The sequence below is a fragment of the Embiotoca jacksoni genome, unplaced genomic scaffold (assembly GCF_022577435.1).
Source record: "Embiotoca jacksoni isolate LCO1_2020_lvr unplaced genomic scaffold, fEmbJac1.0.p SCAF_4, whole genome shotgun sequence".
NCBI classification, from domain to species: Eukaryota; Metazoa; Chordata; class Actinopteri; family Embiotocidae; genus Embiotoca; species Embiotoca jacksoni.
Window position 1 is genome coordinate 10,782,071 of NW_027185392.1, and position 121,896 is coordinate 10,903,966.

Genomic DNA, 121,896 nt, shown 5'->3' on the forward strand with positions numbered 1-121,896 from the left:
TTTTCTTTACTTCTCCCTCTCCTCTTTAGTCAAGACAACAGGGCGCATTTACCTGAGTTTTAATTATTCTGTTGTCTCTGAGAGGACAAGATTGAGCCGTCTTTCCCCTGCTATGTACAATGTATGAGTGTGTTCAGATGTTTGTGGATGTATGTTAGCTTTGTTTTAGCACTTAAATCACAGGTTTATCCAGCTGTACAAAGTATTTTGCATCAAATAAAATGTTAAAAGTCATTACAGTTTTTTTTCTTTGTTTAATGTATGGCAGCCTGCAGTTCCCATTTGTCCTGATATATATGCAGTCAATGTCAGCTTCACTGTATATTACGCTGTCATTGTTTGACTCAGAATACCCATTGCAGGAAGCTAGATTTTAAGTTGAACTAACAATGTGTTTTACAAGTTGGACGACACTTTCTCTCCCCACTGCAAGCTTAGCCATCAGAAGAAACAGAAGTGACATAATGTATTTCATGGAAAACATAGGGTCTGATGGGCCAACGGGAACATGTCACCTGAAGTTATGCTAAAGTAAGGCCCAAGGTGGATGACATGATGATTAAAATTTAGCATGAACACAATACTTATAGTACTGCACTGTTCTTGGAATATTCTAATTTCCATCTGGTCAAACCTAAAGGGAATTGTTGTCATAAACTAAAGTCACTCTTGCTGTCATAATATTGATTTTTGCTCCATTATACCACCAGTAGGTCACTTAGGTCTTCTGATCAGGGCTTACTGTCTGTCCTGCGCACTCATTTGAAAACTAAAGGTGATTGCGCTTTTGAAACGGTTGCTCCAACTCTGTGGAGCGCTGTTCCCCTTGATGTACGTTTGGTAGTGTCTACTGACCCTTTCAAAAGACGTCTGAAGACATATCTTTTCAGATTCTAGTGCTTGTATTTCAGTGGTTGTTGTGTACTGTGATTGTATGTTGCTTTTAATATTGTTGTATTCTGCTATTATTTCTGCTGGAAAGCACTGTGACTTTGTGAAGGGTGCTATATTATATAATCTTACTTACTATATCCTCTGCCTCGTCCACAAACACCTCAATTTCTGTATCGGAAAAAAAAAAAATCACATTTCCGGGTTTTCCTCTCTGTTGTTGTCATGATTCACCAAAGAACCAGAGCCACATGACTAATTTTGGATGCATAAACATTCATTTCATGCTTTGCATTCACCATTTATGGTTAAATGTGGCCGTGTTGAAGGTGGGATATGAGGCGGACCTACGCACGTACATTTCCAGGGAGATTGTGCTTTATAAAGGGAATATTGTGTGCAGGTGCAGATGACAAACTGTTGTTTCATCATTTCAAACTTTCAAACTAAAAATTTAGTTTGACTTTGTGAAATAATTTAGTTCATAAATGTGTTTATGCTATCAACACATTATTTAGTGCAATAACTAAATGCATGTGCATATGAAATACATATTTAAGTGTGGCTTAAATTTCAATATTCATCTAAAATGTTAGTTTCTGTCAAATAATACATAAACTAAGCAAATCATCTAAAAATGTGCAGATTGAATAGTGTTCACAACAATGCCGCTTAATGTCATCCGTCCTATTTTAAAGTGCATACCATATTATGTGGTTTTATATGCAGTGTAGATGTAAGTGCCCTCACCCACAGAAAAAGTATTACGCTACATCTGCACGCACAAACTGTTATGTGGTGGGGTGTTTTTCCAGGACCCAAATGCAAGCTCACAGACTCAAGGTTTTCAAGTTCCAAAAATACAGTCTTTATTGTCCAAAAAACAAACAAAAAACTACAAACCAAAAGGTGGCACCGAGCGTGTCCACTTTACGTCCAGTCGGGAGGGCAACTAAACCAACAGCTCCAGGGGGACACGGGTAACAGGGCAGCCGGCAGACCAGCGGAAGGGACGGCGTCAACAATCTTCCAAGCCGGGAGGGCAACTCCACCAACTGATGATTTTGACGGGGATATCCGCAGCAGACACAGAGGCCGGAGGAACGGGAACAGTAGTGATGTTACGAGATGTGCCGACGCTTCGAAGCGTGTGTCGAGTAATGGAGGGGGCGTTTCCTCGAAGCGTGTGTCGAGGCTTGCTTCATTTAGGGGAGGAGCCAAAAAATGATGACGTCCGAAGCCTCGCTGCCCGGCTGTACCACGTGACTGCTTCGGGAAGTGGTTCAGATTTTGCCGGGAGGTTTGACAGCAATATAGACCCCTCAGGCTCCGTTCAAAATGTGGGTTGTTGGTGGAGAGTTGCGGTCAGTTGAGAGTTTGGATAGTTTGGAGAAGTTAGAGAGAGAGAGAGAGAGAGATAGTTTGGAGATTTAGGAGAGTGAGGAGAGAAGGATAGGTGATAAGATGGAGCCAGATAGGAAGAGGAGGATTTCCCCTGTGTGGGAACACTTTGATTTGATAACTCCTAATAAGGTAAGCTAAATCTAACTCTATTTCAGACACATTAGGTTTGCTTATCAAGAACTGTATTTTTCACAGTTTCTTATTTTATTCAAAGGTGAGGTGTTTATTGTGCTCCAAGGAGTTGGGGTACAATAACAACACCTCATCCATGCTAAGGCATTACCGTGCCTTGCATGAGAATAAGGAGGAAACTGGAGCTTCACCCAGCCAAGGTAAGTCATTACAATATTACAAATGCACCATCACAATTTTTCCCTGTTCACTTTTGTTTATTGTGCAAATAAAGACAGGTAACAGACACTGTATTTATTCTCTTTTAACCAGCCACCAGAAAACAAGAGCTGGATGAAGCCCTCGTCTCCATGATAGTGAAGGACACACAGCCCTTCAGTATTGTGGATGATGTTGGATTCAGGGCATTTGTGTCCAAACTGGATCCTAATTATGTTCTCCCTACAAGGCAGGTATGTATGGGTGCATGCATGAAACAAATGAGTACTTTATTGTGTCTCACAGTTCAGCACTATATATTTTTTCCTTTAGGCTCTGAAGGCCATGGTGGAGGCCAAGTATGAGTCAGCTAAGGAGAAGGCTAAGGCTAAAGTGGAAAAGGTGGCTGCTGTTAGCCTTACTTCTGACATGTGGACATCCACAAAACCAAAAACTGTTGAGAAACTGTTATTTCTGAATAAAAATGAATAAAATGTCCCCTGTCCTGTACATCATTGTCCAAGTTACACAAGCATATTCAGTCCCCTCTTCCTAGTTCCTCAAGCACTTTCACTGTCCTCTGCCTGCTTAAGCCCATGCCATTTTCCTAAAGTGACAGAAAAACATTATTACACAACCTGCCATATCATATGATACTACCATTTTGGGAAAATTTACACACACAGAATACATTAAAAAAATATTTTATTATGCACATATGTGATAATTTATGTACAGAAATTATTTGGTCATACATTTTTGTAATTCATAGTCATTCCCAACAGCCATAACAGACACAAAAATTCAATGCATCACATGTGGATCAGATACAGCTGCCTGTGATTATACACTTGGCCAGTAGGTGGTTTCGTGTGCACATGAAGCTTCGAGAAATGAACCCTTTCTCGAACCAATTGGCTGAAGTGGTTCGATGCCTCATGAGGCTTCATCTCACCATCACTAGGGAACAGGTACAGGACTGACGGAGGACTGACGGAGAGCTGACGGAAGACGGACGGAGAGCAGACAGAGGACGGACGGGTGGCTAAACAAAAATGCACCGACAACCAGAGTTGTGCAGGGGCAGGTTACATATAGTCTGGGGAGGTGATCAGGGAGATGCAGCACACCTGCAGGTGGTGATCAGGGGTGAGTGGCTGCATCTGCTGGGACTGGTGAGGGGCGTGGCCACGGGAGGTGAGTGGCGTGGCCACAGACAAAGACAGGGGACACAGGAGGAGAGGTGATCGGGGGCAAAACGGAGGACAAAACTGAACTCCTGACACAAACAGAAAGGCATATAAACACATCTACTCTCTCATGGTCACCCCTCAGAGGACAAAACCATTACAGTTTATTCCACTATGAGACATGTCCTCATCTTTCCATTGAAGGCTCTGTATGACCTGACCTGGTCATAAATATACCACCCTACCCTCTCTACTGCAATTCCCTTTAATAGCCTTTTTTCAATCTAAACAGCAGCTCCATCCTACAGTAAAACAACATTTACGTAAACGCAGATATGCTCTCCAGAGAAACTTAAATAGCACCGAAAACTAAACTTAAAACGTTTTAAAAGTGCAAACATAAACACAAAGAAGTAAAACTTTAAAGTGATGGACATGTATTTTCGAAAGAGAGAGAGGCTACCGAGGGAAATGTATTTAGGCTGGAGGCTGCTGCTGCTGCTGCTGGTGCTGTTGTACAAGTTTTATTAGTATTTGGTAGAAGGTGAATGTTAAGCCCTCAGCATGCTGAACGTTTTTCTTTAGGTAATAGCTCCAGCAACAGAAGATATATTTTGCACAACATGAAACTAGGTAGTTATATTGTACAACATTAATAGAATAGAGAGCATAGAAAACACAAGATATCCACCATTGTAGCATCTGGGCCAGTGAGTCATTTTGGCGTTGGCTAATTATACAAGCCTGGAGCAGAAATTACATGTGTTATTTTATCATTTGTTCCTTAAATTGCTAAATTTATGTTTTTTGAGTGTTTTTATAAGTAGAGGCTGGAGGCAAAGGAAGGTTATTTCTTCACATTAGGGTTAAAGCACTGATAAATATGAGTACAGACATTGCGCAGGAGATGTCAAAGGCCCATTAAAACAACTCAAACAAACAACACAATAAATATAACCTATAAAATAATAGTAAACCAGGAGCATATACTGTAAAATGCACCTGCTATAAAGCTCTTCGTGCATTGCAGAGACGAAAGAGGGATGTAATACGGTTGCAAAAATCTTTCACAAGCTCAAACATTAAGCTTGAATATGTCGTATATAACTGTGCAAAACCTTCAGTTTTAATATGAGAGGCACAGCAGTGTGGTCTTTCTTTCTTCAGCCCTGTCATCAGCAGTTAATTTTAGCCACATTGGTGTTCGTGAAAAGCAAGGTCAGCATGGAGTCATTTGAATATCTTATGTAAATCTATGGAGGGTATAGTAACTCCATAGTCACTGTAAGCTCAAAGCTTTGCATCTCTTCTTCTGGTATTTTTCATGTGTTTGCATGTCATTCCAAAACTGCCCCTCCTTCCTCCCTTTATTTTGCCGACATAATCGATGTTCCTATAAACACACAAACTGGGACAGGGATATCTCACCTCTTATTTTCATAAGCATGCGCATGTCATCTGTGTCTTTTCTAACTTTCCTGTGCACTTCACTGCAACACTACACACTCATCCCTCTCCCTTCTGTTTAGTTTGAGTCAGTCTCCAGCGGGCTGACCTGTCCACTCCAGCCAAGGTCGCCTTGATGACATGATGGAGAGCCTGGCCAAAAACATTTAGCTAGCTTCATTACTCCCCTGCCTGGGCCTTTGTGTGTGTCTGTGTTTGTCTGGGTATATGTGTGTGAGGCCGCACTATGAAGTGATTAACAGGAGCAGGGCTATCAGAGCAGGACAGAATAGAGGGTAAGGGAGCAAAGGAGGGAGGAGTAGAGTGCAGAAAAGAGAGGCTAAGCCTGTCTGTACTTAATATACCCATGTTTGTGTGTTGGTGGTGTTGTAGTACATCAAATGAACACTAAAATGGAGCCAGGACACATTATCAATAGTTGTTGTAACATTGTTAAAAGTTGTTAGGATTTCTTTTTGCATGCTAGAGCAACAGTAGGGATGAGGTGAGTTTATCAAGCCATAAATTAGGCAATCAGTCTTTCAGTCAAACTTTGATTTAGAACTGACAATATCAAACTAACACACGCCTTCCCTGGGAGACACCAACTCTACCACACCTCCTTTATGGCTCTTTTACAATCTATCTCTAATGGCTTTATTTTTGTTTTTTTCATCAAAAATGAAATATAGATTTTTAATTACTCCATCCACAGGTGTGGTTTGAAATTACTGATTAATGTCTTTCATGCCTTGCTCCTCCAAAACAAACATTTCCTTGGCTCTTTTTGTTGACGTATATAACTTTGGGTTTCCAGGATAGATAGAAAATGTGACAAAGGTCAACAGTTAATATAAAAATAAGGGAGTCACAAAAGACTTGTGTATGTGTAACGTTTTAAAAACTTTTTGGAAATGTAGTTTTGCACAAAACATAAACTTTGATGTCAGCAAGTTCTAGTTATTTGGCCTCAGGGTGAAAATATAGTACACAAGGTACAGTTTGTAGGTAAACTGTGAAGCTAAAAACTTTCTTCTAGCTTTTTTGACTTGCAGTCCTTCAAAATGAGGAGGGATTTTCTAGTTAGCTGGGAAATCTGTGTAGTATATGTGCAGTTTATGTGCAAGTAATCTTCTGCATGGTGCATGATGCAGAGGTGTGACCCATAGATTACATACATGAATGTAACAGAAACATCCCTTGTGTTTTACCATCCATCTTCAGAGACAATGACACAGCTTCAGAGGGAATTGTGTTTCAATTCAAAAGCTTCTAAAAGCCATGAGTCAGTGTTTTAATTTAGTTTGGTGCAAATGCAGCTTATATTTTCTTCTGATGCTACTACACAATTTGGAAAATCGGAAGCACATGCTGATTACTAGAAAATAAAGACTCACTGTGTCAATACAAATATTGTTTACATTATTCGCTTTTTGAGTCACTTTAGTTCAAGAATCCATTTTGTCTCCAATGTTCCTCTCATTTAGCCTATGATTTTCTGACTCCATAAAACCTTACGTAGCTTATTATATATGACATCTAATACCATTGAGTGAAGGCCTGTATATATTATCCATAATGTTTTTAGTATATGGTGAATACCCTGTGACCTATTGAATATTTTTAAAGGTAATTACCCATAATCCCTCAAAATGTGATTAATCATTACAAATGAGCCAGGGGGAAGTACTGAGATGAACCTTGTATTAGTCACATATATATAATGTATTCATATATATTTTATAACCAAGCCAAGGTTATATGTATATTAATCAAGTCATCATCAATAATTTCTCTGGGACTGAATACACTACCTCAGAGTAAAGGCAGAGGGGATTTAGCCTGCTGCCTTGAACATGTTCTGTGTCATTGAGAAGTCATGCCTTAATCACCTGCTACACGTCAAAGCGTACAGGGCACAACAAGCCATGTTAATAAAGTAATTTGCATGCAAGAAAACTGGCAGGGCCCTTTAACGTGTGTCTATCAGAACATGTGGCAAGGTTGATGCCTTCCATGATTCGTTGATATGTTGTAAAACATGACCCCATTTTAATGTTTTTCTCTCTACTTTTAAAATCTATAATAGATATATATGCATATTTATAAGGTGTAATAAGTACGTTTTCATCGGATCCAGGAAAAATGTATCAATTTCTTTTTGCCTCTTCTCATACATGTGTATAGTTATTATATGTCAGTAAGCCCAAAACAATAGTTACTCAACCCAACTGTTTTATTAAAATATATGCACATTTTTCTCAACAAAGTTGGGACAGGGTCAACAACAGACTGAAAAAGTTGTGTAAAACAAAAAAAACACTTGGTTGAACATCTCACAACTAATTAGGTAAATTGGCAACAGATCAGTCACATCATTGGGTATAAAAAATAGCATCCCAGAGAGGCAGAGTCTCTTAGCAGTTAAGTCAGGGAGCGATTCATCACTGTGAGAGACTGTGGGAAAATTCTGCAACAATTTAAGAATAATGTTCCTCAATCTAAAACTGTAAAGATTTGGGGATTTCATCATCTACAGTACATAATATCATTAAAAGATTCTGAGAATCTGGAGAAAACTCAGTACACAAGGGACAGGGCCAAAACCAATAATGGATGACCTTCAGGTGGCACTGCATTAAAAACAGACACAAATGTGTAGTGGAAAACATTGTCTGGGCAAAGAAGAACTTCTGAAAACTATACTGGACTGGGCGGTGATCAGTCAGAAGAATAAACTTCCTTCCAAATAGATATTGGTGGAACTTTCGGACACCAAACACAATCCCTAGCGCTTCTCGTTCAGTTTGTGCATAGTTGCTTTCAGCTCTGCTGAGTGTGCGTGAAGCGAATGCGATCAGCCACTCCTCACCGCTGGGCGTGATGTGGGAAACAACTGCTCCTACTCCATAAGGAGAGGCATCACATGCAAGCTGTATGGGTAGTGTGGGGTCAAAATGTGTCAAAGCGTCAGACTCTAACAGTGAAGTTTTGGTCTGTATGAGTGCAGTCTCACTGCTCTGTCCATTTCCAGGCTCTGTCATGGCACAACAGCTGGTGAAGTGGTTCAAACAGAGACGACAGGTTTGGAATGAAACTTCCATAGTAGTTGAGGAGTCCCAAGTAAGACCTCAGTTGACTTACATTTTGAGGCGCTGGCGATCCCATAATTCCTTTGACCTTGGATGGGGCTTTGCCCTGACTTTCTTTAATGGCTCATTTGAGTGAGTCTCCTGTATATTATTGGGATTGCCATCACTAATTATGGGAATTTCAATACGCTTTAAGAGAAAAGCATCCACAGTCTGACTCCTGTGGGTTCTTCTGTCCTTCATGCAATGTTTCGCCTTTGAAGGTTATTCAGCGGGCTATCAGATGGCAACAGTAGAGCGTGTTTATGTATTAGTGTGTGTGTAAGTGAGAGTGTGTCTGTGCACTGTATAAGCAGGTTAAGCACTATCACAAAGGTAATGCATTTGGAGCCTCTTATCTCTATTCTGACTGATGCAGTTGGCCCAGGGGCCAGAGAGCAGTCAGACCGCCTCTCTCTTTAAACACAAACACACACACTCATAAATAAACATAATGAATGTACACACTTACCTGATTCACAGTTGATCATCTTTGCTGGGCCTCACCTGATCCTCCCAAAAACAGAACCTGAATGGAAAAAGTTATCTCAAAGCCATTTTACTTGACAATTTTTGAACTAACCTTTTCACTTCAAGCCAAGACACAACTTTTGTCCAACCAGAAGAGAGAAAGCTATTCAATGCAATTATAATTTTCCTCTATAAAAAATAATTTGCATTATTAAACCATTGTTATTGCACACAGCACAGTCTGAGAGTGGAGCAGAGGAAGAGATGTGCTTATGAATCAACCTTTAGATCTATTAAAGATCCATGAGCTCAGAGCGCCTAATTTACACAACATGCTCTCATCCCATTTGACCTCAGGGGATCTATTTTCTCGAATCACATGGAGCAAAGCGTAGTCAATGGCAACAGCTTGATATTGGTTTCCTGTAATTGGTTTGGCCAGACAAAAAGAGGCTGCTTTCTTATTACCTTCCACTCTTTACGTTTGTGATGATATATAACTTATTCACACCATTTATCTATATAACATTCACCGGAAATATTTAACAGGAAATATATTGTAATATTGTGGCAATTTATCCTAACCCAAAATGTATATAAGTCTATATGATATCCTTGATGTCATTTGTGTTTCTTCCCTTAAAATGCACATCCCACATCTGTCAACTCACAACTTTTCATTCAGTCTTTTTTTTTTTTTTTTACCCGAGCTAGTTTTGAGATTTATCAGCGTGGACCATTATTCATAATAATTTTCCAGTGAGCTCGAGAGTGACAGTTTCTCGTCGAACGTCATGACCCACTTGTTAATCTGAAGTAGAGCATGAGCCTCTTAAGTGCCCATAGTACCTGTGTGATTTACTGGTCATATTAATAGACTAAGACTGTGAGGCCTGAAGCAGTGGGTTCTTCATTCTGTACACTGTATTTATGACACTGTTGTTGGCAGACACTTAAAACTAATGGGGTCAACTTAGTGACAATGTAAAGGCAGTGGAGGTGAAGGGGAAGTACATGGGAGTATGTTTTGATGTTACTTTTACCACCAGCATTTAAATAGTTCAGCCTAAATGGTGAGGAAACAAATCATTATTCTAAATGAAACAACACAAAGGGAAATTTCAAAGTGTAAACTGTTTTTAAAACAACAAGTCATAATTCTACTGTAAATGTAGCTTGTCACAGAAGCCCAACTTGATCCAGTCATACTATCAAAAGGTACCATGAAGTAGCCCTGTGAAGTTTCTTTGTAAACTCATTTTAAAATTACATTAATATTCAGTCGTTCTTACCTAAATACATTTAGCATATTCTTGATCAGTGGTGGAAGAAGCATTGTATGCCATGTCCAACTACCCTCAGTAACTCTTCCAATATTATTTAATGCACTGTATTAAATACAATGTCATTTCCAAAGACCAGTTGCTGGAGTTTTTAAGGTGAAATGTTGTCCCATTCTTGCTTTATATAGGATTTCAGCTGTTCAACATTCAGGGTCTCCTTTGTCGTATTTTTTATTTCATGATGCACCAAATTTTTAAATGGGAGGCAGGTCTGGACTGCAGGCAGGCCAATTTAGCACCCACCCAGACTCTTCTACTTGAGAGACATGCAGTTGAAATATGTGCAGAATGTGATTTGGCATCGTTTTGCTGAAATAAGCAAGGCCTTCCCTGAAAGAGACGTTGTCTGGGTGGCAGCATATGTTGCATCAAAACCTGTATATATTGTTTAGCATTAATGGTGCCTTCCCCTTCCAAAGAAACACAAAATGACCATCAATCGCCCTCGGTCTGGGGCTCCACGCAAGATCTCGCCTCGTGGGGTATCAATGATCATGAGAAAGGTGAGGGATCAGCCCAGAACAACATGGGAGGAACTTGTTAATGATCTCAAGACAGCTGGGACCACAGTCACCAAGAAAACCATCGGTAACACACTACGCCGCAATGGATTAAAATCCTGCAGCGCCCGCAAGGTCCCCCTGTTCAAGAAGGCACATGTACAGGCCTTTCTGAAGTTTGCCAATGAACACCAGAATGATTCAGAGAAGGCTTGGGAGAAGGTGATGTGGTCAGACGAGACCAAAATCGAGCTCTTTGGCATCAACTCGACTCACCGTGTTTGGAGGAAGAGAAATGCTGACTATAACCCCAAGAACACCGTCCCCACCGTCAAGCATGGAGGTGGAAACATTATGCTTTGGGGGTGTTTCTCTGCTAAGGGGACAGGACGACTTCGCCGCATTGAGGGGAGGATGGACGGGGCCACATACCGTGACATTTTGGGCGACAACCTCCTTCCCTCAGCCAGGACACTGGAAATGGGTCGTGGATGGGTCTTCCAGCACAACAATGACCCAAAACATACGGCCAAGGCAACAAAGGAGTGGCTCAAGAAGAAGCACATTAAGGTCATGGAGTGGCCGAGCCAGTCTCCGGACCTTAAGCTTCAAGTTGCCAAGCGACAACCTCGAAACCTTTAGGATTTGGAGAGGATCTGCAAACAGGAGTGGACCAAAATCCCTCGAGATGTGCGCAAACCTGGTGACCAACTACAAGAAACGTCTGACCTCTGTGCTTGACAACAACGGTTTCTCCACCAAGTACTGAGTCATGTTTTGCTGGGGAATCAAATACTTATTTCACAATCAAATGCAAATCAATTTATAACTTTTATATGATGTGATTTTCTGGATTTTTTTTTTATATATATATATATATATATATATATATATATATTCTGTCTCTTAAAATAAACCTACCATTACAATTAGAGACCATTAATTTCTTTGTCAGTAGGCAAACTTAAAAAATCGGCAAGAGATCAAATAATTATTTCCTTCACTGTATGTCCTGTGCTTGTGTGTGTCATTTGTTTTTCTGTTTGGTTTTAAGCCAACCAGGAAGAAGTTTTGATTGTGTAAAAAAGCCAAAGCACATGCAAAGTTAGATCCTTAAAAACCCGGTCAAACAGACACAGAAAACAATTTCATCTTGAGCTGTAGACCAATGACCATGGAAAGAAGCATCTTCTTAATCGTTTTTTGTGTAGCTGTTGATGCCGAAATAGGAAAACACTTTTACGTCCCTGAAAAATTGAATTGGAAAGATGCTCAGGAATACTGCAGACAATATTACACGGATCTTTCCTTTGTTAACAGCAAAAGTGAGACAGACAAGCTCCTTCAAGCCTCAGGACAAGAAAATCATAATAGCTGGATTGGTCTTCAGCAAAAGCCTGACAACATCTCTGCTTGGAAGTGGTCTGGAGGAGGAAACATTACATTTGAAAACTGGGCTCAGAGACAACCAGATAATGTCGATGAGGACAGAGCAGAAATCTATAAGGATGGACAGTGGAATAACTTAAAAGGAAATGCAACGAGGCCTTTTTACTGCATCGATATTAATGTGATGGAGCAGAAGAAGACCTGGGAAGAGGCTCTGGAGCACTGCAGAGAGAATCAAACTGATCTTCCCAGCATGCTCTCTGAGACTGATCTACTTCTGGCCCAGACTGAGATCCAGCACAACCGCATCACTGATCGGGTGTGGATCGGCCTGCGCTACCTGGGTGACCACTGGCTGTGGGTGAATGGTGACCCTCTGGTGTATAAAGCTTGGCCAAAGGGAGGAGATCAGGACCACCAGTGTCCAGTGCGGAAACGCTGTGGAGCTTTAACCAAAGACATGTTGTGGGAGAACATGGACTGCAAAGAAAAACTCCATTTCATCTGCATCTGAGTGATTCTGACAATTGTATCTACTAAATTAGTATAAATATAATTAAATGTATGGGAAGAAATAAGATATCACACTCATACAACATATGCTAAATAAATATAAACTGTAATTTCTCATGCTTTTCTCTTATGATGTTAGTGATTTCTTATTTTCTTATTTGGTGATTTAAATGTAGATGTGTGCCTCTACTTGTCAGGTGAAGTGTTTCATGACCTTGTGTTGTGATTTAAATTTGTATGCACTGTTATACTTTTGAATATATCCTCCTCTGAGATTTTCAAATTACCTTCTGGTCATGTTGGGGCAGCTGACATGTTAACTTGTTCAAACTTTGACCCTTTCAGCATGTTACGATTAAATATTCATTTAAAGTTAGTTTTTCAACAGGTGTCGTTTGCATTCTCAACTACCCTCTCTTAGCATGGTTTATTGATTGTGTTATTCCACAAAACTGTTTACGCTTGAAAATGTATGTATGACATGTAACCAAATTGTTTTGTGTTAATTGAGCATTGCTTATACCTCTTCATCTTATAAACACTGAATATTCATGTTAAATACAAGTATTTACATGACTGGAGTCTTTTTCAGAAAAAGGTTATTAATTTAATATTTTGTAAACATCAAATGTCATGGTAAGGCAAGAAAACTTTATTACAAAAGGACAGCAAGTAGAAAAAAAAATATTTGAACATTAATTTGTCATACCAAACATAATCGCATTATTTGACACCGACACCCAGACTGATATAGTGCTTGTAAAAACGTCAAACTGGAAAAGGTATTGAAAAATGTTTCCCTTTTTATGAGCAGACGATATCCAAATAATACACTGTAAAAAAATATTTAAAAAAAATAAAAATCCAAGTATGTTTGTTAAACTGCTTGTATAGTAACAAATCTAAAAATGTACACTAACAACAGTTTGTGATGTTTACTGATGTTTGTGCTTTGATGAAGTTTGACCGTAGTCTGGAGGTTCTGGAGAATTTGGGGCTAATGACCAAAATAAACCTATAGTCAAACACAACAGAGTAGTGGGCTTATACTTTGGCATACAATTCAGGTAGCTTCTAACACTTTACAAGACATTACAAGAGGATAATATCGACAGAAAAAAAAACAATGACAAGCACAACCACAAAGGAAGCCACAGTCACTCCTGGCTGTCGGCCAGTCAACGGGCTCTCCAACTGTCTTCAACTTTGGCAGCAGACCCCAAAAATCCAGTCCAGCTGTCAGTCCCCAGAGCCTTGCAGTTTACTGCAACAAATCCTCCAAATTAAAGGACAAAATATGTTGTAGGTCCATGCCCTCCATAAACACACACAGAAGCAGTAATGGTATAAGTATTTAGATCATTTACTGAAGCAAAACTATCAACACAATAACATACAAAAACATTCCATTAAAAGTAAAAGTTCTACACTCAAAAATCAAATTAATAGAAAGTACAAATGAGTACATAAAGTATCTGTAGTCAAAGGAGTTATTATGTCATGACATGTTCCCAGTGACACTGTTGGATTGTGACCTGTGAGAAGTTTAGAGGGGAAATGTCTCCTAGATGAATCTAACAGCTCATATATCTGAAATGGTGACCAGAAGACACAAATATAAGTGATTCATTGTAAGGCTGGAGATATACTTGCTGTAAATTACACGTTTGTGTGTGCATGATGGCTGCTTTGTGTATCCCACATCTGTTTGGAGCGTTGTTTGTGCTTGTCCCCAGAAATTAAAGCAACAGCTTAGCAAGATGCAATAAACAAATGACAGGTAAGGGTGGTGTAGGAGCAGTATGGAGATGTGACAATGTCAGGGACCTGAAAAAGTAAATGGAAACAAGTCTGAGATTGTTACGACTGTGCACATTGAAAATCCTGGAAAACAGCGTGTGGGTGTTTTGTCCCCGTCATTGCAGAGCCAGCAAAATAGTGACTCCCTAAATTGATGCCATGTTTATCATTCACATTAGGCAAATCCATGTGTTCTAATGAAATCCTTGTTCCTCTGTTGTGACGTCTAGTGGAGTCTTTTTACAACACGCAGGGTACAGAGGCAAATATGGGAGCAGACATTTACAATAAAAACAGTTGACAATGTGAATGTGTGGTTCTAAAGAATCTCCTTACCTCAGGCTAGAAAGATCCAAAACCAGGAATTAATTAAACAATGTATTCTATTTTTCATTCAAACTTTTTTTCTGTGATATATAGATGTAACCCACATTAGTTTTACCAGCAACTAAAGGGTTAACTCAAACATGCAATACCGACGTTCACCAGAGGGGCGCTGTGGTGCACGTCGGGAGATCAAAGCCTTCTCCCGGGAGACGACCCTTTATGCCTCGAATGAAACAGCAGCGTCATGATCTACACCATGAAGAATCTCATTTGGTTGATTTTTGCTCACTGCTTTTGAGGATCTTTATTTATTTGGTCGTTAACCAGACCGACTCCGAAGGAAAAAGTTTCTTTAAGTCTGAGAAGAATCTCCGGTGAGTGACGAATGCATTGCTAACAGTTAGCCGTTGCTGTAGAGCTACAAAGGAGGACAGTTGTTTAGTTGAGCTAAAGATACCGATCAGGAGAGAAGAGAAGAAAAACCAGTCGGAGATAAATATTAAATTGTTGTTGAATATTATTTTACGTGGTTGATATCTGTGATTGTGGAGCTACATGTGACCGACGGGGCTAGTTAAGCGCTAGCTAAGCGCTGGGGGTTAATGCGTCGGGACCTGTTGAATCGAGCGGGAACGATGACGTCATGCTCTTGTTTTTAGCGCCAGAAGTAAACGGTCAGATTGAGAACAGTGTTGACTGTGTTGCTTAGTAACGGTGGACGTTTAAATCATGTCTGTTAGGTATAAGTGACAGATGTCACTGAGACATGAGTACATGTGTGTGTGAAATATGTTGCTATGTTAATATTGACCATAGTGAATGTTATATATATATATATGTGTGTGTGTGTATACTATTTTACTGGTCATTTCCTGTTACACCAACAATAGAGTTTATAAATTATAGTACTGACATCATATTCAATTCTGCTGCATGCAGATTGTTTTTTTTGTATGGATCTGTGATGGAGACAGCGATCCCCAGAAACCTCCACAGAGCGCTGAAGCTGAGTGACCCTGTGACCCCTGATCATCTTGTGAAGCTGCATTTGGTCTTCTTGGATTGTCCTGCCGGAGCACCGAAGAGCAAAAAGATTCAGATAAGAGTTAGTCTGAGAGCCTCCAGACATAAACTACCCGGGTAGTAGACTGAAAGACAAGAGACTGAAACTGACTGACTGTGAGAGAAATACCGGTATTGGGGCTATTATTTGAATTTGTTATTTTTCTTTTATGTTGTTCCCTTGATTTTCTGTGTGTTAATAACTATAATAAATTGCAGTTCAGTTCCTTGTTTTAAACTGCAAACATTTGCCGTGTTTCATTCACTCCCAGAGCGACCTAAAGACAGTCCTAAACTTAACACAGGAAATCTAGTGTGTTACATAGATACTACATATATGTCTGTAAATTAGATGTAGTAGAGTAAAAAAGTACAATATTTCACGCTGAAATATACAAATAAATTACTGATGCTCTCCCTTAGCATGCAAATTTTAAAGAAATTAGGTGTAAATACTGCACTCTCTGCCCCTTCCCTCAAACCTGTTCTCCCTTGGCCAAAACATTGACAGAAAGCGGAAACTGCCTGTTACGTTGAAAAAAGCCTTGAGATCATTAAAAAAAAAAGACAGACATGAAGAAAATATCTAAAGATTGACACTGAAAAGCATTTCAATGCAAAAAATATAAAAAATGAATAAGATTGTAAGGTTATATACTTTTAATGCCTGTGCTTTATTTTTAAGAGAAAGTTTTTCCAGGATCAATACTTTGCAATGCAACTTTTTCCTATACGAGTGATTTAAAAACAATGTTTCAGATTTAGTTTTCAACACCACATTTTATTTTCAATGTCAAGCTTTATGTCACTGTTCTCCATAATCTAATGGGGACAGAACTAGATGCCAAAATGCCAGACAAATGTTTCAAATATATAAATATTGTTTTTTTAAATATTGGAAAACCAGACATGTTTTTTTAATATTATTTTGCACACTGAATTTAATTTAACTAATGGTTTGTTGACGATGTTTATCACAAAAATCTGTATATCTAAATAAGGTGGCACCTAAAATCAGATGGAACATCTGTCCTCACAAGAAACTGACTTGACAGCTGCTGAGGCTGGAAATCCTTTCTCACGTTGTTAATCTTCCCTGTGTCTACACCCACCTATTAGGTTAGGTTAGGTAGTTACTTTATTAATCCCTGAGGGGAAAAAATTTTCGCGACAGCAGCCAACTACCAACTACTTTAGTTTTTGTGTACACTCACCTTTGTTCCACTTCCTACAGATCTGTGCTTCCTGTAGCAAAAAAAGATAGGAGGCCTTGACACACAGAACAAACAGTGCACTGCTGGTTCTTTTGTGCTTTTTTGCTTCATAAAAAAGTCTTAGTCATTTCCAAATAAATTCTATTACATTTAAAAACATGCAAAAAAATGTCTTTTCAATCCATCAATATGCAGCCGATCACACACATTTTTGGACTTTGTTAGAGCATTTATTGATGTAATGTATTTCCAGGCTGCGTACCCTGACCTTAGTCATCATACCTAAATTGCTAACACCAACCCTTTCTTAAAGCATAAACAGCCCTCTGACAGTGCCAGAAATTTAGGACAAAAAAAACTCACTCTCCCATTATAGTCTCTCTGTTCCCACAAGCATAGACATACAAATACCAGCACACTCAATGAAAATTTCTCTATTCTACTTTTTTTTTTTTTCCTTTGGCAAAAAACACAAAAGTACTCATCAAGCACTTTTCTCCCAGCACATCATTACGGACTATTAAGCATCACCTTCTCACATCAAAGGAAATCAAAGGAGTCTATTCACAAATGTCCTCATTCCTACCATGTTTTAATCTCACCAAAAGAAAATGAAAAATATTGCACATGTCAATGTGCCCAAAGGGCACCATTTTAAAGGTGGTCCACATAGCCTTCATTCCCACTATACGCTTCCCATTCGTCTTTCTTCCGCAGGTTTTCCTAAATAACACAGCCGTACAGGCAGTGGCGTTATTTCAGTATGGGGCGCTGGGGCACCACCCCCTTCAATGTCGAGAGAAAAAAACAATACTACTTTAACATGTGAAACATAAATAAAAAAATGAAATGCACTTTGTAGTCTGTCAGCGCCTGTAAGCATTCAATAAAAACTGTTTACAAATTGTATTGAGTTAATTTCTCTGTAAATGCATATACAACATACTTCCTGATGCATTGTGCCGGCCAATTGAGAGAGAATGCAAGTCCTTTAACCTTGACCTTTGACCTGAGGCTGCTCTTCAATTGGTTGGGATCAGATTTTCCATGGGGCTTAAATCTCTCCGCCCTGGGCCCTCTCTCTTTTATTGGCAGCAAATCTGTATTTGTTTATGTTTTTTCATGTGATTGGACAATTCTCAACTGCGTCTTTCAGGTTCACCTCACATCCGCCATTACGTAATTATGCGGTTACTCCTGCTTCTTTGCCATCTGATCAGCAGTGGAATGGCAGCTTAAAGTGGAACTGCGGAAAATTTGGTTATTTCTCGGGATGCGACGAGTACGCAGCTGAAATCAGTATCCAGTACAGATAATTTACTTTTAACGATTACGAGTATCATCCGAGTAAATGTGTCAATATCCAAGTTGAAGGCTTCTAACAGACAATAGCTGTGTCCAAACATCATGGCCAGCTACACACAGAGCCCTGCCTCCTCGTTTACTGCTACAGTTTGAGACACACTGGCCATGCCGTCAATAGCAAAGAAGCCTGTGACTGAGATGACTGACTTTAACCAGTCATTGCGAAATTTGCAAGCCAGAAGGAGAGGAGAGCTAAATTTATGTTCAAGTAGTGCTACTGGCAAGTGTTTAGGCAACATTAGTGTGTTGTGTTGTTTTTGGATTTATTTGTTTTTAGTTTTGGCTGAAGTCTGGCTTCAGTTTGTACTGTCCGCCTCTACGCTTTAACAGTCATATATCATTTTAGCAAAAGACAAATTCTCGTTTAGGTTTCAGTGAACAGATGGCGCTGAAAACGCTCACAAATGTTGTTTTGGAAGTCATTGAAGACAGGCTTATTTTGGTGTGAGAATAGCATTGAACCTTTGTTTATTTATAGTTGTGTGTTTTTTTATATGAAAGATTTCTGTTTCCAAAGAAATCTCAATATTTTAGAAAGCATGCTTCTGAATTACATTTAGAAAAAGTACAATGACTTTCAATATCTTCCAGGAAACACAAAAACAAGTGCTTGGTCTATAAGGATATTTATTGAATAATATTTATACCAACAATAAACTATATTAATATTTGTAGTATATGGATCATGGATGTCATGAACAGGATTTCTGAGCTATAGCAGAGTGGTGGTGGGAACAAATAATAGTTAAGTTATTAAAAACAGAGCTAGTTCCTGACGTTAATGAGAGATTATGAATTTAGAATAGGATAAATCAGCTGTCAGACATCAACCCCATGGATCAAAGTACTCAGATAGATTATGCCAACTGTAGGGTGGTCCCAGTCGTCCAGACAAGCCTTTTTCCTGCAGACCTCCGTGCAGATGTCAAGGGCCTGGAGTTTGGCATCATGCTGTGGGTGTTGACTCCCGCAGCTCGTGTCCCGTCCAGGCTTCTTCTGCTGATACTGTTGGGTCTTGTTTAGGATCGACGACCAGGGTGCAGTGATGCAACAGCAGTCAGCTTTGGCAAAAAGGATCTTCTGAGCTTTGTCCGGGTCGAGAGATGACTGGATTTATCCTTACCAAAAATACTTCTTATGAGCGGAGAGAGAGAAAAAATAAAACAACGGCATTGTCGGTTACAGGCGATAGTTAAATTCAATTAAACTTAAAAGTATGCGTTCTTCACTTGGCTTAAAGTTTACTTGGGGTAATAAAAAATATAGAGCTTGGTAACTCTAAGATGATCAGAAAGTGTGAGATTTATTTAAACAGAGAGGGAATAATGATAAATATTAAGGTTGATCAGAAAAAGAGAAAAAGCCCGCTTCAGTCAAGGGTTTACAGTTTTTATGAATGGCCAGGTTGGAGGCGGGGTCAAGTGTCCGATGACCACTCTGCGAGCCTGCTCTGAAAACAGGGAGAATGCTTTCTTTAAGAAAAGGGCTACCCATTATTTTTGATACAGCCAAGAATAAAAGTTCATTATTCATCCACCATGACTAAAGTTAAACACTCGCTGACATCAGTAACACAAATACTTAATACAAGTGTATATTGTTAGCCAATATGAATAACTAAAGACAGGCAGAGAGTATGCAGGTTAACTATATAAGCAAGGCTTATAAACATCAATGATATGTACAAATATTATTAATTTGCATGAGAAACAAAGAGAATAAAACATATGTGCATTATAGTGTCAGCTTGAATACTGAGTTTGTCATTGTGGAGTTGTACCAATGTTCAACCATTGGGCAGCAGACATTAGTGGTCTGGAATAGTTTTACGTTGTGGGGCTGACGGAAGGGTCAGAGGTCAGCTGGTTCACAGTACGAGACAGAATCAAATCCCAGCCGAAAGGGAAGTTTATGTTTGTTTATTCGGCCTGGTAAGTTTTATGACATGAAAGCTTTTTGGAGTTTATCTGTAGATCAGTGGTGTCCTGCGTCGTAAATTCTTGCGACTTCAGGGTGACTTGATGCTCTATTTGCTGAAGAGGATGTCATGCTACACTATGACAACAAAAAATAAGAATGGCGTAACGCTGGTAAACTAAAATAAACTGTTTCTTGAGAAAACTTACCTCTTGGGCTATGGGTTAAGAAAAGCAAGGGGGCAGCTTATTTTGCGCAACATCGCTTCTTTTAATTTTCCTCCTTAATTCCACCAAAAAACTCAACTACTTCCCAAAACATTGCCTTATCACCTTACCAAATATCAGTCCGCCCAATGCAAATCAAGATCAACATCACAGCCAAGGTGCACCTATTATATAGTTCCCAAATCAATGAAACAGAACAATCACAAAATAAATCCCAACAAAAATAAATCTCATTTTACAACAGCATACCTTGAGCCACAGGTTTCAGTGATCAAACAATTCTAATCACCCATCACTTGCACACATCATACTCCTTTACTTTATAGTAGGGTAAAAGCTAACACTACCTAGTTTGACTTGCTCCAGAGCAACATTGAGGTCAGCAACAAGGCACCTAGCTGCACATGACTCCCTTTGAAGCTGAACCAGGGAACAGTGGGATCACCTGTTCTCAATGATTCTGGTTCTCTCAGTGATTACTAGGTGTGGCAGGAATCGCAGGTGGGAGCCTCACTCGTCACAATAAGATGCAAACTAACAATGAGTGTAAAAATCATTAAATATATATTATCAATGAATAAAGTTAAATAGTTACAAAGATATGTATAGTCATATACTAGTGGGAATTCAGAGACACCCCTCTTTCAACTTGATACCTCTGTACCTTATGAAGAGCCTGTTTGTACAAGAAACACTTTTGCTTCATGTAATAGTAAAAACATTAAAAAAAAAAATAAAAAAAAAAAAAAAAAAAAAGGGTTCACCATAGTGCTTTAATCAGCATTATAATGTGTTTTTGCAAACTGATTATTTTAAGAAAGACACAGCGAGACAATGTGACTGTTCTTTTTGTTTAACCCATTCATGCATCTATTACTGCATCTACTGTCAACAACACTGAACAACTCAGAGACTGTTCTCTGTCTTCATTTTGAATTAAACATTCCCTCTCTGTCTCGTAGATTCTCTTAGGTGCCCTCAAATGCGCACAAGCACTCCTTACTACAGACTTGTAAAGAGTTCGCTCATTCTTTGATTTATTCATGCCCTTCTGCTCTGTGTGGAAAAAGGGATTTGAAGTAACAACATGGCATTTTTTTCTGTCTTATCCCTTTACTGTAGTATCAGTCTTACTATGAAACTGAATTTCTACACAGTGTATAGCCTAAGACAGTTCAGTGTGTGACTATGTGATGTTTCTAAAAGACAGAAACAACCACGGAAAGAATGTTGTTTTTGAGGAGATCAGCGCAGTCTGCCTTTTTCTCAGAAGACATTTTGACATGTGACAAAAAGAAAAGAACATGATGTCTAAATTCTATTTAACTGTCTCAGTTTCACAGTTCTGGTATTGTGTGTACTGGCTCACTGTCACACAAGTGCGGACACTTGAATACAACGGGGTGATCACTGATAATATTACTTACACCTGTGCTTTTCCTACAATCACAAGTCAAAACATCAGCTGTGAAAATGCCAACAGAAAATGTCCTAAATACTGTAAACATGATGTCCACCAAGATGTTTTGGAACTGTTGACCATGACCTTTTTTGATGACTGGAACTTGGTCAAGTTTCATCTCTTACATGTGCATAGCGATTTATCCATGGACACAAGTGTCATTTGCCCCTTAATTAGCGTAAATTAACTGAAACCCTGTCTTAAAATTACTTCCATTATGCCCAAGCGTGCGGAGCCCTCTTTTCTGAATATAAACAAATTGTCTCCCATAGAAAATGATTGGGATATGGACACTGCAGGATGTGTTTAGATTAAGATCACTCTGTATTTTTGGTAGTGATTGGTCTTGAAGCTGACATTAGATCAAAGCTTGTGAAAAGGCCATCAGGTTGTTTTGCTATCTGTCAGACAGTTACATGAGAGGATTGATTCCAGTCTAGTCTCATTAAATATTAGGCTACAGTTAGCAGCAGAGCCTGACTTTACCTGAAGATTTTTTGTTTTTGCACAGAATAAACAAATTGAAATATAAAGTGCTGTTGTTGCTTTTTTCTGACTTATCCAGTCAAGCTTTTTCTGAGCTTCCAGTCTTTTGGCAAAGCTATTATTTGTGCAAGTTTTATACAGCCATGAGAGTAGTGTCAGTTTTCTCATGCAACTCCAACATGCAACAGGTAATCTAATACGTGTATTTCCCAAAATATAGTTCTATTCTTTAAACTGCCCTGTCTAAAATCAAAGTGGCACATTAGATCAGATTTTAACTGGATTGTCTCTTCATCTGCAGAATCAAATCAGTGGTGTACTGTCACAAAAATATGATGATTAAATAGCCTCTTCAGAGTTTCACTTCATTTCCTCCGTAATTGAAATCTAATGCGCTTCATGCTCCTGAAACGCCATCATGGCAACCTAATGTCTTTAGTTACCCCAGCCCCCTATGAATGGTCCTTTACTCTGTTCCTTATGGACAAAAGATGATCCTGTGAACCTGTCAGGAAAGACACTCCGAGGAAGAGAAGTGGGAGGAGGGAGAGAATTCCAGGGGAATTCCGCACTGCAGCTGTGAAGGGAGCAGATGGTAGGAAGGTACGGAGGGTGATAGGTGTCATTTATCTTCATAGGACCTTCATTCCAGCAGGGTCGGAGAAAGCAGAGGAAAAGGAAACAGAGGAGAGGCAAATGAAGGGTGGAGAGAGGCGACAGAGAGAGATGTGGGTTATCTGTAAATGTTGCAGACTGAGATATCTGTGTTAGTCTGTCTCTGCTGAAGGAAGGTTGCGTTTGTAGTCAGCTTGTGGTGTGTCTCTACAGGAATGCATAGAAAAGCATGTGTGCTGGAAAGGAATGGATGCTAAGGATATGATGGATGAGGAGGGAGACAAGGTGGGAGGCAGCAAGCGGGAGTGGGATGCATGGGGACAGATGGGGAGGGAGGATGGGGTACTGGAGTAAAGGAAAGAAAATTGCTAAGGAAAGGAGAATAGAAATCAATTTACTCTAGATCTACTTTATCATCATTATAGGTACAATTTTACATTATCTTGTCATTTTTAGTTCTTGTGGGAAATGATAAAAAGTTCGCTATAAATAAATATAATATATTTAATATATACAGTATAATAGATTATAGGCCAATGCAAAAAAAAAAATTAAATGCAGCATATTGAAACTCTTGTTTACACTGTAAACACACAATATAGGCCTACTGACATAAGCTTCGTAATAGTGTGAGGTCTACTGCCATGCTTGTGACTCTCTGAGGATGCATTTAGAGCGCAGCTTTGAGCTAATTGCTAAAGTCAGCATGCTAACATGCTCAAACTGGCAATCCATACCTTGCCTTGTTTGGCAGGTTTGATGTTTACCATGTTTTCCCTCTTAATTCAAGATGCTGGCATGCTAACATTTGCTAATTAGCACAGAAAGCAGCTGAAGTTGATTAAAATACAAATTGTTTGTTTTGTCAGTTTGTTGTTGCAAATTTCATGGAAATTTGTGCAATGGAGATAGTTAATCAAACATGTCAACCTGCTGGTGGAATTAGAAGAAAAGTCAGTAGTAGGCTGTTCAATAAATGTCTGCACAAACTTTAATGTCCTTCCATCCATCAGTTATATATTGTATTTCAGTCTGGATTAAAGTGGTGGACCAAACCATAGACAGACCCACATTGCCACCAGCGTGGCTTCAGGGATAGCTGAGTTCAATTAAAAAACAGCATTATGATAAAAGCTGTTTCTGAGTCTGGTGTGAGCTATATGATCTTGTATGACCTCCAAAGAATCTGAATAGTCTGTATTGTCGTGCTTTTCTTCCCAGACAGAGTTTGAGCCAGATGAGATGAATGCATGATCGTTGGCTACTAATGATGTGCTGTGCATTTTTAATAAGTAACTGCAAGCCTTTTGTAAAAAAAAAAATATTTAAAAAAAGACATTGCTGTCCTCTTAACTAGAGAAGTGGTAGTCATGGAGATTGAGATGTGTATGCGACTGTTTTACTTGCTGTGGACTACGGTCAACACTTGGCCGTGGGTTTAAACCCAGTACCGGGATGTCACCTCCAAAAGGGATAATATCATTAGACAGGAGAATTGGCACGCAGAGATGGGTGAAGAGGAAATAAAGAAGGGACTCAGAACACAGCCCTGAGGGGCTCCATAAATTAGGGTTTAGATGAAGAAGCCCTGTAATGTTTTAGTCAAAAAATGAAGAAACCAACTGTTAAGATTGGTGTTCATTTTCAGACACTGGAGTTTGGTGGTGAGATGAGATGTTTAAGCCAACATTTCCTGGGGTCTTTTATTTCCAAATAAATTCTAAATTCTGACTGTAACAAGTGCAATCTAAATGACAGCTGAAAGGCATGAGGTCACTTCACACACCCACTCAAAATCTATAGGTAAAATCTGTTGACCTTCACACTCTATTGTCCAAACACCCAGCTTGTTTTGCAGTAAATACTTTATATTTTAGGCAGGTAAATGCACGGCTAATCATTGCTTTAAGAAAGCTGAGGGGCTGTTTTAAACATCATTAACAAAAGAATTGCCAGCATATGTCTGCAACCAAAGTCAAATGACTTCAGCGTAATTCTCTAAATGTTCCTTTAAGTGGGAATTAACTAACAAGAGCTAAAATCCTGACATATGCTATGCATCTGCCCTTACAGCAGCTTATGTGGAACAAGCTTCCATATTTGTGCTTTTCAAACCCAAGGCTCCCATATGGGAAACTAAGGCTCAAGCAGCTGGCCAAAGGGTAATCCCCACCTCCCAGATGAGTGGGATATTTAGGCTTACAAGTCTTCAGGCAAGTGCTGCTACTCTACCTGGGAAAGGCTTTTTCCTTGCCTGTCAGGCGGCTGCTGTGAGCCCCAGTGACTGCTAAGAAGAGGTTTGGGGGGTGGGGGGGGGGACTGGCAGCCTAATCAGGAGACCATGGGTGATGGGAGACAAGAGCGTGCTCCGAATAAAACCAGGTTCAAAGCAGCTGCGCTCTGCTGTCACAATCCAGAGAGAGATAGGAGAGAGAGGCAAAAGGGAAAAGGAGTCAGTGAGGTTTAGAAAAAGGAAATTAATTGAAAAACTAAGAATGGGGAGAGAAAAATGATAGAAATAGAAAAGACAAGAAGAAAGAGAGGGAGAAAGGATCCCCCATCGGCTCCACCACCTACTCATAGTTTGTTGGTACGAGTTTAATTAAAGATCAGGGAGGGTGAGCAAGAAAAAGAGAGGAGATGATAGCAACAAAACATTTAACATATTCTCATTAAATCATCTGATATGAATGTGATAACGTAGATCTGCAACCTGCGAATGCCAAGGGATTAAATTCTGCCTGTTTTTACAATAAAGCCACTGATTAAGTTTCTCTCTCTGGTCAAATCAGCTGATGTGACTGGATAAAAGGCTTGCGGTCTTTCAATGGCATAAGTGCTTGCCTGCCTCTGGTCTAAACCCCCATCTTTGACACCAAAGCCTTGAAAGACAGCAAGCTCAGTAGTGGTTTCATGGTGCTCTGTTGGCCTGTTGTGTGTGCAATGCCAATGTTGACTTCACAGCGCAGAACCTCTAAGGTAAGCACTGATCAAATCCTGCTGTGATGGAATATAATTTTTTCTATAGTGTTTGGCTCCATCTTGTGGAGGTTTAAGGAAAGAAATGAGTCTCTTGTGCAACCTTGTGAGGAACGAAAAAGAGCAAAGTTTAAAAAGTTGACATGAATTAATGCTGTGACATGTATAAAGCAGCCCCACTTTGTTTTAAAAAAGCAACATAATTCAATCACAATATTAAAGGACTGTTGTAAGACAGGTTTTTATCTTATCGGTACTGTATTCTTATAAATCTTATTAAGGGATGGGTTTTATGTTATATTCATCATTTGGTTCTGAAACTTCCACCAGAGGGAGAAGTTGCTCCAAGGAGGCTGTCCTAGATTCAAGTTGTTTTCAGTCTTGGTCAGGCCTGTCTCCTCTCTCCAGAAAGCCGAGTCCTGCTCTCTTATATAACTTTACAAAGCTCTGGTAAACTGCACAGTTCATTAACACGAGAACCATATGTCGTTGCTAGATTTAGCCCATATCTCATTACACATTATAATATTATATGAGGAGTGTGGTGGATGCATACAAACACAGTCCCACTGTGGGCTTTCCCACACATTCTCTGGATAATCAATACTCAGGTATATGCTGTTATTTCAAAAATAGCAATAGCATACACACGCCTTTCTCCTTTCACACACATAAACAAAGCTCCCACATGCTTTTTAGACTTTTCCACTGCAGCAGCAGAGAAACTAATAACCCCGTTGCCACTGCTTGCAGTCTTTTGTCCTCCTTTTTCTCTCAGGACTCCACTTCTGTAAGACTCCATTTCATGCTCCCATTTGGATAATTACATTGGAATTACATTATGTAACATGGACTTCTTTTCGTCTGTCTGTATGTAAAAGCCTATGACCTTAGTATCGTGTAATTTGGTTCATGTGACCTTAAAAGTGGTACGGGCCGGGGTACCAGCAGTCTGTTTTTGTGTGAAATACCATACCGCCAGACTGCCAGGAACCCCATCGTGGCGGACGAGACCAGTCAACGGGGAACTTGCTCACTCCTCCTCTTGAAAAAACAAACTCTCTTACCATGAAACACCTGTCACCACCACCACTACCCCACCCCCGAACATCCACCACCTCACTCACACAAACACTCCTCCCCTCTGCCTTTCCCTCTTTCTTCTGTCTCTCACCACTCCCTTACCTACTTTTATTCACTGTTCTTTCCTGTGGACGTTTCCTGTTTTCCCACATCAGCCCTTTCTCATAAAGTTGTGCCTCCCATAATGTTTTTGTGTATCATCTTGCAATCACTTTGTACCTCTCAGCCATGTGAGATTACATTACATTACCACTACTGATGGGACCAACCTAAAGCGGGTAACAGTATTTATATACCTGTGAATCTCGTTAAATAGCACATTACCATGTTGTTGTGAAAGGCAAAACTTAGAAAATAAAATTTATACACGCTGTCAAATGCATAATAGTCTAATCAACAACTGTCCCTCTCTGCAACCTCATCGTGACATCCGCTGTTTACGCTTATCCATAAAACTATTTTTGGATACTCACCCATCTACTTAAGTCAGTTATTGCAGGCAGTATTTGTGGCCAAGCACAATACAAGATCCTCCCTCAAGGACAGAGAAAGGGCCTCCAAATCGAACAATTCTTTGGCCTGCTGTCTTCGCTCCAGTGTGCTGCTGCTATTAACTGGACAGGAAAAAACAAACACTAAAACTGAAAAGATTTATCTCAATCACTACTTTAAAGTGCTTACTTATTAACATTTTTTTAATTATATGTGTTAAAGTTTTACTTCTGTTTATTTATTTCGTTTTGACCTTTTTCTTGTTTTGTTGTTGTTGTTGTTGTTGTTGTTGTTGTTCTAGTATCATATATAATGTTACACGTATCATTCACCATGCTTTTCTACTGCTTTTCATTCTTTTTAAGTACATTTTGGAAAAACAAAAAGGTCTGTTCTTTTTAACTAATTAGTTTTTCTGAATCGCTAAAACACTAAACACCATTCTCTAAACCAAACACTCAGTAGCCTAGACCCATTTATTAAATCACACACTCTTTTGGCAAAACCATAAACAATGTTCACCTAGACACAATTTGCAGATCTCATTGACTCTTTTTGCAAAACTCAAAACACATTCTCACTCACTAAAACATATGTTGCACTGTGATGCACTTGTGATGCATAATGGTGACCACATGTAGCATGAGTTAAACACGATAAAACCACAAGTGTCATAGCCCATAAAGTGTCATAAACGCAACTATTCAAAATTGATGACACTTGTTGCAAATGGTGTAATTAAACGAATATAAGCCAGTTCAGAGTGCACAGGCTGTTGACAGGTGAGGGTTCATATCAACAATTGACAGGAGCTATCGGAGAGACATCGGAAGAATGAGAGTAGGGCACATGGAGGAAGAGGAGGGGGTCGAGGAAGAGCTAGACAAAAAAAAGCAATTTCTCTGAGCTCCTGTAACAAAGCATGTTCTTGTTCATGGAATGACGATGAGTGAAGCAGGACAAAAAAATGCAACCCAACATCAGCAGATTCTCTGTGTCCACCATAATCCAGAGATTCAGAAAAGAGAACATGTAAACATTTCTTCTGTTACAGTATCGAAGGTTTACTGTACTACTGTATATACAGATGTTTCAGTACATCACTTTGCCGATATCAAGGAGACTGGGAAAAGTCCATCACTGTTTGTACGGTACTGCATGTAGATTTTTGAAACTAAGCGTTCACTTTGTGAAACAACAGAGTTACATATTGAAAATTTGGAGGGAATCAACCTTTGGCTCATTGACTGTGTGCTCCAACGAAACATCTTCTCATTTACATTTTGTCTTTGTTCCTTTCCCCAACTTTATTTTTTACTAAAATGCTAAATCCGCTCAGTTATGAAATGTTTTCTTTTTTGGGAAATTCAAAATGCATTCACTGTATTGTAAACAAAAACAAAAATTCTGGAGCTGCATGCCCTGAACATTGTGTTTTCTATTTTTTGATGCAGTGGGTAATGACTGCTCAGTAGTGTTTTAATTCTGACTGGCTTGGAACATGGTCTGACAACATAGTTTGGTTTTGAGAACAGATGAAACTGTTTTGAGGCAAAAGTTTGGTTTTGCAAAAAGATTTAGAGGTTTTGTGAATGGAGTTTGAAGACTGGGTTTTGTGCTTACAGTTTTAAGAAAAGGGTGGAAGGTTTCGAGAAATGATATGTCTTAGCAATCGTGAAAAACTGTAACCTTCTGACTTGTAGATTTACTTGCAATTCCTTTCCCCAATTTCTTACTGGTACTTTTACTTTACCATGAATTTCCATTTGTAGGAACCATATTATGGAAAAATGACTCTCCACTTCCTGATTTATTTAAGAGCAAATTGTCTTTAACAGTCACTCTGTCTCTGGTTTGAATCTCAGCTTGGAGAAAAGTTATTCACATCTCCCATGATATACTTTAGTGGCCTGTGGAAATTGCCACTTATAATTGTAGGAAGATAAAACAATGCTGCCGCAATAGAAATAACCATTCTTGCAGAAAAGCACTTACATGAAGTAAAGAAAAAGCTGGTCTGCTTCATGACACATTAGTTTTATATCTGTCAGACTGAGACATCTGTGCTTCTGATTCCCTCTTGTTCAACATCAGTAGAACTGAAAACAGTAGCAGTCACAGGACTTTCAGAGCTCTTTCTGTACCATGACCACGGGAGGATTAAAATAGATGGGCCATGACTTTGTCTCTTTGGTCACACCATTAGAGCTATGACTGACAGTTTCCTGACGTGGTTTCCTTTTTTTAAATTGAGTCTTGACTCCAGTCCACGGCTTCTAATGGGTTTTTCAGTGAAATACTAGTTAGTCAGAACAAGGTATGATGTTGGTTGTGAAAGTTTGATAACCAAAACAGATTGAAGTTTAAGAAGAAAATTGTGTCTGAATGCAGATTTACAAATATCTAAGACTGAGATAATTTTTCTGACTGTGGTGTGTTCCTCAGCATAGAGAGCAGTGTTTCTCTCAACATGTATTCACTGTCTTGCCAAGAGTAAAGTGAGATTTTTCTCTCGTATGTGTTGGAGCCCGGAAATCCTCATTTTAACATAATATTTAGGTTGAAGACCAGGGGAAATCAGTTATCTGGCTCTGTCCAACGCCCATCAAAAACCATATCAAACCTCACCAATAAATAATCTAGTTTGGTTGATCAAACAAAACCGATGTATAAACCAAAAATGTTGTGGTTTTAGGGTGGTCAAGTCAAATGAACATCATTTTGTTCAATAAAAAGTAAAAGTACAAAAGGTCTCCAAGCTTTCTTTTTCTGAAATAGAGGAGCTTTAAAAAGCAAATTGTTCAACACAGATAATAAGCTGAGTTGGTTTTCTCCGCTTGAACTTCTGCCTGAAGACAAGGTTCTGGTCAACGGTGCAAATTAACATATTTACCAAAGGGAACATTTATGCCTCCTTCAGTGGATCCTCTGATAGCATCATTGAAATTAACCGATTTTTTTTTTTTTTTCCACAGAAATGTGTCGTTTTAAATCCTGGTTTGACCACCTTGGAAACCCTTTTCTGTATGTATGTTCATAGTTCCAGTGACTTCCCTCTTTGCAGAGCAGTGACTTTGGAATTACTGTCAATACTGATTAAAAAGCACTTTGCTTTTCTGAGAAAAACGTGGGTACGTCAGGACTGAAATCAGCTCAGTGATTCATAAAATCTGCAAATCTGCCAAAGGCTTCTGAGATTGATTCAGGGTAGGAACAGGAAAGATGAGCAGATGGGGATGTTTGCTGTGTCTGTAACTCATATTTATCCGTCTCCTCCTTTTAGGATTGTTCATGTTGTCGCAACTGCAGTGGGATGTTGATGAGACCTGTCAAATCACCAGTTGTATTCTAAAATTGAAGCGCAATGCTTGGCACTGTAACCACCTAACAATTGTCACATGGCACAATCAAAATTAAGAAAAAGAGTGTCCATCAAAATCAAGAAATTTGTGAGATTTTCGATTGCCATCTTCATAGACTGCGTTGTACAAGTTATATTGAAATACAGAAAAATTGTCTACATCTTAAATAGGAACATAAAGAGCACATTTTGAAAGTAAGTAAATAACCAATAAGCAAAATTGAGGTACAAAGCACAAATCAGTAAGGAAAGTAGGTAAAAAAAAAAAAGTGACTATGGAAAAAGGGATTATGAAATATGGAGCATAGGGATGAAGTATAAAGTTGTATTGATTGCACCAGATATAGAGCTAAAAGATAACTTAATCCTGAGTGATGATGGGTGGGTTGCTGCAAATTTTTAAATGAATAACCTTAATTAAGCCAATCAAATATGCCTCTGGATAATTGATAATTAACTGCTGAGAGAAAGTTACCTAATTCTGCATGTACAAGATTTTTGTCTTCTCAGGTCTAAACCAGACTTTGGACATTTATGGCAGAATACTAACTTCCAAAATCTCTGCCTATCACATTTCTTTCATCAAAAGACGTCTCTGTGTTAGGACAGGTGTGGCTGGAAACCTGTGGTTGAAAAAGAAAATGACAGCAGAGGAGGGGGAGAGGCCAACCCTCATATGTGCTGCCCTTAAAACAATAATCCTGCTTTCAACCTCGACTCACCCATTCTTTCCAAGTGATCATTCCCTCATCATTCCTGTGTCAGCACCATGTGGTTAGAAATAATAGTCAGAAACAGCCGGCCCACCTGAATTCAAGATGAAGCACTCAGAGAGCAAAACAATCAAAATGTACCCTTTAAAAACCATGGAAACACATTTTCTCAGACTGTGATGGACACAGAAAAAAGAGAGGTGTGTTCACTTTATCTGACAACTGCTTTATAATCTTACTATTTACTTAATACACTCCACTTTAATTTTCTGCCCTGGCACCTACATTGGTCTGAAAAAATAGAAGGAATTCCTCCCTCCTTTTTTTTCCCCAGAGGTGGAGGTTATTAATGTTACCATGCTGTCTGGCCCAGCTGAATATATTTACTTAGTGTTGGGAGAGTGGTGGCCACAAAAGCAGGAATGTGCCGAAGTGTGACTTGAAAGCGGCTGTTACATGTTAATTTTTAACTCATAAAACAAATACAGAGCGGCCCTGGGATTTTTATGAATGGCTACATTCATTCCAAAACCCGCCCACCAATCAGCAAACGACCCCCGTGAAAAAGCCACGCCCACACAGAATGTATGTGTTGTTGCCTGCACGCTGATTAGTTAAAACCATGTAGAGGGGGTGGGATCTCGCAGAGGCTCACAGCGGGTATAAATTAGAGTTTAGATGCTTATCCCCGAAGAAAAAGGACTGATACTCGTTGTGAAGCTATTTAAGACTAACAATCATTCCGTTGGTTGTTGCTTGAAGGAACTATTTTAACTTTATTTGTATTTTATGAAACTTGAATTTGGCTAAGCATGACATTTCTGATCTACCTGACTCTCCTGACAACAGCCGTCATTATACAGGTAAGATATTTCTCTCCTGACAGAAGCTCATGTCGCTGTACGTGAGCCAAAGTCTGCTTACAGAAACTCTAGATTAAGATTGATTTAATGTGTTATTTGTCGTGGACAACGTTGTAGTGACTGAAAATGCGATTAAACTTTGACCTCCGGGGTATAAACAGCACAAAAACACCCCTTGGTGTTAACGAACCTCAAATTAATCCTCATAAAGCCAACATCAGATTAACTGTGATCACTCGTGTGATTTATTTCTGTCAGCCTAAATAGTATTAGCAGGGTAAAACATTTGAAAAATAGTGTTTTATGGTGGGGTTACCACTCCTAACACATTAGTGCTTATATAATAACAATAATAATAATAATAATAATAATAATGAATCCAGTTCTTGTGGAGATGATTCCTGGTTGTCAGCGTGTCTATTCATGTCTATTTTTTAAAGCACAGTGGCATGTTGACTCCTACAAACTGGAACAAGTTGGCTCTGGTGCTGAGCCATGACTCAAATCAGGAGCCAGCACTGGGTACAACCCCTGAGCTGTCTAGACACTCCAGGATGACTGGCCAGCAGTGACTTGACTTGCTTTAGAGGTGTCCTGCAGGGCTTAGTCTGTGGAAGAATTAGAAATCATTCACAAAAAATTTAAAGAAATGCTGAAACGTATACACTGGACATCATACAGTGTGTGTGTGTGTGTGTGTGTGTGTGTGTGTGTGTGTGTGTTGTGTGATGTAGACAAAGAACTGTAGACGTTTTCTGTTCTCTCAGAGCATTTTTTTTTCTTTAATATTTGTAGAAAATGATGCATGACCCAATCACAAAATAATTTGGGTTTTGTTTGACAATGTGATCCCTCCAGGTGACTGCTAGCTGCCCAGCAGTGTGTGAGTGCCCTGCACAGCCCCTGGTCTGCCCTCCAGGCGTTAGCACTGTGCCAGATGGATGTGGGTGCTGCAAGGTGTGTGCTGCACAGCTTAACCAGGACTGCAGCCCCATGAGGCCTTGTGACCACCACAAAGGGTTGGAGTGTAATTACGGCAACGATGTGACCATGGCCTGGGGCATCTGTCGAGGTGAGGGAGGAGGGAACAATATATGTTGGGAGGGAGGTAATTTCACCTAGAAAATAGCTGTTATCGGCAGCTATTTGGCCCCTATTTTATAGTTTTGTTCATGTCAAACAAAGTATTAACATGCATAAGGAAAAGTATCTCAAAATTAACTCCCATACGGTGAATGTGATGTGGTATAAATGGCGTAAGGACATAGGAAAAAAGCATCACAACTCAGTGATTAAGCAACATGTAACCTTGCACATCCAAAGACAGCACAGAGGGTATTTTAATGACTCGCCGATGTTTTATGACAGCGACAGAGGGTTTCAAAGATAAAAATACTCTCTCCATCTCTGGGGCTGCCCCACAACTATGAATAGCTGGCTCTTCCATGCTTTGGAGACAAGGAGTCTGACACTTCCTGTTTCCCCTTTTCCACTTGATTTTCAGTCTTAGTGGTCCCCAGTGTGACTTTGTGTACCATTCAATGTGAAGTCACTAGCTTTGATGAAATCTTGAGAAGCTTTGCATTACAATCAAAGGTTTAAGCTGCTGAAAAAGGATCATGTGGGGAACACTTTTCACACCTATAGCTGCAGTGGTCCCTACAGACTGAAGGACCTGTCTCTCTGAGATTGGGACAGGAATATCACAGTTGACCTTTGGTTATAGCTTCACAACGGCTGCTTCCAGTACATCTTACTATGTTTTGCAAGTCTCTGAATATTTTGTTTCAGCTGAATATGACATGTCCTTTTCAGCAAAATCTGAGGGACGCACATGTGAGTACAATGGCAGGATCTACCAGAACGGCGAGAGCTTCCGTGCCGGCTGTAAACACCAGTGTACCTGTATTGATGGCGCTGTTGGCTGCGCTCCTCTCTGTGACAACAAGCTGCCTCCAGCTTCACCGTCCTGCCCCTACCCACGTCTGGTCAGGATACCCCGGCAGTGCTGCTTCAGTGTCGACTGCCATAAGGGCACCTGGCGCCTTCCAACCAAGCACAAGGTTTGCTTTTTCATGTCATGACAAGTCTCCCTTTTCAGAAGTTTTACAAACTACTTAATGGAGTTTGTTTAGAAACTTATGGAAGACTATCAAGTAGTGAAGGTATAATTCATCACTTAGTACTGTGATATTGCTCTGATAGAAAAAAAAAAAGGTGATGAAAGAAAGACAAGTCAGACAATAAATATCTGTTATTTTTCATCAAACAGCAGTTGACCAATTAAGAATAAGTAGGACGGCAACTAACTATTATGTTCTGTTTTGATTCATGTGACGATTATTTTCTAAACTATTCCATTTTCCCAAATGTCCAAAATTTAAGAAAACTAATCCAAAGGATTAATCAAAATCAAAAGCACAGATAGTTGGTCATTGTTGATTATTTGTTGATTTTAGTGTGGGATTTTGGATCCAATTAATATGCTACAGTTCTGTGCACTCACAGAAGACACAAGAAACCATGGACAACATATCAGGAGCCTCTACATATTATTTTCTTGTAAGAAAACAAGTGCAAATCATTGTATTCCACTCTCCTGACCATGCTCTTTCATGAAGAATTGTCCAATACTTTCTGAGATGGAGCTTTACCTGCTTGCACAGACTTACTTACTGTTCATAAGTGCTTTAAATCGTGACCTCTGACCTGATCAATTCTCCTGAAGTGACCTCTTCAGAGATGGAGCACTATAGGGATTGCACTGTGAAAAGCACACACCAGATGAACTGTTCCATCTCATCTTATCTCTCATTGCAGGTGCCTCCACCACAACGACACTTGCCCAGACCATGGCACCATCCCGCACCACAGCATCCTGAAAATGAGCTGGTCCTTGCCAATCAGCTTACAGACGTCAGGTCCAGTAGCTGGGAGAGCAAACATGGCTACGAACACCTGCCTGGTGAGAGAAATAGAAAATAGCATTGCTTATCATTGCAGGCATCTTTGAACCCTTCATTTAAGAGTATTGTTGTTCATAACAATTTATTCTGGGACTTTGCTCTGCAGTCAATAAAACAATAATCAAGACAAATTGTTAAAACACTCGTACATAGAAACGGGCAAAGCATGTGACATCAGAGGAATCCTGTGTGTGGCGTAGTTTAATTCAGTGTCCCAGATGTTTTGGCTTGTCTGTTAGCAACCTGTCGTCTTGTCACAGGTCACATATGTTATGTGTACAGGTTGTGGCCATTTCAACCAATGTGTTACTGTTATTTCTCAGATTGTTACATTAGAAAATAAGACTAATGGACTACAGACATGCTGACAGGTCTGTGAGGCTTTGATCACATGTTAACCACATAAGAAGCAAGGTCCTACCAGTGGGTCAGTCAGTAAAAACTTATGTTGTGCGTCCAGACTTTGTTCAGTTTCTCTTAGTGTTATTATGAAATAGATTTAATTGGAGGAGAAGGTGATACTGTCTCTGAGTGTGGAATAAGATGGATTTCAACAGCCTTAAAACTACTTCAGGGAAAACAAAAGGGAAAGGTATATATCAAGGAGTTAAAAGTCAGCATTATTAACATGCTCACACTGACCCCTATCGTAGGTTGCACAATAAAAAAAATTAAATGTATCTTTTCTGTTTGACTCAGATGCATTGTGTTAGCACTTAATAAAAACAAGCAAACAAAACTACTTGACAAATTTCAACACGATGATGTTACATGAAAAGTCATGCAATCACCAAAGTTATTACAGTTATTCCTGAGGGGGGCATGAATGTCTGAACCAAATTTCACAGCAAACCATCTCATAGTTGAGACATTTCACTCAAAACAACATGCTTATGGTAGCGCCAGAGAAAAGGTCAGGGAATCATTAGAATCATCATTGAATGTCTGGAATAAATTTTGAGATATTTCATTCTGGTCCAAAATGATCAAATAACAGACTGGCATACCACTAGCATGCCTAACAAGCAAGATTAAAGGAAAGTCTGAAAGAATAAACATAGTTTTGTGGAGTAGAAATGTGTTTTTTCTGCCCTCCTTCTCTGCCGATTGACTTGCGACCGGTCAGATTTATCCTGACTGTTTGGGAACCACTGGTCTAGTTGATTTTTCCTTTTTCTCCCTGCCTAACCCCTTTATTCATGTCTATGACGTTCCACAGTGTGGAACAGTCTTAAGGAGATGAAGTGTCCGGTCCAGACCACCGACTGGTCCCTGTGCTCCCGCAGCTGTGGGATGGGTGTTTCCTCACGGATCACCAACAAGAACCCTCAGTGCAAGCTGGAGAGAGAGACGAGAATCTGCACCATACGGCCGTGCCACAGCCTGCCAGTCCCAGCCAAGGTGAGGTGGACTGAACTTAAACTGAGGTGGACCAACACAGACGGAGAGTATAGGTCAAATACCCATATTACTGCCAAGATAACTTCTTATCACAATAACTTATCTGTCACACAGTGAAACCTTGCTCTGTTGTGAAAAAAACCTATCATAGGATACTATATGACCTCTTATCTGTCTGTGTCTGATAGAGAAGGGATAAACAATACCTGCCCTGCTTCCTTGTTTCCCTCCATCAGCTAAACACCAGTGGCTGAAACATCAAATCTGTGCCGCAAAGAATGAAAAAATTAGATGTTCTGGCCCTGAGTAAATATGCTCTTAGTGCTAAAGCCATCTTTATCCTGAGTTTAAGAACAGAGATTATCTTAGCAGTGCTTTCGGGAAGCTCCACATCCAGTGGGAACTGGGCAGAGCTGATTTACTCAGCCGTGTTTTGGTGGCAGGCAGGCGCCTTTTTAAATATAGTCCCCCACCCCCGGCATTCCTGCCAAGCAACTGTCCATAGCTAGGCCCCGTCTGTGTACTCAGAGTCCAGGGAAGTGGTGTGTCTATATTAATCCTTCATGTTGGACACACAACTCGGAGCTCTTTTCTCAGCTCTCCTGATTTAAAAGCTCCGGAGCCAAGAACGATCACAGGTGTCAGTGTGTTTAACGTAAGAGGACACTCGATATGTTAAATAATTCTGTAATCTTGAAATTGGTCACTTAAATCTAAAGGTAATCCCTCTGAGTCGCTGTTTTGGCATAACAAGTGGAAGTCTGGTCCTAATATGAAACTAATGAGTTTGCGTGTAAAGCCGCTTAAATCTACCATTATGTAAAAGGATGGGGCGGGACAAGCATAAAAGTCCAAGCTTATTTGACTTCTTTTTCTTTTTTTACAGTATGAGATGTTTGCGTGAACGTTGCTACTGAAGCCATTGGTAACAACACATATTATCATCCACACTATGACACTTGTCTCTTTACATTTATAATCTCACTGCAGAGAGGAAAGAGCTGCTCCCCCACCCAAAAGGCCTCAGAGCCCGTCCACCTGTCCTACGGAGAATGTGTGAGCGTCCGCCTATACCGGCCCAACTACTGCGGTGTGTGCACAGATGGAAGGTGCTGCTCACCACGCCGCACGCGCACTCTGCCTGTGACCTTTGTGTGCCCGGATGGCGAGCGCTTCCAGAGGCTGGCCATGTTGATCCAGTCATGTAAATGCAGTGATGACTGCGGCCACCTGAATGAAGTGGCCCTTCCTCCACAGCACTGGATGTACGGAGACACACACAAGTTCATAGACTAGTAAAAGGTTTTTTAACCCTAATGTGATGAGGTCAACTTTCTTAAAGATGGAAAGTGCTTCAAGACGACGGGCCATTTAAAAAAAAAAATCTGGCTCCAAGTGAGTGACGACCACAGGCACGCGCCTGACTGCCAAAGAAAGGACCGCCTTGGTATTATTCACAAACATAAAGGCAACCCATATTGTAATCTGTATGACCAGAGTGGATCACACACTTGCCTGCTCTTGTACAAACTGACGTGGGACCTGAATTACAGCCCTGAAACGACCTGGACTTCCTGCACTCTGAACTGATTGTTGGCTCAGGAGTGGAGGATTTTTTTTTTTGTCTTTTATTTGAGACCCTCAGATCAGCCTGAGAGGAGAAACGCCACAAAAGCAACAAAGCACTTTATTTAGCCCTGAAACTCAGGACTCTATATGTCACCAGTGTACAAGAACCTCTAACATGATCACGTCAGCTGCATCTGAAGCTTTAACTACTGTAATGGTCATGCCTTCCTGTCCCACAATGCAATATGACTACTCGGTGACCACCTGCAAAAAAAAAAATAACTTCTGCAGTTTTATGTAGAAAACTACAGCGTGTCATTAATGTGTACTTTTTATTCCGTCAGCACATCATGTTATGGATATAAACAGTGAATTGTGCCTTTATATGGCATGCTGCCATGCACGGATAACACTGTCCTCGTAACTTCGACTGTTAGATGATAAGGAACACTATCAGGATCTGATAAGCATTCAGCAAAGACTGAACCAATGCCAACTGATTTGTTTTGCATAAAATGCAGCACAGAAAAATTTCTTACACCAACCTGTATTTCCTAATATTCCTATGTTGGATCACAATGTATTCTGTAAATATGTTTCTTTATTTGAAACCAAGTTTGTATTATTGTCACATTTATAAACTTTCATGGCTATAGACACTACAGTGGCACTGTTACAAGTTTTTGTTGGTCCATCCACGTGATAAAACTGGCTCCCGAGCTAAAGTTTCATGTGAGGTTTTATTTTAACTCAACTTGTAGTTTCAAATTATGCTACTTGGCAGGCAGTTCAAAATTGCCAGCTGTTTCCGGAAACAGAGGCAGCGTCTTTAAAATGTGACGATAGCGCCCTCTTCTTGCGAGTATAATTACCAACAGTTAAGTGACTCAAAGACATGTTTGATATTATACTGTTTAGTGTAATTGTATCTTTATTGAAACATCTGATATACTTTAATGTTTAAAGTGTTAAAAATTAAATCCAGCATCATTAAATAAGGTATAAAAAGTTTTATTTCTTTAACCAAAACAATATATCCATGGTTTTAACAAGGAAAACACTAAAACAAGCACCCCATGAAGACTTGGGAAAATAAAATTGTCTTATCATTATGAACTTGCCTACACATATGGTGGGAACGGCACCTTAAAATAAATGTTGAGGATTTGTTTTTGTTCCACCAAGATGATACAACAACAACAAAGCCGCACGCAGTCTCCCCTGGTAGGACATTTGAGACTCATCTGGCCTGTTCAACTGCAAAGAGAGAAACAAGAGGATTTTAAGACATGAGACAATGAGATATAGTGACAAAAAGTCATATGATGTAACTTTATACACTAGTTATCAGGTGGGACACAGTGATACCTCGTCTTAATATTTCATAGCATGTTAACAGAGTTTTTAGTGCCGAACAGAAAATCACAGCCCGTCTTTTCTGCCCACACCTTCATTTCTGGCTGCATGATCACTGCTTCATTTAGCGTCACCCTTTTCTCCCCAATGACAAAAGACAAGAAGCCTCAAAGCAGCCACCATCAAAGTTAAGAGAACTTGCACGTGTTAGCTAAAAACAAACCTGTTACATACCAGGATACTACTCCACATATTACCAAATGTGATTCATGAAAGTCAGCGTCTTTAGACAAGTGCGCAGCACTTACAAGCAACAGAAAAACTTACTGTAGGAGGAAATGTCGATCTCCTCTGGCAGCTCTGCTACATTGACCTCAAAGCGGTCTTGGACCTCGTTCAGGGTCTTAGCATCGGTCTCGTCTGACACGAAGGTAACAGCCAGGCCTTTGGTCCCGAACCTGCCAGCACGGGCCACCTGAGGTAAAGAAAAGAAAGTCAGGGCTCGAAGCATGCTCTGCTTGACAGAAACAGAAATGTCACAAAAGGTGAAGTTTTTATGTCACACTAGTGCTAGTTTCTAAAAATACAAAGTTTCAGATTATAAATATTTTCTTAACACAATCTCCAAAGTGTATATCAATTAGTAAATTTGGTACAAGCTAAAGACTCTTTGATGGGATTTTTGGTTTTGGAAATGAAAAACTGCAGATAGCGGACAGACAACTTCCATTAAATTCTAGCTGAACTGACTCTGTGAAGGTACGTGTCAGAGTCCTCTGGCATGTCGTAGTTGAAGACGATGTTGACTCGCTCAATGTCCATGCCTCTGCCAAACAGGTTGGTTGCCACCAGGATCCGCCGCTGGAAGTCTTTAAACTGCTGGTACCGAGATAACCTGGAGGGGGACAGAGGAGTAACGACATTATGAACCACAGGAATAAATCCAAATATCCAAATTTGAGAAACATTAAGCACATCATAATAACTTAGAAATTGGTATTTTCTACACAGCACTGAGAGGAAAGTAATACCGCCTGACTTGACAGACAAGCAGGATCCTGATATTGCCTCCAAGCATTTTATTATTACAAACAAATTGCTGTGCAGTGAGTACAATGTGCTTCTTTATATAGATAAATTTAGTCAAATTTAAGAAAACCACTGTCAATTTCCAAGTGTGAAGCAACACCTACCTCTCCTCCTGAGCCATGCCCCTGTGGATGGCAATAGCAGGGAAGTTCTGCTCCACCAGAAGCTGGGACAGAGCAACACAGCGATGCACCGACTTCACAAAGATCACCACCTACCAAGAACCATAGGAAACAATTGAGTCCGGCACATTTTCATATTTGTATTGAGAAAGGCAAAGACAGGACAGGAGCTGGTGTTCTAGAGGACAAAGCGCAAGAGGAGTTAAACTTACAAAATGATAAGCTTAAGTTAAGGGTAAACTGACAAGTATGTCACTGTGTACTCGATAATCAAACCTGTTCCCAAGGATTTAAAATACCAAAAATAATGTGCATGGCTGATTCCAACTAATTTCAATAGAATGCCGGCTATACCTGATTGAACTCGAGCACGTCGAGCAGGTCGAAGAGCTTTCGATTCTTCTCGCTATCCTTCAGCTTGCAGTAATACTGCTGTAAGCCATGAAGAGTCAGCTTGGTCTCATCGTCCACAAAAACCTCCATCGGCTGCATAGCGAGGGAGTGAAGGAACCAACATTAGTTGTACTCGCATCAGAAATGTAAAAGCATGAAACAAGAGAGGTTCCCTAGGTTTTGACAAATGAACGCAGTACGGTAGCCCATTGCGGGTGTTCTCCTGCACTGCAGCATAGCCACGTTTTGACCAAGCCACATCTGCTGAGGAGGTTCAATATGCCCCTCTAATATGGCCACTTATGACACAGACAGCCACAAATGGGCAAAGCTACAAGGGACTTGACGACAAGCTATGCAATCTCTTTTCACACTGACTACACATGACCAAAATACACTCTTAACTTACTGATAAGACATTATTCATTGGTAAAATAATAGGTAAGAAGTTATCCTGTTTGCTGTTGTCAGGATCTTAAAGGTAACAATTGTATACATGTGGGCAAAAATTTTCATTTGTAAGGAAAAACCTCAGTTTGATGATGTTTTGGTTTCTTCTAAAAATCAAATCAAACCAATTCACATTCCATGTGACATGAGATGATAACTCACATCCTGCATGAACTTGCGGCAGACGGGGCGGATCTCCTTGCTAAGAGTTGCACTGAACATCATAACTTGCTTCTCATGGGGTGTCAGTCTGAAGATTTCCTGGACATCACACCTCATGTCTGTGGAAGAAAAACAAATAGTATAACCAAGGACATCAGTCTTGCTTGTATAAAAATCAAACAGTTTTAAACTTAATCATTACCTCCACATGTTGGATGGTAATTTCTTAAGTTTACTTTTAAATAAACACTATTTTAAGTGATGTAAAGTTACTTTTATATCAGTCAGATATAATTTCAGACAGGATGTCTCCACATTAAACGGTCATTTCTGTTCCTCTCACTCACCCAACTGCTCCAGCATCTTATCACACTCGTCAAGCACAAAGTGTTTGATGTTCTTCACACTGAGGGTCTTGTTACGAATGAGGGCCAAGGTACGTCCTGGGGTTCCGACGACAATGTGAGGGCAGTTCTTCTTCAGGACTTCCTCGTCCTTCTTGATGGGCATCCCACCGAAGAACACAGACACCTTGACAGTGGGCATGTACTTGGAGAACCGCTCGTACTCTTTGCTGATCTGGAAAGCCAACTCTCGTGTGTGGCACATCACCAGGACAGACACCTGTCATACAGTAAAAAAAAAGGACAGGAGTTTTATCAACTGTTTAGTCATCACAGATGTCTCACATTATTCCCTGCTCAAGTTCTTTGATTTTCTACGTAACATTTTGGTAATTTTATTTCTTTAATGTTCAAAAAAATCACACAGTTCCTTCATTAATCACAAAGATCATGAATAGTTTAACATTTAAAGGAGCCAATTTAATGACACTTTGGTATGAAACAAAGATCTTAGAGGCACAAGTGTAATGACCAACCTACCTGACCATCTACAGGCTCTATCTGCTGCAGGGTGGCAAGGACAAACACTGCTGTCTTCCCCATACCAGACTTGGCCTGACACAGGATATCCATGCCCAGGATAGCTTGAGGAATACACTCATGTTGAACTGAAAAATGATACAAATGGCACTTTAAAATGTGCGAAAGTCTCAAAATCTCCCGTTTGATTCACATGAACAGGGAAGAAATTGTTACTTGAAGCTGAAGCTCTAAGAAAGGGATTATGACCCAGGGAGTGGGCAACAACACATCATCAGGAGGATAAAAGTAACTTAATTTAAAACAACACAAAACTCGTACGGACCTTCTGAGGGATGCTCAAAACCGCAGTCAACGATGGCACGGAGCAGCTCTGGTTTAAGGAGAAAGTCTCTGAAGCCCGAGCTGTGGATGGATACGTAGGACCCCTTCACCTCCTTCTTGTTTGCTGGGGTGCCGGTCTCATTGGCTCCCTGGGGCTCCTCATCCTCTTCATAGTCCAGAAGTTCATTATCAACGTCGTTTTCTGCCATCTGCGTTAAACCAAGGAAAACATCTCTTAAAACAATACTCTGTGTCGAAGTAGACCTTTTACGTACGTATTCATATTTTAGATGAAAGCCAGGTGAGCGTTAAAGAATAAATAAAAATCTAATGAAAAGATATTGTCGGGATCCATTTCATTTTTTATCATTATAACTTAAGCTTATTTGTCCGTCTTTGAATAACGTATTAAAATTATACATTTAACAGTGAGCGTTACAAATATGCAGTCTGCACACTAGAATTAACGGTAGACAAACATGTTCGTAATAGTTTGATATTATAATATAACAATAATAATCCTGTTCCTCGTGACTTGTTTAATAAATTTGCTAAATTAGCAACGATGTTCGACGATCACTTGGCTAACGTTAGCATACCTTAGCTCACGTAAGAATTAATGAATTATTAGGCGGAGTAAACTAAGATTAACGTGTTTAGTGTTTAGTGTTTAACGACCGACGCGATGGATGGAGTACGTACAGCTATTTACAAGTAAGTTAACTCAAAATCGTAGCCGAGAAGTGTTTGTCCCGGCGACAGAAGCAGCACACTCATAAACAATGGAGTCCTCTTCCTCCTCCTTCATTCATACCGGCGGCTAGTTAGCGAGCTAAGCAGCGCACGCTCCATCTGGAGCCTCAAACGTGACACAAGTTTCGTATTTTGGTATTTCAGGAGGACGGATAACCAGAAGCAAAACTATCCACGACCGTCAGAGCGAACTAGGAGTTAGCCAAGCGGCTCATATCAAAATCGACTTTTGTGTTAAATCAAAACCAAGCTAATGTTCATGCGCCGGGCGTGTTAGCTGTCGAGGCGACCCTCAAAACCACAAAACGTACGTCCGGCCCTCCCCAAAGTATTCCAAACATTTACCCACATTTAAAAAATAAATAAAAAAAAACATATCTACATACTTGCAAAGTGTGATGTGAAAAGTTGTAAGACAGCGTTACCTTGCAGTGGGATCAAATGTTCCGCCGATGTCAATGTGCGTGGAACTACGGAGCTAGCGGGGCTATTCACGTATGCTGCGTTCAGGTACACCTCGAACATGTTCTACTCTTACTGCGGCTTGAACTCACAGACTGAACCGTGAAAGGACCGTGACGTAAATAACTCTTTGTGCTTGATGACAACCAACAAACACCACAACAAAACGATCACGATCCCGTTATCTTATTCATTCCAGCGTCCTGTTTAGCACGTTAAGTTTTATTTTTTGGTTTTAATTGTTGTTGTTTTTGGTTTTTTTAACCAAATAAAACTATCAACGATTAAATGCATCACCGTAACATCAGTTGATGACTAATCTATCGAGTTCCTCTCCACTTAAATTGACCCACAATTGATGTTGCCCTCATTTATCCTGGTCGTTATGTTCACACTTACGATATTTAGGTCAACACCTGAAGGCATCAGCAGCACAGCCTGTTCAGAATGAACGACGTCATGTTTCTTTTGCTGTGATTGGTCAGAATCACAGAGGTCAGGGAAATGGATGAGATACTTGTTGAATTGTTGAATTGTTGGGTTTCTCTGTATAATATTGTACAGTCTTGCTGTAAGGACTTTAATGTGTTAAGTGCCATGAAATAACCTATGTTGTGATTTGGCGCTATATAAATAAAGTTGAATTGAATTGAATACTGTAATATTGATTATTTACTCCTTATATCTTGTACAGACCGCGTACAAAATTACTAGATATATGTCATGGACATAGTAGATATAAATTAAGTATTTGTTCAAAACGGTCTCACTGTATTGAGTTTTTTCAACATTTGCTGTAGTCTGGGCTGCTGCACTATCCAAATTGTCCACCTGATGGCGATGTTATTTGGCCAAATGACAAACATCATTCAAATGTACCTCGGTCATTCATCAGGGCCTGCCAATGATGAAATACTACTGTAGGAACCTACAAAACTAGATTAAAAGATGCTCTGCTTCATTCATCCTACTACGGGAGGTCACAGGGTCAAATTTCCATCCACATTTAAAATACAGGCCAAGTCGAAAAAGGGAAGGTGAGTATGAGGCACAACTCTAAATTTTAAATGATTTGGAGACAACATTGTTTGTGTTGAATACAGTGACAACAAAGCTACATACAGAGCCTGATAACTTCTCACCTCACCTGTATTTGTAGAAAAAGACATGTCATGAATGTCTGCGCTTTAAACACGGAAACAACCAAGACACAAACAGTATTAAGTCTGACAGAGTCTGAGAAGCATTCAACATTTTGTCAAATATACACTGTTTCTTTTCACACCGATTTTGAGTTGCCAATTGTAACATTGGGGTTTAACATTAAACTATTCCGCGAAAGGTCCAGAAACTCTCAGAAAGGGTTACACTTTACACAAAAGAGGGTTCACATTTTCTCCTGCATGTGGCGCCATTGGCTGAACATTGAATCCCAAAGGGCTCTAATTTGCGCTTTTAAAGACAGCAAAATCACTGTTTCAATACTAACCAGAAGGATATTTTTCTATTCTCTATCATTGACTGTGTATCTCTTGTAAAGTACAAAAATCTGACTTTGCATGCAAATTATCATTATCTAATATTTCAGTTATATGTGTGTGTTTGCTTGAGTGTTTGCATGCTCTGTGAATGCACATGTTCCTCTTCTTTCCAGTCTCCTGCTGATCTCAGCCTGAGAGCAGCTCTGGCTTTTCCACAGCATAGGCTGTCTGCAGCACCTCATCTCTTGCTGTTCCATCATCCTTCCCCTCATACATGGAATTGGATGTGTTTGCGCATTGCCAGCAATGTACTGGAAATGGACAAGCAGACCTGTCTGTGAAGCGAGTTCTAGCAAGTGCTCAGTCTGAGCAGAAGGTACAAAGGTACTTAAAAGCTGTGACCTTGCTGCTGTGTTTTTCTCCTGAAAATACTGCCTTATCTACCTCATCTTGAAAATCACTGTAGTATGAAAGCCCTTTTCTTTGTTTTGTTTACATTTCATAACTGACCTTGATTAAATTAAGTGAAGCTCCATGCTTGACACTTTAAATTAAGGGTTAATCCAGACCTTATTTCAGTTTTGGAGGCCTAGTGGGCTGAAAACCCTGAACATAAATCTAATTTTGTGCAACAAACAGAGAATAAAATTACTGAACAAAATCTGTTTTCAAAGTTTATAAATATATAATTACGCAGTGGCATTGGTGGAGAGCAGTCAGTTTTGAGGCACCTTATTTTCACATTCATATTTCATGCCATGTAGGTTACTTCTACTCCACTAGATATAGCAACAATTGCTTTGCACATTAACCAGCTTAAAATATACATAGCATTGTAATGTACGTAACACTAGTGCATACAATGGACAAGTAAAAGACCTTTACTCATAGCCTTTATATAGGCTACATCAGCAATAACAATCTAATCAATACTGCCAGAGGCTGACTGAAACTATTACATAAAACGTTTTTGTCACGTAATTATATAATTTAGTTGCTATACATAAATAAATCCGTTTAAATGACAACGCTGTGTGACACCTGCGGAGCCCGCCTCCCCGCAGAATAAAGTTCCACGCTGATTGGCTCTATTTGTTGTCCACCAAAAGTCACGCAAGGCTATTGGTTCTCAACATGTCAATCATCTATCATTGCACAGCGTGATTGGCGCGCCCCGCCCCGTGCGCAACAGAGCCACAGAACGCCAGCCATTCTGGGATTTACTCGTAATGATTGATGCGGCCGTTTATACCACATCCCCGTCCAACCGTCGGCTACATCACGCGGCTGTCAAGATAATTTTAGCGGAGGCCTCTGGAAATATTGTTCCTCCTTTAATTCGGTTCACAGACACACGCACAACCTCTCGGCAGAGGCTCGCGACCAGCTGTGCGACGCGGCGGCGCTGGCTCCCGGTTGATCGGCGGCAGGAGGATGGCGCTGCGTTGGACGCTCTCTCCGCGTTTGTCCTCGGCGGTCTATTAGGATTTTAATTAGCCGATAACAAACGGTTGACATTTACGACGGACAGGTGTGGGAGCGACGATCAACGGACCGCTCCGATTATGGAAAAGGAATGCAGGTAAAGCGTTTGGAGGTTTAATTGTTTATTAGACGTCATTATTATTTATTTTTTTTAAATGGAACGTGAACGTTATCGCGAGGAGCCTTATTCACGGGCCCGCGAGCTTATTAGTTTGTAGCCTATCAATTCAAAACAGTTCAAAGTGACCAGGCCCACATTACTCTCCTTGTTGTTGAAGCCCCATCAGCAGCAGCAGCAGCAGCAGCTTCATCCGTCTGCTCCATTTATCTCGGTGAAAAATTCCGCTGTGCAACATGCCAGCGGAGACGCGACCGTTCTTTCGCCGACAAACCGGATTTCTTGCTGAGGCTGTAATGTTGTCCATACTGTCTCTCCTCAACGTCTCGTCCTCATTTAATGTCGTTACACAACCTTGTTGTTGTGGGGAAGCCGGTACATTTTGGTTCCGCAAAGAAAGGAGGGGTTGGTGGGGGGGGGGATGATGGTGATGATGATAAGGATAATGTGTCATTTTGGCCACAGATGTTGATCCCAGCCGAGCCCGGAGTCCACCGCAGAGCATGTAAGGCCTGTTGTTCAGGCATCCTCAAGCAGCACAGCAGGCCGGGGTAGTGAGCTGTCATGTCCAAACTAACCGTCAATATAGGATTACTGGCTTTTCAAGTAAGAAACTGCAAGACAAGGGATTATGCGAGTCATCCTCAGCATACGGAGCTGCTGGAACGTCAGTGATGGCTGTGTTGTATTAAAAACAGGTCTATCCAGATGTTTGTTAAACTACCTGTGATAAACACTGTAGATATTAAGCCTTGAACTCGTCACCTTGGCTGAAATTGACATTTAAATGATTGTCTCTCAGTGTTGTTTTGACCCGAAATCCAGCTGCTTTTTTCTGTATCATCTATCACGTAGTGATTTACAGGTAAATCCTGTTAAATGTCCTTGACTGGATTATAAAACAGAACACCAGCACTACTGTAAACCGAGGGCACCAGGACTGAAAACCACTAAGTAAAATGACTTTGTGTTGTAAATCTGGGACAGACACATATCATTTTAACCACCAAATAAAAAGTGGGGAACTGACACAGTTTTAGGGCTATGATGTTGAAAAACGGACTAGTCACAAAATGGAAGAACTCCCTCAAGCCCTTATCTTTTTTTATGAGAGAGGGGTACTATTCAAGGAATTAATTATATTTCTCATTTGATTGTGACTACAGTTTAAATGCCCCATGACTAAGGGAACTGAGGAATGGGCCCATGTTTTTCAATGAGATTATTTTCAGGTTTATCTGTGCAATCCACTCACTATGCAAAAGTCATCTCACATTTCACCGTCAAGGAAACAGGTATCAGATTCTCACATCCTGGCGACCTTGTTTCAAAGCGTCACACACTCAAAACTACTTCTTTATCTGATCCAAAAATCAGGCACACAAAAGGTTTAATACTACTCTCTGTGACACGCAAACACACTTCAGTTTATCCCTGCTAACCTTTTCCTCTGCACTAACTGCTTCTGCTGTGTTATTTGTATCTGCGCCAAAAGCGCTCTGGACTGTGTCTTCAGGACAAATGGTCACTTAGATGTGCATGCACTCGTGTTTGTGTGTGTACTGTACATCTGTACATGTGCGTGCATGCATGCGCGTGTGGCCTCCAGTAAGAACAGTAGGAGGGATAGCATCTCTCCGATTTCTCATTGTACTGTACAGTTAGTCTGCCTGCTGCTGTCCAGGTTCATTATTGTCTCCCACAGTTTTTGCTTGTAGAAGTGAAATGTCAGTCAGTAACAAACATGAGTTCATGTTTTGGTCATAACAAGGATGGACTGAGGGATTTTCCTCGTGACTCAAAGAAGATTTTGTCTTTGATAAATGGTCTAACATGGTGATGCTGTTTCTTTTTCCTTGGCTTACAATAAAATCTTAACAGTCACTCCACTTGTGGCTTAATCCAGCCCAAAAAAAAAATCTGAATTGAATAATCAGAGAAGCAGTATGTCTTTTTAATGTCGTTTTAACTGCAGCTGTGTAGGAAATCATTATGTGTTCATTTGTCAGCTGTTTTCCAGCTTCAATATAATATTGCTTGAACACATCAGATTCAAATCAAAGTAAAAGATGAGTTGTTGCATCCTAATGGGCGTAGACCTCGGCCTTCAACCAGTTGGCTTTCACCACCATATGCACCAAAACTCTACCACTGCTGGAACTACAGTTAGAAAAAAACCGCTTGACTTCAACATCATCGCACTTAACCACTGACACTGCTTTCTGATTGGTCCGCTCTTCAGCGAAGGGGTTTCCAGACTGTAATATCAGGGAAGAAAATTGATGCTGCTGTGAGCAAACAGTCTGGATAACACCAGGCTTGTGTCCGAGAGGCTCAGGTGCAACTCTTCCTCACATTATAAATCTAAACTTTACTAATTGACGTGGTAAATGTGGATCTTTTTCCTTTGGATGGCTGACTGTTTGACTCTGTCTGTGAATGAGGTTGATCCTTAAGTTAAAACTAAATATTTTGAAATATAGAGACACAACTACCAAGAACGTGTCAACTAAAATGCCATTTAATTTCTTAATTTATTTCTTAATTCTTTGGTCTATAACCTTGCCTACCAGTTCAAATGCATTTTACATTTTAAAGCCTGAGATTATTAATTTACCATCCCAGAATACTAAAAGCACGAGAAAATATTTACATTTTAGAAACAGTAGCAGAATTTTCTGTATTTTAGCCTAAAACTGTCTTAAACTATTAATTAGATATCGAAAGAGTCACTGATTGATTTTCTGTCGTTGGATTAATTGATCAATTAGTGTATCCTGAAAATCTTTGCTTCCTATATTAGTGTTTCCTAAATAAAACTACCATCCACACAAAAGAGCGTCTGGATGGACCCCACACAGTACAGTAAAGCTTCTACTGTTTAATAAGGTGGATTTGTGGGACAGAATGTTGTCCCTATAAAGTTTTGTGTATAGTCTATGTGGACTGATGCTTGTCCTCCTGCCTGGCCTGCTGCTTGACTGTGTCGGCGCTGGCCACGGCTCTGCACGGCACTGCACTCCTTCTCCCTTGCTGACACATGGAAACGGGGAGCAACTTGATGACCCGGCTGCCGTGGTTCAGGCTCACTACAACTGCAGCTCCTCCACAGCTCTCCTCCCTCTCTGCCCCCATTGTTCTTTTGGGCTGCAGATTTATAACTGGATCTCTGTTGCCCTGCAGATTTTACACGGACTGAATCGTGATCTCATTTTTTTTATTTTTTTTTCAGACTGCTGCATGCTGGATTTACACCAACATGCAAATTACGTTCAAATAATGAGCCAGCGACGCACCGAAGGGCCATGACATTTAACATGAATCGGTGTTGTGCTCCGCTCTGAATATTGCTTTCCTTGTTCTATTTGCTCACCTGTTTCAATAGTAGTTTGATCTGTCTCCTTGCCCATTGTTTCCTTTGGTAAACACAAAGGATAATTATTTCATAAGCATAGGGCATTAAATACTGCCTATGCCTTTAATTAGCATAATTTCAGTGATTTCTGAAACGGGTAAGAACACGCTGCTTGTCTGCACAAAACGTCAGAGCATTTCATCAGCACAGGCAGCACATTGTTGTTGCTTAAAATGAACTAGAGGAAATGATTTACTGCAGGAAGAATCTGTTGGAGTATGATTAACAACATAGACGTGTTGGCAAGTGAGAGAGAGAAACCTGTGTAGTCGCATCAGGTTGTTGATGATTCCTTTACACTATCAGCTTGTAATCTGACTGTGAGTTAATGGGCTATCAGTGTGTTTGTTCTTTGGAGTCAACAAAATAGCAGGTAAAAGATTTTACTGCTTAGATTATGTTGCAAAACAAATGAGATCAGATCTGTATATTGTTCGAGGAGGCTTTCTGTGCCACCTATAGGTGCCAGTGAACGAGAGTCAATGATTACCGGTAGTGTTTTACATCTTTTGATTTTTTTTTTTATATATCTGAGAACACCTGCGCAGATCAACTAACTGATTACTTTGTCATTTCCCTGGGAGGCCAAAGGGAGTTATGAAATGCAAGAAAACAAAAAAAAAACAAACAGAAGAAAATCTCATTTCCACTGTTAATTTGTAGTGTTTGGCCCTTTCCTCTCACAGCAAACAACAGATGTTTGTAATCAGAGCGGGTGATTAAACAGCTCGAGTACTGATCAGTGTTTGTGACGCTGCTGCTGAGAAAGTATGACATTTTAAGATAATGTAATGAATGCAGGAAAAACAATGTCAGTCATTGGCTATCAGGGCTTTTCCACTAACCCACGATGGCCCATGTTTCCACTGCAGCCTCAGGGGGGAGATAATCTCCCCCCTGACCTGCGCTGCTGTAGTCCTGTGAGTGTGTGTGGTCTGGAGATCCGCTTCACTCCTGTATGCCTGTTTGTACAGTCAGATGTCGGCCTCATTTCACAGTTCACATTCAGCCGCATTATCCGTGTTACGTTTGATCATTTGAATTTGTGTATCCAAACAATATTGCCTCAAACAATACCACAAGCCGATGCCGTGTCGACCTCCCCCACCTCTACTGTTTATCACAGAGTTTGGAGTGCTTTATTTGTGGCTCGGTGTAAACTACTTTACCTTTACCTTTGCAGCTCTGTACGTCTAACACCCTCACAGTATAAAAACCCTGTGTTAACACCCAGTTTGTTCACAGACTTGTACACAGTTCAAATATCCTCCACGACACCCTCATATAATCTCGTTTTATATTAGATTCTGCAGTCTGTTTAGCAACGTCTTTTTAAGGTATTCAATAATCTGATCAGTCACAGTAGCCTACTAATGCACTGAGTGGCCCAAAAGAGCATCGTTCCTGTGTGAGTGAACATTGATGGGTTGTGGCTATTTCTACACCATTTCCTGCTACCGTGGCACTCAGGGGAACCAAATCGTCCAACTAAATTTAGAGCAGGAAAGCATTAGTCATATAAAATGGTCAGTAGATTCTGGGGAAAATATCTGGAAAACATGAATTGTCTTTGACACTGATTATCCTGAATGTGTCTCCTCGTCATTTATTCTTGACCTCACGGCGTGTTTCGAAGTTAAAAACAAACAAACCGACGACTGTACCGTACGATACTATTGACTGTACACTGATTTGTACAGCACAACCGGTACATGAGGGCTGTTTCAAGAACAGATTGTCATTACCATAATGATGATGCAGGATGATGCTCTCAGGGTTCTCGGGTAGCCAGTAGACACAGTCAGATTCACTGTTGAATGACTCAAGCAGCAGTGGTGGAAGAATTATTCAGATAGCTTACTTAAGTAAACGTATCAATACCACAACATAAACAATCTTCCATTATAAGAGAAATTCTAAATTTTACTTCAAGTCTCATAAATTGTCTACAAATTATCTTTGATTTCACTAATTTTTGACAGATTTGTTTACGGGTCGTAGGTTACATTAGCTACTACTAACATAACACCTGAATATCTGTCCAAAGTCGGTGGTCAAGGGGCATTGTGGGTAACGTAGGTGCAAGATATTAACAAGCAGGAGGAAGACATGAAATGAAAAAAGATAATGTGTCTGGTTCTACTTCTCATTTTAGTTTTTTTAGAGTATAGGAGTGCATTTCACAGGTTGATAGTGCAAAAGGCCTTCTTTCATCATGCACAAATTGATCGGGATCTATTTTACACACCATCGCTCTTTTGCACTATATGTGGAGTGCATTTAACTTGTCAATACATCAGTTCTCAGAGCTAATTCCATGCAGTGGTTTGACCTAAAGAGTCATCCAGTTGTGGCTTTTAAAAAACAGAGACAGGGGGGGCGGGGGGGGCGGGGGCAACAATGTGGTTAGCAGCTACAGATTAACAAAGGGGTCGCGCTTGCTGTCACAGCAGGAAGGTCCCCGGGGCGAAACGCACACGCATCAGGGAAGTCTGGGTCCTTGAGAAAACAAGCTAATTTTTCTGTTTTTTGTATATTAGTTGCTGATCATAGTTTTCCATTTGTGTGTTTTTGTTTTTCTTGGGTGTCAAGGAAAGTAATTTACGGCTCACAATGTCTACAGTTGCATGTAATAATATGTCTTTTGAGGAAATAAATGGATCAGTCTGTTTTTAGTTGGGTGTTGTGAGGAGACTGGGGGGGGAGGTGGGGGGGTGCTTGTCTTTTTTTTCTTTTCTTTATACCCTCCTTATTCTTATTTGCCCCAGGGTGGATCAGTCTCCATGTCACCAAGCAGATGGTGACTGTGAAGCCCCTCCTTACACCAATGACAAGTAAATCAGACACATTCTTTAATTCTTTATTGAGATTTGCATTCAAACCGTGCGAACAACATTTCAACCGTGGAAGGGCCAAAGGGACATGGGTTCATGTTAGATGACTGGAGGAGGTGCGTGCGTGTTCGAGGAAGGTCATTGGAGAAAACAATAGCCCTGTCTGTTTGTGTAGACAGAGAGAGCTCGGAGGGGATGCGTTCAAAAGCGTGGATTGTACACAAGACCGTAATTGTGCATGATGATATAGGTGGAGGAGAAACTAAACATGTACACACACATACATGTACATATATCTATCAATCACACACCAAGACTCCCCCTCATGTCACAGTGACAGTGTCCATGCATAACGACCCACGCGCGCACACACACACACACACACACACACACACACACACACACACACACACACACACACACTGAAGTGTAACTTGAACAATGTAACATGGGTTATATCGAGCATGGAGACATGTCACAGCACATGCTAAACAGTAACCTTACACACAAATACAAGTAGATTACCATGCTGCAACCCCTCGTCCTCTGCAGTTTCCTCCTGGGACAAAGTGACATTACAGCTGTCATCTACAGAACATCAACCAAGGTCAGAAAATCCAGCTTGTTTTGCTTTGTCTGAGACCTTCACAATGTCCTCTCTCACACACGTGTGTGAGAGAGGAAACAACTCTTTAGTCCTGCATGACTCACCTTTTTCAGTGTGGGTTGACCACAGTGACACAGCTGAAGAGCCTTCTGTAGTGCTGAATTCTCTCTGAAGCGTCTCTTCTTTTATATTGTCGCCACTAAATAGCTGACACTTAAGAAGATGCTCTCATGGCACTTTAAAAAAAAAAAAAAAATCAGTTGATTAATCTGATAGTCAATTCATCAAATGACCTCTTTACCAAAAGGTCCACATTACTCTGAGTTTTTGTTTGTTTGTGCTGTGGCATTTGGAAATGTGCAATTTCTAGCCAACAGTGCTGTGGCTTTATGGATTCACCTAAATCTGGAGCTGCAGTGTTGAGTCCCATCAGCAATAATATAAATTTAACAGATCAAGCCATTGGGAAATCTGGTGCAGAGATTTCTTTATTTCAGTGAAATAAAACTTTCTCAGGAAGCAGCATTGAGCGAGTGATCTGTCCATGGAGAGACGGCTTCAACATCTTTTTCTTTTTATTCTTGTGCCTTTGGTGTAAAACATCACAGACTGTCCAGGCTAGTGAACATCAGCATTTTATATTCACCTTTATTTGATCCAGAGGCTAAACATCTGCAAGTGTCTAGTACAAGTATAGCATTTGTCAATAACGGCGCTAGCTGCTGGGACTGAGGTGAATATGATTGAATATGAAGGCAGACCCATCACTGCCTGAGGCTCATCCATCTGTCAGATGATTTTTTAGAAGAAAAGGCTGCTTGAAATTCTCCTTTGATTGTTGCTGCAAATTCTTTTGTATCTGTGCTATCAATAGATTCTATGGGTGGAATTGCATTTCCTATCAGAAAGACTGCATTTCAGTTTGTTTTTGGAGAAATCCCTTTTACAAATGTGATTGGTTTCATTGACTTGATCAACTGTTTTGATCAGGCTGGTTGCATGAATGTGGTCTTTGTTTCCTCCACATGCAGAGTTCAGACAGTTGCTATGCTCCTCTTCTCTCTTTTCCTACATGCTATATTACTGCTGTCCTTGTTTTGTTGTGCATGTCAGCATCTTATGCCTCATATTATATATGTTACTGAATGTTCCTCCCAACCTTCATGCGTGATCACACGGCAGAAATCAATACTTCATGGCATTGTTTGGGAGTTTTCTAATCGAAGAACGCTTCAAAAGCAATTTTCTATTAACTCACCATACTGTAATTGTAGGGACCAGCTGACTATGACATGACATGTATGTCGTGTGGTTTCTATCTGTGATTCATCTCATGCAAATGAGTGCATCGCCCATATATTTATTATAATATACATGTTATTGTGAGCTGTTTTTCAGCCATACTGTGTGTGTGTATGTGGCTCACATAGTATTTTCCACAGGGCTACGACATTAAAACAGCTGACATCTATAAAGCACACAGGTCAAGGGGAGTTGACTGTAGCTCCACATTCTGGTCCTCATTGTAGGGCAACATTTCTGCCTTTTAGCTCATTTTCTCCACAGACTCGTAACAACTCCACCCTGGTCGCCTCTCTGGTACTAGCTGCAGTACAAAGAGAGAGTTTGTATCTGTAAACAGTATGCGTGTTTGTATTGAATGAGTCTTTCCTCTAGCACGTGTGAAGTCTTCACACTGCCCCTTCATAACCAGCTGGCTATCTTTATCCATGTATTTGCAGTGATGAAAATAATGTGGGCATCCTGTCTAGCAATAACAAGTTTGATTATTGCATTCAAGACACGAATGTCTTCGTATGGCCTTAATCAGACAAACATACACATTTATAAACCTCCTAATCAATAAGAATCTAGTCACAATGCTTTCAGCCCAAACAGTACAGTTGCATACATTTTCTGCTGGCTGAAAAAAATCTGGCTCTCGCTGTGAAATCACACCAGGGTTTACATGAGAAGGAAAACAATTAAAAGTTCTCCTATCCCATATGATACAAACCAGTGGTGTTTGCTATTTATAAGCCGTGTGACATCTAGGTTATCTCTCTGAACTAACTCAGTTTGGTTTTAATAAATTGCCCAGCTGTTTGCAGTCATTTTGTTGCACCATTTCTGAATGCACACGAACCTGTGGCGTGACCATGGCGAATTCCTTCTGAAGCCCGTTCAGTGTGATCTGAAGAACACGGTATCGGGTAATTAGCAATAACTGCTCAATGCGATTGTACCACTGCTGACTTTCACTTTTCCTCCTGATGAAAAAACAAAGTTAGTGAAGTTGTGAATTTATCTGTACAGATTGCAGCATTCCACTCACATCAGCAGGATTGGTTCAATTTTCTAACTTGCCGTGGAAAAAAAACACCTCCCTGATCGTAGAGTTTGTCTGCAGTGACGGACCTTGATGTTCTGAGTCAGGATGATGTCATTACAGTGACTAAGAGCCACTCCTCAGACCATTTACTTGAGCCAGGGTGTGGAGGGGCATTATTTAGGTCAAAGTGCACAAACTAAAATGTATGGAAATAATTTTTGTGGAGGACAATGAAGTCTCTTGAGTGTTTTTATTCCTGAGGGAGATTTGTTTTCACAACTGCATATTGAACACAGAAACTCATCAGAGGGGGTGAAAGTAAACTAATCTGTAATCTCATAGTTTATTATTTATTCATATATTCATTTTTCAATTATTTATATATTCATTTATGAAGAAATGAAACTTTATTAGCGTATGAATAAATGATAAACCTTAAGCTTTCAACCAAGTTTACTTTCACTGTCCCTCCTGTTATCATTAATTAATATGATAACTCCCGTACTTGTATCAACTCAAACTATAATAAATTCCCTTTTTAGCCACCGCAAATTTGCACAAAAACTGTATCCCCATATTTTACTCTTTTCCAATGTTTTATTTGCAGTCCATATGATGTTATTTTTGTATTTTTAAGGACCAACATTTTTTTTCCGGTATAGTTTTACATCCCCTCCTTTCAGCTTGTCTCTGTAGTTCCTCATAGAACAGACTGGTTTGTCTTTTAAGGGACATTGATATCAGTGACCCTGATTGGCTGATTCTTTTCTGAGTGCCACACACCCAGGCCAGTCATAGGTTTTCTTACCTTGTTAGCTCAGCGATGTGCTGAGGGCGGACATATGACACGAGTGTGAGTTTGTGACATCACAAACTTACAGCAGTGTTAACGGCACAGTTGTTGAATACGGGCTCTAAGCATTTTTCCGTGGACTGATCATTTTGACCCTTGTCTCAGAGAACTGATGTAAAAAAAAAGAATGTTATTTTTACATGGATAAGATACAAATTAAGAAGGCTGGGTATGTCATGCTATTTTGCCACAGGTTTTGTTGGAGTACAAATTTGTCATGTTAGTTTTGATGATTATGGGAACTGCTCCGGTTCATATAATGTAGTTATCTGTCGTCATTTTCATTAAGCTTTTTCTTGTGTCAATTACAGGTTTGAAGACCTCTGATCATATTGGCTGCAGGGCCCGAAAGGCGGCCAATCAGGCAACAGCAAGGCTCACTGAGGAGGGAGACCAACAGGGAGACCCTCTTACTACACCCACACTGCTTCACCCATCCCACTCCATCCTTGACACCATGTCTATTCCCAGTGGCAGCCCAGAAAGAGAGGGCTCTGGCGGGGCTCCATCTCAGCTCGAGTGCCCTTCTTCCCCTCCTGGCATGGATGCAGACCCTTCATCGACAGGCAGCCCAGTGCTTAGCCCAGACTCTTCTTCCCAAGATACACTTCTGTCAGCACCAGCGGCCTCCCCAGCCGACTCTGAGAACCTGAGTCCTGACGAACTGGAGCTGTTGGCCAAACTGGAGGAGCAGAACAGGTGAGATCAGCCACCATGCCAATGGTGTTGTAGTGTTGCCCGTGAAAACAAAGCAGTTATTAAAGCTTCACTATGACTGAGTGAGACTCAGTTTAGTTGTATAAGAACAGGTTCAACCATTTGATCAAGGACTGCAAACGCAGTTTGTGATGGTAGTGGTGCCAAATCCTCCACTCAGATTTTTTAATTAATTTTTGAAACAATGGGCCTTTGTTTTCCCAGAGAACTCACCAAAAAAGGCATCCCAGTTTTCACTGATGAAAATGGATTTCCTCAGCTGTCTCTTGCAGATTTTATCAGCCTGGACTACTGCTCATGCTGAAACTCATGGTTGAAAACTCAGCTCGGCTAATGTTTTAATGTTTCCAGATAATTTAATTGAAAATTAAGAGCCCCTTAAAGGGGCATTAACTAAGCACAATATGGCTGAAAGCCCAACAGAATCATTTGGAATCCAAACAAACCAACTATGGACAAGATAAGACGAAACTGTGGACAGCTCATGTTGGAAGTAAAAATCTTGAACAAGCAAGAACACAAATTCATGTAGTGGTAAGAACAGATAAATAATAAGTAATGACAAGGTCCCATTATGGAGATAATAGGAACTTCATGATAGGTGTTATAAGGTATGATCCGCAAAGGAAGTAGTCGCAAAGTTTTTCATCATCTTGGTACGTCACTGTTTCAGTTCGTAACAGGGCTTTCAAGTGTGAGAGAGACCATTTACTGCATTAAAAGCCAAATAGTGTGACGCACATCGAAAAAAATCAAAGCAAACATCAAAGACACAGATGCATCATAACCTGAAGACAGAAGTTTGTTCTGTACAAGCTGCACAAGCTTTAAACCCAATTCTTCATTATCTAGAACTAAAGGACACAAAAATCTGAAAGTGACTTAAGCTAACTTTAAGTTAAGAATGTGCAAAGTATTCAGCAATGTTATGATTACAATATGACCCCAAAAATAATAATGCAGTTGGAGTGTGGTGATAAGTTTCATAAATATTTTAGTACTTTTTTCCTGAGCGCAGCCATAATGATCCATATGAAATGAAAGTAATGTTGTCGTTCTGTATTTGGCAGCATTTTGACACAGACTGCTGGTCTTAAAAAATATATAAGTATATAAATATATATATATATATATATATACAGGCACCAGTCGAGTGCAAAGGGATTTGTGTGAAATGACCACAAGCAAATCCCAAATTGACCTAGAATTACGACTCTGCCTGCTATATATTTACAAGAAATACACTGGGTAACAAAAATGGGTTTGTAGGTTAGTGTTACAGGAAAAAAGTGAATAGGTGAAGTTCATGCATATATTCCTGTATGAGGGGAATCACCTAGATTGTATCAGTATTTATCTTTTCAACCCAGATTGAAGCACTATTGGCCCTCGGTATTGGAAAGTCTGTTTTCTGAGAGATTTTTTTTGTTTTGTTTTGTTTTGTTTTTTGTACATTGAGTTGTACTCAAAATTTGGAGCCAAATGTTTTTTTCTCTTCTTTTAAATTAATGAAATATAAAGTAATGGTGCATCAACACCTGAAGAAAGGTTTTTGTTTGCTGCAGTGGTTTTATTTACTTATTTTATTTAAATAATCAATACACTGTAATTTGCCCTGGAGTTCCTAAATATTTGCATTAGCATTTCTGAAATATCTTGTATAACTGTAATGATATTACAGCAAACATTGTTAATTGAGATTTTTTTTTTTTTTTGTCTCCTTCAATATGACACAGATTTCACTTACTGTGAGTCAATTTTGAAATACTCACTTAAATTCACATTATTAGTGACTTCAAAATATCATGCAGTCCAACCTGATGGGAGGCCAATTTTTTTATCAAACATGTTCAAACAAAATCCTTTTGATCTTTTAGTTGTAGCTCCAGTCATGTTTCCTCAGAAAGTAAAACTTTCCAATGATAATGACTATGTGTCAATTTACATCTTACATCATGTATCCTAGAAGCCACTGTATGTTCTTTCAGGAAGCTCATTATTTAATCAGTTCAGGATCCGTTTCTCAGGGATACAATCTAAAATCATAACCACCTGGCGTTACTGCGATGTCTACAAAAAATGACTTTTGTATTCAAGGGTGAGCATTAATCTGTGTTAGATAAGGTTTAATCCCAAACAATGAAGAGCATGGGAATGTGTAATTATTTATCTTACATAACCCACCAATGCAGAAGAATACATTCTGTTTTGATTTGACTCTATTAACCCTTGCATGGACTACAAACACAATACATCACTTCAGAAAGAAAAAGAGTGGCACGTTTATATTATAAGTTCCACAGCCAGTTTTAACACATGGATCAGACTTAATGACGGAGAAGTCAAGTGACTTAACCGAATCAGACATTTGGGGTCAAAGTGGAACTGAGAACGACACCCTCAGGTTAAAGAGTGCCCTCATTAATCACATCATTCCCGCTTTCTGCTGTCCTGCTACCCTGCTGACTTCACGAGGATTAACATAATAACAAAAAACACTTAAAGGAGCAGTGTTTGCTTGCAAATACGTTATGTAAGTCGCTTACTTATGTCACTGTGTTTGTTCCATCCAACCAGCCTTTAAATGGCTGGTCATACGTGAGGGCTTTTCCTGCCTAGGCAGAGCGAAACATAACACTGTCACGGTATCCTCTAGTGCACCGATGGGTGTATTAGAAGTTTTGGCGTGATAGCCTACCAGGCTGTTCTGCAACAGGTTATATTAGCTTTGCATAAAGATTGGAAACATTGGGAGGTGGGAAATGCTGTACAACTTTTTATCAGCTTGACTTAGTAGTGACTGAGTTAAAGTTCAAACAACCCCATGTTCCATTGGAAAAAAAACAACCACCTAATAACATTGGTCCCACCCTGTATACAAAGGCGTATAGTTGGGAGTTTTCCCACGTGTAGGAGCCCAGCCAGCTGTGTGTAATATCTTCATGACTCAACCTCTGATACTGTAGTTTAAGACAACAAGCCCTGAGCCTTCTGGTGCCTCTCCAATCCTTTTCAATGTCACCATCTGCCTCAATGTCACATCTGCCTACCGTGACTCCTAATGCTTGTATTTGCTTACCTATCAGTCTCCAATTTGTGTACCATCTTGAATAAGACAAAGCTGCTGTTCTGTGTAGTCATGTTCATTTTGTTACCATCAATCAAAATTTCAGCTTCCCGTCCTCATAAACTCTCTCTTCGTGCAGGTTGCTGGAGGCTGATTCTAAGTCCATGCGGTCAATGAGCGGCTCGCGACGCAACAGCGGCTCCTCACTGGTGTCCAGCTCTTCGGCCTCCTCGAACTTGTCACATCTTGAGGAAGATACATGGATCTTATGGGGCCGCATCGTGAATGAGTGGGAGGAGTGGAGACGCAAAAAGGACAAACTCCTGAAGGTAGGGGGGTCAGGCACCGGAGGTGGAAAATCAAAGACTGATGCCACATGCAGCATTTACCTAAGAATGCATCATTGAATATAATTAGAAATTAGAAAACCAGTAAGGAGATTATCAGCCTCCTCATTTTATTTTTACTCTCAAATTTCACAGGAAGTTTACCAGATTGTTTGACAGACCGAGACAGACATGGGGCACTCGAAATCCCTGACTCATTTTATGAAAAAGGTTGTTGGCGATCATTAGCACACACACTTTGTCACGGGTCTGTTTTTAGTCATAAGTGAGATGCACATTATATCTTTCTTTTTTTTTTTTTTATCTGTGTGTATGTTAACAACATGTTGCTTTGTGTTGTGTGTTTGAAAGAAATCTTTCATGGTCTCTGCTCAAATGGACTATATATGTAAGCAAGATGGTAACTTTCAACAGGTTCGAAACAAACGACAGGTCTATTGGTATGAAGCTGTTGTCCTGTGTTCAGTAGTTTCAGCATGATTACACCAGTGCTCTTTAGTTGCACTGCAACAATACTGTTCTCTGTCCGTCCTCTGCCTCTCCTCCCTCCCTCCCTCCTGGTCTCCCTCTGTGTACTCTGTCACAAAAAGAGTAAACCCAGGGGAAGAGAAGATGGATGAGGGAAGACATGGTTAAAATGAGTCGGGGCAAAATGGGCAAAATGGGCAAAATGGCAGAAATACATCGGCTGCATGTAAACTCTACAGAGACAAAAACGAAGAGGGAACAGTGATCCATCATAATGTACTGAGTGTAATTATGAAAGATGCAAAATGGTCCTCGTAAATATATCATCATTCCATAATTGAATCCTCTCTCATCTGATGCTTAGAGATCCTTCAATTTGCATCCCTCAGTACGTAAAGAAGCAGAGTATTAATCAGGAGTCTCTCTTCCTCCCAGGAGTTGATCAGGAAGGGCATCCCTCATCATTTCCGGGCCATCGTCTGGCAGCTGCTGGGCAACGCCACTGACATGCCGGTGAAGAACCAATACTCTGAGCTGCTAAAGATGTCGTCCCCTTGCGAGAAGCTCATCCGCAGAGACATCGCCCGCACCTACCCCGAGCACGAGTTCTTCAAAGGCCAGGACAGCCTGGGACAGGAAGTCCTCTTCAACGTCATGAAGGTGAACACTGGCAGCATTTCAGCACCTCAAAGTCTGAACGTCATACTGTGCTACTAACACTTTTTAAAGTTAATTTACATCGTTTTTATGAAGTCATTTAGCATAGCATTTAAACAGTGACTTGGTTGCTACTAGAGATTCAGGTTATGTTATGTAATGCCAAACTGGGGATTTATATATATATGACCTTTATTTAACCAGGTAAAATCAATTGAGAACCAATTCTCATTTACAATGATGACCTGTCAGCACAGTCCACAATTTAATGTGGACACAGTACAATGTTAAAACTGCTAAAGCTGGGGCATCCTGGTGGCCTAAAGTTTAAAGATGTAATTGAATTGTTACCAGGGATCTTTGCCGCTCCTTAACTTGTGTAAATATTCTTAGTTATATTTACATTAGATATGTAGCTCACCAAAACACATTCTGCAGAACCTAGAAAGTCTAACTAACGTGGTAAATGTATTTCCTTCCTTATAAAACCTTTCTTTTTTGAATTTCAATTGTGTATTGTTTACATCTTTGCTTGCAAGCAAACAGTCTTGTTTTCTTACAGCTTTGCTCCAAGTTATAGCTTTAATAATAAAATGTTTACAAAAAATGTTCATTTTAGCATGACAGATGTGTTTTTTGTTATTTATGAACACAAAATTAACAGGAACTGGACAGATTTGACGGGCTGTTATTTATATTTTCTACAGCTGAGACTTTCCTTCCTAATGGGATTTTGTCCAAAAAATAAAATCTGTAGAAACACAATAAATTGTAGAAATGTTGCAGTGGTCACTATGGAAACAAGCTTGTTGACTATCTACAAATCCGTCGAGTTGCCATGTAGCTGAGCTGCTCAGGAAATGAGGGGATCTCTGGTGACCAGCTGAACGTAGTGCTCACAGTATGAATGTTCAGTCAAGAATACAGATGTCATTAATGTGTGTGTTTGTCTGTGTGTGTTTGTGTTTTCAAGGCGTACTCTCTGGTGGATCGAGAGGTGGGCTACTGCCAAGGCAGTGCATTCATCGTTGGCTTGCTTCTAATGCAGGTAATGATCAAATAGTGTATTTCAGGAAAACAATCCATTATGAGTATGTTTTGCTGAAAAGGCTCAGTACAGCATGCCCGAGCCTCTTTGTAATCAGTCCCTCTAGATTTTTGTCATTCTGCAACTACAGTTGATTACTTAGCAGGTTTTTTTTTTTTTTGAAGATTGTAGTGCAGCTCAATTATCTCCTGTGGTCATATTTGAACTATGGCACTCTCTGTATGATAAACAGTTCAGGATGAGCAGTGTTTAATTTATGATGATACCGATTTACAATGAATGAATTTCATTTCCTCCTCTTACTTCCCCCCCAGATGCCAGAAGAGGAGGCATTTTGTGTGTTTGTGCGTCTGATGCAGGAGTACCGTCTGAGGGAGCTGTTCAAACCCAGCATGGCAGAGCTCGGTCTCTGCATCTACCAGTTTGAATACCTGCTACAGGTATGGAGGAAACGGCGGATTCTATCAACAAACATGAGGCTTTTGCAGTGTTAAACTTGTCCACAAAGGGGCAGCAAATTATTAATTTGTATCTCCAGCACACTACTTCCTCTTACGGTGTCTCCTTTTGCGCCTGTCTTAGTTACTTCGGGTTTTAACATTTTCTCCTTTGTTACAGGAGCAGCTTCCAGAGCTGAACGTCCATTTCCGGTCTCAGAGTTTCCACACGTCCATGTACGCCTCTTCCTGGTTCCTCACCCTTTTTCTCACCTTCCTCCCTCTGCCTGTCGCAACACGCATCTTCGATATTTTCATGTATGAGGTAGGAAACATTTTGTGTTTTAGAAGAAGATGTGTTATGACTGTGTATATTCAATTTACGAATTAGTTTTTTGGCTTACAAAGCACATACATTAGAAATTACACTCTCTGTGCAGGGTCTCGAGATTATCTTCCGTGTGGGCCTGGCCATCCTGCAGTACAACCAGACTGACCTCATTCAGCTGGACATGGAGGGCATGTCCCAGGTATGCAGCCACAGCTTTGTGCCACTCTCTGCAAAAAAACTGTTGTTGCTCCTTTGTAAAATCCAGTCAAACAGATGAATTAGATCTGAATCCTTGTTTGTAGTCTCTCATCTTTACTTTTGAGACAAAACCTGTTTCTCTTCTACACTCTTTATACTGTGTACTTTTCTGTTTTTCTTTCATCTCTCCTTAATCTAAATAAATGGAACAATTTTTTTTGTCTTTACAATATAAGCAAAATTTTGCTACTTCCCAAGTCATAAAGTGACATCATCAGATTTTATTGTTATAGTTTTTTTTTTTTTTTTTTTTTTTTTTTTTTTTTTTAAACCATCAATCAAAAACCACAAGATTTTAAAATTTTAATAATATTTCAGAGAAGTGAAGTGTAGTTTTTTGGCATCTTGATTAAAGGCTGAAAAATAAATGTTCTTAAAATTACTTAATTGTCATTCAACTCTATTATGTAATAAAATAATTAAATTGATAAACTATTTACTTTTCTATCAATTGATTCATTCATCCCTTTTTGCTTTTAGAAATAGACTTTTAAGTTTCCTGATGGTAAAGTCCTATATTATAACTTATCCACTTAATTTCAATATATCTATGAATATTGTTTCAGTAGCAAAAGTGCAAATAAGTTTTCACAGGTGTTGTATGATGCTGTGAATTTTACATTTGTTTGCATTTGTAAGTTTAGTTCTAAAACAGAAAGGTTGTTTCTGGTCTTTGAATCACAGTACATTTAAACAATCGCCGTTTTAAAGCTGCAGCAGCTGCTGCCTCGCTTCAGGGCTTTTGTAGATCCTTAGCTGCTCTTCTTCACTCATCTAAAATGTGTCTGTCTGGTTCTTCATGAATTGCAAATAAGCATCTTTGTCACATGTATGTTTCCATCTGCGTCTGCCAGCATTTTCAGAAGGTGATCCCCCACCAGTTTGACTGCTGCCCCGACAAGCTGATCCTCAGGGCCTACCAGGTCAAATACAACCCCAAGAGGATGAAGAAGTAAGAGCGCTCATTGCTCAGATAACGCCTAATGAGACCGGAGGCTGGACGGGCTTAATGTACACCGAAGCACACTCACATCCTGTGTTGTGCGATGTGTGTTTTTTTCTTTTTAAGTGCTGCGTTAAGTGGGATGATGCACTTTCCTCTTCTGTCTTCCTCTGATTTTTTGCTTTTTAAGCATAATTAGAAAATAATTCTAACTAATTAGAAAGAAGCTCAGATCACTGAAGCAAAGCAATAAAGGAATGAAGTTCTTTTAATAATCCTGTGTTGTTTTTGCTTCTTCAGACTTGAGAAAGAATACACCACAATCAAGAACAAAGAAATGGAGGAGCAAATTGAGATTAAGGTGTGTGTATTTTATGTATTTGTGCTCGATGTGGGTTTTATAATCAAAATTTGTAGGATTTAAAAAGTAAATAGGCCATAAAAGATAACTGTCCTATACGTGTCCCTCTTGTCTGTGTTCAGAGGTTACGCACAGAAAACAGACTGCTGAAGCAGAGGATTGAGACGCTGGAGAAGGTAAGAGATGGGCTCCCTTTCTTATCTAAATGCTAATATATCACTGTAGCATCACCGAGACAAAAAAAGACAGATTAGGCCAGATTTAGACCCGTCATGTTTTGATGAGATCGAGTTAAAAACTGTAATGATGTAATATTGTGGTTTTAAATTCATCAGCTCATTTCCTGTTGTTGGTTCTGATGAGGAGCTTGTTCTTGTTCTACGTATACCATTGTAACAGACAATTATAAGTCTGGGCGATTCATGATGATCTGCTCTGAGAGACATTACTTGCTCTTAAGTGTGTGTGTGTGTGTGTGTGTGTGTGTGTGTGTGTGTGTGTGTGTGTGTGTGCATACTTGCGATTGGTACTGTTAGCAATCAAGGTTTTTTTCCCCTCTTTGCTCCACCACTCTGCTATTGAGAGACGGCAGTTTTTAATCTTCTCCTCTTCAGTGAAAAATATATTTTTCTGAGTGATCTCACTTTTTCTCCTCCACCATGTCTACGCTCTCTCCACATTTGTTTCAAACGATTGGCTCTTCAAACTGTGATCCTGTCTCTTTCTTTCCCTCGAATTTCCTCCTGGGGTTTTCTCGTGGTCTGTCTTCCCTGGTGTCCTACTGTGTTTTTTTTCACTCTTATTCATCTCTTATTTTCATCCTCTTGTTCCTCTCCTTCGTCACGCTGTAGGAGAGTGCTGCTCTAGCAGACAGACTGATACAGGTAGAGTATTGTAAACCTCTTTCCCACTGACCTTGCTGTCCTCTGCTCTTCTCACACTTCCCTCTTCTGCTCTCCTGCACTGCTTCTCTCCCTCTACTCAACAGCCAAAAGCGCATGAAAAAATAAAACGGTGTTACTGTTGTTTATATCTTTTCAGTCCACACAACCATCCTGTAACCCCGGAATGCATGTAGTGTTTATGCATAATGGAAATTGATATGAGGTTGTACAATTCCTGCATGTGGCATGTTCAAGTTTCACAACGATTAGTGTTACAAATGGTCATTATCAATACTTTGACAAAATGTGAATGAAATTGAAACTGTGCTTATTTGCGTTCTTGCCAAAAGGTAGATAAGAGTCGTGTTTGAACACTAAATATGAAGCTGCTGCCAGCAGGCTTTTGACGTAGTTTAGCATAAAGACGGCAAACCAAGACAAATCCAAGCCTGGCTCTGTTCAAACGTGTCATAATATACCAGACAGTACATGTAAAGCTTACTAATTAACATTTGTGGATGGTTTATTTTGTATAAACTTGTCATTTTCACACATCAGTTTTTGAAGAAGTTCAACAACAGTGTTAACTAGTGAGCTTTAAAGGTGCTAGCAAACCAATGTTCTGACCTGGACACAGCCAGCCTCGCTGTTTCCCCTTCTTTTCGTCCTTTTTGCTAAACTAAGCTAGTTTGCTGCAACCTGTGGCTTAACATTTAAAGGACAGATATGAGAGTGACATTGAGCTTCTCCGCTAACTCCGCAAGAAAGCAAATAATCCTCAATTCCCAAATATTGGAATTCCTAAAAAGGCTTGAAAAAAATCTGCCATTTTAAAAGTATAGCAAAGTTCCCCTTAACCTTAATAACATTGTATTCCCTAGATGCCCACAATTACCTCTACTCCCCTCAATGGTTTGCATTTGAAAGTTGAAACTCCTCAGACGGTTTTGACCCCAGTCCTGCTCTGGCCTGCTCCTCCAGGGACAGGTGACGAGGGCGCAGGAAGCGGAGGAGAACTACGTGATCAAGCGGGAGCTGGCGGTGGTGAGGCAGCAGTGCAACACGGCCAACGACAGCCTCGAGAAAGCGCAGGAAACCATCAGAGAGCTGCAACAACAGAAGGTAAACAAACGAATGGATGAACAGACACAGCAAGGCTTGCTGTTTCGCCCTGCTTTGAATGTTTATGCTAAGATGAGCTATCTGTCTGTTTGCTCCAGCTTCATATTTATTATCCAGATGTGGTCTTCTCATGAAACTCTTCATAAGAAAAGCACATTTATTTCTTTTATAATAAACGTGATACCCGTGTTTGCACAGAAAATGTCAGACTCTTTTTTTAAGGATGTCCAGTCATCTTGCAGCACGGAGTCGGTTTGTCTTGGGACAAACATTTAGGTTGTTTTTACCAGAATACGACACCGTTTGGTCATTCTTCACTGGAAGTTTAAAAGTTGAAACACCAAAATGCAAAACATGTTTCACAGCCTTATTACAAGAAAGGTATGAAATTCTAGATACCCAAGTAAATGTAGCAATAAGTCATACTTAAATATACAGAGTGCATCAGAGTTTATGTACATTTTGTAATCCTTGACCTGAAGTATAAACCTGTTCAATATTTCAGTTTTTCTGGCTGACACACAACAGTGGTTCATTTAGGTCAATGTCATATCGAGTAAACTCATTTACAATATTTGTGTTCTAAAATTCTCTGTTGAGAGTTCTTCTTTTTTTCAATGCAAATTAAAGATAAACTTAGCAGTATTGTTAGCAGTCGTAGTTACAAACTGCTGAACAGAAGCAGATATAAAAATGAGAAATTTTTTTTTTTTTTTTTTTTTTTTAAAGATTCTAGACTGGATATTCCTGTGCTGTTACTCACTAATTTAAAGTTTACGCAGTCACCTGAAAAACTCACACCTATTCATGAGAATAAAAATGCAATCAAATAAATAATTTACTGAATTGATAATTAAAAGTTATCTTCAAAAAAATCCAAGTGTTTTTAATCTCGCTGAGATTGTTATAACCTTCCCTCAACACGCCTCCAGACACACGCCATTCTCTTTGATAACTAAAACTGAGAAACCCAAAATGACAAATCGAGCCTTGCACTCACGCGATTGTACTCGCCCAATTTCAACTTTTTGTGTTTTGCCTCATGGGAAAGTATGTTCCACTCAGCTCTCTGTTTTTCGGCAGCTCTTGTTGATATCACGGTCAAAGAAGCAGAAGTGCTGACTGTTGCTAACCAGATTTAGTTGATTCGGTATTCTAGATATACGCTGACATTTGCTAAGAATTGGTAACATCACATCTTCCCCCGAATGTAGGTTGATGACAATTTTAGCGAAAAAAAAATGTTTGGGGAAATGGTTAAATATATGCAACACTCAATGTGGCTGAAGAGACCAAAGAAACAGAAAGACACTGTGGTATTATTAGCTGAGCTGAAGCGTGAGCCATGACAAACTGCATCACCTGCAGCCCGGTCTGCTTACGGCAAAGAAATGAAAACGGTCCCAAACGAGCTCTGTTCAAGTGACTGATATTCACAGTCATTAGTGAATGTCTGCTCAGCAGCACGGGTTCAAGAAAGCACATCAGCCTTTTGTCAAAGTTGCTATCACTGATTGGTTTACAATCAACGTGTGTAACGCGGTGATGTTTGTTTCAGTACACAGAGCCGTTTGTAAGCAATCTGCAGACTCAGCTGGAGCAGTCGAGGCTGCGTGAGGCTGAACTGCTCGGCGCTTTGAAGGAAATGCAAGACAAGGTGCTCGATCTGGAGAAGGTGAGCCGACAGGCGCACATTTTAACTGGGAGAAAGTACATTGTGAACAACGAGCCGACGGAGCGGCCGTGCGCATCTGTGAATGTGCTCAACTTGATCTGACTGTAAACTAAACCCTGTTAACTAAGTGTTAATTCACACATATTTGAGTTTTCAAGCTTTCTGTTTCACTTGATGAGGTGTTGGGACACAACAGCTCCGCCTCTTCTCAATCATGATTATACCCCAGCATAAAAATGAAAACTAGAAAAATCAAGCATGGCTCTGTCGTCGTTTACGTCCGCAGTTTTTTCATATTCCTGAAACTTGTGCTTTGTAGCCACGCTAGCAGGTCTAAGTGTGGCGGTGTCTGTTTGTCTGTTAGTGTCTACATTTAAACTATTGAATGGCTGAAATTTGGTTCAGACATTTTTGTGTCTCTCAGCATGAGAGGAACAAGTCTGTTGACCCCCGACTTTTCATCAGGTCAAAATTGTAACTTGACCAGTATTTTTTAATTTTGACCAAATATCTGCAATATTAATGACCTTCCCATCAACTTCACCTGTAGTTTGAGTTTAGTGCTACTTTTGAAAATGTTTCACCTTTTACAAAGATGATCAAACACGGCACTTCCGGCAGGTAGAAAACCTATTTAAAGTTCCTCTGTGGATTTTTCTCATAAACAAACAGAAGTTATGTTTACGTTTAACGGTAGGATGGTATTATGCTTTCTATACCCGTGAGTATTTCAGGGTACGCAGCGGTTTGCGTGATGTAAATTTCGTCATCGCAGTGTTAACGTGGAGCAATTGCTGCAATGGCAGCAGCTGCGCATACTGTGGAAAACCAAGCTTGACGTGAAGACATTCAGCTCTACCTGCACCACTACAATTAATCTTTAAAACAATATAAAGACAATCAAATGTGCCACAATTCATGAAGGGAAATTTCCCCGGAGTTTCGGGATCCGTTTTCCTGTCGAGGCCGATCTGCTGCATCCTCCAAGCAAACTCCGCAATGTGGTATAAGCAGAACTACTACGCATTACGTGGTTTCCACACGTATATTCAGGCCCTCACTCACCGCAATGATTAGTGTGTAAAGTTAAGGTCTAACAATAATTGCCTTCCTCTTAAAACATTTGCCTCCATACAGTCTCGCACAGCCACTAGCAATTGTGTGGGTTAATCTTGCTGAACTGTCCATCCAGAGGAGCAGTTGCTTGCCGGATGAGAACAACGTAGCGGCCCTGCAGGAAGAGGTGAAGCAGATGAAGCTGAGGGAGCTGGAGACACTGCGCTCATTCAGAGAGATGCAGGACACCGTCACTGAGCTCAACCAGCGCTGGCAGGTAAAGACGCAAACTGCTGCCATCTCTGTTAATGACCTCCCGCGTTGCGCGTTCATGTGCTGCGCTGATGTAGTGGCAGAAACATTCGACCCGTTCGCTCTTTGTTCTGCAGCATCATATGTCCCGCGGCAGCAGCACGGGTGGCTGGAAAGAATCCCCGAAGAAGAACGCCATGAACGAGCTGCAGGACAAACTGATGACCGTCAGACTGAGGGAGGCCCAGGCCCAGGCGGAGCTTAGAGAGGTCAAACTCAAAGCCCTGCAGCTGGAGAGCCAGGTTAGACACGACGCACAACTACACACCTTCTTTTTTATATGCACAGATATAAGGTGTAAAAGTCAGAATTGTTTGATTTGATTCAAGCCTTTTGTATGAGAATTAATTTTAAAATGACTTAAGGTCGATCAGCACTGTGGTATCAGGATCGCAAACAATATTACATATGACTTATAGGGATTCTTTCTTTAGTATCAAAACAATGAGTCAAATAATTAACTGGTGAATGAATTGGTATTTCATTTTAATGAATAAAATTTTTGCCTCATGTTTATGTTTTCATCAAATCTAGCAAAAGACAACAAAAGAAAATTTTGCCTTAAATCATTTGGATTTTTTTTCTTTGATAAATAGGCTTTGTTCCTGATGAATACGAAACTTTAAATAAAAACATAAATTAATTCCTTAGCAATGCTTTTCCATTAATCACTTATCTCAGTTATTAAGCCATTTTTCTCAATTTTACTTCACTTTATATGACTTAACTTTGGGTTTTGCACTGTTGGTCAAATGGATTTCAAGGCCTTATTTTCAGGCCTTTCAAAGATTCCTTTGTTGATTACCCTAACTGGTTACTTAGAGCAGTCAGGGCTCGACTTTCACCATCTCCCCTTTGACTTTTACCTTCTCTATAGAACCAGATCCACAGCAAACATATCGGTCGCCACGAGCAGGAACGCTCCGCCCTGCAGGACCGGCTCCAGATGCTGGCCAATCAGAACAAAGCTCTGCAGACCCAACTCCAAGAAATGAAAAGGAAGCAGTCCGAGTCCGACTGCAAGGTCTGGACAGAACTGCAGTTTGCAAGAGGGGAGAGAAGTAACGGGGGAAAATGCAAAGTGACGGGGAGAGCAGCAACTTCCTAGTACGGCTTAATGAAACGCAAAAAAAAATATGAACATACAGTACTGAGACCTGGATGGAAAAACAACAAGGAAAGAAGACAAAACATGGATAAGAGGCACAAGAAAGGGAGTGAACAACAGAGAAGGATGGAGAGAAAGAAATAGATACATTTTTACAGAACAAAAATAGATAATAGATAAGAAATCGTCACTCTATCTATAAATCTTTGATGCATATCCTGGAAAGACCGACAGATGCGATAAAGGAGGTCTGGAAAAGGACGGAGGAAAGAGCAGGATGTAGATGATGGGACGGAGACAGTTTATGATGCATCTTCATTTTCCATAATTGAAATCCAGTATATGATTATCATCCACGATGTTCAGCTGTTAATCAGAAAATACTATCTTTCCTCTTTTTCTTTCTCTTGACCCACTTCCTCCCTCCGTGATGATGCATGCAGAGTAAAGAGGAGGTGATGGCGGTGCGACTGAGGGAAGCAGACAGTATGGCTGCCATGGCTGAACTCAGGCAGAAGATCGCAGATCTGGAGATACAGGTGTTTATGGGTCTCAGTATCCGTCTGGACCCATCTTTGTATATACGTCAAATTTTCCGTATATTTGGATCTGAGTAAATAAATCTATTGATTTAACAGTGTAGTAATGTTTAAAGGGAGTGTGACCTGAACCTTTGTGTGTATGTGTGTAAAATGTGTTTTTCAGAAGGAGGAAGGGCTGATCCAGGGCCAGCTGAACCACTCGGACTCCAGACAGTACATCAACCAGCTCCGTGACCACATCGCTGAGCTCAAGAACGAGGTACATTCATACGAAAAACACGCTCAATTCAGCCTCTGTCTTATGCATGGAGGAGACAACAAATTCACCGTTTACAGGATTTCATAATAAAAGTTGTGCAATAAACCCCAAGTAGCATGTTAAACCACTTTCAGATATACTGTACTATTTTTTAACAGTTAATACCCCAGTAACAACTTTTGTCAGCTTTTTAATGTCCCTTTCTGACATCACTGTGCATGTTTGTTTCTCTACTGACGATGAAATCAATGTTTGGTTTCCATGAGCCTTTTACTTTACCTCCTAGAGCTCAGCTTTAATGAACTCATTAGTTTGTTATCAGAAAATATCTGAGGATTCGCTGCTTACTTTGTTCTATGTCTTTGAAAATTGACTGAATAACATTGTTGGTTGGACAAAACCATCAAAGATTGTCCTCTGTGAACGGCGTTTTATACAACTTCCTGATAAATAACTGAACTGATTAACAGAGAAAATACTCCTCAGAAAATAATGAATGTTTGCAGCCCTATTTCTTCCATCTTTCAGAAGCCGGGTTACTTTAGAAAAACAAACAACAAAGATGAATCATTTATGGCCCACGATGAGAATTTGTAGCCCGATAAACAGACTGAATTTCCATCATGCTTCTCTTTAACGATCCAGCCAGACGTTGTGTTAATGTTAATTCAAACCGTGCCGCTGCTTGTTTAAATTCTTTTAGTCTGTATTTTAATTAATCCAGTTGAGTCGCTTTGAATGAATATGCCATACCCTACTCTAAAGCCAACGTTTCTCCAATGTGCAGAAACGGCTCAACATAAAACCAGACCTATTTGAATCCTTTCCTCTATTTGAAATTTATCTTTCAGACTTGCAGAGATTATTTATGTTTTATCTCTTTTGAACTTTACAACCATCTGCTGGATTTTAAGCTGTTTGGCATTAAATTGGCCAAATGCTTAATCTCACAATGTTAATGAAAGTAAAGAATGTTTTGTTGATCCACCCTGTGATTTCTTTCTGCTTCAAACTGTAATCAGCTCTTTCTTGACTCATGCTCCACCCTCCCCTCAAGTTCGATGAAACTCGGGCTGGTCGGGTTTTTTTTGCAATCCTGCTGACAAACAAACAAACAGGAAACCGAAACCCCCTTTTTTTTTTTTTTTTTTTTTTTTTTTGCAGCGATTATATTCTTTTCTCTGTACTGATACTTTAAAATGGTATTCAACACACACAGTGTGTGTACACTGTAAATAAATGCACACATTTATCTTGCAGCTGAGCTAACCAACACGGGGAGATCTTGTCATCTACATGCCTCCTCAGAAACAGACACCACTTCCACCTCTAAACGCACGCACAGTCGTTTCAGTGTCGTAGTAGTATATAATAAGAGACCACTGCTCTTCCACTGCAGCTGTTTTCTCATCATTTGGTTCACGGTGAACTTGAGGGAAACGTGTGTGAGCTTTAAAAGAATAAGTGTATGACAATCAGAAAGATTTGTTGTCTGTCGTAGGCGAACCCACTGCGATGCAGCCCCTGGACTCGGTTCACTCACTCAGTCGTGACGAAATGTATATCGGCATATGCTCTGGGTTTGTTCATTCAGAGAGAAGCAGTGCGTGACTAGAACAAAGTGTGTTTAAACTTTGAAGTGGGGGGGTGTGATGAGTCTGCCCTGCCCTTTACCGCTCCTCTGCTCACCGTTTTGATCAAACCAATGGTTTAATAAATGAGAATGAAACTTGCGTGAGTACAGATGAGGAAACAATGAACCATTTTTAAAAATCTCAGTGTGGACTGGAAGGGATCATCTCATGATTGAGTCATATCGGCACTGCTGATACATAATGATGTACTTCATGTAATTTTACACGCATATTATTTGTGTACATTTATTAAGATTCACAATGACTTGAATTGGGCATATATTATTTTTTATATTATTTAACCTGTTCATATTAAAAAAAATAATAATAATAGCAAATGCAAAAAGCTTGTCTTATTTTCTTTGAATTGCTGTCGCCTGAACAACTGTCAGACAGTCAAAACATTTCCATTGGTTAACCACTGGTTTCCCCCTCCCCCCACCTGCAGCTAGCGTGAGTGTCTGATAGGGGGGAAACAAAAACCTCTGAGATTTTTCATGAGTCACTGTGGGAAAGGCAAAGCTAACATGCAAACAGCATGCGTGTGAGGATCAACTGTGATCAACCGCTACACCATTGCTGTCTGACAGCTGGTCAGCTGCGAGGAAACAGAAACACGCAAACACTTATATTCATTTTCTATTTAAAAAAATAAAATAAAATCTAGTTCACTTGCCCGACAGTCGAATCAGGTGCATGCTCTGATTTAGCTGTAAAAATCCCACAGCCCCATTTATATGACCTCTCAATGGTAAGAAACATACACATCAACGTTTCTTTTTTGTTTTTAAACACCCAACAACCCCTTTTCATACATTTCCCAGAAGCTGACATTTAAAGCACAATTTACACACACCATGAAACATCATCATAATTGACTGTGTTACAGAGTGATGATAATAATATATCATTTACAAAATCCCTTACAACTTTTTGACAACAGTTATTTGGCAGAAGAGGGTGACCTGTTGAAATAAACACAAACAAACGTCCTATAGTGTATATTGTACAGATAAACTGATGCACTATTGAATTTCTGTGGAAAGAGGGCGTCTGCTGTCATTACGTCATCATCGTATTAAAGTTTCACTCTTCTAATGCGTTTCCCTCTTTGTTTGCCTTGCCTACAGACAGTCCCACATACACTGTCCTGCTGCTGTCAATACTCACCAAATATGTATCAATCCACTGAAACTAACTACTGAAACTAAAGCTCTGTACTTGTAAGCCTTTTTGCATCTTCAATAGAAACAAAGAGGCTCGCGCGCCCTTTAAACGCCCACTAAACCAAAAACCTTCATCTCTGCACTCAGGTCAGGGAGTTGCGAGGGCAGAAGGTGGCCCCCAGCTCCAGGGTCAGCAGTGGGATGGGAAGTACCAACTACCAGGATCTGTGCCTGGCCAGCCCCGCCTCCGCTGAGGGGGACTACCTCAGCTCAGACGAGGACCTCCTCCCCAGCCCGCTGCCTGCCACCGCCCTCTACCCCGGCCTGTCCGGCCCGTGTCACCCCTCTGCCCGCCTCGACAGCGAGGGCAGCACGGACAGCGAGGCAGAGGAGCGGGTGCGGTCACATCCGAATCCACAGCCGCTTTACAGCAGCATGGTGTGTGCCGAGGCGCTGGATAACTGAGGGTGCAGTGATTTCACTGGATTTCTTTGACTTAAAGAGACGCCGGAGCGCCGCAGGACTAAACCGCTACTGTAAACTGGGATTGTATTATCAAGTCCAGTCCTCCTCCTCGGCTTTTCCAGTGTTTACCTTTTACTTGATGCAGACATAGTTGCGTTGATTGGACCTCTGCTGACCATCCCTCCCTTTTGTCTCCGCTCCTGTTACCGTGTCCTCCACCGTGTCGCCCACACCGTCCGACCCTCTGTTGCCGGACGAAGAGTTAATGTGAAACCGCTCCTCGTGTTCCCACGTGTGACTGCGCCGGAAACTGTCCGGCAAATTACGTGTCCATCCAAACACAAACACATGACATACAAACAAACAAACAAACAAACAAAATGGATGGAAACTGGACCAGTGCTGCTGCTCGAGATCCACCTCTGGACCTGAATCTGGACCTGTGGTAAGGAGTGAAAGATGGGTAGACAGACAGAAAAAAAAAATCTCTCCTCCCTCCTCCTACAAACTGAGTACAGACACCTGACACACTGTATACTCTGTCCACCCTCATATAACTCTCCTTCCTGATTGGCTCGGAGTTAAATACATCTTTATCCCTTCTCTTCCCTTTTTAATGCCTCTCAATAGTAACACTCACATCCATCCTCACTGCCTTCAGAAAAAAAAAAAAAAAAAAAAAATTGTCAGCCATCTATTCACCTGTGTGTGAACTGTTAAAAAGAACATGTAAGAGGTGATGAGTGCACACATCCGAATCAAATTATAGGGTTATCACAAGATGGCTTTCTTTAAATGAATCATTAACTTACTAAACATTGTCTGTGCGGCTTGCAGATGACAACAGCTTATGTCAAAAACATATTCACAGTAACCCACAAAAAAAAGGAAGGAAGAAACTCGATGTTGCCAAATCTTTTGTTTTGTCTTTTAATTATTTATGTGTTGTAATTTATTTTGATATTTTTTTTATTTTTTTATATATCTATATGAAACTGTAGGAGTGTAGAGATACCGACAGAGGCCAAACTTTCTACACCGTCCTTCGTGCCAACCAGTCATCTCGCGGGTTTACTGTGACTCCGAGTGTTTCAGAGACGGGAAAATGTGCTGCTATGATTTTCAATTTCTTTCTTTCATTTTGTTCTTTTTTTTTTTTATTATTTTTTTTATTTTAAGTCTTGGAAAGGTTACCATCCAACTCGTGTAGAGCAATCAAATCTATAACTGAACAGTTTAACTTCCTCCCCGGAGCTTCTTCATACTCAGCAAGGACGGGAACAGTTTCCTTCAAAACCAAACACTATCGCGTCTGAGTTAAAGGAGCAGTTCAACCTGGTGGTAAATGCTTGTATTCAGCGTCTTACAGTGACTGAGATGAGAGGATTGATACCACTACGATGTCTCTGTGAAGCTACAGCCAGGAGATGCTTAGTTTAGCGTAGCAGGGGGGGAGTGTCCCGACATTACCCTCCCTTAAATCCCAGCTTGTTTTTTTTACATACTATACTTTGTCGATTAAAGATTAATGCAAGACTGTGCAAGATTTCTGAACCCATAATTGGTATAATGGTAAAACACTGTGCAACATTCGCAGAAGTTAAAAAAAAAATTAAAAAAAAAAAAAAAAAGAGTCATGCAGTCATTGGACTGATTCAGTAACCTCAGTTGCGTAGAAATATCTGGCTGCGGTTTGCTAACATTCAGTGTTGCTGACTACTTTCTGTGGAGAGGAGCTGAAGCCAGCTCCAAAAGTTGCAAAATAGCTCATCACTGGATGTCGTGTGGTAATTGACGTGTTTGTGACTCCATCGCGCCGAATTTACATTCTGCGTCGTGTCAGGTGATGTCAGCGCTTTACATCCGGGGGTGCTTCTCTTCTTCACGCTGTACCCCAAATGTGCTCTCGTTTAACAAGACAACATGTTGACCAACAGTCCCGTCAAGACTTTTCCAAGCTGCTGCTCTTCGCCACTAAAACTCAGAATTTTATAACCGTCAGGTCGTCCGATAAAATCACCGCGCAAATAATTTAAAGACGACGACTGTTCTGGGATTTTCGCTATATTTACATGTTAAATGATCACCGAGAGAGAAAGTTAGCAACAGAAAGGCCTTCTTATTTGTTCCCTCACGCAGCCTCTCCGACACTAAACGAATCGAGGAGAAGCAGTGAGGTGGGTTGTACAGATGACTCTTCTTTTGGAAAGATGGTCGTGTTTGTCCAAAAAGCTCAGATTTATCCCCAAAAAAAGTCACTAGATTTGCCCCTTTTTAAAAACAAAAACAAAAAGAGTTGCTCAAAGGGTCTAAAAAGTCACTAAATGTAGTCGGCAGCACTGCCAACATTACTTAAAAGTGACTACACCAAGTAGCTGAAGCTGTAGCAGCGAGTAAAACCGCTGAGAGTCGAGTAGAGTTTTATAAATACACTTTTAATTCGTAAGAAAGGGAATTTATATTTCTTCTTCTTCTTCTTTAAATGATCCTGAACAGATGAGGGATGTGTTCATTAGTGAGCTCTAGAGGGGCTGGTAGATGGGATTTTGGTGCCCTTGTTCTTAGTCAGACTAGCAGGTTTCCTTGATGCTAAGCAAGACTAATTCGTTTCCAGTATTCAGCTTCATATTTAACAGACAAGACATGAGAGTGGTATCAGTCCCCCTTTCAAACTTATCCCTTGAATTATCAGTGTCCCTCATGAGCTGATGTGGATCACCAGTTCACGTGCTCATTACACTTCCTGACAGCTGAGACCGTGGACCAATTAAAGCGGAGGGTAGTAGTTCATTTTGTAAGGACGCCACCGAAAAGGCCGTCGTCACAACTGGAGAGTGTGTGGGTGGGAAATATTTTACATATCAAACAATAATATATTCTGTTTAAGAAAAAAAAAAAAAAAAAAGGTTGTAAAATGTTGCACGGAGAAATATGAAATATGAAATATACGGCGTGACAGGAACAGAAGTATATAGATGATATTTAAAGCTGCGTCACTCAGTGAAGTCTTACCGAAGATGGAGAGAAGTCCGAGTGCGTCCGGTTTATCAAACGGTGTCATATGTACAGCAGTGATCTTTGCTTTTTGCACTACAGAGAGACGAACTCTCCACTCATGACATGATGCTGTGAGAGACGGTGTGGAATAATGGATTCATGGTGGGATCATTTCTTATTATATTCATCTTTTCAGAGGGACAGTAACGTGATTTAAAGTGCTCCAAGATTATATGGCCTGATTATTATTATTATTTTTTTTAATCGTGCTTCATATTTCCTCAGACTGACTTTCTCGAAGTTCTCTATTAGCCTGCTTTCTGCTTCACAATTCTGACACCGTTTGTGCAATGCAAAAGCCAGAATGAAAAAGCAGAGCATTATTGCTATCTCCTCAGAAAAAAGGAAACTGGATCTTCCAGTAATGGCCATCAAATAGTTGAAGAGGATGTTGGTTTGCCGACCGTACTGTTGCAAATAACAGCCTTTTACTGGTCACTGGCGGGTGAAGCAACTGAAATCTCTCCAATGGAATCAGTGTTTGGATATTGTCAACGAACACGTTTCAGCGGAGTTCCTTCTAGTTCTTAGTACAGAGCGGCTCCGTTGAACATGAGATTTAAGCCTTTAGATGTTTTTACTTTGAGTCATATCTGGCTGAATTTCAGACTTAAAAGTCACTATCCTTAAGAGTTTTGTCATATCAGTCCCTACATGGGAAATAGCCATATTAAGTTTTCATTGTTACTGTTGGAATCGGATTTCAAAGTACAGAATAAGGACCATTCACTGCAAAAACCAAAAATTACAAAATAGCAGCAGACTAAAACATCAGATTTGCGTGTAGCCACACTTTTCCTTAAATTAATACATGAATGCCATATTTCCAGAATAATTCTTCTCCTTTAATTACGTCATCTTGCAGCGCTTTTCAATTGGCCTGCAGTTACCAACTCCTAATAGTAACATTAAACTGGTGAATGGAAACGACTATTAATTTGCACATTTTATTTTTAAGATTTTCTTGACATTTTGTCAAATTTTGCACCATTTTTGAATTGAAAACCTTCCCACACTCTTGTATTAAATACTGTGGGAATAAATGCTCTCAGCCCATGATTTGTTTAGCTGTTATACTGTTGTCATACAGTATCACATGTTCTGTTGCATTTCTGTCATTTCTTTCAGAGTCACTTCTCCAAACATGTTTCAAACTGAACTTTGCGAACTTTATTATGAAAACGCACTTGCAAATCCCACCAGTAATGTTGCCAAAACGACCACGATTAAACCTTAAGGATTCTAACTTTAATATTTCAGTTTGGATTTCAGTCCCGAAAAAAAAAAAAAATGACGTGAGCTAATTGTAGAAACTTTCATTCAGGATTGAGTTTCCTCTCCAAAATAAAACCTTTGTCTGGACCCAGATCCATTCCCAGCGTCCCTCGACACAAATGTGCTGTTCTGCTGTTCAGTGATGGTGCTCTGACTCACCACTGTCTGAATACAACTCTATCTACTGTGATGAAACATTTTGATATGTTTGTAAATTAGTTTTGAATATGGTACTAGCCTTCATCCTTAGTATTATTTTTATAATTACCATCAGTACTTTGGCTGCTCCTGCTTACAGCATTACATCATGATGATTAAACATCCTAATGTGCCATACAAGTAGAGAGATTTACACACTATGCTGAATGATTTCATTTATGTTTCATTGTCAGCCACTTCATCAAACAGCCATGTTATATGAAGTGAATTTTGACGTGGAATACGATCCCACTGTGCTCCTCCAGATTTATCATCTTGAACTTGAAACATCCACCACGTGTTTTTCAAATGGGAAATTAAACGATACAGTGTGAGTGTTTCCTTTCAGGTAGTGTTAGTCTGGTCTAGGGTTTCTCAGATTTATCGTACTGTATGTGACGGCTGCTCGACAGCATCATACCCAGGAACCTCGTCCACCCTCTCTCTTTATCTCTTGCAGTTCGACTGATGTTGTCAAATATATTAAATGACAGTAAAATTATATAAATTCCAGTATGATGGGGAAAAAAATACATTTCAGTGTTCTGTATCCCTATGAATGATACAAAATAAACTTTGACATTGCACCTTTGCAGAGGCCTGATTTTGTTGTTTGTCACATTTATTCCACCGAAACACACATTTATTTCTCTCGCTGTGTCTCTTCCTCTTGTGTTTTTTTATTGAATACCGTCGGTGGGAATCTGCAGTTGCATCCGTCCGCTTCTTTTTAACTTGACCTCAATGATCTGTTTTGCAACGCAACTGTGTCAACACAGTGTGTCAACACATTCTGAAGAATTTTCAGCACAGCTTCCATCCACTTCCTCTCTAGTCTGATTTATCAGTCTTCCCTCGTTTTATCTGCGTTCTGTTTCTGCACCACCGCTCGTGCATATCCACAACTTGCAAATGTTTTATGAAAGTAAAATCTGGACAGATGTTATGCTGCTAGGAGTGTGCAGTTTTATGTTTTCTGTGTGAGGAAGCAGTGTGGTTGGAGCGTCATCTCCGCGGTGTCAGTGCGCACAGACTTCCTCATCTACACAAATCATCATCCTCTCACCATCAACCTCAAAGCTCTCTGACCTTACGTCTTTTCTAGCTTGATGTAAGGTTTCTATCTCAGTCAGACTCTTAGTGTAAAGTTTGAGTGATTCCGAGAAGCACTGGTGGAATTTGAAACCTGGTGAGTATTTGTATATTTATTTCTATTTGATGCTAACTTGAACGTTTAGCTACTGTTGGATAAATAAAATATAACTATTCTTTGTTATTTCAGATGATAATCACCTAATTTAGAAATAATATCAATGTGGCCACATGAATCATCCTTTAAACTGCTGTTTTTATTATAAAGAAATATATGCAGCAAATAACTCAAAGCATTATTTTTTTTTTTTGTGCAAGTCACGTGTAAGCACAATTCTTAATTCTCACGCATTGCCAGTGAAAAATGTCTTTGTTTTATAGATGGCTCTTTTGCTTCACCTTTCATAGTTTTACAGACTTTACACAGTAAAATGTTTTGGTAAAAGTAAGTGTGTTCAGGTTGAGCTGCAGTAAAATTTGCAGCGTTCTGTGTGTCGCCACATTTCAAAGGCAAGCCCGGGAAAAATATCAAGAAGTCAGTTGGTCTTTATAAAATGAGAACTTCTCACTGTCTTCCTCAAAGTCATTCATGCAGAGAGTGATGGGGAATAAAGGGAATATTAATGCTACATTCACAGATTACATTTAGTTCTCAGATCCAATGTTTGTTCGACTGTTATTATTCTGCTGTGAAGTCCGATCAATATTCTGTATCAGTCTGAACACATCCTCTTTTTAAACTAAACATTATGCGCTTTGTGTGTTTTACTGGACTCTTCACACTTGAAAACACTTTATACTTCTATGTCATAGTACTTCAGATGAAAACTGAATATGGTAGTCTGACAGCTGCAGTTAATTTTCAGATTAATATATACACTCACCGGCCACTTTGAGTTACAAAGCGTTAGTACCGGGTCGGAGCTCCTTATGTCTTCAGAACTACCTTAATTCTTCGTGGCATAGATTCAACAAGGTGCTGGAAACATTCCTCAGAGATTTTGGTTCATAACCCTAACCCTAACCCATGGCGTGTTATCCTGCTGGAAGTAGCCACCAGAAGATGGGTACACTGTGGTCACTTGACCATGTCCACATGCCTAAATACATTGAGTTGCTGCCATGTGATTGGCTGATTAGATATTTGCGTTAACGAGCAGTTGAACAGGTGTACATAATAAAGTGGCCGACTCATTCCCCGACTCACTCACAGCTGTCAATATATATAATATATATATTTATTCTTATATATATATATATAATATGTATGTCCATATATATATATATATATATATATATTAGGAATTAGCAATTAGGGTTTAAATCTCTCACCGAATAACTGCCGAAGGCTCAAAGACATAAATCTATACTAAGAAAATAAAGACAATGTTCACAAATTTGTTCATCAGATGTTGTTTTTTCTTCTTTCCTGCCCCATATAATCGTCTCACAGATTTATCTATGCGACCTCTGGAACAGGGCCCCATATATACATATATAATAATGAAATGATATATTAACATTGTAATAAGACTGTTGCATATTTACGAATGTATAATAATATACTAGTCTCATGGGGCTTTTTTCTGCTTTCATTTTGATACTTTAAATGCATGTTTCTGATAACACTTCTGCACTTATTCTGATTGCAGCACTTTTAGTTGTAATGGAGTATTATTATATTTTTGTATAGGTACTTTTACTTCAGTAATAAGTCTTAGCACTTCCTCCACCACTGTAGATAACCTTAACCATGTAACACAGGATAGAAAGTTCATTTATTTTTTTAAATTCAACTTCTCTGCAGCTCCTAAACTTACATTTTCTGTTACTGTAAAATACTTTTAAACATGCAAAAACTATGACACTTATTGTATTTTTGAAATGCGATCTAACACCTCAGTGTTTTTCACTGAACTCCCCGACTCACTCACAGCTGTCAAGTTTAAGCACTGAGTCATGAAATGTGTTGTACTTAAGTGATATTGTTGCGATTCTAATATGACTGTTTGTGTCACGAAAAACGTTTGTAGGAAATTTAGGTCCAAATGTCAGATTCAGTCACATTAGTGTTGCAATCAGTGTGAACCTGGAAAAAAAAAAAAAGCTTTTATCATCAAGTATGTCATTTGTTTAAAAGAAAACTGAAAGAAAAGATTCTTTGGTCAGATTTGGACAAACTGATTAAACTGGTCAAGTCTAGGGAACATGAATCAGAGCGAAATAAATTCAAAAACTTCCCCTACAGTGGATTAAGTATCGATAGTTTAGTAATTTAAAAAAAAATCTGTAGAGACCTAGATATCAGGGGTCTACACACAGTCTGGGACAGATTTAATAAAACAGTTTTAGGGTGTCAATATGTATTTATTTGTTATCATATATCATGTAAATATTGGATCCAAAATACAGATTTAAAGTTGAGAATTATGTGTAATCACATAAAGTGAAATCCAGAAACATCTGTAACAATAATCATTACATGTAGTCAATATAAAATGCTCTGTCCTTTCTGATATTACCACTCCGTGTCTGCTGAATTGTATACAGCCTACAGTATTTATACAGATTGAAGCAGTTCTGCTGCCCTCTTTTGGGCAATATAAATATCTTGTATAACCTCTTGGTTTCTCATTTTGTTACGTGTTTTAAGTTACAGTGTGTCATAAAAATTAAACAGCAAACCCGTAACATTACACAAGAAACTGATTTCAGCTGTCATGTACCTCATACAACATTGTGAGAACAGTGAGATTCATATGAGGGAACTGTGGATGATGGTGATGTGGCAACAGTCTGTGTAAAGCAATAACTTTTGATTTAATTCAATTTGTTTTATCCGCTGTAGATGACGTTGAATGAGGTGTAGATCAGGTCTTTTCTCCCGCTGAGTGATGCCTCGTTCTTTCTTGGTGAAGCGAGGAGGGCTGCTCCACCTTCGGCCTGCAGCAGGAAACCCCAGCCCTGCATCGACTCCAGTGGCCTTCAGCCAACTGGGAAAAGAGAAGGGGACCTGGGGTTCATCCCTGGGGGACTCCACAGCAGAAACACTGGATAGTAACACAGTGTCCATTCCATTTTTGCGGCAGGACCTTCCTGCTGCCCCTAATGGAAGTGGGCATCCTCGGCCATGTAGTCCAAGATCTTATGGTGGGTGGCAGAGATATTTATTTATTTATTTATTTTGTTTAGCCTTGTGCCACAAGTATTTCTCTGAAGGACTTCACAAAGACAGCAAGAAACACAAAACACTTGATCTGCAGTAAGCAGCAGTGATGGGTTAAACTCAGCAGATGAGACAGAGAACAGATTTTTTTTTTTGCAAGTAACTCTGACCTTGTGACAAAAAAACGTCAGAGTGTATTGTTCAACATATTCAGAAGCTCATCTGTCTGTCTTTCTTCTCAGACTGGGGATCTACTGAGCCCTCCAGTCCTGTCAACTCAAACACTTTTAGCCCAGTGGAGAAAGACTTCTCTCACCCTCTCACACCAGCAGTGTGGTTGAGTCCTTGTCTGGGCTCAGGATTTCCAGACAAGCTATCAGTGGGACATCTCACGGAGCACCCTCAGATCCTGAGGGAGACCAGGGGCAGCAGCTGCCCTAAGATCAGCGCTCCAAGGCAGGAGTGTCCATTCTGTGGCAAAGTATGGCATCCCTCCGTCATACACTAAACTACATTGTCTGACAAACAGGCTTCAAGGATTCAGGCACAGTCCTAATTTATGATGGTTATTTGTTCTGAAGTAAATTGCTCTAATGAAATGCAATTTGACGGCATAGTGAAGTGCAGAACAAGGCAGAGCTGCATTTATCACAGCATACAAATAAAAACACCATATGAATAAATACAGACAAAATCAAATCAATAGTAAGTAAGAAACATTTTACAGTTTCCACCATATTTGAGTGTGTTAGTGAAGGTATAGGCTGATTAAATATCACAGTTCTGAAAGTATTCTGAAAATGTTGACATGATGGCTGGAAGTAAAGCTGGAGGACCACCACAGTTATTGCAATTCATCCTGAAGGAGACGTGAATATGTGTATGAAACTTCATGATAATCCATCCAACAGCCTGGTTGTAGTGTTGCTAAAGACTCAAAATTCAGGAGTCAAGCTGCAGACAACATATAAGAGACCTGTTGATACCTCCCAAGTCTGAATTTACTTAAAACTGCTGGGTGAAAATCCTCACTCGCCCTGTGCACAACATTTTAGTCAAGCCAAACTTTATAAAATGAGGAAACCTGACAGGAGACAGTGGATTTATAAACATTTGCGACTATTTCCTTAAATGATTTAATGATGTGTAAAACTGGACCACAGCTATACTCCAAATAGTTCTAGCTTCTGTGAAGTGTATAATATCTGAGGAGCCAAAACCTAATGAATTTGTAAAATTTGCTATTCCAGTGATATTAGTGCCAAGAAATGTCAACTTGTCACTTTGCTCTAGTTTTTCCAGTGTCAAACTCTATATATTTTGTCTTTGCAGATATTTTCCTTTATGTCAAATTTGAAGACTCACATATTTAGGAGTCATGGCAGCAGAACACGTCTGTCAGCAGCTCGCATCAAGTCCAGCACGGCTGATAATGAGCGGTCACCATGCAGGGGCAAGGTCAGCATCTCCTTTCATTTCCTTTCAGCCAGTTGGTGATTTTAGGAGGGTGCAGAGAGGGTGCAGGAGCAGAGGGGGTGTTTAGTTAGTCTACTTCGCCTGACTCATTGATCCTTTATCGGACTGATGTTTGTGCTGGTTAGAATCTATGACAACAACCGGGCTGTGAAATATCATAACCTTGATCATGTGTCTGGAATATCAGTTGTCTTAGCCGTGCTGTGCATTGATAAATCACATTGTATTGATAAATGCCTTAATTAGGTAATCCTCCTGTTAAAAAAAAATAAAAAGAACTACTCACCTTTTGCTTTTATTGATTTATTTGGTTGTGTTTTTGGACAAAATACACAATGCCCTCTAAAGTAGTCATGCAAATATGAGGTACTTCTCCTGACTTCTATGTGCCTGTTGTTTTAGGAAAGGACGTTTGGCTGCACGGTGTGTGGAAAAGTGTTCAAGCGCTCCTCCACCCTCTCCACCCATCTGCTGATACACTCAGACATTCGGCCCTATCCCTGCCAGTACTGTGGCAAAAGGTTCCACCAGAAGTCTGACATGAAGAAACACACCTTCATACACACTGGTGGGTTTGTGTATCATTTCCGTTTGAAGCCCCTGCAATCCACTGCTGACATAATCCACATGAAATAGTATACAACTAAACAGCAGTTCATTTTTACATGCATCATTTATGCTAAATGCGTGTGCTTTCTAATACTATAATTTATATGAGCAAATGCTTTCAGCACATACACACACCCAAATGTTTATCATCTTTAAAGGCAACTATACTGAATTTTGTCCCGTAACACTGATGACTCCTAACTGTGCAAAACATATTTATGATCATAGTCAGCAACACATATGTGTCCACAGGGGAAAAAAAAACCAATTCTGAAATAAATTTTTCTATTTAATTTCCATGTTTGAAAATTGGTAATTCCTGTCCAAATGAACACAGGCACACTTCTGACATATGTATGTATATCTGTGTCCTATAAAGCCAGGCTAGCTGTTTCCCCTTATTTCCATGCTAAGCTAAGCTAACCCGCTGCTGATTGTAACTTTTCCATTGGTTTCAGCCTCTCAGATATAAGTCATCTTTGGATTTTAAAATATTGGTTTTAAGATATATTCATGTAACAATTAATTAAAGTAATAAGTTCAACTGTTATTCCTCTTGTCAAAAACGTTTAAAACATTAGAGCCAGTTCAATGTACACAATGTTCCCTCCTGTTTATTTAAAGTAATTTTGCTCTGCTCTGTTTAGGGGAGAAGCCCCATGTGTGTCAGGTATGTGGCAAGGCGTTCAGCCAGAGCTCCAACCTCATCACCCACAGCCGTAAGCACCGTGACGACAGGCCCCACCATTGCCCTCGATGCCTCTACGGCTTCCACTACAAAGTGGACCTGAAGCAGCACCTGGAGCACCACTGCACCCACCGCTGACTCTGACACGGCCAAGACAACATCTGCAGCCACTGACTGTGATGTTCTCGCGACCGAGTCAAATCTGCCATCAAAAGCTGTGGTAGTTTATATGACTGTGTATATAGCTCAACATCCTCACTGAGAGAGTACAGCTGCTTGACCATTGTGTTTATGAGTTAATTCCTATTCTTACTTTGAGGCTACTGCATCTTCCCATGGTAGGCTGAACTCCATCAAGGAAAGCAGGTCAGGTCATTCAGTGTCAGTGAGTGAGGAGAAGTTGGTCATTTAAAGTGCAAAACAATTAGCATTGTGTTGGTGGTTCGATGGATTGTTAAGTGATCTTGATCCTACGGGTCATGTCTCTGTAAAAAAAAGGTCTTGCATTCCCCAGTTTCTTCCAGCAACTGTAAAGATCTGTTTTTCTTCTTTGTACGCATTAATCGAGTGTCATTGTGTTTGTGATTGTTGTTTCTAACTAAACAGGACTTTTTCAGACAGCCTTATGTTTTACAAAGCTGTCATTTTTTATTTTTCATGACTACCTGTTTTTTTAAAGACAAAACAACGAATTGATCAAATTAAATAAATAATGCAGATGAATCTTTAATGAAAATAATTATTAGTTGCAGCCATTTTTTGCTATAAAAAGTCAGACATTTTGAAAGAATTCACTGTCTGCATGTGAGTTGCATGTTTTTGTGTGTGTAGCTCTGAGGGCCTTTATTTGTTGTATTGGCTTTGTGTGCTTTGACCGAAGCTTTGCTTTCTTTCTTCTTTGTGAGTAGATGCAGCAGAATCTGTAAGAAAAATCATACACCTGACAAAACCATTCTGCGCACACTTAAACCCTTTACAACAACAAACAACTTTATGTGTTTTCTTTGGTTCTCTCTGAGGACAATAACTTCTCAGTCTGACACTACAAACAGTCCACAGCAACTGCTACCAAAAGCTTTTAGCCATTAGTAATGGTAATTGCAGTATTATTCAGCACAGAAGTAAAAACAAAAGCAAAAGTATATGCTTGTAATATATAAATAAAACAGCTGTATTGCAAATGTGTCATGGTTTTGGTCTGTGTGCCTATTTTAAGTTCAGTTTGTTTCCTGTGTCTCTCACTTTACCCTACAGAGGTCCTCTGTGTGTCTCATCCTTTCTCCCTCTCCTGCCTGTCACACCCGCCTCACTTAATCCCACTTCCCCAATCAATCAATTCAGCATCTCCCAGTTGCTCAATTATCAAATCAAAGTCCTCACCACATTAATTGATGCCTGTGGCTGGTTTTCCTCGTGCTTTCGACTCTGCTTTTTGTCATACCCTTTATTTGTAAGTAAAGTTCTCTTGTTTGCCTTAAAATCCTTAAATCTGAGTCGTTTGGGTCCTTCCTCCTGCTCTGTAGTGATGTAGAGTACAAATCTTTTTAAGTTTCATAGTGTTCCTGATGTTTGAATCAAACATTTTAAAAAAAGATCTATGTTTGATGTTTCTGGCAATGGATCCTGATGATGTAAGACTTGATTCAGATGAACAAGACAGGTTTAAGAAACAATAACACTTATTGTAGATTGTGAATTCTCTCTTTATTCTTCTGATTCTGGAGAAGCGGCCTCCTGTAAAATCACAAAAGGAAAAATAAGATGATTGTGAAAAAGGATGTGTCTGTTTTTGTTTTTTTGGGGAACAAGGGGTCTCACTCCTGTAGGTAAATCTGATTTGTATTAGTACATCAAATCTACTGTTGCTCTGCATGAGGGGATGATCAGAGAGAGCTAGGTGGTTATTCAAGGCAACATTGGCTTAATCCTGCACTGTGGATCTAAACTGAGCTCTCAATGTTAAATGATGAACTGGTCCAGAGTCTGGAGGATTATCCAAGATCCATGTCATACAGTGGTATTATTTCAATAATTGGTCAAAAAATATAGTTGTCAAACCCTGAAGGACATGAATGATGTTTAGGAATCTGAAGAAGGCTGTGGGTGACCTGTCACTCCTTGAAATGTTCCCAGCTTCTTATTTCAGAAAAGAGGGCGTCTCCAGGGCAGGTGGTGTAGTTCACCACCTGTCTGTGGCCGTGGATGGTGAAGTTGGCAACCAGTCCTCCTCCATCCACAGCACATCGGACTAGACGATGACGCAGGAGGTCCATGGCATGGCGAGACGGCAGGGAGGCCGTGTAGTTACCGATGATTGACACGCCGTACCCGATGGAATTGTGGTTCCTGGTGTGTGTGCCGAGGTGGTTCCAGCCCCTGCCTGCGTAGATGTAGCCATCAGAGCCGACCACAAAGCTGAGGGCACGAAGATATCACAGGAGATGATCACTGAATGGTGTGAATAATAACTGGTCTGAAGTAGGCTACACTTGTATTTTTCTGCAAAAATTGGAGGTGATGCAAATAGTGCAAGATATTCAGGAGTTATGCCAAAATATATTTAAGTGATGCATTTTCAACAATAGGGAATGTCCTTACAATACATAGTCAGTAGCATTCTTACTAATAGCCTACCTTCACTTACATTAACAGATGTATTAAACTATCTCCTTGGTTTTTCCACATAGTTCAATGAGAAGTTTGAAGTTTGATACCACTCTGTGACGTGGAGAGTGGTATCAATCTAATCATCTAACTCTAAGCAACAAAGCAAATGAAGTATATTTCCCAAAAGGTCAGACCATTCCTTCAAAGGTCGGTTACCTGTATCCAATGTCATTCCAGCCTCGGTCTTCCTGGTGGAATTTCTGCATAGCCCTCATGTCTCGAGAGCAGTTTGGAAAGGATAAACAGGGCGATGATGGCTCGTAGGTGTGGTGAACATAGAGAAACTGGAGGGGAAGAGTGAGTGGGATGGGTGTACCTCGGTGGGCATTTGCTCCCCACTGACATCGAGGGATGATTTGAGGGCAGTCTGTGTGTAGAAGGAGAGACAATGAGTATTAGGATACGAATAAATACAGACTTTTCACAAAAAAATGCCATGTTGGCGAAAAACAATGACTCAGTTAGTTTATTGGCCTGAGACAAAAACAAAACACAATTAGACAGCCTGTCGCCACATATTATACAGAGCGGGCTTGGAGAATGAGAATCACCTGTTGTGATGAACCCGTAATTTAAGTAGGACTCTTTGTATTTTATTTTAAATGCACCTTTCTTTTTGTTGGTGGTCTTGGAATTTTCTGTTGTTTCATCATTCGGTCTTTCCCCCTTTTCAAGGAACCTCTCCAGAGATGTTTGTTTTTTGGTCCACGGTCTGGTGGTTGGGGACCCCTGCTCTAGTGGACTACCTGCTGTAGTGGACTACCTGCTCTAGTGAACTACCAAGTGTATTACATGCTTTGGCATGATACCTGGTTGCACTGCACATCCAGCAGATATGAGGCACCCTCATTGTTAATTTTCACTTTCTGTATCCTTTTTTTGTCTTTACTAAATCCAGAGAAATATTGGTCTCTTTTGCTGACACATGCACCCGTGTTCACTTGGTAACAGTGTCTGCTGTGTGGTGCTGAGTGTGTTTATTGGGGCCTTTTTTACTGCTAAAAGATGCCTTAAAGTTTAAGGGAGTCAACATTACTTTAGTTACTATAGTTAATATTTATCTGTGGGTTTATTTTCATTATAAATGCAGCTACCAATTATTTAAAAAGAATATTGATTACAGCAACTTTAAAGAGCAAAGTAATGCCCGTTAAATGTTTTTGCTGACCTCTAATGGTGACCTCCTGACATCATGTTTTCAGCCTGGTTTGAAGTTACTCTTAAAGGGATCTGGATCAAAAAGATCTGTTTGTCAAAGTTGTGCATATGTACAAGATTTATTTTTTTTATTAAAAAAAAATATTGTCAAATCTGTGGTATGTCATTATTTGCAAAGGTTGTCCAAGAGTAATACTGACAGTAATCATTATTTCCACCTCTAATGTCTTTGATCACTTCATGGCTCACCCCAGTACTTGTGAACAAATGCCAGCAATCCGTCCTTCACCGCCTTCCCCACTCCGGTGTCCAGAGCAATCCATTCGGTCTTCTCCAACTTCCACACCAATGCCAGCGTCTCCATCACCTGGCTGTGAAGATCAAGTGACTCCAGCATGGATCGGGAGAGCTCCCTTCGCCTCGGGCTAACATGACTGGTCACAGCATCGAGGCCACGCCCCTCGTGCAGAATAAAACTATAGTATCCTTTTAAAATCTCACTGAGGGCCTGAGGCTGCTCAGATGCAGGTAGATTGCTGAGGCCCAGGCCCAGTATAGCTCCATCCATGCCCCCATTGATGATGGCATCTGTGGCCAGAGTGGCAGGCCGAGACAGCTTGAACACCTTTGGACGCTCCATGCTGTCCCAGCACCCGTTAGGACCTAAGCGATTAGATGCTGGGAAGTCCTGGAGGCTGAGGAATGACAGGCCAAGTGTCCTGCCCAGGGTGAGAGGGAAGATCCCAGCTGTTGTCGTCCCCTCCATCTTGGCTTTCAGTCCTGATTCAATGCCCAGTAATAAGGGTGCAAGTGCCACCGTGGTGCCATCTGGAGCGAGAACCACCCCTCGTTCTTCTCCATGGTCCGTCACAATGTGGTGAATAGCTTTGTCAAAGAAGCTAAAGGAGGATGCGTTGAGAATGGCTGTCTCTAGAACTTTAGCGTCACTGAGATTATATGATGCACCCAAGAAATGGATGGTCATTACATCATCATTGCCGGCGGTCCTCCGCAGGGCCCTGACCAGAGCCAAGGGGGACAGACCAGTGTTGGAGCCTTCAACCTGCTGCACGGCTTGAATGAAGCTGTCCATGTTACGCAGGTGGATACCTGACAGCAACACAAACAAGGTGAAAAAAAGAAGTGAAGGAAGTTAATGATAGTGCATTAATGAGTGAGTGAATGAAGTTTAGTCAAACAGTGCCACTGTTAATGTCCTCAATGACATGATACAAGTTTTATATATAAAGCCAGAGAGAAACTTTGGTGTAGAAAAAAGTAAATCAAAAATGTTGACATATGGATCTAATACCTTCTCAAGTGGCACAGTTACTGATGATGATGGTCAGCTACATAAGCAACTGAAAATGATTGGGTGGTGAGAAGGATGAAATATATGTTTTAAAAAAGCAAGGCATTTCCCAGCATTAATAATATTTATTTTGGATCCACATTTGACTTAGAAATAAACATCCTCTTTTCAATATCTATTACCAAAACTGAACTAAGTTGTTACAATTTGTTTCACATTTACTAAAAGGGAAGAAGTATAGAAAATGCAAGAGGAACTTCACATCTGGAAACTATTTGGAAAGGTACAATTGTTTTTGACTCCAAAAAAAATGGGGAAATTGCTCAAAAGAGGAAACAACAAGCAAAATGATTTGTGATCTGTTCTTCCCCAGTCCTATAACCTGGTGTTATGGCTACTTCCTTCACAGCTCATGTTAAAACAATTATCCCAACATCTCCCTGATGCTTGTTGGAGGAGGTGATGATCAATTATTCAAACAGCATAAGCATACAACTTAACCAGAGTGCTTCTTTGTCTTAGTTTAAAAACTCAACAAATCTCCATAAATGTACACAACATCACTTTCTTTATGTCTGTGTCTCGCTCCTATGTGATATTTATTTTTGGAGACAGATGTAGACATTTATATATCTGTGTGTGATGAGTGAATCTCTGAATGATTTGTTTGTTGCATTCAGAAAATACAACGTTTAATATTCGAGTAGTAAAGTAAGGAAAATCTGCAGTTTACAGATAACAAAAAATGAGTGAACGCCAACATGCCACATGTATAAAGAAACTACTCTTTATCAACAAACAGAAAAGTAACTAAATTAGTTCAATGAAAAATGGAATGCAAGATCAAAAAAAAAAAAATGTTTTCCATATGTTAAATAACTGAGCTTACCTGTCGGCCTGCTGTCGACAGCAAGGAAGGAAAATAAAGCCAGAACAAAAAAAGTACTTTCGAAAACAGTCATGTTGCATCTCCTGCTTGTTGCCTCTCAAAATGCAGTTTTTGGTTCAAACAAAAGAAACAGAATTAGGTTTTTCTCACGCTGAATGGAGAAACCTGAACAGTGAGATGTGAAGGAACCTCCACAATAATCCTGTGCTCCCTGTGACTGAGAGGATTTGTGTCAGTGTATTTGTGTGGGTGTACGTGCATGACTGCAGCCTTGTGTCCCAACAGAGAGGAGTACTTTGTGTACACTTGTGGCATCAAATATTGATTTAGCCAACGGTGAATCAAAGTGTGTCACGAACAAAACAGAATTTGCCCCCTTCAGTCCGTCACAATGTTCACTACAAATGTTTTTATCTCAGTTCGATGGAGGCGTCACTTTTCTCTTGCCTGTGATACAATTTTGAACATCTTTTGCATGTCATTCAGCAAATACGACAGAAGTGGAAGATAAACCAGATTTATGGTTAATGTTTACCATCTCATGTGATACGTGCATCTGTTATGTAAACGTTTTTAGTCACCGGTGAACAATCGATTAAATGTGGACTTTTAAAATAGGAATTACAGTAAACGGAAATTTACCTGATGAGGGGATGTTTTTCAAGATGTTGTCGAGATACAACAACATACAACAATTTGTCATGAATGCAAAAAAAACCGTCACTATCTTGGGAATTTTGCATGCACTGAAATAAGTGTTACATATAATCCTAGACTCGTGGAAGAGTGGGTTTCAAAGAGACACGAGACTTCAAGGGCCAAAATCACAGAGATGCCTTTATATTATATTTGAATTATAAAACAGTATATGGTTGTCTTGTGATAGTTGGCACCAAAGTGTAAGACTTTAACTCAATCAAGTTAACAAATCAAACCAAAAAAGTTTACACAGATTTACATTTAACAAACTTTTTCGGAAACGGGGTTGTATAAATACGAATGTGTTATTAAGATTTTATGAACCCACAAAGTTAAATCCCTGAAGGCATGTGTCATCAACAAAATGTATTGGAGATCATTTCTGCCTTTAAAAAAAAAATACAAATTCTGGCCCAAAAAAAAAAAATCGATCAGTGGTGTCGTGCGACCCAGTGACGTTTCCAACCCGGAAGCAACAGAACGACAACAAAACAGGTGTAGTAAGTGATCAAATGAGTGCTAATTGAAGAGTGTGTTTTTGTGGAACCTCATTTGAAGTATATTTCTGTCATCCGTGCATGGTGGCATCTTTGTAGATGTTATTATGCTGTTCCGCGCATGCCTGCTGCGGTTTTGTCCCTGGTTAGCATTGCCAGCTTGGCCTGACGTACAGCAGCTCGTGTTTTACGTCTCTCTAATGTCTCCTCTTCACAGCTGTGCACCAAACAACAATGGAGACTCGCTTCACCAGAGGCAAGTCGGCTGTTTTGGAGCGGCCCCTGAGCCGCTCTAAAACCGAGGTGAGCGTGAGCGCCTTCGCCCTGCTGTTCTCGGAGGTGGTGCAGTACTGCCAGAGCCGCGTGTACTCGGTGTCCGAGCTGCAGGCTCGCCTGGCGGCGCTGGGGCAGCAGGTAGGAGCCAGCCTGCTGGACGTGCTGGTGCTGAGGGAGAAGAACGGCAAGAGAGAAACCAAATTGCTGAACATACTGCTGTTCATTAAGGTACACACCCACCGTGTGTGTGTGTGTGTGTGTGTGTGGAGACTGCAGTGGGGTTATTGTGATGTGATTATATAGTAGAGCAGCTGTTTTCAAAACCAATCATCTGTGACTCGATAACTAATTAACAGTTGCTTTATAAGATGTGTAGAATGTTTAGAATATGACATTAAAATGCTAACATGTTGGTGAAAAGTAAAAAGTTGATGTGGAAAGGGCTCTTCTGCATAAAGAGTCATTTTTATATTGTTAATTACATTTTCAGAGTTTGAGAGTGGGGTGCAGCTGTTGTCTTGACCTTCTTTGGCAAGTTCTGACTTTTTGAGTGTTGTTGTGTTATTTATCTGCTTAAGATTTGTCTAATTTTAGAAAATGTACACAGGTGTTCTAATATTAATGGGGAAAAATACGTACTTTTGATTAAAAGAAATTAACAATTTCCAGGGGAATGTCCTCAAAATCCACAACAAATAGATACACTAGTGAGTCTTTTCCAAACTTAGGGAAAACATTGATTTTGCTCATAATGCCAATTGTAAATGCAGGATACTTATTTATAAAGAAGTATTTTTACAGTGTTTTACTGTGGTATTTACTTAAGTAATGAATCAAAAGACTTCCATCAACACTGGCTTTGAAAAAGGTTCATAAATCAGGTTGTCAGAAGATGTGACAGAAGAAGTCAGGAAATTGTAGGAAATACAGCAGGCGTCCTCCAGAATTATGAGTAGTCATCATCACCATCAGCAAATACTCGCATTAATTGGAACAGTTGATGGTGTGAGATACAGAAGAATGAAAACTGAAATATAATCAGATGGATGTGGTCACATAAACCGCTTCACCAATATGTTTTATGTGTACTTCTGTCATCATTGTATTGAATACCAGTTAAAATTTTTGCCTTTGGCTGCAGGAAATATAAAAATGGACTATAAAATAATAGTGTACCACTTTCAAAGTTAATTACTGTTAGTGTAATCCCAACCGTCACAGGTATCAGTGTGGGGGGCGTTATTTGGTAAGGAGGCAGACAAGCTGGAGCAGGCCAACGACGACGACAAGACGTACTACATCATCGAGAAGGAGTCCCTCGTCAACACCTACATCTCTATTCCCAAGGAGAACAGCACCTTGAATTGTGCAGCCTTCACCGGAGGCATCGTAGAGGCCATCCTCGCCCACAGTGGCTTCCCCGCCAAGGTCACGGTCCACTGGCACAAAGGCACCACCCTCATGATCAAGTTCGATGAGTTGGTGATCGCCAGAGACAAGGCGCTGGAAGGCAGATAGTGGAGAGATGGATGAGAGGCTGGCAGGGTGCGTGTGGTGGAGGTGGGATGTTATGTGTCAGCTGACATTTCTGTATGACTGCTGGATTGTAAATTCGCTAATTCAAGAGAAAACCGAATGTGATGAGAAGAAGAGAAGGATTTGCTATAAATCTGCAGATAATTGTAACTGACTGATGAATGATGATTAACTAAATTATTAATTTGGTCTATAAAAGTAGCAGAAAATTTCCCTTACAATTTCCAAGGGCTGGAGTTGATGCGTCAGAATTCAAATTTGATTTGATTTGAGTATCCATTTACCATCAAACAAAACAAAAATTAGTACATTTTTACATTTAATAAGGCAGGAACAAGCCATTTTTTTTTTTAAGTTTTTGTCACTCAACAAGTTGACAAATTATTTCACCTCTGAAGAAGAGTTTACTGTGTTGAATGTAACTGTTACTTAGACATATTTATTTGTTGATTCCACTTTTTTTCAGTGGAAACTGAGACTTGCCAGGAAAAAACTGAATGTAAAGATTGCACCAAAATGTCTACGTAGTTTAAACATTTGGTAAAGTTTGTGCTGTAAACATTTTCCAAGCCAAACAACTGATGGAAAATGCTCCGTATCTCCAGATTACCATATTAGTCAGATGAAATGTGCGGCTACATCTGTGGGCCTGATGGGAACACAGCTGTCCATACTTGTTTGGGATCACCACATCACTGTAAGAGTCTTAACAGAGATGTATAAAGGTGGGACAACTTTACTTGTGTAACATGATAAGCCTGCAATGTGAGCATTATGGTTTGCATGTGTGTTAATGTTAAATAAATGTTTATACCTGTACTTGTGATCAAATGTACATAAATGGATAAGGGAGTGCTTTTTGGATAAACATGTTTTTGGTTTTGGTTTTTTTAGCCCTGAGAATAATAGCATTGCAATTTATGTTTTAGGAAACACAGATGTTTGACCTTACACAGCAGGATGCCACAACTGGATAGTTAAAGGTTGGGAAATCAAGGAGTGAAGGGGAGTCGTTGTCTGAGAGAAGAATAAGACTTGTCATTGTGCTTCTGTTTCCGAGTAGCTGAAATGTGGCGATAAATAGACTGATGCTAAAGACATTTCCAAGAGAATTTATTATGCACTGTTGAAATACTGCACAGACACTCAAGACTTCAAGATAAACAAAACACCTGCTATGGTTGTCCAAAAATGCTGTTAATATAATGTAAATCACCATAATATGGAGAGATTTCTACAACCAACTCAAAGGTAATGACAGAAATACACTTGCTTAAATTATAGAGCACAGTCCCCAAAAATGTCCCATTCAAATAGTTATATATACGTAGGTCTATGGTCTCGTAATTTTCTTCAACGTGTACAGAAGATTCTGAAACAGACATCTTTACAGGAGGCAGATGAAACAGCATTGTTCTAAATTGGTCTCTGGTTTTTTACCTCTACATGTTGCACACCGGCACATATTGATAGGTCCAGATTGAGTGACATCATCATGACCCCCGAAATACTCACTAAAATAGACAAAAAGACACCTACATTACTAAGAGAAAATGTTTACTAACAGATGAAATAAAGCAAATGATTATGACTAGATGATTATCATAATAATGATGAATAATGATCAAATATAAGCTTACTGCAAAGTATACTTTTACAGCACCAAATTATGTGTGTTGTAGCTTTTTCACTGAATAATCAAAACAATAGAAACCCTTGCAGTTTTTCCCTTAGACAGATAGCCTGAGCATATATCCTGGATCTCACTGAATCATGGTTAAAGAAAAGTGTGAGTGAGTCTGATGTGGCAACAAATGATTATGCTTTATTCAGAATTGACAGAAGCTGCAGAGGAGGGGGTGTGGCTGTATATGTAAAATACTGTTTTTCTGTCTCTTTGCTACCTGCCTTTTCTGCGCCAAATTGTTTTTGAGGTTATTGCTCTAGAGGTAGTTTATCAAATTTTCTTTTTGTTACAGTTGGTATATACAGCTCCACCTCAACTGTCACTAGCTCCATAAATGAGCTATCAAATACTCTCTCTACCTATGTACATAGAGAAGTAATTATCACGGGTGACTTTAACATTGACTGGCTCTCCAACTCCTCCAACCATTTTAAAGAGATCTGTTGCAGTCTTAATTTGTCGCAGCTAATTAATTAGTCTACTTGAACCGATCTCAAAAACCCTCAGAATTCAACACTGATTGACCTAATATTATTGAATAGGAGTAATAAGATTGTCTCTGCTGGTGTATTCGATTTTGGGATTAGTGATCACTTTCCGGTGGCCTGTATTAGGAACACTTGCTTAACGAGATCACGATCACAGATTGTCGTTCAGCGTTATTTTAATGAACAAGCTTTCCTAAATGATCTCTGCCACAGTGACATTTACCGTAATGCAGAAATTCCAGATATTGAGCTTGCTTTGGAATTTTTCACGATTACCGTCCTCACAGCCATAAATAAGCATCCACCCTTTAAAAAGTATGAAGTAAAAAATAGATCAAGCCCCTGGTTTACAAAGGATCTATCAGACCTGCACACAGAAAGAAACAAAGCTTGGTCCTTCGCTCTGGATTTAGTCTCTCGGTCATATTCAAATCCCGCCAGTTTCTGCAGGGCCGTAAACACTAATAACAACAACCTCTTGACAATTCCTATTCAGATTAAGGTCAGTGACTGCTTATTGTCTGACCACAAACAGATTAGCCTAGCTTTTAATAAACAATTTAAAGCAGCTGGTCACCTTTTTGAAAATGGGGGATCAAATCACTCACCAATTTAACTGATTCTCGTATCCCTGTTTACCTTCAATCCCGTTTCCCTAAATGTATTCAGTGATACTCTCCTTGCAATCGATCCCAGGAAGTGCACTGGAGAAGACAATTTGGATACTTTTTTTCTCATGCTCTCAACCCAAATTATCACATTACCAATATCCTATATTTTCAATCTCTCCGTCTCCTCTGACATAGTTCCAAAAGTCTGGAAAATGACTCACATCACACCCCTACAGGAATGATCTAACAATTACAGACCCATACCCAAACTGCTCTGTATTGCTAAAGTCCTGGAATCTTTAATAAATTATCAATTGAAGGTTTTTGTGTCCAGAGCTTCCATATTGAGCCTTTTTTAGTCCAGTTCTAGAGCAGGCCACAGTACTGTAGCTGCTGTTACTGTGGTCTTTTATTGCCCTCCAGCAAGCTCTTAAGGACATACGACTTCTATTGAACAGATCCATAGACTACAATAATCTCAATAATAATCTCAATATTTCTACCTTAAATGTATTTACAATCAAAAGAGTCACGGAATATAAATATCTCGGCGTCTGGATTAATGAAAAACTCACATTCAAATTTCACATTGATAATCTTGTTTGCCGACTCAAACAAAAGGTTGGCTACCTCAACAGAAATGTTTCCCATGTTTTGTAGGAAAAAGGTTGTTTAGGCAGTCTTCATGTCACTCTTAGACGACAAAGCTGTGATTTATAGACAGCTGCCTCAACACTTAAACCTTTGGACTCTGTCTACCATTCCACATTGAGATTTATTACAGGTAATGGCTACAATACTCATCACTGCCTCCTATAAGAAAAGGTCGGCTGGTCTTCTCTTCAACAGCAACGTCACACTCACTGGCATCTCTTCATCTATAAAGCTCTTATTGGAAAACTGCCCCGTTACCTCTCTGAAATGCTTGTACGCACAGACGGGCCTCATCAGACTGGCTCCTCTGACTGGCTCCCACTACGTGTTCCACATGTTAGGACTCAACTGGGAAAGTCTGCTTTGAACTTTAGTGCACCTGACTCCTGGAACAAATTACAGCACCACTTTAAAATCCATACACTTAATCTATTTACATATTAATGAAGCTTGATTTTAAATGACCAAACCCATACTAGTAATTGTTTTATATAACTATATTTTTACTCTGCTTTGTCTACTCAAAATACCTACCTTATATTTTAAGGCTTATAACTTTCTGTTGGAAAAATTACTCAGAAGCTCGATTCAAAATCAAACATATCGGACATTTATTCTTGCAAGAAGGAGCAAATACATGCACCCTCAAAGAGAGGTGTCCAGCAGTGCTCCCAGATCTCCTCCGTAGGGCAGAGACTTTCCGGAGCCACAATGCAAACAAGAGGAAGAGACAAATCTTTTCTTTCCATCATGGTCACAAATGTGTTTTGTGAGGTCTCAGTGACCTTTGACCCCTGCCAACATCTAATCAGTTCATATTTGACTGAGTGGATGTTTGTGCTAAAAAGAAAATTGAAATTCCCTCAAGGCATTTTTTAGGTTTCGCTTTTATAAGAATTGGACAAATGTGAGGTTATAGTGACCTTGACCTTTAACCCCCAACATCACTTTGCATTCATTGACCAAGAAAATATTTGTGCAATATTAGATGGTCTTGAGATATCATGTTCACGACGATGGGACAGACAGACTGACGGACAACCCTAAAACCTTTCTGTGGCTATCGCCAGTGATTGCTACAGATTTGATTTTCATTGAATTGTTATGGGGGATTTGAAACAGGCAGTACACGCAAGGAGACCCTCAAACATCTGCCTTAAAGAGAGGTAAAAAAAAATGTATCAAGCTGATGATGGAGACTGTTAATCAATTGTACAAAATACATACACATCACATGTATTACCGCATGTTGCAACATATGATAACATGGGGAAAATATGTGGGAAAGTTTTCACATGGGAATCTACATGGGCTTCACACATTACACCATGAGCATTTTCCAAATCCACGTTTCCCATTGGCAAAATACGTTTTCACATGTGCACAATCACGTGATCATATTAGTCCTCTTAAATCTAAAACTTTTCAGTTTGATGAATAAGAGCAAGACTTGTCTGCATAAGTTTATACATGACAATGTGTTTATTTTTTATCCTGGTACAATATCCGGATCCATATTGTATGTGAGATGTCCATTGGGTCTTACATCAATGTATTAATGTAACTTTGGGATCATTTTTGGAGAATGTCGCGTTAAAATGTTTTGTTGTTAGTCCTCATTGATATGACCGAGGTATGCAAAATCTTGAGGAAAGAAAGAAGCAAACAAAATATTTCTGTTTTTGCTTTGGGTTTGTTTCATCAAATACAGTAAATAGACATAAATGTGACAAACAGACACTCTCGGATATAAAAAAAATATGTCACTTATAACAATAAATAATCATAATAATAATAATAATAATAATAATAATAAAAACCTTCGAGTCATGTCTCTGTCATAGCTGAAAAAAAAAAAAAAAAAAAAAAAAAGCCAATCAGTGTCCTGCTGTGAACCTCCTGACACTTTACACACAGAGCGCCTCCGAGTCATGTGGTCACATGTGTCAGTCACGTGAGCCGACAGGGCGGAAGGGAGTTTGCGCAAACAACAGCAGCAACAGCGGAGGTGCCCGGATGCATTTCGCCGTGACAGCAGCAACAGTAACAGCCACAGTTAAATAACTGCACGCTGTTAGTTTTAGCCGTATCCTTCACCTGTTTATTGTGTTTTTAAGCCCAATGGCTGCGACAGGACCGCAGGACTCCTCTGGTAACGTAGTGCCAACATCTAATTCACCTTCGCTGCTTTCCACCACTCCTTTGACCTTATACAAGTTCTGGTTGTTTTGCTTCTTAATACGCTGTCTTGTTGTTGGTTTTTTTTTTTTGCTCAATTTAAAATAGTTTTTTGGCTTTCTTCTGGTGTCTCGGCCGGTCCTGTATTTCTGCCCGGTCATCTCATTGTCGGACAGTAACTTCAAATGTGTTTTTCCCTAACAGATTTTTCAACACTGCATTTCTGCTCGGATGACTATTTACTTTAATTCTTATTGACAAAGTTGGATTTTCATGTGTTAATAATGACTGTCTGGCAGCACAATGTGGATGGATGTGTACTGTACAAGCAGAAAAAAACACAACAGAAAGGGCATTAAATCCTTTAAATGATCTCGGCCGAGCACAGCAGCAGAAACTGGTAAATGCCAGGTAGAGATGAACATTTAATTTTTCTTCTCGTAAAAATCCTGCTTATCAAAACGGATTGTGCGCCTATAGAGATTCAGTCATTTTACAAAAGTAAAAATGCAAAAATGTTTGTTGATTTCCATTCAACAAACATTTTCTTTTTGAAATGTTTGTTTAATGTGAAGTAGAGCAGAAGAGAAATACATCACATTGCAGCTCTAATGATTAGCAGACAATATATCAGTTGATAGGTTTATCAATTAGTTGTTTGAGTCTTCAAAGTGAAAAGATTCATTGTTTCTGGCTTCTTAAATGTGATGATGTGTTGCTTTTATCTATTTTATTAATTACTTTTATTTATGATCTATTATATAATTCATTGATTACCTTTGGATTTTGGTCTGTTGGTTGGACCAAACAAAACATTTGATGATATTTCTTTTGGATATTTTGAACGTGTATTTGGCATTGGTCTCTGTTTTCTCACATTTATAGATGAAGTGAATGGTTGATTAATCTTGAAAATAATGAACAGGTCAATGAAAATTTTAAATAATTCTTAATTGTAGCACTTTTGGTGAGTTTAGGAGGTTTACCTTCATCTGCACGTATTTCTGACTATAAGTACGAGATTAGTAGCATCTAAATCAGGCGACTTCACTATAGTACTGATTGTGGAAACCGTCCCTTGTGTGAAGTCTCAGGGGTCGCAGTGGTTGTGTGATCACTTTGTCAGAAGGAGACTGTCGTATCGACTCTTTCCCATGAAGACTCATCACCACCAGCCCCCATTTAGCACATCTACTGAATCAAATGTCCAAACTCTTTTATGCATACAATCGCTGTATGTATTTTCTTTCAGTGCGGTGCAGGATTTTTGAATTGACTCTCAAAGTTTTTTAACTTCGCGAGAAGTAGTTTGACAAGTAAGTGAGTAAGTAACTGAAGTAACTTATTGTTAGCTTAAGCTTTTAAGAAGGTAAGACGTGTCAGAAAACACTTAAGAAATCCACTGTGTAGACTTGGGCTAAAAGAAATTTGCTGTATGAATACCATGGCATTATGTTTTCACTTCCTCTGTCTATCCCATTCTTGTGACCGGGATATCTCAGAAACACCTTTAAGGAATTTCTTCTAATTTGGCGCAAACATTCACTTAGTCTCATGGATAAAACTATTACTTTTTGGTGTTTAAAGGTTACTGTCACCTAAAAAAAAAAATATTTTTTTTGGCCAGAATTCAAACAGCAATTATGACAAAATTTCACACAATTGTCTTGTAGGATGACATTTTGAAAGCATGACATTTTATTTCAAACATGTCAAAGGACAACACCACTGCAGCATCATCATGTTCTACACAGATACTTTTCTGTCTATTATTCATACGCACAACTCAGAAACAGAAGGCAAGATTGTGACTATATTTCACATTTGGTCAGATACTGAATTGGTGACGCTCATCTTGGGTGTCCACCTTGAAACTGTGCTGATTGTAAAGATCTTCTGTGCTATCATGGCTACAACTTTTTGTTATGTCAGAATGAACTTTATTGGCTAAGCATGTAATACATGGAATTTAACTCTGTTTTTGTGTTTGTTTCAATGAATTTACACACTAATGAAATAGATATCGAGCAGAAGAACAACAACAAAGCTTCTCAAAGTCATGTCAAATTAATTTTTACTGGTTTACAGAAGCATACAGCTGTTAGGCTGTACAAAATATCCCATCTTACCTGCAAATAATTCCAAACATGGTTATCAGTTAGCTTTTTTTTTTTTGCTCCCGATGCTTCCTTGAACTTTGGTATAAGTAGACGTTTTGGACTCTCAACCTGTGTGTGGCCTTTTGCTATGGACGTCCAGACAAGATCTAAGCACCGATTAGATTCGTTGGCAGATTTCCAGTTACAGTAAGTGTTTTGATTGACAGACAAGTGCCTACATTAGTGTGTCTGCGGGTGCTCCACAGGCGACGGTGAACCAGTGGAGCCGGATATTTTCATGGATTTGTTCAGCTTGAGCGACTTGGTGTCATAGTGTCAAACGTGGTGGCACGATCAGTGGCCGGCGCCCATTATTGTTTCTCTGACTGCAATCTGTCGTGACGATCGACACACTCGTCTGATTAAAGATATGACAGAGTCTTGCACCTATTGTCTGCATGAACCGTTAAGTGGTCACATTCTTTCAGCTACTTTTCATTCCTCTGCACCGAGGCACGCAACCCCCGCCATTAAAACCAGCAACACGACGTCGGCCTCATTTGTAGTGGCGTTAATAAGAATGCTGTCAATCTTTGCTAATTGTGACGAAGCAACGTTTTCAGATGGCTGTTTGTTTTTTAACTTTAGGAGTTAGAGAATCCCGCAGGTTAACAGCAGGTGTTGGTTAATGCAGGAAGTGATCGCTTTGAATATGGCTTTGGCTAACTGCAGGGAACCACATGTGGTGATTCTGAAAACAGTTGATTTCCTGAAGTAAGAAAAGTTAAGACTTAAACTCAATTGCCAATATAAACAATTTTGCTAAATTACTCTTCCAGATTAGGTCCTTAACTTCACTACCAGTGTTTAAATCTTTATTAAAAAAAAAACCTATTTATTCTCAGTGGAATTTCAAGATTAGGCCCAATTTGTAATTTGGGTGTTGTGTATGGTATTATCATCAAAATGTCTTTTAATTTCTGTCTTTAATTCATTTTTATAGGGTTTTTATTTATTAGTTTATGATTGTCGGATTTGCTTATTTCTATTTGTCTGAAGTTGTGCAACACATATGTTGTCCTTTTTGTTCAAGTAGCCACAACATAAAATATTGGAAAACCTGCAAATTACAAAACGGCAGAATAAAGTGTGACCTAAATTCGGAGTTTGTTACTCTCGTGACACAATTCTCTGTGTGATGTTAATCTGCTGACTCTTCATCCTGTTTATTAGTGCTGACTAATATTGAATACTGGTAGTGTTTTTTTTGCTCCCGTTTCACTTCTCATTTCCATGGGACCGCTCTGCGAAGCTGGTGATCTGTTCTGCTGACTTACTGTGTCTTTTGAGTTCAGGTTCATCCTGATTCAGCAGTCTGTGGTCTTGCCCATGCTGATTTTGAGTAATAACTTCAATAAATGTCCTATTCCAGTCTGACAACATTAAGCATATACTCTATAATGAGAGAGTGAACAAAATGAGGGACCTCATTCTTAGTTTTTTTTCTTTAAAGCAGCGAGCTCAAGCAAACCAAGAACATATGACAAGTATTAAGTATGATTAGCCTGCTTTGTGGATTTCCTTTGAAATGTCGTAGCTGTACAGACCTGACACACTGACCAGCCTTGTTTCTAACCTTAAAGCGTGCGCTCTGTTGTCCAGCTCAGTCACACTCTCTGGCTTACACTTATCAGGTTAGATTGGCAGTCTCTCCATCTTTCTTGTCTCTTTAACTTTTTGGTTTTCTCTAATCCTAGATTTCAATGTGTAATCTTTTTAACATAAATCCATAGCAGTGCTCTGTCCAAAGCATGCATTGTTTGCACAAAGTAATTATTAGTATAAAGACTGGACTGTTACATTAGGATCTGCAGTGCTCTCATCGTCCCCTTCAGTCACAGGATTTTTATTAAGATTTTATCAAGAAGAAAATATTTAAACTGTTGTATTCTATGAATCTTGACATGTATTGTTTGTGTCATTTTAGGATTTAAGAAATTAAATCATATATTTATGTTTTAATCATCTCATCTGTGCCTGTGGCCTGAGAATAAACCTCATGCATACAGTCCCATATGAGTCAGTAATTATAAAACTCAACCAAATCAGATTAGACAATAACTAAATAGACACCAGAGCATTGAACCATTTTATATCATGCTTGTGTAATTTCAACTGAAAAACTCAAATACCTCTGACTGTTATAAATCAGTAAAACCATCACAACATTTTGTTCAGTATAGCCAGTGGAAAGTTGTTAGAAAAATTACTCGGAGGCTTGGTTCAAAATCAAACATATCGGACATTTATTCTTGCAAGAAGGAGCAAATACATGCACCCTCAAAGAGAGGTGTCCAGCATTGCTCCCAGATCTCCTCCTTAGGGCAGCTTTTATACAGTGTGACAAACAGTTGACAGTCATCCCCATTTCCTCTGTATATCTGATTTTGTAGATAGTACCGAGTGAGGTACATAACATGTACATAAAAAGGAAAAAAAACAAAAACCAGAAGAATCATCATGAGGAAAATCATATTAATCACACAATTGTTGTTGCACAAGGGGGGTGGTGGTTCAGTCATCAAACAAAGGGTCACTCTAAGGCCGCAGGGTCCTATCCTCCTGAATAGATGCCATGTGATGCTGTCTGGAGCCATTTTAGCTGTACTGTCCATTCACAGATATACTAAAAAATAAACTCACCAGAAACTAAACCGCGTGGGTGTTGTTAGTTTCTTCACTGGTTTGAAACAAGTACCCCTATTGATATCACCTCCCTTTGTAACCCGACTTCACCACAGGGGAATGCCGGCTTACTTAATCAGGTATGTCCGTGTTATGTGGTTCAGGCAATGGTCTCATCCTTCTGCAATGGCTGAGGTGTATTCGGACCCGTTCAGCACTCCGCACCTATATATTGATTACACACCATGACAAGGCACTTTTCTAGACCATAAAACACTGACTCATGCCATGAGGCTTCACAACACTTTCAGAGATGGATACAGGTTTGAGGTTGTATGTATGTACAGTCAGCAATCCCAAAAATGTATGACAATGTTTCTGAAAAGAGAATTTTGCTACTGTCTGTTTAAGTCAGACTTTTTGAAAAAAGTATTTTTGTAATTTGTCACAAAACTTTGAGTGTTTAAACCATCAGATTTTAAAATGTTTGAGTAGTTTGTAAAGCCATATGTTGTAAATGCTTGGTTTATTATAGATACCATCCCTCCTGTTGAGGCATGGTTTATCCCATGGCTCAAAAGGGCCACATATCTATACAAACTTTTTTGGGAGTATCAGCTTGCCTTCCTGTCATCTCCATAAATCATTGTCTTTTTGTTGTGCTTTATTTCCCTTCCCTCTCATTTTTATTTTCTGCATTCTCTTTTTCCTTCTTTTTTCCTCTCCTTCTCCCTTTCCAACCCTTTTCTCCTGTTCTCTGCCTCTGTCAGCCATGCCCTTGCTTCTTTTAAACCTTCTTTTTGTTCTTTTTTTTTATTTCCCCCATACTTGCTCTCTATCTTCTGTCAACTCTCTACATGTTGTCGCTGTTAGTTTTCCCTTGAATCTGTGTTTCTTTTCCCATTTTTTTCCAAATATTTTATGTTATCCGCACCTTTTGAGTGCATGCATTTTACATCTCCCTCCAGAGGTATCTCTTCGATCTTATTACAGCATGACCCCATTTTTGCTATCTGTGAGCCAACCAGTTTGTATGGAGTTCACCCGAGCAACTGGTCTTTATACAGTGTACCATTAGGTTTCGGCCCTCCTTTACTCTGTAGGACACTCACAGTATCTAATTATTTATTTATTTATTTAAATTTTCTTATAGTTCCCTGTCGGTCCCTGACCTATTTCCGAAGTCCCTGACTTGGTTATCTGTAGGTCCCTGACCTATTTTTGTGCGCGCGACTTTTAGTTTACCTAGTCTACTCAGACTCTTTAGTTTACCTAGTCTACTCAGACTCTTTAGTTTATATAGTCTACTCAGACTCTTTAGTAGGTCCCTGACCTTACTCTTTAGATCAAAACAACAACAAAAGAAGTTGTCTTACCCGGGTGTCCGATGTTTTGATGGTGAATCAGCCTTTCTCTAGGATCCCGTCACTCGTCCTCTCTCTAGTCAGTCCTGGTCTCACCAATGTCCAAACTGCTTTGATAAAGAAACAGCGGAGGTCTTTCCTCAGGAGTCCCAGACTCCCCCGTGCACGGTTTCAAGCTGTGTCCGGAGAGAGGAGGAGATGTTGGGATCCGGCTCGAAGGACCAATTATGTTAGAAAAATTACTCAGAGGCTTGGTTCAAAATCAAACATATCGGACATTTATTCTTGCAAGAAGGAGCAAATACATGCACCCTCAAAGAGAGGTGTCCAGCATTCCTCCTTCTTGCAAGAATAAATGTCCGATATGTTTGATTTTGAACCAAGCCTCTGAGTAATTTTTCTAACAAAAGTAAAGGCTAATTCATAGTTTGTGTGTCTGTGTGTGCTGACTGATACTGACTTAATACGCGATTACATTCATAGAACAACTTTAGTGTACACCTCTCCTCTGTCTGCCACGTGTGTTGCCTCCCCGTCCACAAACCTGCACTGTTGTTCTCATGGCTGCACTCTTTTAATGACGAATTAGGAAAGTGTGGAACAGCGATTCTCCTCGCTCAGATTTTCCTTTTTGTTCATGTGGTGCATGCGCAGTCGGAGCAGTGTATTGCCTACATGATCACAAATTTTGGGATGAAAGCAAATATCCGCAGAGGGTTCCACACGCACCCAGTGGACTTGGTCAGATGATGGAATTTGCAACACAAAGATCCTTCACGAATTGGCCTTAATGTATCAAAACCTCTTAATATCACTTTCAAAGATATTGTCATCATACTCATTATTTATTTGTAGGAAATATCTCAGCTTTTAGCTCTCATGCCTAGAAACTATGATGAGTTAACTCTGTAACCTCATATGTGCTCTCCACAGTTTCTGATCTTAAATTTTCAAACCCAGTCGGGCAAGGCTTCTCTGATTTCTCAGCTCTGAACCATCCCAGGAATCCGTCTCACTTCGTCTGCTGCAGTGTATAGATATCAGCAGTAACTAGCCGTTTACTGTCACTGGTTGAAATACATTTCTACACCGAAGACTCGTAGTTTCATCTGGAACTTTTCTGATTCTTTTCTATATTTAAAGAGGAAGAAAGAAATAAGAAAGTATTACTCCTCTCCGAATTTAATAATATAAGTTTAGCGTTGTTTTTAGAATTTATTAACACTCTTAATGACAACCATAAGAAACCGATAGTGTCACTTTAGGGGACAACCCTTGGCGTCATTTATTTCCATGAGTCCCTGTAGCTTTGGACTTGAAAGGGTTAAATCGCAGGTGTTGCAGGGTTCAGTCTCAGTGCCAGAGGGGACAGAGAGACTTAAAGCTGCAGACAAAGAGGAGGTGTCAAACTGAAGTGAAAGTTCAGGCTCAGGCACACATGGTGCAGACAGGAAGCTGTTGGTCTGAATCAGTCAGAGGAAGATTGAGTCACGTTTTGCAGGAAATGCCTGGACTTTAGGAAAAGCATCACGTGATGGTCGCGCTTTCCTTCACAACCAGTTGTTGTAGTCACAGCTGTGGGACAGCACTGGACTCTTGTCCTGTTGCTCTTCTCTGTGGTTTGCAAGAACACTTTATGACCCTGAACATTTTATTAATCATCATTAAAGGTTTTATTCACAAGTATTGAAGCTTAACTTGGATGTTCAGCATCTTAGTTCGCCATGTTAACATGTCTTAAGTAACAAAAGGTAAAAATAAAGCACACAGTACATCTGAGGCTAGGACTGGACAAAATAAAATATCACAGTCTTTGTGACCAAATGCTTTGATTTTAAATCTTTGACAAGATTTAAAATGCTTACTCAATGAGATTTTTAATAAATCAATAACAAAAACTCCTATAAGTTAGATTTCATTACAGTCTGTCCGGTAGTTCACTTAAAATAATTGTTGTTGATATTTTTATTCTGGGCCAACAGAACAGACTATTATGACCACTCTTAACTGAAATGTTAATAAAATGTAACATTGGCATCGAGGCACAGAAACCATTTCACACAACGACAGCTATAATTTCCTGGACGAAACCCTGAAAGCAGAACTAACTCTGAGCCCAGGTGGGTCTGCCTTATTTATCAAATACCAGTTTTAATGAGGTGTTAAACAGTCCAGGCAATGTCAGTTGTGATGATGAGGGAGGGCAGTGAAGCAAATTTAGAAGAAGTTTTTTGTGGTTTTGTCTTGATAATATTGTGTGAATGAAGACAGTCAGAACTACCTCATTACATTATTTTGTTGACCAAAACCTACAATTTCTCTCATCTGACATCATATTATTCACCGATACAGCTAATATTGGGCAGTTGATTAGCCCGGGTGAGTTTATTAACCGCGCTCCAGTATTGACAAACAGGACTCAGTTAACCTGAACTTCAGGGAGACTGTGGGTCACTCGGATAGACTCTCGGTCTGTTCATCAGTTGTATTTGTCTGGTAAAAGATTAGTCAAGAGCTGTTTATCATTTTTACTGATATTAAGTTCACAGAAAACTTAGAGCAAAAATAACGCTGGGAAAATGAACCTTCTTATTTATTATTTTCCACAGATGGCAGCAGCGAGTATGACCAACAGCGTAACAGCCATGACAACAACTACAACAACCACAGGCTTCCCACGGCAGCAGCAGGTCACTGGGTCAGGGCTGATCAGGAAGAGGAGGCTATTCGCAGAAAGCTGAAATATTTCTTCATGAGCCCTTGCGATAAATATCATGCCAAGGGCCGCAAGCCCTTTAAACTGATCCTGCAGCTGCTCAAGATCATTATTGTCACAGCTCAGGTGCGTCATCTTACATCTCAATACTGTTTTGACTACAACGTTAACACCTCAGGGTTTTTCTTTATCCTCACTCCTCCTCATCCTGACATATCTCTCACTCTTTTCTCACCTTTCTCTTTGACCTGTAACACTTTGTTTTTTCTTACACTCTTTGCTGCAGTTAGTGCTGTTTGGCCTCAGTAACCAGGTGGTGGTGACCTTCAAGGAGGAGAACACTATGACCTTCAAGCACCTCTTCCTCAAAGACTACGACGAGTCCACAGATGACTCCTTTGATGTTTACACACAGCAGGACGTGAACGACCACATCTTCTATGCTGTGGAGCAGGTGAGCTCTCTTCAGTGGAGAAGCTACTTAAAAATATGAAATCACTTATCAAAACAATCTTCCAATTTTTAATTCGCATTCAGCTGTTTGGAGAGGTTAAGCAAAGTCATATTCAGATTGCACACGTGCAGTGAGGAATTGCCTAAAATTCTTTCACTCTTTATTATGCTTGTTAAAAAATTTAAGGAAATAAATTACATGATTAACATGTCTTTAATCTCTTCATCTTCAATCTTATAGGCCTAATTGGACCTCACAATTATAACATGGGATCAAAAATGAGCTTTGTTAAGTCTGAACCTAATGGTTTATGGCAGTGGTTCTCAACTTGTGTGTCGAAACCCCAAAATTGGTCTCAGGGTGATTTTGAATGTGTTGCATTTGTGTGTAAAAAAGAAAAGTTGAAAGGGGGAGAGGGGGGGTGGAACTTATATTTTGATTTCTACAGAATTTCTGCTGCTAGTTGATTGCTGTCGGTGTTCTTATGACGGTAACGACCAAAACTTTTATTTATTTAATTCCACATAACTCTGCCTTTTTATTCCATATAGATCAATTTTGATCATTAACAGTTACAGGAGGTCAGAAATACAGCGCTCTTCTGTTCCTGTTCTGCCACATCTATTTAAATGTCACAGCCGAATGGTTTGTAGTATCAACAAGACTAAAAGACACGTTCAGGGGACATTAATGTCACTGTAATTTGTTGACATGATGTTGGCACCGAAGGAAAAGTCAGGTCTTCACCAGACTATGAAGTTGTGTGTTAAATGCACAATGCATTAATCTGTGTTTAACTCAATTCATAAAGGGACACGCACACATTTCCTCCACAGTATCTGGCCTTACCAGAGACCACAGTGGGGCGCTACGCTTACGTGTATGATGTTGGTGTGAATGGCAGCGCGCTCTCCCTCTGCCAGCAGTACTACAAGAAGGGAAGCATCGACCCAGCCAACGACACCTTCAGTATAGACCCACGAGTCATTACAGGTACGTGAGTGACACTGCACAGTGCAAGAGAGACCGTGATGGCCTGGGATTTGACAATGCTAACAGCGCCTGGAGTTGTCCTCAGCTCTGTGCGCTGCTAATGTGTGAACTTGTTCTCAGTGTGACAAACTGTGGAAAAAAAAAGATTATATTTAATTGTGCGGGCTGCAGCACATGTGAACAACACGGAAAAGGTGTCATGTACAATTGTTGTATGTGAACTATTTCTTTCTAGAATTGAATGTAGATTATTTGTCACGTCATTTAAAATAGCATTTGGGCCCTTCTATCTTACATGGTTCAGCTGATAACTTTGTCAAAGGCACTGAACAACACAAGTTCCTGCTTCTTTTTTTACAGTAATACAAAAATAAGAAAAATGGGTGGTTAGTACAGAGGGTGACCTAATGAGGCAAGAATTTTCTATAAGGGTTCTTTGTGCATAGCTTGCATAAATGTTAGAGGTCAGAGGTCAGCTTGAGCACTTCTGTAACTTCAGAAAGAAACGTCTGAGTAGGAGGAATATCTGAAAATCCTCTTACAACTTTTAGAGTGAGTCTGTTCTCAACTAATGTGCTACAAATTGTTTAAACATTTTTTTAATTAAAATAACTAACTAGCAATAAACGGTTACATTCCCAGAGTCTTTTGATGCTTTTATATCACTTATTACTGAGATATTAAAGAGAAAAAATAATATGATATATATATTTTACCTCATAACATGCAGAACTAATCACATTTTTTGAACAATCAACTTCACACAGCCAAAGAAAAAGATGACAGACACCCTGTTTGCAACTTTAAAACACAGTAATTTATTTTAAAAACTCCAAAGTGGAACTAAAGTGACAACATGACCCAAACAGGGACGCAGTAGTCAGCAGGCTCCCAGAGAGGGAGACCACAGAAGAGGCAAACAGGCTCATATATCCTCCCATTCAGGTGAGCCCAATCCTTCAATCGAATGGGAGGAAGAACCTGAAAAGGGAAGAACACTACCAGAGACAGGGGAAAAGAAAAAGACCAAGCAAAGCAAATGATCTCCTGCCCCACATGAAGAGAGAGAACAGATATTCACAGAAGGGGAGGGATGGTCACATCATAAACACTTAAAATGTCTTTATATCCGCTTATAACTACATTATAGTCTGTTATAAACCATTTATGAAATGTAAGATAGGGTGTAAAAATGCTACATGGGTGGCTATTACTCTTCATCACCGGCATATTTGTACCTGTAACCTTGTGTTATACACATCATCCCAGTCAGAGATGTTGCATGCTCTTAGAGTTTCCTACTTCCTCATATCAATGTGTTTTTGTGTTAAAGAGGAAGCAAGAGCAACAGAGGAAAAAACACAATTTAAAAATCTTTTTTCACCTCATATCACATGTAATGTTTGTGAAACACTAATAATTCTGACAAGACTTCATTCTTGATTTTACAAAAAAAAACTTTTTACCTTTTTTTTTTTTACTTTTTTTTTTTAAAGATTGCATGTCCTTATTTTCTCAACATGACTATTGATTCTTCACTATCTCCAGATTGTGTAGGCGTGAACCCGCTGTCGGCCCCCCCAAGTCTGCTCGACAGAAGCTACAAGAACTTTACGCTCAAGTATCACAAGTAAGGCTTCATTTTTCACATGGCTGTGGCTTCTCCTCGTTTGGCCTCCTTTGATTATCTCTGCAGTATCTGATGAAGATATTCAACAAGTCACTTATCTCTGCTGCACACACACACACACACACACACACACACACACACACACACACAAAACAGGTATTCAAGAACACTGACAAAAAACACACACATGCATTGCTTACTGCTTCTGGTGTGTGTGTTTCTGGTCATTTTTGGTCACTATGGTAACAACCTTGCTTTTGTATTTGTTTCTTTCTATCTGTTTGTTTTTCTTTTTTTTCAAGGCTGATCAATGTTACCATAGAGTTCCAGCTGAAGGCAATCAATATCCAGACGATCATCAACAATGAGATCCCAGACTGCTACACTTTTTACATAACAGTGAGTGAAACACTGAGTGTCATGCTTGATCCACAGGTAGTGAACAACAGGTTGGTCAGAGACAGCCTTGTTTTTATGTGTATTTGTGTTTCATTTATCATAACGGGAGTCAATATGACTTTTCTGTTGGTCAAGTCATTATATTAGTTATTCTTAGATGGTAAATTACTACATTTATATACATTTAGTTTAGACGTTTTGGTACTTCCAACACAGTCAGTATCATCTTCAGAGATCTTACGCTCAACACTGATCCTGCTGATCCTTGTTGAAGGATACTCATTAATCAGAAAGAGTGACTTTCCTAAGGGAACATGAAACATAGCGCAGATCAAAATTACATTCATATATCCAACATCTTGAACAAGTCAAACTCTCACGCTTCAGCCTGCATTCCGTTTCATCCCATATTTTCATTCTCTGAAATACTATTCTTATTAAGGGGCAGATTCAGAGGATATGAATTGTGTGTTGGTTTTTTCTCTCTTAGATAGTTCTGGACAACAAGGCTCACAGTGGCAGGGTGAAGATCTGGTTACAAAATCAGGCATCAATAAAGGACTGTAAAGACCCGAGCGTCTCTGGACACGGTGAGACACCAGATTACTGGACGGTTGGCAGAAAAGACAAGAGAGCAACAGAAAACATCTCACAGAAACACGGCGTGGAGGCAAAACATGTTAACGTTAAAGAACATGCGGAAATCAATGTTAAAAGTTGCTTGCACTTAGAATTACTGAACAGACAGGAAATATCAATACGTGATGTTATTTATACACCAGGACTTAGCAGTAAAGGCATGCTGCAGCCATAATGAATTGAAAAACACTTACAGCTGTGTTTATTTTTAAACTTTTCAACCTCCAGCTGAGAACTACACACGTGTAACGTTTGATGTCGCTGTGGCTCTGGTGTGCATGCTGTCACTGCTGCTGTGTAGTCGCTCCATACTGCGAGGCGTCATGCTGCAACAGGTGAGGAAAGTGTGTTACAATCAAAGTGAAATATACAACAGAATGAGAGCTTTGGCTTACAGCAGTACAGTCATCAGTTCACGCAAAATCATGCTTTGTTAAGAATGCAGATTTACAATCAAGGGAAACGGTGACTAAAAAGTCTGAAAGCTGGTGGAAAATAATGCCTTGTTTCACAGTAATAGTTATCAGACTGAGGATATTGTGATTTTTAAAATGATTGTGTGTGTTTAATTTACAGTTGCATTTACCCCTCATTTTTCAAGTTTGGCTCATTCCTCATTCTGTCTTCATTCTTCAGGAGTTTGTGCACTTCTTCCGGGAGACTCTGCATCGTAAAGTGTGCTGGGCAGATCGGCTCGAGTTTATTAACGGCTGGTTTATTCTCCTCATCATCAGTGACATCCTCACCATCACTGGCAGTATCATCAAAATCGGCATTGAGTGCAAGGTCTAATATCAGCTGTAGTTTTTATTGTTGGTACACAATGTTTAACTTACACTAAATGTTCTCAATACCCTCATTTAAAATCTTTAGAACGGAGAAATCATGCTATGTGTTTGTTGTCAAGCTTGTATCTTTTCTCCCAACAGGAAATATCCTCCTATGACCTCTGTGGCATCCTCTTAGGGACCTCCACCCTCTTGGTTTGGGTGGGAGTCATTCGCTACCTCACGTTCTTCCAGAAGTACAATGTAAGTCACACATACTTCTGATAATACTTCTCGCTGCTGGGTAACAAAAAGGTCCTCTTAAATAATAATACATAAAATGAATTCGGTTTACCTCGTGTCCCATTCTGTAGATCCTGATCGTCACACTTCGAGCAGCTTTCCCCAATGTGATTCGCTTCTGCTGCTGCGTGGCCGTCATCTATCTGGGTTACTGCTTCTGTGGCTGGATCGTCCTAGGACCGTACCATGTCAAGGTGAATAAGACTGGGAATCTCTTAGACATAAATTGGATCATTTGCTGTTAATTGTGTTTCTGTTTTGACTTTCTTTTTTTTTTCCTTTCACCCGTTTTAACATGACTTGTTTTTAAACCTTTACATTTGCATTTAAATTGAAAATGGAAAATGTATCAGTCTTTGTAAGATTTACAGAACACACTGAAGATGATTTGTCTGATTTTAGCCATTTAAATGCCATTCTGCTGATATTTTTTTTCTTTGCTCATTAAATCATTGAAAAAAAAAAATTGTATTCACAAAGTGAGCTGCACTTTTTCAGTTCAGTGCTATACAGTGATTTTTATTTTTTCAACAATCCTCACTTTTTGTTTCTTGAACATGCAGATATTTCATTCGAATACATTTAGGTTGTAAATTATTTTAGGCTCTAATATAATCTGTGCAGTTTTAAAATCCAGTCCAGGCGGCTTAATTACAAAACCAGGTTTCAGCAGAGAAGATTTTCCCCATTTTAAATACCCGAGGTGCCACAGACGACACCTGGAAGATCCTGCCTCCTGTGAGTTAAAGCTTTACTTACAGTGTAACCTCTTTCAGCTCACCTCCATTTCTTTCCTTTACAGTTCCGCTCTCTGTCCATGGTGTCGGAGTGTCTGTTCTCCCTCATTAACGGCGACGACATGTTCGTGACGTTCTCAGAGATGCAGGAGAGCAGTACTCTGGTGTGGGTGTTCAGCCAAGTTTATCTGTACTCCTTCATCTCCCTCTTCATCTACATGGTGCTGTCTCTGTTCATCGCTCTCATCACAGGAGCTTACGAGACCATCAAGGTGGGAAATTACTGCACTTAAAAAGGCCCCTCCACCAACTTTACACATCGAGATTAGTTCACATTCCTCACAATGAGGAGAATTAGTCTGTGAAAACATTTGCAAAATGTTTTCTGCGGCAAGGACCACAGTAAAAAACCCTGTTATTACACTTTAGAATCCAAAGTGAAAAATAGAAGATATAAATAACAGTGATATATTTTCATTGATTTCCACAGCACCAAACCCAAGAATCTTTTCACATCACGGACCTGCATGCCTTCATAGCAGAGTGTACAGATGCACCGAGTTCTGGGAAGTTCAGGGGTCTGGAGACGTCGCTTTGCTGCTCCTTCTGTTGCTGTGACCGGTGAGTGTTTCTTTTATGACCCACAGAAAGGTCAATAACATAATCCCCAGAATTAAGGCGTAGCCAGTATCTTTCTTTAAATACACGTGACTCTAAAATGAATGTTGAAAACAAAAAAAATAACAGTCGCAAAGGGAATGATGGGCCAGTCGACTGTCGAACCTTTGCATACACCTTAATCAAAGACCAAAACTAATAGGAACAAAGCTACAAACACCTTAAACATACTGTAAAGAAATAACAAAAACAGCAAGTTAGATTGGTCACAATTTAGTCGGCTGCTGCCACTGAGGACAGAGAGACGAGACAGAGGGGGGACCTAATATAAAAAAAAAAATTAAATGCTCATTATGGCCAGCAGAGGGACCATTTAATAGTCAATAACCAACTCATCAGCTGGGTCAATTAAAAACAGTCAGTAACAGTAATAGAAACACAATAAAAGATGTGATGTGAGCTACATGGTTACATCAAGTAACAAACACTTAATAAAAAAAAACAGCTTAGAAACACAGGCTTGTTTCTAACTTGAGCACAAATGTTTTTTGTGTTAGAAAAAAACTATTAAATCAAACATTTAGAAATTCAACTATAGTCAAAGCATAAAACCAGGTATAATTGGACATATGGATCATCCAGTAACCATAATGACTGTAACGTCCCCGGCTTCTTTACAGCAGAGGACTTTTGTTGCATTTCACAAAATGTCCTGTCTGCATCTCTGATGTCAGTTTTTTTTTATAAAAGCAAGGTCTGTAAGTATTTTGAGATAGAGTGAGTTAGACCAACATCATGCAGCATGTCTCTGTTAATACTTTTATTTTTTTTTATTTTTTTTTATAATTTTCTTCTGTAAATATCTTTAAAGATATATTTCTGTAAATAGCACCATTAAGACACTTTAAATAGGAGTATGAGAGATATCACAATTGTAGAAAATCATTGAATGAGCCAGCTTCCTTTGATTTCCTTCAGAACAACGACATATGAAGATGCCCTGCTGGTGAACTGAAGTTGACCTGGATGACCTCAGAGGCCTCACTTGCCTCTTCTGCTGGCAAATGGCATACACTGCATTATTGAGGCCCAGTGTCTCTGTATAAACAAACGGTATCTGGGTCAAACCTCAGCACTGCTCAGAAGGGGGAGTCGCCATCGACTGGACCAGCGCTCTGTACAAGGAATATGTAGCGGCCATCTTCTTATTGGGCCTCTTGTTTTTCCTTGATGTTATGGAGAAGAAACTGTGGGCTGATAAAGGGCTGGACCTTTCTTCCATATAAACTGGGCTCCAGAACATCATGGACGACTAATTCGCAGGCATTTCTCTTGTTTCTAGTTTCTATTTAAAACAAAATCCAGTATTTTTTTAATGCACAGTGCTATACCAACAAGAGGACCAGTTGTTAAGAGACCAAGTGACCACAAAGGCCATGATGACTGCAGTACTGCATAGTAGGTGCTCACTGCTTTTATTGTTTTTGTTTTCCTTTTATAGTATTTTACTACAGTTAACCCCTTGATAACGGGGCTTTTAAAATTAATCATATTCAACAATATTTTCTTACACCCTATTCATTGATTTTACATCATATGATGTCTCTTGCACTCTAAATGCCTTTTTATTACTAATAAAACTGCTTGGTCTTTGACACTAGAAAATATTCTGGGACATTTGAACAGAAGGAGATAAAAATAACACTCGTAGTAGTGTTTTTGTTGTTGTTGTTGTTTTTAGACAATCAAGGAGATGGTTTTCAATAAACACATCAGAAAACAGGACCACAAACAGACACACAATGAGATTTCGGAAGTGGAATCGACTTGTTTTCTCTGGAAGCTGCACACACAGGATAAAGTTTCAAACGTCGTCTTTAGCCGCGGCTCGACTACATCAGCATCATGTTGCCTTCAAACGTGGATCCTAGCTTAGTTTGAATTGCTGCACTTTGTTGCTGTAGTGAAGTGTGTGATGTGATATGTTGCATTTATCTCAGTATAATGATCCATGTAATGGGAGGCACTCGCTCACTAATGAAGCACTCAGCTTTGCCTGTGGTTAGCTACTGCAAGACAAAGCTGTTCTGCAGACCCATGTGCATGTTTCTTTAATGATGCCAAAGTATTATCAAGAAACTAAGACTTTATCCATTAGAAGATAAAAATGTTGTCCCCCACTCTCCATTTACAGACATCACTGATGGCCATTAACAAATTGCATCTGACTTGCTTCAAGAGGAAAAAAAAGGCTTGACTTGCTTTGTCGAATGGAGCTGGACTTTTTGGTAGATAACAAAACAGATTATCGACACAGGAAACTGCTCTGTAATAATGTTGTCATAGTGACTCAATGCTTTTTTTTTTTTTTTATTGTGTTTCTTGTCTTCATAAGGATGTCTAAAATGTTGCGCAGTGACTTGATCTTTTGGAAGAAGCTTGAATAATAATAATAATAATAATACCTTTTGTTTTTCTTTGTACTGCACAAAACGCACACTAGTTAAAGGAGTCTCACAGTGGGGTTTCAAAAGCAGAAATGATGACTGGTCCAAACAGGAATGGGTTGATGAAGTGTAAGATTATAGTAATGTTTCGGTTGTCTCATACGCTGTATGATTGTCTCATTTAAGCTAAAAATATTTATGGATTTAGATGGCATGTATATATTATCTTGTATTATCAAGATGTACCTTTATTCTGGTTTGATGTTTTATGGTGTCATGTTTTTATTGTTATGTGCAATTGAACCATAGTTGAGACATAATTGTGAGTTGTTATGATGTCATCTGCTTTGTGTCAAACATGTTGCCAAACTACTGATAGTAGTTTCCTGGGTGCTTTTGATATTAAAACTTAGTACTTGTATTATTGTATTGTGGCCTTGTTTCATCTCCAGTAACCTGATGAGTGTTGAAGTTCCACTGAAATTTCAACAGGGGGAGCAAGTAGTTCATGTGTCTGGACACTGATTCATGCAACACTGCACCAAAACACTGGAAGTTTATTTGTTGTTCACAGGTGAAAAGGGCACATTGGAGATTTAAGAACAACTGTTATGAAACCCTGCCTATTTCTGTTGAGACGCTGCATCTGAGAGCTTCCACAGACAGTAAATTACAATTCTGGATGTTCTCTTTCTGAACCGCCCGATATGATGAGCTCCTTTCCTGACTGCTGAGCTTCCAAAGCGAGGCTTGGCAGCTGATGTAGCACATCTTTGCCTTCAACCCACTTAACCTAATATCATCATACATTATGTACTGCTCTGACGGTGCCTCCAGTAGGAGTGTGTGAGACAGACATAAGGAGAGGTTTATCGTTTAATGCATCTCATTAACATGCTTCATTCATACTCCTGAAGGAGAAACTGTCATATTCACTTTGTCTCATGATGTGTGTCTATATGCACGAGTCCTTCACTCAGCCTGTGATGCAGGATGGAAGCTCAGAAGGAAAGAGCTTCTTCAATGAGCTACTAATGGTCTTATCAGTTGTACTGTCTGTGTGCTAATGTCAGGGGTGGTCCTTTGTTGATGCCAGTTTGAACTGAAATGTGGTCAACTTCATGGCCAAAGCGCCTCGGATCAAAAATACAGGCCTGCAGCAGCAAGCGTCTCCTTTCCCTGCGGGCACCTGAGTTTTTGTTTGGTGCATCTGTGTGTGGGCTTGTAGAGTGTATGCAGCTGTCTTTACTATGAGGTGTTTGGGCAGATGGATGACCGGACCACAGTCAGAAACTGATTTAAAACAAGCCCGTCTGTGAATAAAAGCCTTACAAGTTATCAGTCT

At 39.8% G+C, this 121,896-nt stretch overlaps 7 protein-coding genes across 11 annotated transcripts; 5 read left to right on the forward strand and 2 right to left on the reverse strand.

Annotated features, from left to right (window-relative positions):
• The first annotated feature begins 32,419 nt into the window (after window positions 1–32,419).
• On the forward strand, window positions 32,420–39,169 carry LOC138209136 (CCN family member 1-like). The gene is made up of 6 exons (XM_069167517.1): window positions 32,420–32,574; window positions 33,433–33,646; window positions 34,390–34,637; window positions 35,395–35,539; window positions 36,760–36,941; window positions 37,932–39,169. Exons 1-6 carry the CDS (start codon window positions 32,524–32,526, stop codon window positions 38,235–38,237), a joined length of 1,146 nt encoding a protein of 381 aa, XP_069023618.1. The 5' UTR covers window positions 32,420–32,523; the 3' UTR covers window positions 38,238–39,169.
• Window positions 39,170–39,505: 336 nt separating this feature from the next.
• On the reverse strand, window positions 39,506–44,562 carry LOC138209135 (ATP-dependent RNA helicase DDX39A-like). 2 transcript variants are annotated; one of them, XM_069167515.1, is made up of 10 exons: window positions 44,469–44,562; window positions 43,292–43,499; window positions 42,967–43,094; window positions 42,430–42,706; window positions 42,083–42,201; window positions 41,432–41,563; window positions 41,060–41,169; window positions 40,617–40,761; window positions 40,194–40,341; window positions 39,506–39,767 (listed from the first exon to the last, which is right to left on the reverse strand). In XM_069167515.1, the coding sequence occupies exons 2-10, from the start codon at window positions 43,497–43,499 to the stop codon at window positions 39,751–39,753; spliced, it is 1,284 nt and encodes a 427-aa protein (XP_069023616.1). In that variant the 5' UTR covers window positions 44,469–44,562; the 3' UTR covers window positions 39,506–39,750. The 2 variants fall into 2 exon arrangements, with proteins under 2 accessions (XP_069023616.1, XP_069023617.1); XM_069167516.1 differs by lacking the exon at window positions 44,469–44,562 and adding an exon at window positions 43,993–44,012.
• A 2,618-nt stretch (window positions 44,563–47,180) lies between these two features.
• On the forward strand, window positions 47,181–81,609 carry evi5l (ecotropic viral integration site 5 like). 2 transcript variants are annotated; one of them, XM_069168410.1, is made up of 20 exons: window positions 47,182–47,568; window positions 57,942–58,329; window positions 61,554–61,743; window positions 62,665–62,889; window positions 63,860–63,934; window positions 64,249–64,374; window positions 64,553–64,696; window positions 64,812–64,901; window positions 65,815–65,912; window positions 66,204–66,264; window positions 66,387–66,440; window positions 67,116–67,148; window positions 68,130–68,270; window positions 69,829–69,945; window positions 71,138–71,278; window positions 71,391–71,555; window positions 72,191–72,337; window positions 72,865–72,960; window positions 73,127–73,222; window positions 76,170–81,609. In XM_069168410.1, exons 2-20 carry the CDS (start codon window positions 58,088–58,090, stop codon window positions 76,485–76,487), a joined length of 2,559 nt encoding a protein of 852 aa, XP_069024511.1. In that variant the 5' UTR covers window positions 47,182–47,568; window positions 57,942–58,087; the 3' UTR covers window positions 76,488–81,609. The 2 variants fall into 2 exon arrangements, with proteins under 2 accessions (XP_069024512.1, XP_069024511.1); XM_069168411.1 differs by lacking the exon at window positions 67,116–67,148 and having other exon boundaries at window positions 47,181–47,568.
• Window positions 81,610–82,059: 450 nt separating this feature from the next.
• LOC138209675 (zinc finger protein Gfi-1b-like) lies at window positions 82,060–89,665 on the forward strand. Its single transcript, XM_069168413.1, has 6 exons — window positions 82,060–82,206; window positions 84,958–85,259; window positions 85,518–85,756; window positions 86,608–86,733; window positions 87,154–87,319; window positions 88,008–89,665. Exons 2-6 carry the CDS (start codon window positions 85,004–85,006, stop codon window positions 88,184–88,186), a joined length of 966 nt encoding a protein of 321 aa, XP_069024514.1. The 5' UTR covers window positions 82,060–82,206; window positions 84,958–85,003; the 3' UTR covers window positions 88,187–89,665.
• A 62-nt stretch (window positions 89,666–89,727) lies between these two features.
• Window positions 89,728–94,298, reverse strand: LOC138209674 (N-acetylmuramoyl-L-alanine amidase-like). Of its 2 annotated transcripts, none has more exons than XR_011179179.1 (5): window positions 94,075–94,298; window positions 92,123–92,983; window positions 90,872–91,082; window positions 90,107–90,463; window positions 89,728–89,782 (listed from the first exon to the last, which is right to left on the reverse strand). XR_011179179.1 is itself a non-coding variant. In XM_069168412.1 (5 exons), the coding sequence occupies exons 1-4, from the start codon at window positions 94,145–94,147 to the stop codon at window positions 90,160–90,162; spliced, it is 1,449 nt and encodes a 482-aa protein (XP_069024513.1). In that variant the 5' UTR covers window positions 94,148–94,298; the 3' UTR covers window positions 89,728–89,782; window positions 90,157–90,159. The 2 variants fall into 2 exon arrangements, 1 of the variants encoding a protein (XP_069024513.1); XM_069168412.1 differs by having other exon boundaries at window positions 90,157–90,463.
• Window positions 94,299–95,213: 915 nt separating this feature from the next.
• On the forward strand, window positions 95,214–97,950 carry trappc5 (trafficking protein particle complex subunit 5). 2 transcript variants are annotated; one of them, XM_069168117.1, is made up of 3 exons: window positions 95,214–95,268; window positions 95,488–95,774; window positions 96,768–97,950. In XM_069168117.1, exons 2-3 carry the CDS (start codon window positions 95,505–95,507, stop codon window positions 97,062–97,064), a joined length of 567 nt encoding a protein of 188 aa, XP_069024218.1. In that variant the 5' UTR covers window positions 95,214–95,268; window positions 95,488–95,504; the 3' UTR covers window positions 97,065–97,950. The 2 variants fall into 2 exon arrangements, with proteins under 2 accessions (XP_069024218.1, XP_069024219.1); XM_069168118.1 differs by having other exon boundaries at window positions 95,255–95,273.
• A 4,563-nt stretch (window positions 97,951–102,513) lies between these two features.
• mcoln1a (mucolipin TRP cation channel 1a) lies at window positions 102,514–120,972 on the forward strand. Its single transcript, XM_069167929.1, has 14 exons — window positions 102,514–102,674; window positions 111,458–111,690; window positions 111,851–112,018; window positions 112,855–113,011; window positions 114,560–114,641; window positions 114,944–115,040; window positions 115,531–115,630; window positions 115,908–116,014; window positions 116,316–116,465; window positions 116,609–116,710; window positions 116,821–116,943; window positions 117,552–117,758; window positions 117,977–118,107; window positions 119,083–120,972. Exons 1-14 carry the CDS (start codon window positions 102,644–102,646, stop codon window positions 119,117–119,119), a joined length of 1,725 nt encoding a protein of 574 aa, XP_069024030.1. The 5' UTR covers window positions 102,514–102,643; the 3' UTR covers window positions 119,120–120,972.
• The last annotated feature ends 924 nt before the right edge of the window (window positions 120,973–121,896 follow it).

Bases quoted from the DNA above. Each gene is read 5' to 3' on its own strand.
- LOC138209135 (XM_069167515.1), bottom strand. From the start codon at position 43,499: ATGGCAGAAAACGACGTTGATAATGAACTTCTGGACTATGAAGAGGAT. The intron at 42,202-42,429 runs GTGAGTGAGAGG...TTTCTTCCACAG, and splicing joins TAAGATGCTGGAGCAGTTGG to ACATGAGGTGTGATGTCCAG. The intron at 41,564-42,082 runs GTGAGTTATCAT...CTCGCTATGCAG, and splicing joins GCCGCAAGTTCATGCAGGAT to CCGATGGAGGTTTTTGTGGA.
- trappc5 (XM_069168117.1), top strand. From the start codon at position 95,505: ATGGAGACTCGCTTCACCAGAGGCAAGTCGGCTGTTTTGGAGCGGCCC. The intron at 95,775-96,767 runs GTACACACCCAC...CAACCGTCACAG, and splicing joins ACATACTGCTGTTCATTAAG to GTATCAGTGTGGGGGGCGTT.
- LOC138209136 (XM_069167517.1), top strand. From the start codon at position 32,524: ATGACATTTCTGATCTACCTGACTCTCCTGACAACAGCCGTCATTATA. The intron at 35,540-36,759 runs GTGAGAGAAATA...GACGTTCCACAG, and splicing joins TGGCTACGAACACCTGCCTG to TGTGGAACAGTCTTAAGGAG. The intron at 36,942-37,931 runs GTGAGGTGGACT...ATCTCACTGCAG, and splicing joins GCCTGCCAGTCCCAGCCAAG to AGAGGAAAGAGCTGCTCCCC.
- mcoln1a (XM_069167929.1), top strand. From the start codon at position 102,644: ATGGCTGCGACAGGACCGCAGGACTCCTCTG. The intron at 112,019-112,854 runs GTGAGCTCTCTT...TTTCCTCCACAG, and splicing joins TCTTCTATGCTGTGGAGCAG to TATCTGGCCTTACCAGAGAC. The intron at 117,759-117,976 runs GTGGGAAATTAC...TGATTTCCACAG, and splicing joins GAGCTTACGAGACCATCAAG to CACCAAACCCAAGAATCTTT.
- LOC138209675 (XM_069168413.1), top strand. From the start codon at position 85,004: ATGCCTCGTTCTTTCTTGGTGAAGCGAGGAGGGCTGCTCCACCTTCGG. The intron at 86,734-87,153 runs GTCAGCATCTCC...CTGTTGTTTTAG, and splicing joins GGTCACCATGCAGGGGCAAG to GAAAGGACGTTTGGCTGCAC. The intron at 87,320-88,007 runs GTGGGTTTGTGT...TGCTCTGTTTAG, and splicing joins ACACACCTTCATACACACTG to GGGAGAAGCCCCATGTGTGT.
- evi5l (XM_069168410.1), top strand. From the start codon at position 58,088: ATGTCTATTCCCAGTGGCAGCCCAGAAAGAGAGGGCTCTGGCGGGGCT. The intron at 61,744-62,664 runs GTAGGGGGGTCA...TCTTCCTCCCAG, and splicing joins AAAAGGACAAACTCCTGAAG to GAGTTGATCAGGAAGGGCAT. The intron at 72,338-72,864 runs GTCTGGACAGAA...TGATGCATGCAG, and splicing joins AGTCCGAGTCCGACTGCAAG to AGTAAAGAGGAGGTGATGGC.
- LOC138209674 (XM_069168412.1), bottom strand. From the start codon at position 94,147: ATGACTGTTTTCGAAAGTACTTTTTTTGTTCTGGCTTTATTTTCCTTC. The intron at 92,984-94,074 runs GTAAGCTCAGTT...TGTTGCTGTCAG, and splicing joins TGTCGACAGCAGGCCGACAG to GTATCCACCTGCGTAACATG. The intron at 91,083-92,122 runs GTGAGCCATGAA...TTCTACACACAG, and splicing joins ATTTGTTCACAAGTACTGGG to ACTGCCCTCAAATCATCCCT.